Raw genomic sequence first — 144,179 nt, 5'->3', positions numbered from 1 at the left:
ATGCGTCACTCTATGCCTGAAAGGGTATTGTTGTGACTTATACTGGGTGCTCCCTTGTGTCTGGACAAAGCTATACCTCTCTGAAGAGCTCTAAGTAGAGCCAAACACTGTGTCAGGGGTTGCCTTTACTCATTTCAGGTTGGATTGGTTGGTATTTCACCAATTCAAAGCTGTAATACTGTCTCTGGAGTGGTAATTGGCTTTTGTCATTTGATAGCTCTGCATGGACAGCACTGTGCTAGTTCTATGCTTAAAGACTTTGCTGTAGGAATGACAAAAGACTTTGCCCCTTTCTATCTCGGGTGGATGGCACTGCGCTAATCCTATGCTTAAAGACCTAAACTTGAGACCTACCCAGAGTTCTCTTCTTCTTTTTGCACTCAACCAGTGTAGGACACACAGTGTTGTAGCTCCAATTTCTCAATCTGGCACATACCAGCATGCATAGGGCTTTCATAAAAGTGTTTACAGTCGACATGTTTACTTTAAAACTATGAAATTATTTCCATTTACGTTTTTTATCATGTACGCAATAATTTTAGATTTTTATAAATTTATATAGAAATATATTTTGTACAAGCTAATTGATACAAAGAGGAATGAATTGGCCAAACATTCTTTAACAATTATGGTTTTAAAGGTTTTATTGTGACATGCCACATTTTGATGTAAATACGTATATGTGTCCTAATTACAAAGAGTTTTAGAATGGTTTTAACTATGCCAGTGAACCAGCTCTTTCATGTTTATTAACTTTGTCATGTGATTGGTCACAAGACAATGCACGAGCACTTTAAATTTTTGGGACACTTCGCATACATGTTATGTGAACAAGACCTCTTGAAGGTCGAAACGTGTCGTGGCAGAGGTGCGTGGCAACAAATAAAGATTTACGCACTGCAAATCGGGTCCGTTTTTGTCATTATCCTCTGGAGTGGATGTTGTGTGGCGAAGTCCTGGGATATATATATATATATCCCACAGCAAAGCTGTGCAGCGCACAGCAGTCGCCTTACCCCTGCCTCCAACGACGGCGTTCCACCGTGGGACGGCGAATCCCCCAATAAACCACTCAATGCTTAGTTCCAACGTTGAACAAACAGCATGCCATGGACTCAAATTGTTACGAAAGTGGTCTCTTTATTTCACCAAGGTTTTGACAATACTCTACGCGTTTCGGGGTTGCATATTTTATAAACATTTGTCTGCATTTAACATCGTGTATTTAATACAAACATTTCTTTAATTACTTAGATGCCTAGTGGGCATTTGACGCCATGCACTTAATGGTTTAGCCACATCCCATTAATTTTAAAACTGGAGCGTCACTGTTCCAACTAAAAGGCTTGGAATACAATTTCCAGTCGCGGACAATAAAGTTGCGGATTCTGAATTCATGCCGTTTTTTGCCTGAACATTCCTCACGAAACAGCATTAACAATTATAAGTAATTACAGAAATTTTTGTATTAAATACACGATGATAAATGCAGACAAATGATTATAAAATATGCACTGATTTATGCTTTCGAGTGGTGTAACTCGAGAGTGTGAAGTCTGTTCACCATTTTCATTTTACTTTTGATCACATGGTTTATTTAAAGTAACACGTAACTGACACAGTTTACTTGTGAGCAAGGGGGCAACCCCGAAACGCGTAGAGTGTTGTCAAAACCTTGGTGAAATAAAGAGACCACTTTCGCAACGATTTGAGTCCATGGCATGCTGTTTCTGCAACGTTGGAACTGAGCATTGAGTGGTATTTCCCCCTAACTTTTTGCCTTCAACTCTCCAGTTTTCCTGACTTTGTTTTTGCTGACCAAAGGATGCTGCACTCTTTACCACCGCTAACCAGTACTAATGTGCTGGTGCTCTCTACTTAAGACATGGCAGTTGTAAGTCCCTAGTAAAGTGGTACTACCTGTGCCCAGGGCTGGTAACTTAAATGCTACTAGTGGGCCTGCAGCACTAATTGTGCCATCCACTTACATAGCCCTTTAAATATGTCTCTGGTCTGCCATTGTAGCCTATTACTTCCAAATGGGAACATGTACCCAGTTCATGTTTGGTGTCTTTGGAATTGTAATGAACAATCCTCCCTTATGGTAAAGTCAGATTTTAAATTACAATTTTGAAAACACCACTTTTAGAAATTTGGCATTTTCCTTCCTTAGCTATTTAGTGCATGCACCCTGTCTCTGGGTCACATGACTGGGTGTAGTTGTCAGTTGGGCTTTGTGTATTCCTCCTAGACAGCCACACACAGCAGAGAGTTTAGGTGTGCCTTGATGGGCATCACTGGCAGCTTGGGAGGGCAGAGCTGGGTACAGCCCTACTTACACTAGAATAGGCTATATCCTGTCTCCACACAAGGGGCTCCATACCCCTTCTAGATAGTCTGGAGCCAGGGGAAGGGAAGGGGAGGCAGGAAACATGTGCACCTCAAAGGGAAACCTCTAGAAACTTCTCTTACTTCAAAGGATGCACCTGGTATAAATATTGGACCTCGGACACCAACTCTTCTCTTCTGTACACTTCTGTACCTGTGGAGACTCTACCAGGACGAATGACTGCTCTGCTGAAAGGAATGCCTGGACTGAAAGGACTGCTGGCCCGATGGACTACTGCCTTGCTGGACTGCTGCCATGCTCTCCTGCTGCCCTCCTGCATGTGTCAAAGGGATTGGACCTGCACCTGAACACAAGAGTGGCTCCAAGGACTAGTCTGCTGGATTCCTGTTCAGAGCCACAGGGACATAACAGACCTCCAACCACCTGAAGCAGCACCCAGATCCAGCTGGAACCAGCCTCTGACCCCAAGTGGTTTCCTCACTTTCTGGCCTCAGTGGAGCTGATTCAGAGCTTTTGGGCTCTTTGCAACTGCAAACAGGCCCATTGGTGCCAAAACCTTGTCGCTCTCACTTTCTGCCAACACAAAGTTCCGTCAACCCGACTCTTTATGTTACAGCAACTACCACTAATGGGGAGCGCCACCGCGAAGCTTCAGCCTGATCGTTCGCAGCGACAACTGGTTCTTTGTGCTACAATGATGACCATCCATGGCTCAGGCCTACTCTTTGTGCTACAACGGTGGCCGTCCATGACACTTCCCTGCCCCTCTTGGCACCACCCCACCGCAAACAAGACTCTTTGCGCTGGACTGAGAAGGTAACTTTTCAGCGGGACTTACCTGGTCCATTACAGTCAGCCTGAACTTGTGACTTTCTCCCGGTCTCGCACAACCAGATAGCTGCAAGCAGCTCATTTAGGCTTCTTGGCACCATTGTTATTTAAATCTTTAAAATTGCATATCTTCTGTACTACTGATTGGAGGTGTGCCGTTTTTGTCGTGATTTATTTATTACATTTTGTTCTATTTTTCTAAACTAGTGTGGGATTTTCCCTGTGTTGTGTTTTCACTTTATTACTGTTTGAAGTGCTGCATAAATACTTTACACTTTGCCTCTAAGTTAAGCCTGACTGTTCTGTGCCACACTACCAGAGGGTTGAGCACAGGTCAATTTGGGTTTGTCCTGTGCTTTATCTTAACAAGGATTCTGGTTGCTGCTTAAGTAGGGTCTTGCTCCCCCTCAACCAGTAACCCAATTTCTCACAATACATATATGTGATATATAGTTAGATGCACAAGGTGTAGTGATATGTTATTTATTACCATGGTTGGGTATGGGGAGTGGCTGTGAACAATGAGAGGTATTGCCTTGAGTGGGCCGTGATGCTATTCTCCGCCCACAATAATGGTAACAAATAGTATATTACTCTCTGCATATCTACATAGATGATGTATACCATGTAATTTTTTTCATATGCATTTGTTTTAAGAAATCAATGCTTGAACTAAAACACAAAATTTGTGGAATTAGGCAAAATAAAATGGAAGTGGCCTTGTGGTTTTTAGAAGACTTGTTTCCCTGTGTAAAGAAAGTCAATGTAACTCGGTCTGTGAGGCTGTAGAGGCTGTAGAGATGTTTTCTCAGCTCAATTTGCTACAGTGTGATAGTAATATTGAAGTTGACCTTTGCATTTAAACTCTGAATTTTAAAATAACACACACGTGCGAATAATAACAAACCCCAATACAGAATAGTTTCCATAAAAACTACATAAAATAAAAGCTTATAAAATGTGCATATGACTTAACTACGAAATAAAAATAGATAGCAAATAAAAAAAAGCATAACAATGCATTGATCGGTTGTTATCACTTTAAAATGTATTTACACGTTACCCACCTAATCCCCACGTAACCCCCACAATCCCTCCTCTTTGTTCCAATGGCAGCGCGCCCTCGCCTGTGGAGCCGGTGCTGGTAAGTGGTAACTGGCATTGGGAGTCTGTAGTCAATGCTTCCAAAAGCCCCTCTCTTTTTCCAATTAAGAACGCCTGAGGATTGTGGTATTCCTCTTTATTGTATGGTGATGCGTTTCAGCAACATTGCCTTGTCAAACCTACGTGCGCACTCTCCCTCCTAATATACAATGAACCGTGCATAGAAGTGAAAGATAGACTATTCCTCTGCCATCTTGTAAGATGGCACCCTGATGAATTCGAATACAGCAATTACATAAGGTTTTTAGTCCTTATTCGTTTGTTTTGAAATCAAAGTCCAAAATTCATTTGAAGTGGTAAGTTGTTTTTTTACTTTGTCTTGACAAAATCAAACATTGAATACAGTTGGTCCAGTAATGACACATTACAGATGATTCAGCCGACATGGGTTTCATCAAACCTTGGACTTTTTCAAGACTATATAGGGAAAAATATCTCCTCAAGTATGATTGTAAGGCAGAAAAGTCAAATCATTCCAGATGTTAGATCAAACTTAACTGAGAAGGACCTACCAAAAAATTGTATATTAGGGTGCCGATTCCGATCCGGTAAAACCCGGGTACGAATGGTCGTACGGAGAATATTCTCCGTACGACTCGTACCCGGGAAATGCACCTTAAAAACCAGCAAGTACGGTTCGTACAGAAATACCATTTCCGTACGAATCGTAAAAAACTACGTGCGACGAAAAAATACCCACAATTCCGATCCGGGACATCGCGTACGTGACATCCGGACGGAGTCAGGCAGCGTTCTACAGACCAGCAAGTACGATTCGTGCCTACGTCACTCCGCACGGATCATTTTTTACGGCAGCCAAAAACTCCCGGGAAAGTGAGGACGAAGCGAAGAAGGAGCTGCGGGACGCGACAGACAGCCATGGACCCCATCCTACGTGCCATCCCGGCCCTCCTATCCTACGACCTGGTGCACAGAAACCGCCGCAGACGCCGCAGAAGGTCAGCACAACACCCAGGGGCAAAGGGGGGGCGAGGGGCAGGAAACATAACCTCCACCAAATTTGTAAAATACCATATACTGTCCTAACATTACCTCCAGGGTCTGGTCGCTTCGGGGGGCGTGCCCACCAATCCCCGCGTACGCGTACCAGTCACCATTACAATGGTGGTACGGGCCGTAACCACGCACTCAGAGAGTGGGTACGGCCCGTACCACGCGTACCCCTACATCACCACTCCAATGGTGGTACGGGCCATACCCACGCCCTCAGAGCGGGGGTACGGACCGCATCACCTGTACCTCTAGGGCACCAGTACATTAGTGATACAAGGCGTACACACGCCACCAATGTTGGCTTAGGGCCTGGTGCAGCATATAACCAGTATATTGGGGTGTGTACATGGCCAGGATAGCAGTGTACAGCACCAAGGGTGCGGATGGGTGGGTGGGTGTCTGCCAAGGAGTCCCAGCAGTGGACATAGACATGTGAGGGGTGGGTGCATATCACTCTCAGCAGTGGACAGAAACATGTGAGGGGTGGGTGCAGAGGACTCCCAGCAGTGCCCAGTCATATGAGGGGTGGGTGCATATCACTCCCAGCAGTGGACAGAGACATGTGAGGGGTGGGTGCAGAGGACTCCCAGCAGTGGACAGACACATGTGAGGGGTGGGTGCAGAGGACTACCAGCAGTGGACAGAGAAATGTGAGGGGTGGGTGCAGAGGACTCCCAGCAGTGGACAGACATATGAGGGGTGGGTGCATATCACTCCCAGCAGTGGACAGAGACATGTGAGGGGTGGGTGCAGAGTAGGGGTGGGCGACAATTTCCGTTCCGCTCCCGGAAATTGCGACAATTCGACATTTCCGCGTTCCGACCGGAACGCGGAAATGCCGAATTGTCGCAATTTCCGGGAGGGAACGGAAATTGTTGCCTGCCAACCACAACAGGAAGCACTTACAGATATAAATAAAGCAGGGGCCCGAGTGGAAGCTCAAATTCAGTAACGTGGCGACTCCTTACCTGATGTGCAGCCATGACTTTCTCGAGCGCAATCCCCGTGTAGTTCCTGACACCAGGAGGTTCTGTCTCCTCGTCTGCTGCTCTGATCGGTCTCTGGCCCGCGGCATGTGAACTGCATGGAAGCCCCGCCCCACACACCAGCGGTGGGCAACGTCTTCCGCCCTTTCCCCCACTACGATGGACAGCTGACTCGAGGGACCCCAGGGACGTCGGCGCCGTGGCAAGTACGCACACAAACTGTAGCGGGCGGCAGCGGCAGGCCAGAAGCACCAATTTCCGGGATCACAGAAATATCGCGTGATCGCGGAAATTGCGTGCATTCTCGCGAGAATTGGCGGAAGTGCCTTCCGCCAATTCCGCCCACCCCTAGTGCAGAGGACTCCCAGCAGTGCCCAGACATATGAGGGGTGGGTGCATATCACTCCCAGCAGTGGCCAGAGACATGTGAGGGGTGGGTGCAGAGGACTCCCAGCAGTGGACAGAGACATGTGAGGGGTGGGTGCAGAGGAATACCAGCAGTGCCCAGAGACATGTGAGGGGTGGGTGCAGATCACTCCCAGCAGTGCCCAGACATATGAGGGGTGGGTGCATATCACTCCCAGCAGTGGACAGAGACATGTGAGGGGTGGGTGCAGAGGACTCTCAGCAGTGGACAGACACATGTGAGGGGTGGGTGCAGAGGACTCCCAGCAGTGGACAGAGACATGTGAGGGGTGGGTGCAGAGGACTCCCAGCAGTGGACAGACATATGAGGGATGGGTGCATATCACTCCCAGCAGTACACAGAGACATGTGAGGGGTGGGTGCAGAGGACTCCCAGCAGTGGACAGACATATGAGGGGTGGGTGCATAACACTCCCACCAGTGGACAGAGACATGTGAGGGGTGGGTGCAGAGGACTCCCAGCAGTGGACAGAGTCATGGGTGTGTGTACATCATGATCAGATGAGCACAACTCAATGGGTGTATATACGCATCCCTAATGTTCGACTATGTTGATAGTTTCATAACAACACATCACTGACAGCAGTGTCCCACTCCCATGAGGATGGATGTCCTTCCCCCACTTCATGACACAACACATGTGGGTGTGAGGACAAATGACACATGCATACCCACCCCTGGCGGATGCAGCACAATACACACACAGACTGTATACTCATGTCAATGGCCACTACACTAAGAGAGCCAAAGGGAACACACACTGTCACGCACATCCCAGGACTGATAGGAATGTACAGGTGCCGGGACAGCCACCAAGATGTTGCCCCTCATGGAAGGAATAGGGTGGACTTCCCACAGATACAATGCCCACAATTGTCAGTCAGGTGCTCAAATACCCTGCAGAACAAGTACCAAATGTGTGCTAGGCTGGGATAACACACATACATAGTGTGGAAAATGCTGATTTTCGCCATTAAGGCATGACAACATACTCAATACACAAGTACAGTGACTAGCAAGGATGGCACAGAGGATGCAGCTGGAGACATTGCTGAGCAGGCATGGCCATAGTTGAAGGGATCCGTCACCAACAAAGGAAATTTAGACACAGGTCAGCACTACAAAAGTGCAACTCCCTGCAGGGTTGATGTCAGGTGCCACAGAGGAAGGAACAGTCCTTGGGACAATGTCTCCAAACACAAATAGCACACACGACCAAATATACCTTGCAGAGACATTGTGATGGCAGGCAGATACCATGGTCCACCCCATTAGCATCAGACGACAACTTTCTCCTGACACATAACACATTACCACCACCTCAACTCCGGGACCATCAGCACCCACATCAATACCTGAAATGCAAATGTGTTCAAACGGAAAACAAAATGCTTTATTCAGCATTAAATGAAAAAGTAGTTAACAACACTATTAACAAAGGCACATGGCCAGTCCAGATCTGAAGTCCTTGGGGGGGGGGGGACACATGGCCACGTGTGCCCCCTAGCTTGCCTGCACATTAGAACCCGCAGGTTCCTCGACTGGGGGGGGCATCATGTGGGGAAGGACCAGGCACCGCAGGGACAGGAGGTGGAAGGGTAGGTGTGGTGGGTGCAGGCACGGACGCCTCTACCACAGGGGGTGGGGCAGCACAAAAGGTGGAGGTCAGCTCGGCGCTGCACACTGCTGCCAGGTCGTCAAGCGTCTCCCCTTCACCCGAAGACAACACAGCCTCAAAGGAGGGGGGGGGTCGGAGTGATGGGGTGCAGCACTACTGGGGAGAGGAGGGACAGGGGGGGGCTCGACTCTCCTACCCGTGGAGTGCCGTTCCCGTTTGCGGGCTGGAGAGACAGAGGGGCTGAGGCCCAGCACAGCCAAGTAGGCCTCTTTCTCTGGAGGTGTGGTAGGGGAGCCGAGGGGAGTGCCTTTGGAGGGACTTGTTAGTGCACCATGCAGCCTCGGACTGTGGCTGCGTGTATGCCTGTGTGCCCCAGACCCAGTGGGTGTGCCCTCATACCCCTGAGTGTGCGTGCCAGGAGGAGTGCGCTTGCCCTTACGTGGTGGTGTGCTGGCTGTGTCTGGTGGGGTGCGTGCTTGTGAATGTCTGTGTGTGCTTGGGACAGGTATGGGAATGGGAAGTGTGGGTGGTGCAGGGGTAGGGGGGGGACGAAGCGCTGCAGGAGACTCACTGCTGCCGTCAGTAAAGAGTCCATGGACCTCAGCAACATCCGTTGGTCAGACATCGCTGATGACATGCCCTCCATGTACGACACCATCTGCGTCATCATTCAGGTCTGGCCATGGAGGACATTCAGCAGCGATGTCTGTCCAACCTGCAACTGATGCAGAATGTCCACAGACTCTGCAGTGAGGGCAGCAGGGGGGACAGGGGCAGGGGGTGTGGTGCCTGGCACGAAGGAGACACGGTGTTGCCTAGCACGGACAGAAGGGACCGGAGCAACTGGGAGGGCGGTGATGGGAATGGAGGGGGCGGTGACAGATGTAGTGCTGCTGCCAGGTGTTGTAGCAGCCTCCGTCCCCTGGAGGAGTTCAGCATAGGACCCGTCTGCGTCGTAGTCAGTGTTGTCACTAGACAGGTCCCTGACTCCCCTCGCCCTCTGTGCCACTTGCTACCGCAGACTCCGCAGCAGTGGTGGCAGCGGTGCTGGATCCCTCCTCCACGTCCGTGCAGGTGTCTCCCTCGGTGTCCTCCGATGATGATGTGGGCAAGGTGAAGAGACAGAAAATAATCAGTCACCTGTATACAACAGACACATGAGTCACAATTAAAATGTCACAGTGCATATCAGGAAATGCATCATGAGTAACATCTAGAATAGTCCGCACATATGTAACCCTGCACTCCCCAGTTGGTTGACCCACCATGACACTTGGAAACAATGGAGATCATGACACAACAGCAAATAACTTGATATCGAATTATACTGAGAAGCTAGTGTCTGGGGACAGTTGAGCACAGCAAGAATATTAATCCATGCCACCTCTTGTTCACTGTGAACAAAACAGTATTGGTGCACCCAAGGCCAAATAACACACCTCAATACTGAAGGTGTCCCCACACTCTGAGACCTGCGAGTACTTAGGAAACCACAGCCAAAAACATTGCAAACCCTTGGGACTCACAACACTTTACACAATGTACATGTTTAGAATGTGTGAATGTGCCACTTTGTGAACAGAAGACACATCTGCCTGCATGACAGAAGTCACACAATGATGTGCACACAAAAATACTTTTTACACAGTCATTGTATGAGCTGGCAGCTAAATTCTAAAAAGCCACTGTAAATAATAAATGGTGTATAAGAAAGTACATATACATGGCACCACGGTGGTCTGGATGACTTGACACTCGTAAGTTCGTATCAGCAACAACCAAGGACTTACACACATGCAAACACACTGTGTGAACATGGATATGTATATTCAGAAGACAAGTGGTAATCAAACTGTGCCTTCCAGTGAAATGTGCCTGCGTGTCCATGGAAAGTGTAAAAGTACTTTCTTTTGCACTTCCCTGGGTGACATCTGTCATGCAGGCACATTATTGTCCTTCACAACCAACTAGCAAAAAGAAGCATAGGAAAAATGCAGACATGTTGACAAGTGTAGTGAGTGCCAAGGTACAATACTTATTGACTGAGAACTTGAATCATGCCACCTGTCACATGGCCATCCGTACCATGATGACACAGTTGGAAACACATCTGACCCACTGTCTGTCATGTGGAGTGGCACACATGTCCAAACACAGGACAATGCATTAGCTAATGGGCCTGCAATGTGTCTGGATAAGGAGCACCTGCACTGAGGAGTCACCCTCATGGCAAGCAAGAATGTCCACACAGATGTCAGCACACACAGACCAAACTACGTAGCATCTCAACCACACACTGGTGGCAAAAATGGATGAGCATGAGCCATGTATTTCCATTTTTGACACATGCTGCAAATCACAAACATTAAACCCAGCAAAACCTGACTGGATCACTGCATGTTGAGTGTCTATCCAGGCAATTATCACACACAGGTCAGACACAGCAAGGAGACATAAGGTTTGGACATGTAGGCCTTGCCCGCACAAACCCCCCATACCTGAGACAATGTGATTGAGACCGATCAAGAAGTGACACCTCTTAATCTGGGTTTACTCCAATGTGCATCACGAATTCCTAAATGTACTTCACATCACCTTGTGAGGCTGCCAACACATATTTGTGACCAACAACTATCAACAGATAGTTGCACATAGACACACAGTCACTGCCCAGTGTGAGGATGCACAAGCTAAATGAGGTCAACATGTACAATGGGCACATGTAGCACATTTCAGAGAAATACAAATGAGGGCAGGGAACTATGCCACAGAGGCGAAACTATGCTGAACACACAGAGAATGGGCACAGTGTTGGATGACACACATGATTCAGAGGCAAGGGTGTCTTAGGGGACTGTAGTGGGAACACAGCTCCATTGTCCTGGAATTATCTGACTGTAACCTGAGCTACCGTCCCTGCACTATGCATATCTCCCACTCATGTACATCATGTCTGAGGCCACAACATTGTTAATGCATGCTGCAAGTCTGTTCATTAGAAAACTCACACTCCTATGTTGAACTCAGCATCAGTGCCAACTAACATGGACACCCAAATGACTGTACAGGACAGGGCACAGGCAAGGTAACAACACATGTCTCAGACCCCCCCCCACATGATGCAGAAAGCAATGTGCACTTGGATTTACCCCTTGCGTGCGCACGACGTCTCCCGGCCGTCGTGCATTATGGTGGGAGTGTGCGCATGACAGCTGGGAGACGTCGTGTTCCCGAACGCCGTTTATTTCTCCCGCACAGCGGGAGAAATAAACCCACGCGCAAGGGGTTAACTGGCAGCCTAGATGACCATGTGCAATAGTGATTACACACAGACCAGGGAACACATGTCATTTAGGGGAAGGGAGGAGGAACAGCCCCGTTTGACTTTGGGGAACATGATATGCACTGCACAAATTAACCCTCGCTGTGTATCCAGGCAACTGAGCACTTACAAAAGCTGGTGACACACAACAAACACACATGTACCTACCCCCTTCCAGCTGCTGCAACTCCTGTAACCGCTTAGCCAACTCAGGGAAGACCACCGCCAGGACACGCTTCATCTGTTGGGTCAGTCGTCGGCCCCCGCCGTGCTTGTGTGGAGGTGAGTCCTTGAGTTGCCAACGGGCGATCCTCCGGGTCCAGCACCGGATGTCCTGCCAGTGTTTCCTCACCTGGGCGAGGCGCCGACTGCGACCCTCCACAGATCTCACGGCCCTGACGGCCTGCTTCCATATCTCCCCCTTGGCGTAGGCGGTTACCTGTGAGGATGACAAAGTGAGACAACATCACTACACCTGCTCCATGTCACAGAGACACACATTTGAACATCTTTGATATTTAGAACAGGGCATATTATGCTGGCAACCAATTGTACCTTTCTCATAGGGACATTAGCCTATGTGTAAGCCCCAAAGCAGTACATGGCATTGAAAGTACACAGTTGGCATGAGGGGTGCAACACACTCCATGATCATGGCACACGCTGTGCATCACATGCAACACCAGGCTGATGGACAGCACCTCCAAGCAGTCACATGCCGCAGGCCACTGACGCAACCTCAGCAGAGTACACAGACACACACAGGCACAGATCAATCACCTGCCATTGGCAACAGTGGATACAAACCTCACTCTGCACATGTGCCACTTGCCTATGGGGTGTCACAGGTGTGGTGCTAGCTCAGCAAGTCAGACACACTGCACGGCTTACTTAAACCCCTCAGATGGGTGGAGCTGTTGCCTCCTCCATGCAGCTGGGATGCAACACTCCACATAGACACTCACCCACATGACAAGGAACATTTACACACATCAATGTCCAGGGGGCGTACACATCATTTGGACACTCTCAGCACAGCTCCACTCAACTCACACACATCTGTGGGTACAGTCACCTGTCACACCGGGGGGGGCAGGGAATCACCTCTGGACAATAGGACAAAATTTGGCATAAGGATTGGGTAGGCTGAATGTGCCATGTACTATGCAGTGAATGTCACAGTAAGCCCAATGCAAGTGAGGAGTGCACACAGGAACTACATCATGCTCTCCATGGGAGACATAAGCCATTCCCCCCCCTGGGACCCACGCTAAACAACATTGCATGTCTGTCACACCTGGACACAATGCCAGAAGTGACAGTCACAAAAAAGGGGCACAGTCAAAGCTAGTGGAGTCAGCACTCACCTGCTCCCCTGGTCTCCCATACAGGCTGGGGTACTGTGGGAGGATGACATCAAGCAATGCCTCATTCTCCTCATGGCTGAAAGGCTGGGCCCTCTCCACAGTCCCTGACATGGTCCCAGAGGAATCACAAGCAGCAGCAGTGGTGTCGAGTGTAAGGTAGTGCAGGCAAGTGCCCTCTCATGGGTTCTGGCTGACTTACATCTGCCTTGCTCGGCTGTTTCATTTACAGGAGTACAGAGTGATTGGTCAGTCTCATTTGCATCCTACGTTTCCTCCAATCCCTTTAAACATACCCCAGTGAGGGCCTTTGCATGGTTCAAAATTTGAGCATGATGTGAAGTCAACAACCACTTTGCAACATTGTATTTAGTTGCCAACTGCCTATTCCAGGCCACATGATAGAAAATTTGAACTTGAAAATCGGTATCCATGACAACCAGCATGCATTTAGGTCCCAATTCTTGTCCCTCATGTGTCCCTATGTAATTTAGCTATCCACACACAGGTACGGTGCGTTTCACACGTACTCCTACCGCACCAGCTGCACATTTCATTAGCCACGTACGTGTACGACCAGTGAATTAATGAATGACTGAATGACTAGTACTTATGGAGCGCATGGCTACCAAAGGCCTCCCAGCGCTAGAGACAAGCCGTCAGACAATCAAGCAATCAGACAGTTCTGGAGAACAGCACAGTCTTCAGTTGTTTATGAAAGATTAGGTGATTGGTCTCAAATCGGATGTGATCCGGGAGCTGATTCCACCCTCTAGCCGCAACGAGGGAGAAAAGACGTCCCCCACTCCGGGCTCGATGTACTCTGGGGATTATAGCTAGATGTTTTTTCTCAGAGCGGAGGGATCTGTTTGGGAGGTACGGGAGAATAATAGATCGAAGGACCGGTGGGGCCATAGCTGAGAGTACCTTGTGGACATCCTAAAAGGCCTTAAACTGAATTCTCTCAGCCACCGGGAGCCAATGCAGGGATTTAATATGAGGTCTAGCCGATTCCTGCCTATGAACCTGCAGCAGCAATCGAGCCGCACAGTTTTGAACTGTTTGTAGTGTTTTGATGGTTATAGATGGAGACCCTAAGTAAAGCACATTGGCATAATCAAGCCTCGAAAGAATCAGGGCTTGCACCAAAAGCTTCCTGGCAACAAAAGGCAGAAGTGGAAGAACTTTCCTGATCATTTTCAGGATACCATAACAGGTACCTGTGTGTACACGTACGTGGACTACCAGGGCGTACACGTACGTGTACGACCAGTGTGTACATGTACGTGGACTACCAGTGTGAACACGTACGTGTACGACCAGTGTGTACACATACGTGGACGACCAGTGTGTACACATACGTGGACTACCAGTGTGAACACGTACGTGGACTACCAGGGCGTAAACGTACGTGTACGACCAGTGTGTACACGTACGTGGACTACCAGTGTGAACATGTACGTGGACTACCAGGGCGTACATGTACATGTACGAACAGTGTGTACACGTACGTGGACTACCAGTATGAACACGTACGTGTACGACCAGTGTGTACACGTACGTGGATGACCAGTGTGTACACGTACGTGGACTACCAGTGTGAACACGCACATGGACTACCAGGGCATACACGCACGTGTACGACCAGTGTGTACACGTATGTGGACTACCAGTGTGAACACGTATGTGGACTACCAGTGTGAACACGTACGTGTACGACCAGTGTGTACACGTACGTGTACGCCCTGGTAGTCCACGTACGTGTTCACACTGGTAGTCCACGTACGTGTACACACTGGTCATACACGTACGCGTACGCCCTGGTAGTCCACGTACGTGTTCACACTGGTAGTCCACATACGTGTACACACTGGTCGTACACGTACGTGTATGCCCTGGTAGTCCACGTACGTGTTCACACTGGTAGTCCACGTACGTGGACTACCAGTGTGTACACGTACGTGGACTACCAGGGCGTACACGTACGTGTACGACCAGTGTGTACACGTACGTGGACTACCAGGGCATACACGTACGTGGACTACTAGGGCGTACACGTACATGGACTACCAGGGCGTACACGTACGTATACGACCAGTGTGTACACGTAGGTGTACGACCAGTGTGTACACGTAGGTGTACACACTGGTCGTACACGTACGTGTACACACTGGTCGTACACGTACATGTGTACGGTCCGTACACACACCCGTACTCAGGCAGGAACAACAGTGTGATGATACTGACCGTTCACACGCCCTCAGAGCGTGTGTACGATGCGCTTCACAGCTTACACAGGTGATAGGAGGCGCACACGAATGGAATGGAGGTGTCAGACTCGTGCACGGCTGTACATCAAGTCATAGTCATTCCAGTCCTACATGTGCAGGGCCTAGGTGTGTCAGGCAGTGATGTGGCACATGTCTCCTCATGTTTTAGCGCAATAGATGTGTGATGACCTGTGTACACATGTCATGTGTGATGGGGCAGTATGTGGCACACTTCCCCTCCCCACAATGCACATGTGTGCATGTAGTACAAACGTGTCAAGCACTGCATCACTGGTATGGCACAGTCACCAACACCCACAAATGTCCCCTGATACCAGGGACAGGGACACTAACACCTGACATCTAAGTAACAGCGTGCCCCGATGTGACTATGTCCTGTGTGTGTCATGTGTTCCCATGAGCTTGCTGGTGTTGTTCCATCAACTGCATCTGCTGTTGCTGCATCCAACATGTGTCTGTGTGTAGATGGGCATGGCACACATATACGCACATGGGCATGGCACACATATACGCACACCATGCCACATGTGTACGTGTGTCTGGATGCTTCAAAGATGATTTTATGACATGAGGACATATCTGCGCCGTATCCATGTCTGTGTTTTCGTGTTTCACGTGTACCCCTTCATCGCTATGTGTATGATCTGTACATTTCCAATGACATGTGACCTGTGCGTCTAGCTTGCCACCAGCAGTCTGTATGAGATGACAACCTTTCAATGCAGATTTGTGGATGTATGTCACTCCTGTGATGTCTCTGGCTGTTCACTTACACTGGCCCACAGCTAGTTCCGGGCCATGTCATGTAGAACGTGACTATCAACGGGTGTAGCTGGCTTGTCGTAGGAGTATCACCTGGCTGCCATACATGTCCTGGATGTGTAGCACAGACCTGACTCTGTATTTCGCTGATGTGTAGTAGCAGTTGAGCATGTGCTCAGTTCATTGACATTGATGTTGTTAGGTACTCACTCTTCGTTCTTCCTTCCAATTATCTGCAGGGCACCGCCTCTCCCCCGACCAATGCCAGACTTGGCTGCCATGAGGGAACGTGACTGCCTAAGACGTTACCGCTTCTCGCAACAATTGATTGAGGACTTGACCGCAAAGCTTGAACAACACCTCCAACTGCGACACAGGTATCCTACTGCGCTGACCCCCAAGATGAAGGTGATGGCAGCCCTACACTTTTTTGCCACCGGTACGTTTCAATTCACCATAGCTGATGTGGGTGGCATGTCACAGACCATGTTCTGCCGTGTCCTGCATGATTTTTTAGAAGCCATGTTGGAGCCCCTGGATGAATTCATCCATTTTCCAACTTGTGAGCAGTTGACAGGTGTCAAGGGTGAGTTCTATGCCCTGGGAGGGATGCCCCATGTCATAGGGTCTATTGATGGGACACATGTGGCTTTGGTACCACCACAGGCATAGGAGGTGGCCTATCGCAACCGTAAACATTACCACTCTATAAATGCTTTGTGGTGTGTCTTGCTAACATGCTGATTTCCCATGTCTGTGCACGTTTTCCAGGGTCAGCACACGATGCCTACATCATGAGGCGTAGCAGGGTGCCAGAAATGATGCTGGGGCTGCACAACGAATGAGCATGTCTTGTTGGTGGGTATACTCTGTTTGTCCTCTGTTTAGCGCTATTTTATTATCTTACGGCATCTCCTGACCCACTTCTTTACATGATGTTTCCATGTAGGGGACTCTGGCTATCCCAACATGCCATGGCTGATGACACCCCTCCGCAACCCCAGAACAGCTGCAGATCACCGTTACAACAACGCACATGGGCAGACCAGGCGAGTGATTGAGAGGACGTTTGGCCTCCTGAAGAGCAGATTCCGGTGCCTTCACAAGACAGGCGGGTCCCTCCCATATGCACCGGTGAAGGCCTGCAAGATCTTCCTCGTGTGCTGCATGCTGCACAACATGGCAGTGGAGAAGGCTGTGCCACTCATCCTGGATCCGGATGAGCAGGAACATCCACCCGTGGAGGATGAAGGGCTTGGTCATGAGGCAAGTGACAATGAGGAGGAGGACGACATCCGGAGTCAGCTCATACGCAACTTCTTCTCATAATGGTGAGTCCATGGGTCTGAGTGTGCACGGCTGGAGCCTTGTGTGGCATGTGTTGCAATGTGTGTGTCCAGCTGACTGTATGCTAAGTGACTTAGATGTGTGTTCAGATGTGTCACTCGAGTGATGATGTCCTTCCACACATTTTAGCTTAGACACTCAATTTTAATATAACATGGTGACACACTTATTCCTGTAGAGTAAATGACCATGCATGCGGATGACAATCTCTTCCCTGACTTCTTGTGTGTCTGTCATCCCCAGGTTGTTTGGCATGCTGTCTGCTCGTGTCATCGTTGGGCTCCCGCTATTACTCATGAGTATTGCAACGTGTGCTGAATCAGCGCCCCATGCACGGATATGGTGAAAAGTCTATTTGGTTAAGGATTGCTGCCTGGCATTTTGGTGTTGGTAGGTGTTTGTAATGTGTGGGCACTGCTCCTGTGCATGGTGTGTTACTATACATACATGTCTACTCACCATGGGGCACATGACATGTTGCATGACTCCCATGTATTGATAGTCACCCTTCGTAGCTGTCATCTGTGATGGGACAGTGGATTCTGATGAAGGCATCAATGTGTGTACAACTTCCCTCTGAGACATACGGGATGCTACGGATGGACATAGTGTGGGACATCCCCATGAGAGGATAATTGGGGAATTGAAGCCCCTCCGTTGCAGCAGGGGGTGTTTGGCTCACACACTTCACTTGTGTGCCAGTTCAATGGATTTACAGCATCTGTGTTGTGAAGGGGGTGTCCAGTGTAGGTCCCACATGTTATGCCAAATGACCTGTGAGTCTGTTCCTATTGATGTATTTCCCGAGGTGTGAACCTGAGTAATAAAGGTGTACCTCACCCTCCAATGTGCCTCATCTCTGTCAATGCTGGTCTCTTGCCACTTTGCATGCGGCATCTCTGGCATAGTTGTCAAAGATTGGGCATATGAGTCTATGTGTAGTTTAGCAACATGCATGCAGTTCTTCAGGGATTAGAATATCCATTGTGCATCATGTCCATGGTTGTGTATGTATTTGAGCATGTTGGTTGCCACAACAGACCGTCAACACCTGCTGCGCAGCTTGTCCTTCAGTTTAATGATTCGGTGTCAGTCATCTTTGGGGATTGTGCATCCATTGTCTCTGGGTGTGCCATGGGGAACCGGACACTCCTCCTTTTACATACGCCTGTTGCAGTAGTCCTTTCTGACATCCTTGTCTTTGTGTGCAACTAGTGGCATAGTTTCCATGTCATGCCACCTGCTGATGCAGCCCCTGCAGCGAGGGCACTGAGAGTTTACAGATTCGGCAACACACACACCTCAAAGATGCTCCTCCCTTCCTCCCTCCACCCATGCATTTGTCTGGCATCAGCTTGTCTGTGCCACTGTTGCGCACACACGGTGCCAAAGGCTGGACCTTAAGCACATGCAACGTGCACATTGCACGAACCTCATGTCCTCACATGACCCACATCACACTACAGTCTGATGTTGTAGCCACCCTCCAAGCATTGTCCATCCAAGGAGCTACCGCCTGCTCTCAGCCATACCCTAGACGCACACACAACACCTTTGCATGATGATTGCGCAACTCCAAATGCATACACAGCGCTGCCCCGCCTTCCTGGCCCTGTCACAGCAACCAGGTAATGTCCCTCCTGATCCCCACCGGCTCCGTACACCAGCAAGCCCATGGGAGTGGGACTCATGCCTTCAGCATGTAGTATAGTGGCATAATCTGGCACATGGCCCAGGTATCATCCATCAGAGTGTCAATCCTCAATGTGTCCAGGTCCCCCTCACCGGCATCACATGCACACAGCACCTCTTCATCAGCTCGTATGCCATTGACAGCCAGGTGCTCCTCACCCTCACCAAAGACGCAGCCGTTGACAGTTCCAACATTCAAGAAGGCATGAGATCCATTGATGGATGGCTGAACATCAGCCACCTGAGGCTGAACTTGTACAGGACTGAGGTAATCATTATTATTATTATTATTAACGAATTTTGTACCGCGCACGGTTACCCAGAGGCATCCCAGCGCTTATAGAGAATCAGAGCAAGCTGCCTGTGTGAAGCAGAACAGATTTAGAATTATTCTGGAAATAGATAAGTTTTCAAATGTTTCCTGAACCTGAGCAGGTTTGGTTCAGAGCGTAGTGAGAGTGGGAGGGAGTTCCAGGCGTGTGCAGTATGGATGGAAAAGCTCCTGCCACCTGAACGGGCTCTCCTAATTCTCTTTATCTGAAGGAGGTGTTTATTATCGGAGCGTAAGGCTCTGGTGGGCTTATAGGGCCGAATCATGTCCTTCAGAATAGCAGGTCCTTTCCCCTGAATGCTCTTGTGAGCAATACAGAGGGCTTTGAAGGTCACTCTCTCTTTGACCGGGAGCCAATGGAGTGCCTTTAGAGCGGGCCTGGCTGATTGCCTGGCCGGAACGTTCCGCAGCAGCCTGGCTGCCGCGTTCTGCACTTGTTGCAGGATTTTGAACGTTGATTCCGGTGCTCCGAGAAAGAGTGCATTACTGTAGTCCAGGCGTGAGATGATTAGACCTTGGACTAACAGCTTCCGGGAGAGTTCCGGTAAGAGGGGGAGAACCTTACGGGCCGAGCGGAGCAGTCCATAACACACGCCAGCGATCTTCTTGGCGTGTGTCCTAAAGGACAGATCAGGCTCCAGCCAGACCCCCAGGCTCTTAATTTCCTTCTTTGGGTCAGGCGGAGTGCCCATACAGTTGGGCCAGCTGCTCGGCGAGAGGGCGAAGTTTGAGTGGCCCAAGATCATCAGCTCAGTTTTTGAGCCGTTCAATTTGAGCGATGACCTGGTCATCCAGTCAAACACCTCTCTTAAGCATGAATGGAGCGTTTCAGGCTGCTTCTCCAGCTGTGTCAGACCCACCACTAGCTGAGTGTCATCCGCATAGCTTATGGTCTTAAAGCCAATCATCTGAGGATTGTCCCCTTACAGGTGGCTCAACTGCTTGTGTCCCACCCGCAGGAGCCCTGCACATGCACCCAGTGGCCACGCACACAAGATGGTGTGCATCATGGAATTGCCACTCACATTTACCATGCTAATCACCAGCATCTGTACCTCAGGGTGCAACACCCTCTGCATGATGCACATGATCCACAGTGTGGTAAATAAAATCTTCTTTACCGGACTGAATTTCATAAGGGATCTTAAAATAAAGTAAAATAGCTCAAAATAACAAGAGGCAGAATCCGTGGTATAAGAGTTTCTAAATGGGCTTTATTCCATTCAAAATGGCCGACTCGAGTCGCGGCCTTCAGGTTCCGTCACCGCGAGGGTTCAGGAAGTGAAGTACAATACTTTATTGACAGACATGCATTTTTATAATAAGTACATTACAATGAAACGAATGTAGAAGGCGTAACATTTGATAAGAAAAGTGACATGACAGGTACGTAATCGAAACTAGGCGTAATAAGGAATAAAAGAAACATGATTGGTTAGGATTATCAGACATAGGTGGATCTATAAGATAATACTTGGCATAGATGCGCGCGCAGCAGCATGACGTGTAATTGACGTGCAACTAGGGGGTGAAGGGACTTGACATTTAGCTCTACATGTGGAGACGAGAAGTCTGAGGGGTCAAGTCAACCTAATCCCAAATCATATCTAACATCCTATGTTTAAAGAACTATGTTATCCACAAGGAAGGACTCTCGGACAGAATCTAGTCTATACTGACTGTGTGCGTGCACAAACGCCTAAGTGTCTATATGAGAAGCGAGAGGCAGAAAGCTTTCCATGGCAGCAGGGCTATGAATCACTTGCAGGAGGACGGAAAGGCTGAGTCCTTTGCTTGTGAGCTAAAGGAAATGTTTACCTAAATCACTAGACAGGAATGCATCGGCTGAAGAGCAAAATAGATAATTCGAAGGTGAAATACAGCTTCTTGGCAGGCAGGCGAAAACTGGCCGAGGCAGGCACCGTTAGCTGCACAGGGAGTAGGACAAAGTTCATGGATACAGATGCGAGCTCAAGCTGAAGCTGTCAGAGACAGAGAGCAGGGAAAGGCTTTGAGGACAGAATCGGGCCTACTTGCCTGAACTGTAAAAATGGAGTAACTTAGCCATATAAAGTCGGTGGCCTTTCATGCTTAGGAATCGAATATCCAGCCCATTGATGGCGGATCTGACAGAGAACATGTCGACGGTAGACACACATATGTTTGCGTCTTCGAAACTGGAACTGGAGGGAACATACATGTACTTGTAACATGCATATAGAACCGTTGGGGTCCAAGATAGGGGACATAACTGATCAGGAAAATCCACATTTCCACATTCCCTCCTTGTCCCCTACTTGCCCTTTAAGAGATATCAATCTTCATCATTCCATCGATTTGCTCATGGAGCATCATTTCTTCTTCCTTCTTCTTCCGGTGTTTTGAACGAGAACTGTGATATGGAATGCATGATGTGGCACACAGACCACAAATCGCTGGTCCACATTGCAGGCATAAACAACAACTGAAGAGCATAAGAAGGCCAATACCTAGGAAGGATAGAACTCTCCATCCCCAGGCCGATATCACACTCCAAAACCACCCGGACCACGTCCAAGTGCCTGGATTCTCGTGTATCTGGCTTACAATCTTATGAAGGCGTGTTATAGCTTTATATACAGATGGCGAATTTTCTGGTATGAATATGCAGCAGCTGGATCCGATGACCCTGCAAGCTCCGCCCCTATCGGCCAGGATGACGTCAAGGACAAGACGATTCTGGAGAACAACAATTCTCATCACTGATTGTTCCTCTGTCAGATTGCCTAGGGCGGCTATAGTCTCGTTTACTACAGCTTCAAGAGTCTTGGTGAGTCTGCGTATCAGCTTACTATTTGATATTGTACCTATATAGGGAAAGATACCTTTATTGAAATCTACATACTTGTCCCATGCCGTCTCAGTATAATCGACAACTGGGAGATCTCTTCGCTCTCTATTGTGTACTAAATGAACATTTCGATAATAATCAGGGGGAGCTAGGAAAACAGGTGGCAAAAGGAATGCTATGTAACAGGTACCATCCCAATCTAGAGGCAGACGCATATATGCAGTCTGACCACATATAAAGTAAGAATGGCGAGAAGCTCTAAATGAAGATTTACCTTGATCACTATATTCTACTGTAGTAACGCATTGGCTATGGCCCATGTGTATGGAACCAACTTTTCTTACACATAATTCACCCTTAGCTGGAAATACTGACATAGTGGGCAGAATTAGTTCAACTTCGGATTTGACATTCAAAATCATAAGATTAGGCGTAAAATTACCTAATTTATACACTTCATTTTCTAAATCAGTTCCTGTTCTACTGGGGTGACCCTCCTTATTAGGGTGACAGACTTTGAATAAAACTAGATTCAGATTTCCCCATATCCAATGTTGTTGATAAACTGCTGTGTCTGGGTCTATGGAATTTAATAAACTAAACCATGCTCCACAGGAGCCATTGTGTGTGAACGGATGTGGAAAGAAAGGCAGAACTCCTTTGTTATTCTGATAGGGAGGGAGTCGGCCACACACCCAACAATTGGTGGCATTACTAGTCTGATGGGAATGATGTAACATACTAATGAAGGTGTTGGTGCGCAGCGCAAGTCTATAGGACAACTCATGTGGGGGTAATTCACTAAAAGAATGTTCATCAGTTATATTGAAAGCACGTTTAGAAACAGGATAATACATATGCAACAATATACTTGCAGTAACTATTAAAAAACTCAAGAAAAACAAAATTAATAAAGTCACAATACAGTGGCTACGCAGTAATTTACAATAAGCATGTCGTTTCATTATGATTCTGGACTCTACATCATTCAGACCTAAGGGATACATGTCGGGACAGATTCAACCGCTTCACCTTGGAGAGGACTTAAACAATCAAATCGTCCGACAGTTTGGATCTGGACCTGAGTTTCTGCTTATAGAGTTCGGTGCTACTGGCTTCAGCCAAAGGTAGCTTTGAGTCAATGGGGGAAGACACACGGGGAGTACTGTTTGTGTCAGGAGGAAGTCCATGAAATTTCTTTATATGGCTGGAATGCACCCAGCCCTTTCTCCCTTCGATCTTCACAGCTGTTCTGGTCGTCAGCAGGACCAACTTAGGAAGCCTCCACCTTGGCTCCAGTTGGGTTTTCCGATCGAAATTCCTGACGAGAACATAATCGCCGGGAATTACGTCATGAGGTTTCACCTCGGTGTTGTCGGGAAAAGCTGCGACTACCTGTGAACGACAAGATTGTAGTGCAGACATCAAGGAAGCCAGGTAATCTGTCAGCATATTACAGTCAACATCAGTTATTTTACGGGGTATAGGCGTCCCCCACATATTCGGTGGTCTACCAAAGATCACCTCATAAGGGGATAGCCCTGTTCGAGAGTGTGCTACCATCCTCATGTAAAATAGCGCAACTGGTAAGGCTACTATCCAGTCCACACCTTTTTCCTGACATATTTTAGACAGTCTGATTTTTAAAAGTTGATTATGTCGTTCCACGAGACCTGCTGCCTCGGGGTGTCGGACACAGTGGAATTTCCACTGATATCCCAACAAAAGTGAGACATGTTTCATTAATTCGGATGCGAAAGGCTGGCCGTTATCTGAATATACAACACGTGGTAAACCGTACCGTGGGAAGAATTCTCGAACTAGCTGCTTGGCAGTAGTCGGGGCAGTGTAATCTGATACGGGATACGCCTCTGTCCAACGGGAGAGAGCGCAGACAACTACGAGAACATATTTGAATCCTCGACAACGTTCCATCTGAATATAATCCATCTGGAGGACTTCAAAAGGATGGTCAGGAGGCTGAAATCCACCCTGCTCTACGGGAACACTCTTTCCTGGATTAAACTGACAACATATCATACAGGTACGAACTTTTTGTTTAGCTGCTGCTCGTAAATGTTTGTTGAACCAAATGTGCTGAATGCTGTCTAGCATAGCCTTCTCTCCTAAATGTGCTGGACTGTGAACTGTAGCTATAATGGCTTGAACCATGGAATCAGGGAGAAACCATACAGATTTCTCCTTCGTCATCCATCCTTGATCTGTCTGGATCCCTCCTAGTTCAGTCCACTTCTTTATTTCTTCTGCTGTGGCATGTGTCTGTATGTCAATTACGTCAAGTGCGGGATCCTTAATTGTCATACACTGTGTTGGTGTCTGAACTATTGGCTTTGTCATGTCTAATGTGCGATTCTGAGCAGTCTGTTTGGCTGTTCTGTCAGCTAAATCATTGCCTTGAGAAATGGTATCAGTAACCTTCGTGTGTGCTTTACATTTCATAATCGATATAGCAGTGGGTAGATGTATTGCATCTAACAAAGCATGAATGAGGGGTCCGTGCTGAATGTGGGCACCATGGGAAGTTAAATAACCTCTCTCTCGCCACAGCACGCCGAAGTCGTGTACAACTCCGAATGCATAACGTGAGTCAGTGTATATATTAACTTTCTTATTTGTGGCTTGAATACAGGCTTGTGTTAGAGCAATAAGTTCTGCTGCTTGGGCTGACAAAGTATCTATACAATTTGTCTCAATAACTTCAGTGTCTGTTGTGACTGCATACGCGGCCACTAAATCTCCTGTACTTGTTCTCATGCACGATCCGTCTACATACAACGTCAGGTCTGGATCTAACAATGGAACGTCTGTCAAGTCTTGTCTAGGTTTCGTCTTTATTTCAATGATTTCAACACAATCATGAGCTAGTGGGTCTGTTCCAATTACAGGTAATAGTGTAGCAGGATTCAATGTATTACACCGTCGGATCTCTATGTGTGGTTGAAACAATGTCAGTTCATAACCGGTAAGTCTTGCTATGGTCAAGTGTTGTGTTTGTGTTCGGTTCACAAGAACCTCTACTGCATGTGGTACTTGTACTGTCAATGGGTGTCCTAATACTATGGCATCGCTTTGTCTGATTGCTAAAGCTGTCGCTGCCACTGATTTCAGGCATGCAGGCAAAGCCTGAGCTACGGGATCTAATGTACTGGAAAAATAAGCACATGGCTTGCGTGATCCTGCTTGATCCTGAGTGAGTACTGACAAGGCAGTACCTTCGCGTTCTGTAACAAAGAGTGTAAAATGTTTGCTATAACATGGTGTTGCTAAAACAGGTGCTTGACATAAAGCTTCCTTTAGGTTTTCAAAAGCTTGTGTATGCTCCTGAGTCCAAGGGAGAACAGTCGATGTGGCTGCCTCCTGTGTGGTTAACTGAATGAGTGGTTTTGCTAGAAATGCGTACTGAGGGATCCACTGCCTACAATATGAAGTGAGGCCTATGAAAGCCCGCACCTCCTTTTGTGTCTGGGGTATTGACATGTTAGCAATTAACTGGATGCGATCTGGTGTAAGCTGCCTTCCCTCCTTGGACAGCGAGTGACCAAGATAAATAACTCGCTGGACACAGAATTGCAGCTTAGAAGGAGACACCTTGTGCCCCTTGTCGGCTAGAAAATGTAAAACTGTCAGAGAAGCTTTTTCACATTCTGGCTCGCTTCTCGCGGTGATCAGCAGATCATCGACATATTGAAGCAGTGCTGTATTGACTGGCATGTGGATACTGTCAAGTTCTCGTTTCAGTGCTTGGCTGTAGATGCTGGGGCTTTCTGTGAATCCTTGGGGAGCGCGTGAGAATTTAAAGCTGCGCCCATTTAAACTGAATCCGAACAAATATTGGCTTTCCGGATCTATTGGGACGCTGAAAAAGGCATTCTTGAGATCAATTACAGTAAAGAATGTTGCTTCGGAATCAATTGCTGTCAACAATGATGATATATCAGGGACCACAGGGAATTGTGGTACAATGCACTTGTTTAGTTCACGCAAATCAATAACCAATCGGTACACTGGTGGGGCAGTAGGATCAGTTCGTTTAAGAATCGGAATTATCGGTGAATTACATACATTGGAGTCTGTTTCTACAACTACTCCCTGGGCAATCAGCTCATCAATGATTTTCAGCAAAGCCACTACAGCATCATGCGGTAACTTGTATTGTCGCATTCGTGGTAGTACCACTCCTGCTTTCAGTGTGACTCGATAGGGTGTAATGTTCATGCAGCCAACATCCGCAGGGCCTTGTGCCCATAGATGTACTGGTAAAGTCTGTAGTCGGGGATCCATGTCTCTAGACACATAGTGACCTTTAAAATCACGTAAAAACAACCTTACTCCTTCCGGAGAACAACATATTATGGCTCCTAGTGCTTTCAGAGTTTTAATTCCTAACAGATTTTCTGGGCATGATTTAGTAAGCAATAAATCTGTAGTTCGTGTCAAAGGTCCTATCGTAAGTGGTAGAGGCTGTGATACTTCATTAACAATAGGTTTTCCTGAAAAACCAAGGGAAACATTTTGAGAGCCTGAGAGGGGTGCCCCTGGAACTTCACTACGTTTTATAGTTGTTCGACTTGCCCCTGTATCGAGTAAGAATTTTCTATCCTGACCTAATAATTCACTATGTACATAAGGTCCTTCTTGATCTACAGGAATCTCGATAAGCGGTAAGTCAACTTCCCTCTCTAGGCTGGTTCATGCGTAACGCTGATACTCAGGGTATTCATACTGTGCAGTCTGATACATTTGTCGTGTCGTGGTTTGTGTGGCAGTAGCAGGCAACGGTGGTGCAGCTGGCACAAACTGTATGGGTTGCTGTGAGGCTGGCATGGACTGTTGCTGAACTGGCATGGACTGTCCATGCTGCATAGTTCCTTGTTCATTCTGATCTTGTCTAACTAATCGTGGTCTCTCCTTTGCAATACCTGTAGCTATATTACGTTTCAGGACTGGACAATCGTGTACATAATGGCCCAGTTGTTTACAGTAATTGCAGGTTCCTTTTACAGGAACTGCAGAATCACCAGAATGTGTCACACCCTTTTTGTGACCATCTGCTGGTACTGTCTGAGAAACTAGCATTTTCATTTTTGTATCCTTCATGCGTCTATGCTCGTGTTCTTGTTCATCCCTAATTCTATTGTGATGATACTGTAACATTTGTAGCATTTGCGACGGAGTGTTACTTTGCCAGGTACTCTCGAATTTCAATATTCTATTCTTTACTGGAGGCAATGCATTTTCCACTAATTTTGTCACAAATAAATGTGGATATGAGTCACTACTTGCTTTTATACCACTATTTATACCAAAACATTTTTCAAATCGAGCATAATAATCGCTTGTGTCTTCATCTTGCTTTTGTTTGCAGGCTGTGATTGCACCCCAATCTTCCTTTTTTGTAGTTAATAAACGTGGCAGTACCTGTACTAGTAAACCTGGTAACAGTTTAACTTTATCCCCGAGCCCTGAACCTGCAGTTCGGCCCCTTTCTTCCTCTGCTAATGCTGTCCAGTCTATCTTTTGGTCACCCACTTCCCACTCTTTTTCTTTCAGTTTTTCATAAATGCCAGCAGGCAAAAGCACCTTTAATATCGTCATAATATCAGGAAAGGTGTACTCTCCCATCAGTAACATGTCTTTAATTTCTCGGTGGAAACCCGCTGGGTCTTTGTCATGACTAGGTACTACTTTTTTCATTTCTAATAATTCCATTTTTGATATGGGTGTGTAAACAAATACACGGTGAAACTCATTGTCTTCGCCTTTTATTGGGTGCACTTCTCGTAGGGGATTTTGTCTATCCATATAGTACGGCGCTCTTTCTCTGCGGGGCAGCGAGAGAGGATCCGGACTTACAAAAAGGACATACTGCTTACGTGACACTAATATCTCTTTAATTAGCTTGTTACTAGAACCTCTCCATCTGTTCGTGAGTAGTTCCGTTAATATATCAGGTAAAGGACCAGGGTCAGCATGTTGGCTCTTATATAATATGAGGAGTTGCTGAATCATATATATTCCAGCTAAACGTTGTTCATCTGTACTGAGATTAAAAAACGTGTGTGCTACGGTCTCATCACCGTATTTTTCAGGACTGTCAATCCAGTGAACGGCTGATCTGGCTAATTCTTGCTCATCCATGGAATCGAGGAGGTGGTAACCTCTTCGTTCTCGTAGTATTTTATCTGCGGCTTGAAACAAATGTTCTGGAGACTTCAGATTCATTACAGGCGTCGGATACGTTCTGCTATTATTTGGGCATACTGAGTGTATGGGATCAGAAAAACATCTAGCATTATCACAGGATCCTCCTCTGCCTACATAGGCTATGGTCTCTGACTGTCTTGCGGAATTCCCTGATTCGGACACTTCATCTTGCTCAAACTCGTCTGTTCCCAATCTTTCTTCATGAATACGCTCTATTTCTTTACGGATTTTTCGGCACATGGCTATTATACAATTTTGCTTATCGTGTCTCCCTTCTGATATATTCTGACTCCATCTTGTAAGAATAAGCATTGCATTCGGGTCTACCCCCGGGCGGTCTTGATTTCTGATCACACAGTTTATGAGGAAACGTAACAGTTCCCCCTGTATCTCTACTTTCTGGAATTCCATAGCTCTGTTAATACATCCTGGATCTCGTCCTGTTTGAACAAAATGATATATGTTATCTAGATGCGTAGTCATTCCTGGTAACCTTGCTAAATACTCTGCGGCTCGCCTGATACGTAATGATGCCAGGACCATTTCGTCCTCTTTACCAACCACTGGGTCATATCTACAATTTACAAGGAGTTCCTTAAGCGTACGTTCACTTACGAATTTAGGTGTACGTGAATGCGCTGACTCTTGAAAAACAAGTTTATTTATTCTGGGTGGTGTAAAGGTACTGCTAGCACCTCCCGTGGCCCCATCTGGGGCGTCGGGTGTGAATGGATTCGTTGAACGTGACACAGCAACTATGGGTGTCGATACCCCTGTAGGATCGACTGCGGAGACAGATGCGGAAACAGATGTGCTTGCCGAAGCTTGTATCGGGACTTGCTGTTGCACGGGGACAGATACCTGATCCTGACGTTGAACCCCTCCGCCAGACGGTCTATGTGGTGTGGCGTTAGCATACTCGGGAGCTGCGTCGTCTAGATATGAGGAAAGAAAAACATCTTCTGCGGTTCTGGGATGCCCTTTTGGATGTACCTTAATTGGAAATAATGGGGGTGGCAAGTCTTTTGGCATCTCTGGAGCAGCCTTAGGTAGTCCTTCGGCTAGAAGGGGATACATACCATTCATAAGAGCATTTCTTTGTCTATTTATTTGTTCTGATTTCACTCGGATACCTTCCTTAATTAATAGATTTTCTTGAACTTTATTTGAACTTTCTTTACTCCTCTCTTCTTGCCTACGTGCTTTTTCTGTTCGTCTATGAGATTCCTTACGCCATAACTCAACAGCGTCTTTCTGTGATTGTCTGACCTTTCTTTTCCATAACTCTTCCTCCACTTTCATGATGCATTCTGCATCCCAGGTTCCCGCTACGGGCCACCTTTGACTTTCCGGCAATCCCTTGGTATAATCTACCCATAGATCAAGAAACAATATGGCATCTAAGCCATGCTTATGGTACATAAAATGCCCTGGAGTGTCCCTAGGAGGAATAGGAACTGCTTCTTCAAGCACCCCTTTTCTGGTAGTAATCTGTCTTAACTTCGAGAAGAGCGGCATATTGACAACTGATCTGATACTTACTCTTGAACTCACTTAATACGAAAAAACACAATAATGAACAGTGAACAATGAACACTCATTCATACCACAATATTTGAACACTTTAAACATTAAACATTAAACATTTTAACAACGACCGACAATGATGACAGTCTGCCTAACTAATCACCACGCTGAATTCTTGACAATAACTGAATACTTCGGAATACTTGATATACTGCTAAACAGTACATATACACTGCTAAACAGTGCAGACCGGATTTGTGTACCCAAATCCGTCTTGACCGGCACAACCTATGTGCGCGTCAACACGCCTCCCCGGCGATGGTACTCACCGAGTAGCTCCTTGAAACGAAAGGCCTCAGAGAATGGACAGGACTCGATGACTGCGGACAGCGGACCCTCTGGACATCGGGATTTCGAGAAACCTGGTGGACCTCTGTATACCTCGGATCTTGCTCTCTCAGCTAGGCTCTGGTCGGGACACTTCGCACTTCTCACCGCCTCGTCTGGGTTGATCGCAGCCTCAGTCGCCCCCGCTTGACCGGAGGGAGCTTACAGGAAATCCTGCTGGTACGCGTTTATGGTCCGTCCAGCTGTGGCAGGAGACCGGGCCTGCAACGCACCGCCGGCGCGTGAGATGAGAAAGTGTCCCTATTCGGGCGCCATTATGTGGTAAATAAAATCTTCTTTACCGGACTGAATTTCATACGGGATCTTAAAATAAAGTAAAATAGCTCAAAATAACAAGAGGCAGAATCCGTGGTATAAGAGTTTCTAAATGGGCTTTATTCCATTCAAAATGGCCGACTCGAGTCGCGGCCTTCAGGTTCCGTCACCGCGAGGGTTCAGGAAGTGAAGTACAATACTTTATTGACAGACATGCATTTTTATAATAAGTACATTACAATGAAACGAATGTAGAAGGCGTAACATTTGATAAGAAAAGTGACATGACAGGTACGTAATCGAAACTAGGCGTAATAAGGAATAAAAGAAACATGATTGGTTAGGATTATCAGACATAGGTGGATCTATAAGATAATACTTGGCATAGATGCGCGCGCAGCAGCATGACGTGTAATTGACGTGCAACTAGGGGGTGAAGGGACTTGACATTTAGCTCTACATGTGGAGACGAGAAGTCTGAGGGGTCAAGTCAACCTAATCCCAAATCATATCTAACATCCTATGTTTAAAGAACTATGTTATCCACAAGGAAGGACTCTCGGACAGAATCTAGTCTATACTGACTGTGTGCGTGCACAAACGCCTAAGTGTCTATATGAGAAGCGAGAGGCAGAAAGCTTTCCATGGCAGCAGGGCTATGAATCACTTGCAGGAGGACGGAAAGGCTGAGTCCTTTGCTTGTGAGCTAAAGGAAATGTTTACCTAAATCACTAGACAGGAATGCATCGGCTGAAGAGCAAAATAGATAATTCGAAGGTGAAATACAGCTTCTTGGCAGGCAGGCGAAAACTGGCCGAGGCAGGCACCGTTAGCTGCACAGGGAGTAGGACAAAGTTCATGGATACAGATGCGAGCTCAAGCTGAAGCTGTCAGAGACAGAGAGCAGGGAAAGGCTTTGAGGACAGAATCGGGCCTACTTGCCTGAACTGTAAAAATGGAGTAACTTAGCCATATAAAGTCGGTGGCCTTTCATGCTTAGGAATCGAATATCCAGCCCATTGATGGCGGATCTGACAGAGAACATGTCGACGGTAGACACACATATGTTTGCGTCTTCGAAACTGGAACTGGAGGGAACATACATGTACTTGTAACATGCATATAGAACCGTTGGGGTCCAAGATAGGGGACATAACTGATCAGGAAAATCCACATTTCCACAACAGATAGATCCACTCCAGGGAAAGACAGACCATGCCCCAGGAGCACAACACCAGCCGTGTCAACTACTGCCCCGCCCTCTACGGAGCAAGTACATCCTAACACCCGGGAAACCAGTCCACATCCAGCCTGCATGTGCACACCTCAGCTTCAACATCATGCGCCCCAGCCACCTCACCGTCCACCAGAGATAGCTGCAATGTATCACTGTGTGCTGCAGGATGACCTTCAGACTCCTCACCCACACTCAGGAGGCAGGACACAACCCCAGAGCCCACACCAACCTTGGCCATCTGTCATCCGAGACCCCATTGTGCCAACTCCGTGCATCCAACCTTGCCCTGGCCACCATTCTTCACATCCACCGTACTCCAGCATGCTGGACATAGTTCTCCCACCTGGCAAGACATACCTGCTACTCCCTCCCCGGCAACATCCACATGAGCCATGACCTCTACGCCTTCAGGATACTCTTCCCAATTGGTCTGTCCGCACAGTAATGCATGCCCCCCCTCAGCATCTTGAGGCCATCACGGGTGAGTATTGTGCTCCATGTCTGTATAGTATGATACATTGTGACCCATGTGTGTCCTGTCCCAGACACAGATTCCAGGGTATGGATGGCTGGAGTTAGTTCAACACTCATGCCTAGTTTGACATTTCCCCACACGTAAGTTGTGTACTCATGCAAAATGAATGCAACATGTAATTGTAGAAAAATAGATTTATTCTCGGTGGGGGGCCTGTTTAGTGTGGACAAATAGGTGCTATACAGTGTGCATGGAATCCAAAGTTCACAGGGGGAGATGGCATCCTTGCAAGTTGGGGTCATCAGAGCCCAGACCACAGTGTTGGTCATTATTGGTCAGACTGTGACCAGCAAGTCCATGTGGCAGAGAATGTCATTGGTTGAGGTGCTGCTGTTGCGTCAGAGGGCCAGGTGCCAGGCCAGGTGATGACCTGGGAGATGTGGATGGTCTGCTGCCTCTCACGGTCTTTTCCGTGGACGACCCACCTTCCTCGGGGGACCCTCCGATGCAGGCCTTGACGATGCTTGGGACGCTCCGTCGGATGAATCCTCCTCCTCCTCCCTCCCTGTGGCTGGTGCTGGTCTTCGCCTGGTGGCACAGGGAGGGTTGCCCATGTTGTCGGCGATCCGACGGAGTGAACGGCTTATGTCCGTTTGCACCGCCAGGAGCTCAGCCAGTCTTGCCTCCATCCGTCCTTGGTGTTAATGTTGACTGGCATGTTGCTCGGCCTGCAGGTTCTTCATCTCGTCGAGGGTCCCCTTCATCTCTGTGAGGCTCCCCACTACCTGGCTGATGCCCCTGGTGTCACGCCGGTATGTCTCCAAGATGTGGCGTATGTGTGACATACCGGTTCCCTCAGCTGGCTGGTCAGGTTCGCACCTCCGCCTGCCTCCACTCCCACCACCCCTGGCCACACGAGTCTGGCCTGCCGTTGTGGGCACATCAGGTCTACCGGACCCCTGAGGGATGGCATTTGCAGGGTTGTCTGCCTCCTCCTGGGTGGCCGGAGAACCTTGTCCCTCCAGGTCAGACTGGCTCAGTTGTTCTGTGCGGGCAGGGCTCCTGGATGTCTCCTGGGATGTGGCAAGAATGGGGGTGGTGGTTGGCACAGATGTACCTGACGCAGGTGCTGCAGGGGCTGGGGCACCAGAGGGTCCAGGTTGGTTGGGGTCATCCACAGAGTGCTGAGAGTCATCGCTGCCGGTGGGATCATCTTCCTGCCGAGCCTGGTCCTGTGATTGTTGGGGGGAGATCCATGACGTTGCCCTGTGTGTGAGAGGGAGACAATGTTAATGCATTTTCATGCGACATCCATGTTTCATACATGTTCAGGTTGCCACAGTTCCTCCAGGTAGTTGTATGTGCCTAGCATTCACATCAATGTTCACTTGTGGATAGGTATGTTGCAAGGGACAGATTGAAAGGTTATCCATGGTCTTTGACATGTCGCATTTGGCCTTGGATGCTTTTTTGGCTGAAGCTTGATCTTGTTGTGTCACATGTCAATTGTGAGAGTGCGTGACTCCCTTGGCTGCCCCGGGAGTGTGTGATTGTGTGAGGGGTGAGTGGTCATCACTCAGCCCGACGCTGTTCAACATCCACATGGCCCCCCTCACACAAGTGGTCCGCTACCACAACCTCTAAGACATCTCCTACGTCGACGACACCCAGTGCATGCTCTCCCTCACCAAGCACCCTCACACCGCCAAGACACACATCCACGAGGGTCTGAGGGCCATAGACGACTGGATGCGGAGTGGCCATCTGACACTGAACTCGGACAAGACGAAGGTCCTCATCCTGAGAACCACACACTCAGCCTGGGGCGACTCCTGGTGGCCAATTGCTCTGGGGACATCACCGACACCCACCAAACACGCACGCAACCTAGGATTGATCCTCGCATCCTCCCTCTCCATGTCCAAGCAGGTCAACGGCGTCTCCTCCTCCTGCTACGACACCCTACACACGCTCCGCCGGATCTACTAGTGGATCCCGAATTAAACAAGTAGAACAGTGACACAGGCCCTCATCAGCAGGTGACTGGACTATGCCACTGCACTCTACGCAGGAATCCCATCCACACACCAACGGCGGATACTACGCTTCTGCAATGCCTCGGCACAAGTGATCGTCAACGCCCCCCGCCACGGCCACATAACCCCCCTCCTGAGAGACCTGCACTGGGTCCACATCGACAAGAGGATCACCTGTACGCTCTTCAGCCACGCACACAAGGCACTCCACACCCATGGACATGCCTACCTGCACATCAGACTCAGCTTCTACACCCCCACCCGCAAGCTCCGCTCCGGCATCCTCGCCCTCGCAGCTGTCCCCCCGCATCCAACATATGCCCGCCTGCAGCAGATCCTTCTCCGACCTTGCCGCAAGGAGCTTGAACACACTCCCAACCCACCTACGACTGACCCAAGACCTACTTGCCTTCTGATGTCTCCTCAAGACCTGTCTCTTGGGAGGAGCCTAGCGCTTGACCAAGATGGTCGCGTGAGCTTAGAGCTCCCGAGACCCTCGCGCCCTCCGTCGACTATCCTGTCTCTAATCCTGTCTGCATGCATGGCATCGTGTAGATGATTGGTCAGGGAGGCGATTGATGCTACCCGCGGTCGGATCGCCCACCGGGAACCGGACTTACGCCTGGCGGAAGATTGCGGCCTATCTCCCGGGGAAGCCAGGGGCTAGAGTTGGCTGGATGCCCGACTCCTAGTTGAACAACAACGGCCAGGCGAGGTGTGAACTGTCGGACGGAGGTCCCCGCACTTTCACTTTCGATTTCGCCCCCTTTGTCAGCCCTGCTACTGGAGAGCTCTGGATGGCTTTATTACCCCGGGGACGCTCTGCAGGCTACTCTGGCGGTCCACGGTAGAACTGATCACTCCTTATTCCTCTCCTTGAGAGGGACCCGTCTTAACTGAACCGATCTGCTTGGAGTCAACCATGTCGGGCAAAGCAGAAGGGGATCGGCTGAAGCCTAAGTCTACCAGGCGGGGAACCTACACCCAAGTCAACAGCATGGACCGATATGCTCTGCAAAAGGGATCACCGAGTGGATCGAGCCAGGTGCCAGATGCCCAGAAGGAGGACTCGCCTGTGGCCCCGGAGCTCTCCCTGCAGGATGTCATGGGCGCGCTCGAAGGGATGCAGACTTCGATTGGGAGACAGTTTGAGGCCCTGGCGCATAAGGTGGATGCCATTTTGGTGGATGTCAACCTGATCCGTGCGGACTTGGGCAAAACGAATGAACGGGTTAAGAACTTGGACCTCAAGACCACGGGCCTCACTGATGATGTTACGGAACTGCAGACCGAGGTTCGTAAGCTGAGGACCGAGAGTGATCTCGTCGCCCGCCGGCTGGAGGACTTTGAGAGCCGGGCCAGGCGCAACAATGTGCGCGTTATCGGGGTCCCGGAGTCCTCGGATGAGGCTTCGGTTGACCTGCTTGTTGAGGACTTGGTCCTTAATCATCTGAAGCCCAAGGGCCTTGGGAAGTTCTTTGCGGTGGAAAGGGCCCATAGAGTGCCGGGCGGGAGGCCTAAGGCGGGTGCCCCGCCGAGGCCGATCGTGGCCCGGCTCTTTCACTTTCGAGATCGGGACGCTATTCTGCAAGCATCGAGGTTAACGGGCCCGGTCCCCTTCCAGAACGCGTCGGTGAATTTCTATCCGGACTTCACCCAGCAGGTGCAGAGGCAGAGACAGGGCTTCCTGGGGGTGAAGCGGCGGCTCCGGGACAGAGACCTGAAGTATGCCATGCTCTTCCCTGCCAGACTGCGGGTGGTGCACGACGATCGGACATTCTTTTTTGACTCTCCTGTTATGGCCGACGAATGGCTGGACGCTTTGCCCCGGCGACTGACGGGGGACGACACAGCCGAGGATGGAGACAGTGGCCGGGATGGGCAGGGCTGACATCTCGGAGCCGGTCTGACTTGATTTGACTATACTTGAAGACTTGCATAGAGTGCAGTAACTGTGGAGGGTTGCGGGAGGACGAGGGTTGCTCTTTTCATCCCTTAGGGTACTTTTTGTAGACTTTTTGTTTTTGTAGGGCGACAGGCACACTGCAAGTTGGGGGGGCTTTGTAAGCTGCAGCAGGGGTGCAGGGTGGGGGGAGTTTTAGGGATTTTGGGGTTGTTGTTGGGGGGTTTATTTCTGCAAGGCATGATGCTTATATCCAGGGCTGTTCCATGGTGGCTCCTCGGGTGTGGGGTGGGCCTCTTTCCGTTTGAGGATGGGGGGTAGGGGCTTAGGTGTTATAAGCTGGAATGTTAATGGGTTGGGGGATCGCATTAAGCGGGGGATTGTTTTGCAATTTTTGAAACGATCAATGCCGGATGTTGCCCTGCTGCAGGAGACGCATCTTATAGGAAATACGTGCTATGCCCTGAATAGGAAGGAGTATAAACTCATTGCACATTCAGGATTCTCATCTGGGTCCAGGGGTGTGGGCATCCTAGTTAGAGCTTCGTTGCCATTTGAGGTGGACTCCACCATTGTTGATGATAGGGGGAGGTTTGTGGCGGTGGCGGGCGGTGGGAAGGACGGACTGTGGTTTTAGTTTCGGTTTATGTCCCGCCGGCCCTGCAGGCCTCCACTTTTGCAGATCTGGGTAGGGCCCTGCTGGATCTCCCGGGGGGAATGCTTGTGGTGGGAGGGGATTTCAACGCTGTTTGCTCCGGCCTGCTGGATAGATACCCGCCCAGAGACACAGGGGGGGCTCAGAAATGGCTTCCAGACTTCCTAGACACGCTTGGTCTGATAGACTGCTGGCGGCTCCGGCACCCCACACAGAGCCAATACACGTTCCACTCCGGGGCACATGGTAGCCTCTCCAGGATTGATTACCTGCTCACTCTGGCCGCGCATGCCTCGTTGGTATCCGAGGCGAGGCACATGGCGCGCGGTATATCTGACCACTCGCCAGTGTGGATCCGGCTGGATCTAGGTCGGGAGGGAGGAGGAAGGGTGGCCCCTATCAACCCTTGGTATTTCCGAGACCCCAAGATGCGCAGCGCCCTGGTAAAGAAGGTAGAAATTTTTTTTCAAGGACAATCAGGGAACCGTTGACTCGGCAGTGTCGCTGTGGGAAGCTTTTAAGACCGTGCTTCGGGGGGAAGCCCTCTCCCTAGTAGTGGCTGCCAAGAGGCGTAGAGATGGTGAGATTCTGCAGGTGGAGAAGGAGATCGCGGCTCTGGAGGGAGCGATGGAGGAGGAGGTTACAGAGTCCTCACTGCATGAGCTTTGTTTGAAGCAAACTGAGTATAAAGACCTGGTGACGAACGCCGCTAAGACCCTCAGTAGGGAACAGCAGGGCCGACTGTATGATGTTGGTGATAAGGCAGGGAAACTCCTGGCGTGGCTGGACAAAAAAGAACGGGTCAATAGAGTGGTGCCAGAGTTGACGGGAGAGAGGGGAGAGGCGATTGTGGAACCTGAGGGGATTGTAAAGAGCTTCTCGGACTATTTCTGTAAGGTTTATGCCTCTGCGTCGGATAGGCCACCCGAGGACTCGTGTGACCTCCTCCGTGATATCGAGTTGCCCTGCCTCTCTGCTATAGATAGGGACGATCTAGATGGTGACATAACGGTCGACGAGGTGGCGGGGGCTATCCGCGCGTTAAACTCGGGTAAGGCCTCGGGACCGAACGGCTTGCCGATCGACCTGTACAAGCTGTTCCCGGATAGGGTCGCCCCTCACCTGCGCACCATGTTTTTGGAGGCGCGGGGGGGTGGGGCCCTCCCGTTGGATCAGCGACTGGCGTCGATTGTGGTCATACACAAAGAGGGTAAACCCCGCGATAAGTGCGCCTCATATCGGCCTATTTCACTTCTTAACGCGGAGCCGAAAATTCTGGCTAAACTCCTGGCGACCCGTTTGATTAGGGTACTTGGCGACTTAGTCCACCCGGATCAATCCGGCTTCATCCCGCACCGAAACACAGCGCTGAATCTTAGGCGTCTTCATGGCGTAATCGCCAGGGCGGGCACGTTGCGTGAACCGGCTATTGTGGCGTCTCTTGATGCCACGATGGCCTTTGACACGGTGGAGTGGGCATACTTGTGGGCCGTGCTGGCCAAGTTCGGCTTTGGCCGCGGTTTTGTGAGCTGGGTGAGGTTGCTGTACGAGGGGCCGCTAGCTAGTGTTGTGGTGAATGGTCGGGCGTCGACTCCGTTTCAGCTTGGAAGGGGTACTCGGCAGGGTTGCCCCCTGTCGCCTCTGTTGTTCGCCCTCGCCCTTGAGCCGCTGGCTGCGTGGATACGTTGGCACCCGGATATACGGGGCCTTCGGTGGTCGCCTGAACACGAGGACCGTATTTCGCTCTATGCCGATGATATCCTGTTGTATCTTGCCTCACCCAAGAAGTCACTTATAGTGGTCTGTGACATACTCACATCTTTTGGTAGGAACTCGGGTCTCGTCATCAATTGGAGCAAATCGTACTTGTATGTTCTTAGTGGCGAGGTTCCACCGATCCCTAGAACATGTTCGATACAGATCGCCCAGCAGGGTTTCGTGTACTTGGGGATCTTTATCTCCATGGACTCTGCTGTGCGCTATGAGAAGAATCTGCTCCCCCCCCTGGCACGCCTGAGGCGCGATGTTGAAGGTTGGCGGAGGCTGCCGCTCTCCCTCGTTGGGCGTGCGGCCCTGTTCAAAATGATGTCTCTCCCCCGCTTTCTCTACGCCTTACAGAATACCTTGGATTGGGTGCCGGCCAAATACTTTCGGGAGGTCGAAGGCCTCCAACGGACGTTGCTGTGGGATGGGCGGCCGCGAATTGCTATTGCAAAGCTGACGCTTCCATGGTACGACGGGGGCATTGCGCTCCCAGATATCCGTCGGTACTATTGGGCCACACAGCTGAGCGCGATCAATCATGGGCTTTATGGCCCTGCTCTCAGCCCTGGGTATGCCATGGAGAGGTGGTTGCTGCGTGGTGGTAACTATTACAGGGCGTTGTACTCGCGATCCCTAGACTCGTCCCTCACGGGGCCCACCGCTATGGCAGTGCGGGTGTGGAAGATGGCAACTGACTCGCTGGGCTGGAAGGATAAGCTCACCCTTGCTACCCCGTTGTTTGAATCGGAGAGATTGGGAAGGCTTTGGCATTCAAAAGGCTTTGATAAGTGGGACCTGATTGGCATCTCCAGGGTGGGTGATGTGCTGCATAAGGGGAAGGTGAAGTCCTTTGAGGAGTTGCAGACTGAGTATGAGCTGGGGCCCTCCGAGTATTTCAGATATATTCAGATGCGCCACGCCCTCCGATCAGTCCTCGTGGAGGGTGAGAAGGTGCCTGAGTCCTCTCCCTTGGAGGACCGGGTCCTAGATGGCCATATGCCCGAGAGCACGATCTCGCTCATATATAAGAAACTTATAAACGTCCGGGCGGACATGCTTCTGGGGCTGAGGGACCAGTGGACTAGGGATGGCCTCGAGTTAGATGATGAGGATTGGCAGTCAGCTGTTTCTTCCCCTAAGGAGGTTGCGATCCCGTCGCGCCTGAGGCTGGTGCAGCTTAAAATACTGCACCGAGTGTATGTGACGGGGCCAAGGCTGGTCCACATGGGGTTCTCGGAGGACGGCCTGTGCAGGAGGGGGTGTGGTATGGTGGGTACTTTCCTGCACATCATTTGGGAGTGTGGTGTCATTGTGGAATTCTGGAGGGGAGTCCATGCAGTAATGGGGGAGGTGACAGGCATTGCTCTGCAGCCGGAGGTGCGGTGCTGTCTCCTGAATATCTGGGGGCCCACTGACCTCGATGAGGCGCGGACCCAATGGGTGACACTGGGTAACATGGTCGCTAAGAGGGATATCGCGCGATTGTGGGGCTCCTCGGGGCCCCCCACACTGACTGCGTGGAAAGAGAACATGGACTGGAGCATGTTTAGGGAGAAGACAGTCTATTGCTCTAGAGGCCGCCCCCGGAAGTGGCACGCCATCTGGGGGCGGTGGAATCAATACAGGGGGGGGAATATGTCTTGCCCCTGATCTGGAACCGCCCGAGGAACAGCTTTCCCCCTGACCTTCTTTCCAGCACAGTCTGGTTTATGAACTATTTGGGCCTCTGCTGTCCCCCCTCTTCCTCCTTACACTATCTTGTAACTGGTAGATGAGTGGGGTCCGGCCTCCCCTGGGGGCTCTCACCATGGTTTTTTAGTGTTCTTGCCTTGCTGGGGTTTGCTGTGCTTTTTGTGTTTGTTTAAAAGTGAACCTTTGCACTTCTCCTTGTACTTCACTGGGGACGCATCACTGTTTCTAATTATCGATGCTGCCGAACCTCCGGGTTGTCGGCTGAATAGCTGTGTCCTGATTTTTAAATAAAGGTTTTTCAAAAAAAAAAAAAAAAAAAAAAAAAAAGACCTGTCTCTTGGAGCAGTATTGTAACCCCCCTCACCGCCTTGAGACCCTCACAGGTAAGTTGCGCGCCTTACAAGTACCCAGATCGATTGTTGATTGATTGACGGTGCCTGCTGGTGGGTGTAGTGTGATTTTGCGGTTGGTCTCCAAGGTGATGTATCTGTCCCCCCATGGCGCATGCTGCCATGTCAGTGAGTGAGAGTTCCTGTCCTAGTTATCTGAGCTGGTTGTGTTTGTGTTAGATTTTCTGTTGTCACAGGAGGGCCTTGTGCTGCCTACAGCAGGGCCAAGTGTCAGCTACCTTGTCAGTACTTTGGCAGTCCCTGTGCATTGTGCATGGTGCATGGGTATGTACCTGGGCCATATGGGCTGAGGGCATTGGTGTCTGTTTCCGAGTTTTACTATATGTTTAATGATCCCCACCCTCCCAGCATCCCGGACATCCTGTCTTGGGTTTGTGGTTTGTGTAGGCTGGGACATGGCATGGTCTTGCTTTGTAAATGGGGCATACTCATGTTAGTGGCCTGAGCGTTATTTAGAGTGTGGTTGTGTCAGGTGAAGGCTTGGGGGTAGGTGAGTGCATTTGTTGTAGTTGGGGTGTGGATGCCATTCCCCCCATGTTACGTGAGCTGTTTGTGTACTCACCAGGCTCTCGGACTCCTTCGACTCCGTGTACTCCCACGGCCGGAAGCAGGGCCATCACCTTCTCCTCCCAGGGATGGTAATGTACCGGTCTGCGGGGCAGCCCACCTCCTGTGATGTTACTCTGGACGTATTCCTCGTTCATTTTGCGCTTGACTGTCCTGCGCAGATCATACCACCTGGCTTGACATTCATTCCTGGTTCTTCTGATGGGCGCAACAGCATTCCCCCGATCGACGATCCTCTGCCACAGGCTAGTTTTTTGGGATATGCTGGTCTGTCTGACCAATGTTCCAAAGAGCTGTGGCTCGACTCTGATGATTTTGTTGACAAGGATGTCCAGCTCCGCCGTTGTGAACTTTGGATTCTTGTCTGTGGGCATGGTGTGGGGTGTGGGTGTGGGTGTGTGGGTGTGAAGGTGTAGGTGTGTGTGTATGTGTAGAGGGGGTCTGTGTGAAGGAGGTTGTCTGAAGGTGTGTGAGTTAAGGTGTATGGGTGCAGTTGTTTGTGTGTGATGTCTGTCAGCAGTGAGTCTGTTGCAAAGGCTCATGGTTTGTGTTTGTGGGCCCTTTTTATTGGTCCATTTGTGGGTGTGGCTGTGTTTGAACTTTAGGTGGGTGTGTTATAAGTGGTCGTTGTGATTTTGGGCCTCTGTTTGACTGTTTGGATGTGCCAGGTCAGTCTTTTAGTATTTTTTTGTCCTGTAGACGTCTTTTGTGGTGTTGTGCGAGTCGAATTGATGGTTCTTGTGCTGTTTTACAGTGTCCTGGTTCAGTACGAGTCTTTTTCGCATAGGTAAGGTGCGTCCATGGCTATGTTGTTGTTCAGTGTTCACATGTGCAATGGTGTTGTACGACTCGTACACACGCGATCCTGGGGTATGGTGTTGGGGTACGGTGCGTCCAAGTATGGGGCTGGGGTAGGGTGTACGGGGCGTACATACGTGAGTGCTATGGTGGGGGTACGGCGCTTACATACACGTGTGCTGGGGTACGGCGCATACATGGGGGGATGCTGTGTTACGGTGTTGGGGTACGGTGCATTTGAGTACGGGGCTGGGGTGGGGGGTACGCGCTTACATACGCGTGTACTGGGGTACGATGCGTACATGGGGGATGCTGGGGTACGGTGTTAGGGTACGGTGCGTCCGAGTACGGGGCTGGGGTGGGGGGTACGGCGCTTACATACGCGTGTGCTGGGGTGGGGGGTACGGCGCGACCATACGCAGGTGCTGGGGTACGGCGCGTACATGCGTGGGTGCTGGGGTGGGGGGTACGGCGCGTACATGTGTGGGTGCTGGGGTGGGGGTACGGCGCATACATGTGCGGGTGCTGGGGTGGGGGGGTACGGCATGTACCTACGCGGGTGCTGGGGTGGGGGGTACGACGCGTACATGCACGGGTGCTGGGGTGGGGGGTACGGCGCGTACATACGCGGGTGCTGGGGTGGGGGGTACAGCGAGTACATATGTGGGTGCTGGGCTACGGCGCGTACATGCGCAGGTGGGGTGGGGGGTCCGTACGACTCATACCCCGTGCCCAAATGTATCGGGGTAGTGGTCATACAAAGTTCGCTCCGTACGGGACGTTTTCCATACGCTTGTGTATTCGGAACGCCGGTACGGATCGGACTTGTGCACTCGGACTTCAGTTTTACGACTCGTACGTAAATCTGTCCGGGGACGTCTCGTAGACTTTTCCCGAGGCAATTCGTATGTAATTTGACAGTACGAATCGTACTTGCCCGTTTGTACGGGACTTGTACGACTAAACAAATACGGATACGAGTCGTACGGGAAATATTTTTACCGGATCGGAATCGGCACCTAAATGTAAATTACATCTATCCACAATAGACTTTATTGTTTGGTTAAAAACCATTACAATTGAAAAGCTTGTTCAATTCATTCATAAAAAGGACCGCTGAGTAAAAACCCTCTATAGCATTGTAGACAGATAATGGTCAATTTAGGAAACACAATCGATTTGTTTAAAGAAAAAAATGCTGATTAAAAAGAAATACAGAACTTGTAAATTGCTTAAAACATTCAAATACATTGTGGGCAGATAATGTTCAGCTGGGAGGCCAGGAAGGGATAGGCTAATATTAGCAGTCTAGGGTTCTGTTGTTGAGCTGGCAGGCTGAATGCTGCCCTGCTGGGGTAAGGGAGATTTGGCAGCACTAGTGTCTCCCAACAGTTTTGACGCCTTGTTGACAAATTTGGTTAACCCAATGTTCAGCTTGATGTTGTCTAGGTCTAGGGTAGCTATTATGGCCTGGCGGCATGATCGAACTCCTAGCCTGATCCATTTGTCCCGCAATAGTAACCGTCTGTCTGTAAGCATAGCGGGGCATGCACAAACTATGTGTTCCATTGCTACCGAGTGATAGCCACACATCCTGTATTCGATGCTCTTGCCTGAGCGCCGCCATTCAGGCAGGTTCTTTAAAAATGGCCAGTCACCCATCCTCAGCGCTAAAAACTTTTGTTTCCAGTAAAGTGCAAATAAGCTTGATAAGTAGGGCAACTGAGCTTTAAGGGTTTGAACAATCTCTGAATCAAGTCAAAGATTTGATCCCCTGACAAATGACAGGACCATCATCAGAACTCTTTTATATACAGCTTTGCATGAGATTCATACTGGAATAGCAGAAATAAGATAGTCAGGAAAAAGAAAGTAATGGTGTAAGGTACAGGTAAGTATCACTGGTACTCACATGACAGCAGAGTCAATCTATATGTACTGCGATGATAAAGGAAGGTGAGAGATGTAAAGAATTAGTGAACATTCAATATGAAAACCCTAATGTGGAAGACTTTTCGCTTCAGATTTTGCCATCCTGTATATAGACAACAGAGTTTTGTATAATTATGTCCCCTTCCAGCCCCTTTCAACAACATATTTTACAGTGGAAAAGGTACATGAATGACATTACTTTTTGATCTGGTAAGGTACTCTAGCCAAATTGACTTTGTCAACAATGGCTTAGTAACAATTGTAATGGGCAGTCCTTCACCATGACTATTTGGTTGATAATATTGTTTACAATTGTATGTTCACGGGCCACTGTTATTAATTACAGATTTAGAAAGTTGGCATTATCTTGTCCTCACCATTTGGTGCTTGCAGCCTGTTTCCTGGGTCACATGACTAGGTGTACTTGACAGTTAGCCTTTTTATATTCCTCCCAGGCGTTTTCACAATAGAGTGTCTGGGTGTTGGCAGGATGGGCTATCTTGACGTAATGAGGGGCTGAGCTGTTACCTGTCACACTTGCAGTTAAAAGGCACTGCCTCAGTTCACACACAAAGAACTTCACACCAACGTATTGTGACTGCGGGCTCACTGTGCCACTGGATTCAAGCTAGCCTGGCTGATATGGGGTGAAACCCCGAAACCGGTCCCAGGATGCTTGTTTCCGGTCCAGAGAGGTCCTGGCCTGCCAGTTCAGGCTGGAGTGTTCCTCTGGGGAGCAGGGTCACAACTGATTTGCATACAGCTGGGTCCAAACTGGAATGGTGTGGCAAGCAAAGAAACAATGGATTTAACTCAGATCTATGACTAGGGATGACTGTTTGATTTGTTCAGCATTCTGTCCATCATCTGTTTTGTTTTGCAACTGAGGAAGGAAGGACTGGATCCACTCCTTGAAACCAGAAACACCAGTGCCTCTAAGGGCTAGCTGGCTGGCCTCCTGTTCTGAGCCACACAAACATAACAAGCTCCAGAGACCTGTCCTGCGTCGACTAGCTGCCCAGACTCAAATGGACCTGTCTGTACCCTGCTGCGCTCCTCTGCTGGACTGAGTCCTGATCCCCAAGCGGTGCTCCCCATGTCTTGGACCTTTGGCTGGCATCTGATTGTACTCCTCTTGACCCAACTGTAAGTTCCTTCAGAACTGACACAGCGAAACACAACTCGATGCAGCATGACCCAGGACCTTGCATTGCAGCTTCATCGGAAATGTAAAAAAAAAAATGATGTGTCCTTGTGTAACGTAACTTGTGCTCATGTAAAGAGCTCCAATACCTTCGGGTCGAGTTTGCGCTATATAAATCTGCAAAACAAAATAAGACAACGTGATGCAGGATTTTACATTGCGGTCCTCAGAGTTTCTCATCGGAATCAGCACAGCGTGATACAACACCCCGCATCAAGGACACAATGTGCAATTCTCTGTGGGACTAACATGGTCCCTGTATCTGGCCCGGGCTCCATCACGGTTGACCTAAACTTATGAGTTTTTCTCGGTCTGGCACAACCAGACAAACACAGTTGGTGCCTTGAGTTTCCATACTTACCTTAAAACTTTAGGACTGAATATTTCCAGTTCTACTTAATTTATGTTGTTTTCGTGTCAAAATAGTTATTACATTTTACTCTATTTTTTTAATTGATGTGATATTTTTCTTGTGTTGTTTTCACTTTATTGTTGTTTAAGTACTGCATACATACTTTTACAAGTTGTCTTTAATATGAGACTATGAGACTTCCTGCTTTTATGCCAGGCTATCCTAGGGTTAGGTGCAGGTTAATTTAGTGACTGTTTGTTGTTCACCCTGACAAGGACTGTGGCTGTTGCTTGAGAAGGGCTCACACCACACTCAACCAAGAACACAGTTTTTCACAAACATAGTATTCATATTGTATGCAAGTTAGGATGAAATTATCCTTCAATGAACTGGTCCTATGAACTTGTTTGTGATGCTTATTATTCACAAGTTGCTATTTATACCCACTCTTCAAATGAATGCGTTCATCGACATCGTATTCCAATTGTCTGCAAGGTGGGATGAAAATACATATTAATGATGCAGTCCTATGCGTTGTTTAGTGCTGGTTATGTCCCCGCAGTGGGCAGTTACCTGAAATGTAATGATAAAAATGGATATACGGTACACCTCCAAAACATTAATCCAACTTCTATCTAAAAGGAATATTGAATATGAAAAGGTGTTTGACTGTTACTCAAGATACAATCTACATACTGGAAGAGCCATCTTCATACTCCCTCTCACCAAATCCTACTTTTACACCTTCTCCTGATTTCTTCGTACCCAGCTGTTGCAAGAGGGAATCCACAAGGAATCCAGGTAGTTTTTTTCACAGCAAAGTTTCTTGCAATAACAAGTTGTAAACAAACATAGCCCACAGCCAGTGCACCATTATCATTGGCCGCTCAGCAGTAACTGCGCTAACTAACACCAAGAGCAGCACGGGCCATGACACCCACATTCAAACATAAGCAAATTATACAACTTATCAAGTGCATGAGTGAGCTCATGCCATAACAAAAGATGCACAACACATTCAAGAGATAACACTCCATGCAAGAACACTGAGGGTAAAGAACTCTCCATGCAGAATGCTAAGTCCCAGGAAGGGCTCGCCGCTCTGCACAGAGATACATACCACTGCTGAGTATGATGACGAGCAGAGCCGTCTAAACACCCATGAATAAGTGAGTTTCCATGCACATGCGGCCAATACATAAAAGACAAACGTACTGCACATGGCGTGTAAGGACAAGCACAGGCAGCAAGTACAAGTAGCTAAGCTAATCAAGTATTAAATCGTGGGTTAAGGTAAACACTCACCGCACTCCAAAAGAGGCGCGTAACACTTTCCAACACCAATTCAGTGGTGAAGCAGCATCAGAAAAAGGCAAAAAAAGTCACAGCTGCAGGCTCCAAAATGTGTAATCTCTCGATGGGTCACTGACAAAATATCATCACTGGAAATATTGTCCTACAGAAGTATTGTCACAAAAATATTGAAGACAAAAATATTAGCATCTCACACTTATAATGGAAATGACAAAAATATGGGAAAATAATATCATTGTAATTAATATCGTTCTCAAACATATATAATTAATTTTAAAATAAATAGAACTATTATACTTATTTTTAAAATTAAAATGCACAGATATATAAATATATATATATATTTAGATGACAATTTATATATATTTAATTTAAAAATATTATTAAACTGATAATTTCAATATATATTGTAATTATTTTTAAATGTACTGATATATATATTTTTTTTGTTGAAGTGAAACACCAAAGGATACAGGGACGTTATAGTTAGGAAATAATAGTTATAAAACCTTAGAAATTCACTCAAAAAAAACAAAGGTTACAGGGATGTTATAGTCGCAGATTTCACTTGTACAAAACCATAGAAATTCAGCAGTTATAGTTACATGAGCTAACTATAACTTCCGCAATGCACTGCTTATGACCTCACATATTACATCATTCATGACATGGTCAGTGACATCACTTATGACATCACTGAAAACATCACTGATAACATCTCAAATGACATCACTAATGACATCATCCAGTTAGTGTTTTTTAAAAGTCTTAGGGGCCCATTAGGATGTAGGGCGGATCGCCACCGCATGCATGGCGGAGGCAATCCACCATACATCCTTCCCTGCCTGCCACCCATTTACCCCCAGCCATATTAGTATGGCGGGGGTGCCGCGGTGGACGGGAAGACCGTCCGCCGCTTCTTGTCGTCTGGGCGGAAAAGGGTTTAATATGGTGGCGGTGTCTGCTAGACACCACCATCCATATTAGCATGGGAGCAGAAACATACCTTTCCGTGGCAGCAACGCATGCGGAATTCTCTTCCGGGGGCCCGTTGCGGGCCCCCAGGGTATGGGGGTGGTGCACATGGGGGGTACCTATGGTACCCCCCTGCATTGTCATGGACATGGTGGCAGGCACCTCGTGGTGCCTGTCTTCTTGTGCATGACAATGCACGCAGTGAGCACCGCCCGACACAATGCTGGGAATGGAGGATCACACCGCCACGGTGGCGGTGGCATCCTAATCATCGGTGCAGGACTGCCGCACCACTGGCGTCCGGTCCCAGCACAGCTATGGTGGCGGGCGGACGGAAGTCCACCCGCCATCCTAATGGACCACTTAGTGTTAAACATATATACCACGGTACTACAAAAGTTAAAATAGTATACTTTCTGTATTACTAATGAGTGATACTATTTCTAACATTTATTATTTGACTTGCTGTGTGACTTTGTGCATCTGTGTGTAATTGTGTTTGTGGGTGTGGCTGTATGGATGTGTGAGTGGGTGTGTGAGGGGATGTATGGGTGTATACGTGGGTATATGAGTAGCTGTGTGGGTAAGTGAGTGGCTGTATTAGTGAGTGAGTGGGTGTGTCATTGGTTGTATGGGTCAGTGAGTGTGTGTGACTGCATGGGTGAGTGAGTGGGTGTGTGAATGGCTGTATGAGTGAGTAGCTGGGTGTGTCAGTGGCTGTATGGGTGAGTGAGTATATGTCAATGCATGGGTGAGTGAGTGGGTGTGTGAATTGCTGTATGAGTGAGTGACTGGTGTGTAAGTGAAGTGGCTGTATGGGTGAGGGGGTGGGTGTTTGAGTGGGTATTTGGTTAAGTGAGTTGGTGTATGAATGATTGTATTGGAGAGTGAATGTCTGTGTGAATGGCTGTATGTGTTATTGAGTGGATGTGTGAGTGCTTGTATGGACATTGGAATGGATATGTTAGTGGTTGTGTGGGTGTATGAGTGAGTGTGTGGGTGGCTGTACAAGTGACTAAGTAGGTGAGTGAGTGGCTGTATGGGTGAGTGACTTGTTGTATGAATACTGTATGGGTGAGTGAGTAGTTTTGTGAGTGAGCATATGAGTCTGTAGGTGTGTGAGGGTCTCTATGGATGAGTGAGGGGTTCTGTGAGTACTTGTATAGGTCTGTGAATGGGTGTGTGACTGATTGTGTGGGTGTATGAGTGGGTGTATAAGATGTTACATGGGGGTGTGAGTGGGTGTGTGAGTGGTTCTGTGGATAATGTCATCAGTGATGTCATTTGAAATGTTATCAGTGATGTCACTAACCATGTCATGAGTGATGTAATATGTGAGGTTATAAGCATTGCATTGCTGGGGCAAATGTTATAGTTAGCTGAGGTAACTTTAACTGCTGAATTTCTTTGGTTTTGTACGAGTGAAATCTGCGCCTAACCAAAATGTTCCTGTAACCTTTGTTTTTTCAGTGAATTTCTAAGGTTTTTCAAATTCTATTTCCTAACTATACCATACCTGTAACCTTTGGTTTTTAAGTGAATTTCTGAGGTTTTTCAAATTCTATTTCCTAACTATAATGTTCCTGTAACCTTTGGGTTTTCAGTGAATTTCTATGCTTTTTTAAAATAGTAGTCAGATTTGCAGAGTGGTGGAGAAAGGGGGTGGGGCCTCTGACCAGCTCTCAGGAATCCTGCTGTGACGGATTTACTGGAGGTAACAGGAGGGCTTCTTGGCCCCCAATGACCCTTAGCATCCAAGGGGGCTTCATTCCCCAACCATTAGTATGCCAGGAGGCACATTTGCAGAGTGGTAGAGAAAGGGGGTGTGGCTCCCGAAGACCTCTCAGCAATTGCACTGTGTGGGACTTACTGGAGGTAACAGGAAAGCTTGTAAGCCCCTAAGGACGCTTAGCAACGAAAGGGGGACAGGGCCTCTGGCGATTTGCCAGGTTGTCTCTTTTTTCTCATATTTATTGCTTTTATTAGGGAAGGGGGTTCGCTAGGCTCCCCTTCCCTGGACTGATTTGGGCTATAACTGTAAACAATAAAAATAAAGCTATAAAAATCTTCAAATAATACATGGCCTCAGGAGGGATAACATATACTATTCCCACTCCAGTCAGTGCAACAGAAGAGAAATTGTTGGATTGCGGAGGTAAACCATTTAATATTTCCACTCTAGTCATTGCAACAGTAGGGAAAGTGTTGCATTCCGGAGGGGTAACATTTACTATTCCCACTCCAGTAACTGCAACAGTAGGGAAAGTGTTGGATTGCGGAGGGGTAAAATTTACTATTCCCATTCCAGTCACTGCAACAGTGGGGAAAGTGTTTGATTGCAGACTTGTAACATTTACTATTCCCACTTCAGTCAGTTCAACAGTAGGGGAAGTGATGGATTGTGGAGGGGTCAAATGTACTATTCCCACTCCAGTCATTGCAAAAGAGGAGAAAGTGTTGGATTATGGAGAGGTAACATTTACTATTCCCACTCCAGTCAGTGCAACAGTAGAGAAAGTGTTGGATTGTGGAGGTAAATCATTTACTATTCCCACTCCAATCATTGCAACAGTAGGGAAAGTGTTGCATTGCGGAGGGGTAAAAATTACTATTCCCACTCCAGTAACTGCAACAGTAGGGAAAGTGTGGGATTGCGGAGGGGTAAAATGTACTATTCCCACTCCAGTCACTGCAACTGTAGGGAAAGTGTGTGATATAAACTAGTGAAATTTACTATTCCCACTTCGGTCATTGCAATTGTAGGGAAAGTGTTGCATTGCGGAGGGGTAAATGTACTATTCCCACTACACTCAGTGCAACATTAGGGGAAGTGTTGGATTTTCAGAAAGGTAAAATTTCCTATTCCTTCTCCAGTCAGTGCAACAGTATGGGAAGTGTTGGATTTTTAGAGGGGTCAAATTTGCTATTCCCACTCCAGTCACTGCAACAGTAGGGAAAGTGTTGAATTGCAGAGGTAAATTTATTATTCCCGCTCCAGTCAGTGCAAGACTAGGGAAAGTGTTGAATTGCAAAAGGGTAAAATGTACTACTCTCACTGCACTCTGTGCAATATTAGAAACAGACTAATTCATGTCAAGAAAATAAAATATTTGCAAAACTATACTAAATTAAATTAATTTCCTACACACCCTTAACCCATACAAAAATAATACACATCAATTTTGTTTTTAATGTATTACACCATTTGCATAGTTATCAGTTAAATATTTCATTATAATAATAAATAATGATTAATTAATTGTAAGTAATTTACTTTCCACCCTTTACCCCTAAAAAACCCACAACCCACACCTGAAACATGCTATAAAACAAATTACCCTGACAATTAACATAAATAACGATCAATTAAATAATTAATATTAATTAAAAATTAATTATGAATGAATTACAATTTACTTCCCACCCTATTCCCCTACAAAACCTACAACCTACACCTGAAACGTAACTTAAAAACAAAATTAAGTACACAATTAATGTGAATAATTATAAATTAATTGACATTATTAAGAATTAATTAATAACAATTAATGTACTTTCCACCCTATAAAACCCACAACCCCATCTAAAACTTAACTTAAGAAACAAATATACAATTGACAGAAATAATTATCAACTAAATGATTAATTTTAATAAAAAATTAATTATTCATTAATTATAATTAATTTACTTCCCACCCTGCACCCATATAAACCCCACAACCCGCTACAGTACCAAAAATGATAACCACTATTAAATTAAATTTAAAACCTACTAAAATTTTACAAACTATATTAAACAATATTAACAATATATATACAAACAATTTATAACGTATATAATTAATATAAATAGTAAAATATATCAAAATGATTAAAAATCATTATTATTAACAGCAATATTTTTTACATCGATAATAACAACATAGATATTTTTGTAATCAATATTTACAATTTCTAAATTTTTACCATCCATATTGCTTACCTTAAAATCAATATTCTTGTCAACGATATTCTTGCAGATGATATTTCTGTATGATGATATTTCCAACTCAATATTTCTGTAGGTCGATATTAAAATTTTGATGTTTTGTCTAAATACCCTCCCGATTCACAGAAAAACAACTCATCGCCATATGTTGCATGAGGAAATGCACAAGGAATCCAGGAAGGTTTTCCCACCTCAAAGTTTATTGCAGCAATAAGTTGTAAAAAATGGAGCCCACAGCCAGCGCACCCTCCTCATCGGCCGCTCAGAAGGGACTGTGTTAACCAGCACCAAGAGCAGCACGGGCTGTGACATCTATATTCAAGCATAAGCAAACGTTACAACATATCGAGCGCGTGAGCGAGCTCTTGCATAACAAAAGATGCACAACACATTCAAGAGATAACGTTCCATGCAAGAACACAGAGCATAAAGAACTCTCCACGCAGAATGCTAAGCCTGAGGATGAGATCGCTCTGCACAGAGATACATACAATAAAAACCCAGTACAGTACAACACCAACTCAGTAATATAAAATGTCCCCTACATCTCCAACATGTGTTGCCGTTTCTCCCAGTCTCCTCCTCTTCTCTTTGGGGTCACCTTGTCAACCCCAAAGAAGACAAGGGAGTTGGCATTGCTCGTGTCTAGCAACCGGGTATGTGAGGTCATTGTTTTTGCCTGGCAGTGTTCTAAAACCCATTTCCTAAGGGGGAAGATAGTGCTCCCCAGATATGTTAAATTGCATGAAATCTTAGTAGTCCGATGCACAACTAAGGGCCTCATGACGATGTTGGGCAGAAAGCCTCCTCCCGACAGTCGGATTCCCCTAGACCGTGTTGGAAGCCTTCTGACCGACTTTGTCTGTTTACAATCCGCCCGACCGATTATAATGTTCACGGTCGGATTGTAAACCGCACGGTCTTTCCGAATCAGTTCCGACCGACTCTTTGAGAAATTGTGTCAGTCGGAACTGCATGGTACATATCTACGGACAGCATTTCCGACCGAGCGATTACGATGCGGGGTTCCAACATTCTTTCCGAGTTGGCCTGTCTGACAGGAAAAGGCTGTCAGAAAGTGACTTAGGGGGTCCTTGGCAGGCCCCCCTATGTCCTGCGACCTCCGGTTTGGGTCCGAGGGAGTACCTAAGGGACCCCCCTATAAAACCCTACACTGTGTGACAGGCACAATGGTGTGCCTGCGACATGGCGCAGGGATTTCCAAAAACCTCCCATTTCCCCATACGAGCCTGTGTTGTCGGGCGGAACACGGGCTCCCATAGAAGTCAAAGGGATTCCGACCGGACAATGTTCGGTCACATCGTAATCAATCGGAAGTCGGTCGGTTCAGATTCCAAGATGGAGTCAGACAACGTAATGAGGCCTTTAGTTGTTTTGTGAGCTTTTTGGTTTAGTCAAATCTGGTGGTAAACTTCTTAACTCCATAGCAATTCCTATGACATGTTTTACAGTGTCCATGTGTGAAAAATCCCAGTGTGTTCCCTAGCCAGGTTGTGTTACTCTTGCTGTTTTAATCACATTCTACCAGTAGGTCCCTTATTGATTTGGGAACACTGGCATGTGGTGTGATGTTGTGCCCCCACAAATGTATCTCTAGTCAGTAACATCCAGTGTTTCGTCCGAATTTTCCTCATCTCTTGGGACCGCTCATTCTATGTTGTGATGAATCAGGTGACAGTATAGACTATAAAGCACATTGACTCCATAGAGTAAGACGTATAAAAAGAAAAAAAGAAAACACACTGTGGTAAAGTGGAACTTTATACTCACAGGTCTCAGTGTTTATGATGTTTATTTTCATACACTGGGGATGATTCATCTTTGGATGCTGGCCTGAAAGGGTGATCTTGTCAGGTATGAAGGTGTGCTGTGAAAGCAGCAATGCCATTGTGAAAGCAATTTTTTTACCAGCACTGTATGAAAGACAAAATGCTGTGTTACTGACCATTTCACTTTTTTTATTTGTTTAGGGAAGGGAAATATTCAGCACTGTGAATTACGAGGAATAATTCCAGTAGTGGCCACTCATACTGCGAAGTGGTGGGGCAGGGGAAGGGGGAACACAAAAAAACCAAGTATAAATAAAAATAAAAACACTTGCCTGCTCCGCTGGCTTCTGCCTTGCTCCTGATCCTTGTGTCCTTGTCAGGAGCCTACAGAACACTGTGCAAGCTCCCAGCTCCAAATCCCAGCACTGCTCACATGCTAGGAATGCTATTCCCAGCATGTGAGCAGTGCTGGGTTTGGTCTGAGCTCCTCGGTTTGGTTCTCAGACATAGACTGGGTGCCTGTGTTGGTTTCTCCACCCAGCTGTACAACACAGTTCAGTGGAAAAATGCAGAGGTGCCGATTACGATCCTGTAAAAAATTCCCCGTACGACTCGTATCCGGTCTTTTTACCATACGAATCGTACAAGTGCCGTACAAACTGCCAAGTACGATTCGCATGGGAAAAACTCCATACGAGTCGCATTGGGAATAATTCCCCACACGTCCTCGGGTCGGAAAATGTGTCCTACACTTCCCCGGACGATTTACCATACAAACGTGAAAAGTGAAGTCCGACCGCGCAAGTACGATCCATCCCGTGCGTCCGATGTCACAACCGTATGGAAAAAACACCGTCCGCACCGAACTCCCATAGCAACCATGGAGACATGTGCCCGCATACGCGCCGAACATCCCCCCCAGCCCCCGTGAGTACGTGTCGAACCCCCGTGTATGTACACCCGTGTACGTGTCGAACCCCCCGTGTATGTACACACGTGTACGTGTCGTACACCCACCCGTGTATGTAGACCCGTGTACGTGTCGTACCCCCACCCGTGTATGTGTCGAACCCCCCGTGTATGTACACCCGTGTACGTGGCGTACCCCCCCGTGTATGTACACCCGTGTATGTGTCGAACCCCCCGTGTATGTACACCCGTGTACGTGTCGAACCCCCGTGTATGTACACCCGTGTACGTGTCGAACCCCCCTGTGTATGTACACCCGTGTACGTTCGAGTCGTACCCCCACCCGCTGGGGGTACGCACCGTACATACACGGGTGGGGGTACGACTCGAACGTACACGGGTGTACATACATGGGGGTTCGAAACGTACACGGGTGTACATACGCGGGGGTTCGACACGTACACGGGTGTACATACACAGGGGGGTTCGACACGTACACGGGTGTACATACACGGGGGTTCGACACGTACACGGGTGTACATACACGGGTGGGGGTACGACACGTACACGGGTGTACATACACGGGGGTTCGACACATACACGGGTGTACATACACGGGTGGGGGTACGACACGTACACGGGTGTACATAAACGGGTGGGGGTTCGACACGTACACGGGTGTACATACACGGGGGTTCGACACGTACATGGGTGTACATACACGGGTGGGGGTACGACACGTACACGGGTGTACATACACGGGGGGTTCGACACGTACACGGGTGTACATACATGGGGGGGTTCGACACGTACACGGGTGTACATACACGGGTGGGGGTACGATACGTACACGGGTGTACATACACGGGTGGGGGTTCGACACGTACACGGGTGTGCATACACAGGGGGTTCGACACGTACACGGGTGTACATACACGGGGGGTTCGGCGTGTACTCACGGGGGCTGGGGGGTGGTTAGGCGCGTACTCACGGGGGCTGGGGGGATACGGCGCGTACCGGGCCCCCTATTCTGGTCGTTTTGCGGCGTACTTCGCTTTTCTGGCACTTTTTGGGTACCGTGAAAATATTGCCGTCCGGACTGCTGTCGGTTCGAATTGTACTTCCTGGGTCGTGAAACGCTGCCTGACAGCGTCCCGACGTCACGTCGGAGCATTCCCGGATCAGATTCGTATGTATATTTTCGTCGGACGGTGTTTTTTACGATTCGTACGGAAATGGTGTTTCCGTGCGAATCGTACTTCCATGTTTGTAAAGTTTTACAACCGGGTACGAGTCGGACGGAGAAAACGCTCCGACCGACGGTTCGTACCCGGCTTTTCCAGGATCGTAATCGGCACCTAAGTGCGCAAGACGGGTTGGCCATCTCAAAAGGGCCGCTCAAACTGTCATGAGCACTTGGCAGTGCCCACCAGTCCCCCCCGTCCGACCTGGTGCTACAGCTGCAGCATCAGGAAGGGATGTCACTTCCCTCCCTCGGCTCGCAGCCTGCAGGACTAACCATAAAATGATTTATTATCATTTGTATTTTTACCTTTGACTGTGCTGGCTTTAAGCGTGTGGGGGGGTGACGTTCCTCCACCATAACCGAGGAGACGCCCCTGAATAATTCACAGTTAGATCTTTTGGGCCTCAGAATTTATTTGAAAATGTAGCAAAGGATTTGAGAATCCTAAACAAAATGAAACAAGCATTATGTGCACTATTGCAGCACTTGGCCATTAGCCACACACAGGAGTTAGTCACATACAGCAGGTTGGGAACAAGACCTGGCCACAGTCCAGTCCCAGCTGCAGATCCCGAGGGCATTGCTGAAGGCTGTGTGAGGCGGGGATAGCTTCCCCGTGGCTGGATGGGCCATTTGCACCCGCTGTGCACAGTAGAAGGCCTTGATGCTTAGGGTGTGGCCCCATGCTGAGGATTGGGCACAGGGCCTGGCTGCTTATTGCTAACCCCCTCTGCACATAGCTGTGTGCAGAGGGTGGTATCACTCCAGGTGAAGGTTATGCACTTCGGGCAAAGACAGAACATTGTGGCATCACTCCGCTATGCCCATCCAAACAACATGAACAGCAAGTTGTGATCACACAACCTTGCCACAGTCCGGTCCATGTGGAGAAATTCCACTGAGCATGACCGAGGGCCATGTGTAGTGGGTGCTGAATGCCCATGGTTAGTTGGGCGCAGGGAACTTACATGTGGTATACGATAAAAAAATACTAAAATCCACTCGAAAAAAAATAAATGTTAAAAGTGTAGATACATTTAGCTTTGGTCATAACACATAAGCATATGTTTAAAAATTCTTTGAAATTCTCTGAAAAATCTAAGTTGAAGTGGAGTTATAGTTGCAAATGAAAACAGAAAAACAACTAAAATTGGTTTTGACCGCAGTTCATACTTTGCATAATAGACATGTGAACCAGAACAAATGCAATGCTTATGACCTCACAATATTTTTCCCAACAAATAACAGCAACTAAACAGTGTCTAAAAGCACAACATAATGGAATAAGAATACATATTTAAACCAATAAATAATCTTACAGTCACAGTTATCTTTTTCTTAGTGTTAAGGGTAATATGATATGTGATCTCATGTCTAAGATTATTTATCACTTTTTAAGCATTGCATCTGGTATGATAATTATAATATGCATGTCTGTTGTGTGAGTTATGGATTCTAGGTGCAATCATAACTTGCTAATGTCAGTGTTTTTTCGGTTTTAATTTCCTTACGACTATTAGGAGCTTTGTTTCCCTGTACAAAATAATAGTTACATGAAATTGGTGAGGCAAGAAAAAGTGTTTTTTTATTTCAACTTTACTGTACTGTGGTAATAAACATGAATTTCGCAGTACATGGCAAGAGCGCAAGTTATAATTGTCATAGGGCACGAGTTATATACATGCCAAATTTGATGTAATTCCACTGAGCGGTTTGAGCTGTAATCATGTAATCATGTAAACATGTCTAAAATCCTTATGGAAAATTGCACAGAACCCTCATTTCTTCGGCCCTGCTTAATGAATCACCCCAAAACCTTCCAGACAGCAGATGTAGTGAGTGGCAAGCTAGTTTTTAAAATTTCATTAAGATTTGTTAATTGGTGCCAAAGTTACTAGCAAACCAAAAAACGCTTTTCCTATGAAAACCAGCTCCTAACTATAACTACCTACTGACAACTGCCAGTAGTAATATTTATATATATAGGACAGACTCACTTGAGGTTATTGTGTGCAACTACGAAGACCAAAAGGCCTGAGAAGTGGCCACGCCCACTGGGGCGGTCTGAATGAATATAATGCAGCTGCACTTGACCGGTCCTGTGGTACAGAATTTGCCGTTGCCATTGAAGAAGGGTCAAGAGACTTGAAACGCGTCTGGCAGTGAATGGCAGTAATATTCTGATGACGTCTTTTCACATCTGTGTGCAGCCTTTGTGATTAAGTAAAGAAGGAATCGAACCTACCTGGTGTGGCTCTTCCATAAGGGGCAACTCTTGTTTATTTGGATTAAAGCGACCAGCTCCGGTGGCGGAAGAAGCCCCGCTGCGAGCGCTGCGTTCCCGAGGTGAGGCCAACCTGACGTCACCGCAAAGGGAGGTAGTCTTCTTCACGAAGGGGCGAAACTGCAGTATGATTGTTTTTAAAGATTGAACATCACCCCACTGTGGTTCTAATGTGACTTTATTGTTTGCACCACAGGACAGACTCACTTGAGGTTATTGTGTGCAACTACGAAGACCAGAAGGCCTGAGAAGTGGCCACACCCACTGGGGCGGTCTGAATGAATATAATGCAGCTGCACTTGACCGGTCCTGTGGTACAGAATTTGCCGTTGCCATTGAAGAAGGGTCAAGAGACTTGAAAAGCGTCTGGCAGTGAATGGCAGTAATATTCTGATGATGTCTTTTCACATATGTGTGCAGCCTTTGTGATTAAGTAAAGAAGGAATCGAACCTACCTGGTGTGGCTCTTCCATAAACTCTTGTTTGTTTGGATATATATATATATATTCTTTTTTTTCGCTACCGATTCCTGCTTTATATTAGGAAACCAGCACTCATGGGGTCAGATTGCGGCAAGTATCCTTTATTCGGAACGCGCAACAAACAAACGCGTTTCGGAACTTGTCCAGAATAAAGGATACTTGCTGCAATCTGACCCCGTGAGTGCTGGTTTCCTTATATAAAGCAGGAATCGGTAGCGAAAAAATATCATTGCGGAGCATCGCCGCGACGGAACACCCGCCTAAGGAGTGACGCGCTGTCTAATGGTGCATCGGAGCAGGATATATATATATATATATATATTATCTACTGGCGGTCGCCAGTAGATAGTTATTGTTAGGACCGTGTTTCCATAGGAAATCCGCAACATTCTATTTGGAATAACTTTGGCGCCGGTTGACTAATCCGCGCAAAATTTTCAAAATAGGTGGGGCGCTCCGCTCCGACCCTGAAAGTCTCGGGGGGATTCGTCAAGCAGGGGCTGAGAAAAAAGGGGGGTCCCAAAACGCGTTTTCCCCATGCAATTTTCCATAGGGACCTTTAGTCCAAGGTACAGCCCGAACGGCTGAACAGAATAACTTTAAATTTGGCAAAGAGGTAGTCCTCAGGTCAGGGATGTGCCTTTTGCAGGTCTGGTGTCAATCTGTTCAGTAGTTCCTGAGAAAATCAAAAGTAAAATCATATATATATGTGGGCGGAGCCTAACCACACATCTCATCCTGAGATCTGATTGGCTGTCAGCACTTCATCCAAGAAGTGTTGGCAGCCATCTTGGGACCAATATACATGATAGCACCTCATTAAAAAGCATTGCAGTTAATAGAAGGTTTTAAGACTTAAGTTACATTATAAATCATTTGTTGATGGTACCATACTCATTTTAGGAATTGTGGTATGTTCTAAGGTGATTTCACCATGTGAAAAAGCCTTCTGCTGGGATATCATGATTGAGAGAAAAATATTTTATCATGCTTTTCCCACAGAGGTTTGGAAGGTGATCTATAAGCTAAACTGAGAGCTTATTTTCTGTAAATTCACATCATCTTTCTCAGTCATGTGAGAATGAAGTCTGACATTCTCGGTAAAACATGTACATCCAACAAGGGCAGAGACTGTCAGTTGATTCCTTTGTGTTCTACTGCAGCTTCCCAGAGTGTTCCAAAGAACAACTAGAGCGCTAACAGTCCTACTTATGATAAACGTATGGCACACCTGAAGCCATCTTGCTTGGATTAAAGTGGTAACTCTTAAAACATTTAATTTAAAAAGGAACAAAATGAGGGGGTTCATTTTTCCATAAAAAGTATGATTAGTGCTGCAGAAAGAAAAATTGGGCACATTTTGAGTGACTTCTCAAATCCTCTTCTATTTTATTAAAAAATTCTGACATGCAGACTGAAACATGCACTTTCAATACCAGCAGCAGTTTTCCCTGGTGAGTAGTAGCTTTACTACAGTGATCTAATGAGCAAAAAGAGTGCTAACATTCTGAATTTATGGCAAATGTGTGACACATTTGAATGCCTTCTTGATGGAATCAAAGTAAAAAACTGAAAGTATTTCCTACTGAGGAGACTGCAGTAATGAGGAAATTAGGAAACTTCATAACAAATAAGTCTCCCAAGATGGCCACCAGAGACAAAAGAGCCCAAATGTAGCCCAAATATCACCCAGATGTAGCCCAAGTATAGCCCAATGACAGAATGTCCCAGAGTGTTCTTAAAAACAACTAGAGCGCTTACTGTCTTCATTATGACAAAAGTATGGCACACCTGAAGTCATCTTGATTGGAATAAACTGGTAACACTTAAAACATTTAATTTAAAAAGGAACACAATGAGGGGGTTCATTTTGCCATAGAAATTATGATTAATGCTGAAGAAAGAAAATGAGGGCACATTTTGAGTGACTTCTCAAATCCTCTTCTATTTCATTAAAAAATTCTGACATGCAGACTGAAACATGCACTTTTAATACTAGGAGCAGACTTCCATTGTGAACAGTAGTTTTACTACAGTGATCTAATGAGCAACTAGAGTGCTAACTTTCAGAATTTATGGCAAATGTGTGACATATCTGAATACCTTCATGATGGAATCAAAGTAAAAAACTGAAAGCATTTCCTACTGAGGAGACTGCAGAACATGAGGAAATTAGGAAACTTCATAACAAATAAATCTCCCAAGATGGCCACCGGAGACAAAAGAGCCCAAATGTAGCCCAAAATCACCCAGATGTAGCCCAAATATAGCCCAATGACATAAGTGTGCAAAACACTTATTATTTTGTGTTTTTGCAGTGTTATATAGTGCAGACTTGTCAGGTATTGGAGTGCTTTACATGAGCATTGGTTACATCACACAAGAACAAATTCATTTTGGTTGTAGACATGGGGAGACTAAGTGATTTGACCAGAATCACAGAATGTCGAGCTGAAGCAGAAACTCCAACCTGGTTCCCCAGTTGCAAAGTCTGCAGTTCTGGAAGTAACACCACATCCTCTCCCCTAAGTGCAACATTTAATCAAGTGGTCAACTGGATAAAAAAACATAAAGATAACAAATAATTTAAAAGTGCTTTGTCGCTATTTGAAAACTCAGAAAATATGTCCTTATTTTAGTCTTTTAGAGCACTAACCATAATTTTGATGCCAATAAGACCCTCTCATATATGTAATTTCTAAAGGAAATGCTCTAGGTATTACAGTTTTGATTACATCAAGATGACGTCAGGCGTTCCACACTTTAGTAATAAATATAGAATGTTAGCAATCTAGTTGTTCATTAGGATACTGTTGAGAGGCAGAGGCCAGGGGCACGGACTCTGAAAATTGAAGGCAGGTAGGAGGGTGCAAAGGCAACAATTTAACCACACTGAGCAGGCAGGAAGGGCCGTGGCAGCACAACAGACTATGGAGGGCAGTGGAAAGGGGGGCAGGGGCAACAAACCAACAATACAGGACTTGCAAGAGAGGCTGTGGCAATGTAATAGACCATTGTGGGCAGAAGGAAGAGGCAATGGTAGTACAACCATACATGCCAACAGACCCGATTCAGCCAGGAAACGTCCAATGTTTTTAAGCTCAAATGGGCTTTATTTGATATGTCTCCTGTCTACAATCTCCTCTTTTTCAGTGTAACTCAAAGGGGAAAATCAATACCCCAGTTTTTTTACAAAATCTCCCTCTTACCAAGCTCAAAATGTTCGCAAGTATGGTACATTGGATCATGGAAGGAAATGGGGTAGGGACATGGACTTGGATAACAGAGGACAGGAGGGACATGGAGAGGTGCACCAAACTGACCCTGCAGGGCAGGCATCAGGGTTTGCAGCAGCACAATACACCACACAGGGCATGCGGGACGGGAGTGCAGCACAACAATTCATAGAAAGCAAGAGGGAGGGGACAGGACCATGCACATGGACAACAAAGAACAGAGGGGCAAGAGGCAATGGTAGCTAGCTGACCATAATGGACAGACAGGAGAGAAAGCTGCAGCATAACAGACCATAAAGCGCAGGAGGGACGGATCAGGGGCATGACAATGGAACAGACAAGCCAGGAGGGAGGGAGTAGGGGTCTTCACATGTAAACAGAGGGCTGGGGGCAAGGGGGCAGGGCAGGAGCAGCAAGATAGCCATGGAGGTCAGGCAGGATGGGCACTAGAAGCAAGACACACCATGAAGAGCAACAGTGAGACTGTGATGGCATACACACAGACCATGGAGGGAAGGTGGGAGGGGGTCAGGGGCAGCTAACCGACCACACAGGGAAGGTGGGAGGGGCCATGGCAGCACAGAAGACCATGCATGGCAAGTGGGAGGGTTAGTGGCAGCACAATGGCTATGATGGGCAAGAAGGAGGGTGCAGGGGCATGCACAAAGGACGATGGAGGATAGAAGGGAGGGTCAGGACCTGTGCACAGACAAGAAAGTTCAGGGGAAGGGGCCTCACAACAGACCGCACGGGGCAGGCAGGAGGAGCAGTTGCAGCACAACAGACCAGGGAGGGCAGAAGGGTGTGGCAGTACAATGGACCATGTAGGACAGGAGGAAGAGGATAGGGGCATGGCATGTGGACAGGCAGGGTGGAGGTGGCAGGGACAGGTTACAGTCATCTGACAATGCTAGGCAGGTGGGAGGGGAGTGGCAGCTCAACAGAACACTCAGAGTAGATAGGCGTGGCAGGTCCATGGAACATGGTGGGCAAAAAGGATGGAGCAGGGGCATGCACAAAGACATCGGAGGGCAGGGGGAAGGAGAATAGGGGCAGCAAGCTAAGCACAGAGTTTAAGCAGGAGGTCAATGATGGGGCATAGAATTGGGCAATGGAGGGCAGGAGGAGTGGACTGGTACATCATACTAAATTGAGGGCAGTGGCAGCACATCAGACCATGCATGGCAGGAGGGAGGAGGCTAGTCCATGGATTCACACAACAGAGGATAGGGAGGAGGGGGATGGGGCAGCAAGCTAACTGTTCAGAGAAGGCGGGTATTAGGAACTTTATTGTTTTTAAAACGTGTGTCTGTGCGAACTAATTAAAATATGAACAAGTATGCAGCATAATCTCACTTTTATTCAGGAAGAAGAGGGCGCTTGTGACTGTGACTCTGGGCTCACTTGGCAGAAACACCCCCTGGCCCTCCACCCCCTATTGCAAAATGTAATGCCCGTGAAAAGGGTAGGTGAACACAGTGTTATATAGAACATAGTCCTGAGAGCACGGTTGAAAATTAAAACTAGATATAGTGTATGGTATAAACTATGCACCAAAAAGTGTGATATAAGATGAACCGGGCGTGAAATATAATATGCAATACATTGTGCGCAATGACAGATTCATTGGAGAGCGCGAGATAGCACAGGCACTAGCGCGTTCTATGCGATATGCGCCTTGGAGTGTAATATGCACAGGGCAGTGTTGTGTAACCTAACTAGTCACTAAAGTTGTAATATAAAATATGTGCTGGGGAGTGTAACGTTGCATATGCACTGTGACAAAGATATGGATCCCAGATTGTAATATGTATGGCATAGCACTGTGCGTTATAACATAGGCATCGAGGAAGGCACGTTAGATGGGGCAATATAACCCGTGCGAAGACAAGTGTGGCATGACATATTCCCGGGGTGGTGTTACAGTGCACATGGGCTAGAGAGTGTCATAGCATATGCACTAGCTGGTGGAATACAACACAGAGGTGTGTGGCACTCGGCAGGCAATGGCGGGTGTAACACAGCATTGGGCTCTGCCAGGAGCGCGCTGTGACTCTCAAGTGATGTTCGTCCCCTTTCCAGAGAGTAAAATAAAAAGTATTACACATCCGGCAGTGGATGTGTGTTTTATTAACCGTGAGGGGGGTTTCTTGCATAGTTTTGGTCGAATTCTTGTCGAATCCCCTTTGAATGGCTTGGTGTGCATGTGTATTAAATGTGCCCGTCAATAGCTACCCATGTTTGTATAAATAAACGACAAGGGTGTCTACCGGGATTAGGCACGGTAGGGCATCAGACATGTCAGAGCTTCACTAGTGGTGTAAATACATTCCACGTGGATTCATTGTATGCATAGTCGCCTTTTAATGAATATCACGCAAATCGTCATGGTGATAGGTACGTACTGTTTGTCCAGCATGTCCTAGGTCTGTCTATAAATATATATTTTTTAACAATAATAAAAAACAGTGGCCGGCCCTGGGGATTGGGGTCAAAAAAATATAATTAGGAGACAGGCCCTGAGGGATGGGGTCATCAGGGCCAATAAATTAGAATAAGAAGGGGAACCACACAGCCCCCCTTCTTAAAAAATTAAAATAAATAAAAGACTGGCATCGTGCCGGAGGCCACGCCCCCTCCTTGCAGCACTCTGCAAACGCGCCCCCTGGCGAGTTGTAAGTTGGGGAATTAATTCCTCTTCAATACTGAGGGTCCCTGAGGGCCAACTAGCCCAACAGGCATCTCCAGTATGCGCCAGGGAGCTGCGCTGCAGAGAGGTGTTCTGAGGGCAAGCCCCTTTTTACACCTCTCTGCAACGCAGCTCTGTGGCGCTTACTGGAGGTACCTTGTGGTCTAGTTTGACCCTAGGGACCCTTAGGATTCAAGGGGACTTAATCTCTCAACTTAGAACAGCCACAGGGCGCGTTTACACAGTGGTGAAGGGAGGGGACGGGGCCTGAGGTGACGTGTGCAAACACGCACTATGGCACTTTTTAAATTGGGGATATAATTTCCCTTCAATACTGAGGGCCCCTGGGGGCTAACTAGCCCACCAAGTGCTTCCAGTAAGCGCCACTGAGCTGCATTGCAGAGAGGTGGTCCAGGCCGTGCCACTTTTTACACCTCTCTGCAACACAGCTCTGTAGCACTTACTGGAGGTACCTAGTGGGCTAGTTGGACCCTAGGGACCCTCAGGATTCAAATGAACTTAATCTCCCAACTAAAAACGGACACAGGGCGTGTTTACACAGTGGTGAAGGGAGGGGACGTGGCCTGAGTTAACGTGTGCAAAAACGCCCTGTGGCCTGTTTTAAGAGGTAGTTTTAACCCCCCTGCCCTATTATATACTAGGGGCTTACAGAGGAGGTCATGCTAATCACAGGGGGACCCCAACGCATAATGTTCCCTAGTGTATGTAGGTGTTTTCACTGTATTCTAAGTGTCTTTTAACATAGCACTTGCTCTAGGACTGGTTAGTCAGACTCAGTTACCACCAGTATCCGTCTGAAAAAGTTGAGGGTACAGGATGATTTTGTAACAATGATTCTTTCTGCTCTTCTTTTTGTTCTTTCTGCACGTTATCCTTCTTCCTGCACTTTTCTTCATCTTTGAGGACTTCTGTTGCTTCTTTCTGCACTTCTATTTTTTCTTTCTGTGCATTTTTTCTTCTTTCTTCACATGTCCTATCTCTGTAGGCATAGTTAGAAATTAGCATTTAAAAAACCTTTGAAATTCACAGAAAAAACCATAGGTTTCAGGCACGTTATAGTTAGGAATTAGCATTTAAAAAACCTCAGAAATTCACTGAAAAAACCATAGGTTTCAGGGGTGTTATAGTCAGCTGGACTTTTCACTTGTACAAAACCAATGAAATTCCCCCGTTATAGTTAGTTCAGCTGACTATAACTCGCGCGCCCGCAATGCACTGCTGATGACGTCACATATTATATCACTCATGACATGGTCAGTGACATCACTCATGACATCACTGATGACATCTCAAATGACATCACTGATGACATCACTGATGACATCACTGATGACATCATCCTTGTGATAGAGTGGCAGACCTCCTCTCACCCTAATATAACCTTTGATACACACATTCAAAAATAGAGACTAAAATGTTCAAAACAATGGACATACCAATACCAGTTACAACAACCTCTTCAGTAATTCTAAGATCCACATACACATCCACTCATTCACCAACAGTCCTATACAGTCACTCATACATGTACTCACTCATCATATGTACTCATACACCTATACATCCTGTTACACAATTCCACTCATCCATAGAGTTACTCACACACATAGTCACTCATGCTAATAAAGAATCAAACATACATTTACTTGCATATACAGTTATACACACACCAACACACTTACTTCTACGGAAACTTACACAAACTTAGTCTTTTAAACAATCACTTATAGAAACACATACTTATTCATACAGGAACTCTTTCAATCTCTCACTCTCACATATACTCACTTATATACACCAATAGTCACATATACTAGTTTAAAACATATGTAGTAACTCATAAAGACACTATTGAGACAGTCATTCACTCACTAACACACCCATACACACACTCATCCACCCATACAGTCCTGCACACATGCTGTCTTCAACACATACAAACAGTGAGTCACTCATTCATGCACCTATGCACTACGTAATACCCCCCACCGAACCATGCAGACACTCAGACTGATACTCAAAAAACCAACTAATAAACTATATAGACACCCATGTAGCTACTCACCAACCCATGCAGCCACTTATACACAAAGTGAGAGACTGATACAGATATTTACATATTTAAACATTACTCACTAAGCCATGTATTCACTATGATACACTTAATCAGTCAGTTACACAATCAATTTTTCAAAAACAAATCATCCATTTAGACACTTATATACCCATTTATTCTTCCATCATTGTTTAGATATACATATATAAAACATATTTAATTTTCTGAAAAACAGACATTCACTGGATGATGTCATCAGTGATGTCATCAGTGATGTCATTTGAGATGTCATCAGTGATGTCATGAGTGATGTCACTGACCATGTCATGAGTGATGTAATATGTGACGTCATCAGCAGTGCATTGCGGGCGCGCGAGTTATAGTTAGCTGAACTAACGATAACGGGGGAATTTCAATGGTTTTGTACAAGTGAAAAGTCCAGCTAACTATAACACCCCTGAAACCTATGGTTTTTTCAGTGAATATATATATATATATATATATATATATATATATATACATACGCTAACCACAATCCTGTAATCGATTCCTCCTTCAGCAATCAAACAGGTACGGACCACGATGTGGAGATAAATAAATCCTATATATATGCACTAAAATTAACATGCCGAAACTAATACAGATTTACTTTTTTTTGCAAATTTGTCAAATGGAGTCAAGTTATAAGCAAGACCTAACCATAACCACTGAGTCGCTATTGCAAACTATATATATATATCATTGGCAGATTTGCGTTGCACATAGGTATGTGTAATTTTCCCTTAATTTTGCATAATTACCTGGTAGCAAATTACGTGAATTTTACACACCTTTGATGTTTCGTCTTTATGGGGAATGGCAATTTTCATTCATTTCAATCTAACAGGGACAAAGCTAAATGGGATGCTGTTTCAAGAATCTAAATGAAATTTGACAGACTTTTAGAAGATGTAGGAATCTCAGGTTTGATGTAGATGCCTCAAAGAAGATGTTGGGGCAAAATTAAAGGGGAGAAAGAGAATCATAGATTTGCTAATACCTTTGGCCCAACATTTGGCAGACACTTAAGGGTCAATTACGATGTCATGCAGTAAGCCTCCAACCGGCAGTCGGATTGCCCTAAACTGTGGCTGAACCCATCCGCCCGACTCGGTCGGAAACAATTCCAACTGACAGATTACGATGCTCGTGGTTGGAAGGGAACTCGTTCAGTCATTCCGAATCGGTTCCGACCGGCACCTAGAGAATCCGAGTCAGTCAGAGCCGATTCGTACAGCTCCACAGACAGCATTTCTGACCGACCGATTACAAGGTTCTGACAGTCTTTCCGACTCGGTCTGTCCAACACGAAGAGGCTGTTGAAAACTGACTTTGGAGGCCTCTATTAGGCCCCCCTTCATCCTGAGGCAACTGGCTGGGGCCATGGGGGTACCCAAGGGACCACCCTTTAAAACTATGCACTTTGTGGCAGGCACCATGGGGTGCCTGCGACACGGTGCAGGGTTTTCCGCAATCCCCCCTTTTTCCTGTAGGAGCCTGTGTTGTCGGTCAGAACACAGGCTCCCATTGAAGTCAATAGGAGTCCCTCCGAACGGAGTTTGGAAGCATCGTAATCGCTCATGCGGAGCCGCCGGTCTCAAGTCGGTCGAATCCGACAAGGAGTCGGGTGGAAAGTTTCTGCACAACATTGTAATGTGCCCCTAAGCATGCTTAGAGTACTCTTGATACCTTGAGTTTCAAACAAATCTGTCAGTTAGGGGGGGCAATTTAAGAGAGAAGTCAAAAATACTAATTTGCTGCTAATTTAGGTGCTGTATAATGACTCGATATTAAAGTTTGCAGGCTATTGGCAAGATAATCACAGTGCAGGGATTTCTGGTCTCTATGAGCTCTAATAAGGAGAAACAAAGTTAAATAGGTTTAAAAATCGTTTGCTTGTAACTTTGGTGCCTTTTCATACATTTACATGTTTAACTTACTTTTGATGTGTTGGGGTGTATGCAGATCTGTCATGGGTTAGTGTGATTAAAGAGAGGGGCAAAAAGTGTTTATTTGCTAATAACTTTGACACTCTTTGACACATGCAGGCAACATTTATGAGGAATTTACATCTTTAGTTTTCCGGAGAAATAGCATGTTAAGCACAGTGCAAAGATTTCAAGTTGCATGCAGATTTGACAGGGTTAAGTAATGGAAAAAGGGTGGGGGAATGGATATTTGATTTGCTAAAAAGCAAAAGTTGAGGTAACAGAATTGAATTTAACTTGCAAACTGCTTGTGCAGCCTACATACAACCGAAGGCTACATGCAACATTGGTTAGCCGCAAAGTGGTTTTGTGCAGGGCCTGCGGTCAGGTCATGCAGCCAACTCCCACTGTGCACATTTTAAGGGCAGGGAGAGTGGGGATTGGCTACATCCTCATACAGAGGCATTATTTTTCACCACCGCGCCTTACACACTTACACCTACGCAAGCACCAAAAAGCACTTACCTTTCCATTTAAGAAAACACAGTAAAGTTAGAGTTATGGTTAACTTTAGTAATAATACCTTAATGTATGTTTTAAAAACCTCACACAATTGCAGTTTTCATGACCTCACCCTTGATGTAATAAATATCTACTCTCAGGCAAAATTTCCATTGCGCCGGCATAATCGGACCAAATCCCAAAATTATGCAACTATGCAATGTCATTTTATTATGCACCAGTGGTAGCACAATGTAGCTCAAGCACACAGAAATAACATCGGTGACCAGATCATAAGTGCCCGCTGTCTGTGGAGCTTGTGTGTTTTGCACTTGTTTTTGTATGAAATGTTCCCTCGCATACAAAGTGCACATGATGATATATTTCCCGCTGAAATATAGCGCCAATGGCAGTATTGCATTTCACATAATTATGCATAATTTCACGTAATTTTCCTAAAATTTCTTGTCATTGCTCAAATTTAAATAACACAAATCTCTCACACCCCTACAAAGACCATAAATGATGTCACTACTGAAAGGACATATTTACTTACCATTAACATTATGAATGACTTGACTATGGCTAGAGTATGATCTCTTTGTGTATGGGTTAAAATGTAAATGTGGTGTGAAGTCAAGTCCTCCTCTTTATTTTTTATCAATATTGTGAGGTTAAACTCATTGCATGTGGTGTGTGATTTATGTTTGGGATGCAAGTGTGCAAGCTATGGTTTGTATGGCAGGTGTACGAGCTATGGTTTGTGGAGCAGACCATAAATGGTTATTTTTCAGCCTTTCCAAATGGCATGTTGATCAGCCCTAGTTGAGGAGTGCGGAATTCAAGGACAGCAAACAGAACCCACCAGACACAAGAAAATCCATGTGATAGGTGTCTTCAGTGAAGGATCTGCCTGAACACCAGCCCAACACCTTGTTCCCACTGAAGGTTCTAGACAATTCAACCTGAGAGCAGGGGTGCAGAATCTAGGTCCTTAGTAGTGGGCGTGATCAAATGTCAAACTCTTTGCTCAGCAGAAAAAGTAGGGTCTGGACTCTGATGATCCACTCCCGGAGCAGAGTTTGCCCAAAGTCAGACGCCGGGCCGAGAGTCAACAGGAAATATCAAGAAGTCTGTCCTCAGCACCACTTACATTTGGCCCCAGGGCATTGTCAAACAATAGCCACTCCCCTAAAATTCTCTTAGAGAGAGCTGTAGATTCTGCCCTGGACTATGTGCAGCAGTGTGCTGAAATATCTCTACTGACCTCACGAATGATATTGATGCTGTAATGTGTGTTATCTTCAGTGATGTTATCAGTGATGTCATTTTTAATGCACTCTGCGATGGCATAGGTGAGATCATGGTAGCACATGGTGGTGGTCTAGGCTAAGGTCACTTAGCTGCCTAAACTGGCACATTTGAAGGATTATGAGGTTGCAGATATTACACCACAAGAAGTCTGTTTTTCTCTGGTGGGACTGTCCAGTTGTTTCAAGGTCTCAAGGTCAACCGTAACTAATCCGTAATAATGGATTATGCTGAACTGGGTGAAAGGCTATGCATGTGGGCACTCGGCGTGGCCTTCAGACATGCCCTACACCCCGTCCATCTGCATCCAGAGCAGAGCCTGCAAGGCACGACCTGTGGTCATAAACATGAGCAGTGCTCTTAGGGCTTGACCTTGCACCGTTTGTTTGCTTTTTGTTGTAGAAGGGGATCTGTTTTAGCCCTAATCTCCTCTCAGTCCCTGTGCCCCCCAAACCCCTGAGCAGAGCAGCCACTAGGAGAAGGGTATTGCTGACTGACATACCGAGCACTTAGTCCTCGTCTGCCTGAATGCACCATGCATGTTGTTCAGACATCCACAGTAGAGGATCTGTCCATCAGTAATGCCCTGCACTCAGTCATTGTGCTTCCAGCTCCCTGTGCACAATCTTTGGCGATGTGCAGCAGGCATTGCATAAAGGGCTGGTCTTTGGTCACACACCGCAACTAGTCCCTGTGCCCCGCAAACCCACTGTGCATGGCCATTGGATATGAACACTGGCCACAGGCACGGAATGTTGCCACACCCTTCTCCCACATCTTGTGCCCACTATCCCATTGCAGATGGTTGTATGCCGTGCACAGGAAGCAGTGGACGCTGGGTGCAGTCTTTGCCCTGCCTTGTGCCCTATGCTTTTGCATCAGGAACTACTGCAGATAATCGTTGGCCTTATACAGCGGACATTGGTGACTAGAAATCAGCTCATTCTGTCCCCATTCTCCCCTCAGTGCCAATTTTGGGATTGAAGGTTTTTTGTTGTTGTTTGTTTTTAGATTTTGTAATGAGAAGCCACCACCATTTTGGATCGTATTCATCTAAAACGGTTGTCTGGGGCGAATGGCTTTGTTCCCTTTTGGAACCTCTTTCCCGGTACTGTGATGAATTTTTGAAACCGTTGGTGCAAGGGACTTCTACATACTTGAAGGACACCAAAAATCTTTTGGCCCTCATACAGACACTGAATGTGGACAATGACAATACAATCTTGGTCTCAATGGATATAGAGAGCCTCTATACGAGTATACCTCAGGACGAAACCATCAGGGTCCTCACTGAGGTCCTAGATGCAGCACAATGGGACTATAACACTCCCAGGTCTTTTGTGATTGAATGTGCCACATTGGCTTTAAAAAAGAACTTTTTTGAATATCAAGGTGATCTGTTCTTGCAAACCACAGGTACATCTATGGGCAGTGTTTTTGCCCCTAGTGTAGCGGGTTTATATGTCTTTGATTTTGAAAGCAAATACATCCTACATGACAGTAACCCGTTTGGACAACATCTGTCCCTGTGGCGCAGATATATTGATGATGTGTTCATCATATGGCAGGGTCCAGAAAGTCGTCTATTAGATTTCTTTAACTGGATCAACACCTGTGACAGACACCTTAAGTTCACATACACTTACCACCATACAGAGATGATCTTTCTTGATTTGGTGATTACAAAAATTAATGGGTCATTGACAACACGTACCCATTATAAGCCTACAGCAAAAAACAATTTACTGGCTTTCTCGAGTTTTCATCCCCGAACACTACGTGAAAATTTACCATATGGCCAGTATTTGCGTCTGAGACGCAACTGTAGTGAGGTTGCAGATTTCCGTAAGCAATCAGAGGATTTGACTGAGAAACTAAGTAAACGAGGTTATCCTAGAAGAATCCTTACAAAAAGCTGTAAGAGAGCCCGTAATCAACCTAGGGAAGCTCTCCTCGAAGAAACAGTAAAAACGGACACGAGTATTCCCTTGACGTGCGTAACCACCTATAGCACGGCCTCCAATGCAGTCACCAACTCTATACGCAAGAATTGGCGTATTTTGGTGAGTAACAACAGGCAATGGGAAAAACCCTTGTTTTCTTTCAAGAAGGCTAGAAGCATTAAAGATGCCCTAGTACATACTCGCCCAAAGAACATGACTATGCAAGGTGAACAAACACTTTGCAATGCTTGGGGTCTGCCCAAAATAACGGGACACTACCCATGCGGGTCATGTAGTGTTTGCCACCTAACGAAAGCAAGTAAGACCTTGCTGTTGGAGACCGACAAGGTCTGGACACAAAGACAACACACGAATTGCAACACTAACAATGTGGTCTACCTTATCACCTGCCCATGTGGGTTACGGTACATAGGAATGACCACCAGAAAAATTAAGCAACGAGTGTGTGAACACCGGAGCAATATAAGGTGTAAGCGTAATACCACCAAGCTCACCGAACATTTTCTCTGCTTCAATCACACAATTGAGGACCTGGTGTGGACCATTATTGAACACCTACAAGGAGGTAATAATATAACACAGAGACTCTTTGAGAAAGAACAACGATGGGTATATCGTCTGGCCACTCATACATCTGGTCTTAATGATAATATACCCTGGAATAGCGTGATGCAGCACTGAAACATCTATTTGGCTTCTGGTTTATTAGTGTGGTCACCCTATAAATCTAAAGGGACTGGTACTTTACCTAGTTTACCCAAAAGTCCACAAGTGCCACTGAATAAAGTTTTGAGAAAAAGAAAAAAAACGTTTGAAAAAGAGGCATTCCCTTTTTCTATTCCTCAAGACGTACTGCACTTTATTGTCTCTGTAAGAAAAAGGGCACTTATAAATTTTCTGTGTCTGTTTGTTCTCTATAATCATGCGATACCATTCAGAAACCCTTCCGCCTTTACATTGCACACTCGTAGAAAAGGCTAGATTTTAAGTGGGTTTAACGTTCTAGTCCCTGAGCTATTTCCTCATTGTCCTTCTGTTTGATTGGCTATGAGGACGTAATATGACGTAATACGTATCTTGGGGCTTCCGCATTTGAGAAACAAACAACATCCGTCTTGTTTGGACATTGATTGGATGTTACAGGTATTTAAACTGTTCCCCTGACCAATAACGACACCTACGGGATCCAAATCGGAGGGAACGTTAGGTGTTCCGGCGGGTGCTGCGCTTTGACGAAGTAAGTGGTCCTTTGCAACTGCATAACTCGTTTTCCATTTAATTCCTCCGGTTACCAGATGGTAACACTCATATTATTTTCAATTGCAGTGTGTGGCTACAAGTGCGCATCCCCCTCCCTGGGTCCATGGTGTGAGGCAGATCATAGCCATTAGTAAGTCTTTTTATGAACACGTTCTGTGACAAGGCACGATCATGACTGAGCCTGTTAAAGACCTTTTTTCCCCTAATGATATCTTTGGGGACTCCTGAAAGTTCCGTGACCTTAATTTTGGAGTTCTTCCTTTTACCTTTGGTTTCTTGGCCAATGAGTACAACCCTAAATAAGAGGATGTGGGACAGTTGCGACCTTTTTTTGAAATGCAATGAATGATACGCATGCTGTCAAATATTTACAGATTTCTGTATACCACAGTAGCACCGGTAGCCATTATCTGAGGCCAAATAGCTTACCTCAAACAATATGATGGTGTTGTATGGTTCTGATGATTTCTAAATGAGAATTTGTGCAGTTTTTATCGTATACCAAACGACGGTATTGTTAAGTGAAGGGGGACTTTTGCCATTGACCAAAACATGTAATTGCGTGTTATTTCACTAAGCAAAGATCTGTTTATGTTGTTTGTTGTTTCTGTTTATTCTTGCAGACACTTTTTTCTTCAGAATTCCTGAAGTCTCTCCGGTAACAAGAACCGTGAGTCTTTTATTAACATTGCTGCCAACGGTTGGGTGCACCTTAGCGTGTGCATACCACCGGGGCAGTAGGGTTCTGATGAATGCCTGGTGAACCATCTAAAAAAGGCAGAAACATGTTGACCAAATTTTATTCTTTTCACTATTAGGGTTAACTAACCAAAATTTGGTATCTAGTTATCACACCCTTTTTAAATTAATGCCAGGTTTACCACAATAAAGGATTTTGGTTGAAACCTAGACATTTTTTACATTCACTTTGCACATCACATTGCACTATCACACGTGACACTTCAATCACCAGCTCCGCTGTAAACAGGCGTTGTAGCACACCGGGGAGGTATTAGACCTCCCTGGTGGGAGTCCAATGATGAAGCATGTCACCAACCAGGTTGGTGAGTGAGGACTCTTTTTACAAATTTTGATTGATTTGGTAATATAGGCTCTCTTTCCCTTTCCTTTGTAGTAGTTGTTCTTTCCTCATACTCTTTTGTTGTTTATCATAACATTTGTTCACATTAAGTCAGCTCTCTGCATAGGCTTTGGTAGGTGATGGGTGCAAGACATGCTGTCTGGCTATGGGCTTCGCCCAGTTCACATCCTTAGAACTCATCGCATACGCCTTTGCCCTTGTACAAAGGACAGTGGAAGTCGGGTGGGTCCTTCTGCAATACCCTGCATCTAGCAGCTTTACTCCTAACATCACATGGTTTTTTTGCAAATCAACAGGCACTGAAGCAAGGCGTGTCCATTAGCCATATCCTATGCCTAGTAATTGAGTATCTAATTCTTGAGTAAGTGAAACCAATGTGACTATTTTGACCATGCATATCTGGCCATTGGCACAGGGCATGGTTTTCAGCAACGCCCGTCATCCAGCCACAGAACCACTGCATACTGCCTTCAGTCATGAAAGATTGACGCCTTTACTCAGACCCTGCCTCCAGTCCCTATCCATTGAAAAGCCATTGTGGCTACATCACACCGTCTCCACAGTGCTCTTGCCCCCGTACTTACCGTACCCAAATTGCCCTTCTCCTATGCTCTGTGCCAGTCTATTCTGTTCCCAACATGGCACTGCGGGTGCCTTTATCTTTCCTGAAGATTTTTAAGCAGCCCACAAGTAGGCGATGGTAAAATACTATAATTGTTCCTGTGCAATTTCTACTACAGTTATACGCATGACACAGACTACGCAGGCTGGTTGTCTGTTGTGAACTATGGTATTTTGCAATGCTTTTGCGATACTCTTTATCCCGCCATTCCCATGCCCACCAGGTGTTCAGGATGATAAACGTCCTTGTCTACCATCCCCCATGTTTATCCACCATCCTGTCAGTCACAGACAAAAGGTACACAATGTTCACCTACAGAATGTTTGCCAGATATCATTGTCACGTTAGGTGAAAGGCATACGCGTGACACACTTGATTCACATTTTTCTTTTGTGACTGGCTCAGTACTTTGTCCAACTTGCTCCTATGTACGCTTCCTAGTTGCTTATTTTTTTTAACTGTCTCTGGTTGGCCTTTTTTATTTATGTATTGCCTCACCTGTTCCACCTGCTGGTGTGTTTTTTTAAAATGTATTTATTTATTTATTTTGGTGTTTTTCTTTTTTTATTGTTCTCTTTTTTTTGTCAATAGCAATGGCAGCAGGAGGAGACTGTGAGCAACAAGTCTGCAGTCAGGAACGTGGATCACGCATGGACAGCTCAAGGCCCAACACCATCAGGCACACTTTGTGGGATGATAGGGGGACGTCCACTGCACCTCGATATTGATTTGATGGTGCCATTCTCGCAACACATGTCCATTTTTAGGTCTCACCGGTGACAGCGCATGCACTGCATGTGCTCTCTCTTGCAAGATATATTGTATACAACACTAGGCTTGGAGCCGAGTCATTGCTTACCATTCGTTGGCTTCCTTATCACTCTTATTTTTCTGCCTCCTAATTGGGCAGCGTGCGCTGGCTTCACTTCATCTTCTTTCCTCTGGAGCATGTACCAAGTACAGATTGCTTCATCTTGATTAGAGTCCTTCAGCTGCTGGCACTCTAATTGAGGTACTATTTTTCCTTTTTCCCATTGTATTGCTTTTTCTCTTTTTATTTTCTTATTCCCGTCATGCTGCTTCTTGCCTCCCACCCCCCTTGCCCATGTTGCTTCTTTCCTCCTGCCCTTCCTTGTCTGTGTTGCTTCTTCCCTCTCACGCAACCCGCGCCTGTGTTACTTCTTTACTCCCTCTACATGCTAGACTTCACAGTCCTGGAACAGCCCCAACTAGCACATAACTTTCTATGTTCAGGTAAGTTATGAACAGATGACCTATCTCTAGCTTGGATATTCTGTAGTAATATCAATTTATATATAACCCTCCTGGCCCACACTAATACCATAATAGTCACCAGTCAGGCAGATGACCGTAGGTCCAACGGGCCGCTTAATTATTCCCTTATACTGCTTGACCCTCTTAAGCTCTCATAAAACAGGACCCCAACATGTCATGTCCATCACACGGTACTGTCCCAGTCTAGAGAAATAAACCACCCATCACCAGCTGAACGGGAGTGGAATGCTGAAGAGATCTGCCGCACATCGCTGGCCAGCGGCGGAGTCTCATTCAGTCCACTACTGCACGTTCCAACCAGCGACATACTGCGACCGCTTCTTGACATCTTACAATGACAATCATGTAGAGGATAATAGTAACAAAGTCCATCCCAGCAGATCGCCCCAGCATCCCTCCCGCCCACCTGCACCAGCTGAGGACCATAAACTTTAAAATCAAAATCCCAGCGTTGACAACCCAGTGCAGTGTCCAACTAAATGGACTTTGATAAGAAACAAATCCAGTAAGGGGCCTCCAGATCTGTTGAAATCTGCCGGCTTTGTGAGAACCAGAAGCTATGCACCTGTCGGTCACTCGTCTTCATCCATCAGTGCCAAGCGCTGCATCCCATAACATGAGATCCGCACCTTGGAGGATATCACGTAAAATATGGAAAAACTTCCCACACAGGATCATAACAAAGACGACACTCTTCCAATCACACCCCTATACCATGTACATGCCACCCACGTAGGCAAGTGTTTCAGCACCCTACATAAGGGTAGTAAGCGCTGCATAAATGTTGCAATACCATCGCCTTTGCTTTTTTTGTCGCATTTGCTCCCTCCATCCTCAAGAGTCTCAGGCTCCTTTTGACCCCCCCCCAATCTTCCTCTCCAGCTCCGACCTTCTGAAGGAGGCCTCCTTCATGCTCAAGCTGCCTTTGTTGAGCTGCTTCTCGGGATCATGCCGGCTTGGGCCTCTCTGGCTCGGCTCTTCAGGGTGGGTTTGTTGTCGGTCCTTGGCTCTGTTGAAAAGCTGCCTGCAGCCTGCTGTGAAAGGTGGCTCCGTAGGTAACACTCAAGAAGTGAAAAGTGACAGCTGAACAGAGGAGCTTGAACAACATCGCCATCATCAGCAACCAAGGCCAAAGGTCCATTGTGTCTGCAAAGAATACTGTCAACAGCAAGAGGAGCCCGTGCGCAGAAAGGGGGGTCGGACAGGCTACCGGGGTGGGGGCAGAAGTCCATACAATGTGTGCAGGCGGGTGAAGGCCACAGCACCTTTATCACGGCAGAGAGGAGCGGTTCATTCACAAGCACGGCTCCAAGTGTCACTCCATCCGCACCGAGGTATGTATCTCCCGCCTCGCGAGCTCAAGTGGCGGCACTAGGCAGGAAATAACCCATGGCGCCAGCAACAGATGTGTGGGTATTTTACAGACAGGACATGTTAAGGATTGTTGCACTGATGCTCTGTGTAGGTGTGTGTGTGTGTGTGTGTGTGTGTGTGTGTGTGTGTGTTACACTTCCATGGCACATAGAGCTATACACCTGTGATGAATCATTGCCAGAATAAGTTAGGGGAGCAGCTGTGTTGAGGTTGTCTGTGTGGTGTGGTTTCCCTCTTCGCCAAGCATGGGTTGAGATCATCCCATTGGAAGGGCAGCACAGGTGAAAATTGTGAGAACCCTTTTGTCGCGAGAGGGTGTCTCGTCATGCTGGGACAGGTAACATGAAATTCCAGCACTGCGCATTCACCAGTATCTCTCTTCCAGCTTTGCGCATTCCCACTGCCCCGAGTTTTCCTTCTATGTTGGCACCAGTGGATTAGCTTTACCTCCCTCTTTGGGGGCATCCACCATATCCCTCTGCGCAGTCACCAAAGGGAGCCTCCTCCTCTCCAGGCAACACTGATTGGTTGCCGGTTATGGACAATTAGTTCCCCCTACACTAAGCGGAGTCTTTTAAAGGGCTGGGTGGGATTCTGCCCCAGGCCTCGGACAGTGGGTGGTGAAAAGGTGCAATGCACGATGACGTGGAGGGGGTACAGTGTGTGGTACTCACAGGCTGCCATTGTATGTTCTCCATGCTCAAGGGGCTTGGGATTGAGGGGTTCTGTACATAGTACCAATGGCGAGAGGGAACCTGTACACTGTAACTTGTGAAGGAAAGGATGTGACCGTGAACCTTTTAGAAAACGGAACCATGCTAGCCCTGGGGCGACTGCTCAGCAGACTGGGAAGCCTTCAGAAACAGCAGAAGACCTTGGATTCCCGTGGGCCAATGAAAGTAAAAAATGAGCCCTCCAGATACCGATATATCCCTTCAGTCTCAAATATGGGCAACTATTCGAAGTTTCTTGTTCCCCTGGGTAACTGCAATTCTTCCCTCCCCGACCTCTTGAAGTGTTTTATTAATGGCCTCCAATTGGCAGAGGGCTTTTGACCTGCACTTGCCGCACCTTAAATTAACATTCATTCCAAACCTTGCAGTCCAGCATGGCAATGCATCCAGGATCAAGCACCCGAACCTCCCCAAAGCCCCCCCCCCCCCCTTTGTGCTCTTCCTAGGACTTCTAGGCACTCTGCTCAGCTGCTCCTCACTCTTTCTGCTTTCAGCTATAGCTCTTAAACTGGTTGTTGGTGCACAGTTTCTGGCATAGCCTCCTACTTGTTCTGAGGTCTGTCTAACCATAGGGCTTGTTCAAAAAATGTTTTAAAGGACTTTCGTTATAAACTCTTATCTGCCAGGGCCCAACTCTAAGCAGAGGGCCGAAGGTTGCTAAGTGCCATGTGTCTTGCGACGAGGCATGTGCAAAGTTGCTAACACAATCACTTCACAATCACTTCACAATTTCACTTTTAAAACTCCCAAAAATATGCAAAGTGCGAGGCTGGTGACGTTTGGAAAAAATAGGGAAGACAAAAAGGGACCCTGTATGGCAGTGGAACACATTGAGCAGGATTTTCCATTGTTTGCACTTATCCTACCCCTCGGCTAGAGGCGCCCATGCCTTTGACCTCTTAGAATCTAGTATCGAAAGCTGACTGAAGAGGCCCACCCGTCCTTCTAAGCGCCAACACCACTCTTGGTTTGATAAGGAATTCAGTGACGCTAACAGGTGTTTAACACAGGCCTTGAAAACCATCCCTAGGGCCACGGACGAGGTCACAGCCTGTAGAAGCGGGTACAGGCTAGCCATTCCGAAAGAAAGGCCGGACTTAAGGAGGAGGTGTGGGGCACCCTGACCCTGGCCTGTAATTCAGGTAACCTGGGTCTTTTCTGGGAGACGGTAAACTGCGCCCAGCAGTCTGACAATGATGCTAACCGTGTCTGTGACAATATTAGCACAGATTCCTGAGTTACGCATTTCAAGCAGGTCTAATATTCGAATGACCATTCTGAGCTTGTGGCCTCTCTACCCTGTTTCCCTCTCGATATGAACTTCACCGTTGAGGAGGTGGTTCATGTGATCCATAAGAGCCCCATGCATAAAGCCCCCGGGCCCGATAGAGTCCCCACGGATTTGTATAAATAGGAGGTGGATGTCTGGGCCCCCCATTCTAACTAATTATGCCAAAACGGCTTTCCCGGGCGGGGTTGCTTAGGACATGATGCTCCGCCGTTATTGGTGTCATCTTCAAGAAGGGGGATGGGGCTTCTACTTGTTGTTTTAGGCCCATCTCCCTTATTGATTCAGCTGTAGAGATCATTGGCAAGGTATGGATCCAGTCCTGGCCCACAGGAAGCAACATCATTGCCAATGTTCAGTACAGTTTTATGTCTGGGCTGGGGATCCATAAGCAATGTGCAAATCTCCATCTCCTTGATTAGCAAATTCACCGTGGCCAGGGTACTCAAAGCTCTACCCTCGCAGTGGTAAAAGGCTACTGCCCTTACCATGTGTTAAGCAGCACAAGCCCAGTGGTGTTAGCATACCGTGTTTTAGCAATCATGATCAGTAAGGTGTTGCTGATAATATCTTTATATGTTTGCAATCCTTTCCCTGCAAAGCCACAAGATGCTTTTCACTGAGGGGGGTGGCACCAGGCGTTACGCAGCAACTGTCTTCTTAGTTCTCCGTGTTCTTTCTTTGCTGGCTATGATGCTGTGGCCAATTTTGTGTAGCCAGTGTGTGTGTTTACCATAGGCTGCCAATTGTTCTTTGTTCACCATGTCGTTTCTTTGCAGGCCATGCACCAGTGAGCATTTTGTGAAGCGTTTGTGTGTGTGGTCACAGTGGCCATTTCTGTGTGAGTGTCTGTGTGGTCACGGTGGACATTTCTGTATTCTCTATGCCTCCTTCTTTGCGTGCATGTGCTTAGTGGTTATGTTGTCTTTATCCTCCATGCCTTCTTCTTCAGTGGCTATGTGGTAGATGTGGTGGCTTCCATCATTTAGTACAACCAGTATGTACGCCAATCACTTTTATTCTACTTTTAAAAGCCATTTTCTAGGACCATTGATAGAACAGGCATATGACATTTTTGTTCATTTTTATCTTTTTCCCAAATATATTTATTTGTGCATGTGGCTGATTGTAGTACAGTGTGTTGTTGTTTTTTTTTTTCATTTAAAAACAATGTTTTGCCTGGCTCCCCCTGCCTCCTATAGAGTGCCCATAGGCCCTAGGGGCTGGTGTGTCACTCACTAGCAATTATTTAATGTATTTTATTTTGCCTGCCTCCCATAAAGTCCCCATGGGCCCTAATAGGGCATCAGCATTTTTTTGATGTATTTGTTTGGTTTTGTTGTGCTAGTGTTTACCATTGCCATAGGCTGCCACGTGTGCTTGGTTCTCCCTGGCCTTTCTTTGCTAGCCATGCGACGGTGGCCATTTTATGTCGCCAGTTTCTGTGTCTGTCGTAGGCTGTCATGTGTTATTTTTCTCCATGTCCTTTCTTTGCTGGTCATGCGACGGTGGCTATTCTGTGTCATCAGTGTTGTTGTGTGTGTGGTCACGGTGGTCATTTGTCTGTGTTTTCTATACCTCTTTATTTGCTAGCCATGCAACGGCCACCATTTTGTTGAGCTGGTTAGTATTTGTGGTGGCCATTTTGTCTTTGTCCTCTAGGACTTCTTCAGTGGCCATGTGGCAAATGAGGTAGCTTCCACCATTTTGTGCAGCCAGTGTGTGCTTCAATCCATTTATTCCACTTTCGAAAGCTATTTCCAAGGACCATTGTTTGAAAAGGCCTATGACATTTTTGTTCATTTATTTCTTATTTCAGGGTATTTTTATCTGTTGTATTGTAGTACAGTATGTTGTTGGTTTTTCAATAATTCTTTAGATTTTTTTGTTACCTGTCTCCTCTTGCCTCCATAGAGTCCACTTAGGCCATAGAATCTAGTGAGTCACTAGCAAGTATTCAATGTTTTTTTTTTTGCCTGCCTCCCGTAAGGTCCCCATGGACCCTAGGACCTGGTGGGTCACCAACAATTATTTAATGTATTTTGTTTTATTATTGCCTGCCTCCACCTGCCCCCCATAAAGTCGCCACAGGTCCTAGGACTTGGTGAGTCACTCACCAGAAATTGTTTAATGTATTTGTTTTCCTCAATCTCCTTCCTCCATAGGGTTCCACTTCCCACCATGGATCTGTAGGGACACAAATTAACCTTCTCTGTGTCATGTTGCCCTGTGGAAAAAAAAATGTTTATGCATGTTTGTGGGTACACTACTGTTAAGCATTTGTGATGATGATAATGACTTCACTTGTGTTACATTGGCTAGATTCTTCTTATTACCCATGTTTCACTGATTTTGCTTTTGTTCCTTTGCTTCAAGGTGCTGCAAAAGACATCACACACAGTACCAAAATTCCTGAAGGAATTAGCGATCAGTGAAACCGGAGTTCTCCACTGCTAAGTGCTTCTGCTCCTGGTGCTAAGTGCTAACTGCTACTGCTATGAAGATGGCCCAAAAGACAGAGGCTCCTGTAAAGAAAGCAGCCAGTGGAGAGGAGAAGAAGCAAATTGCCAGTGCCACCACTGCATCAAGCATTCATTGTTTCCCAGGAAATGTGACATACCACCGACAGCCTCTTCTAGGCAGAAAGGGGCTGACATTCTTGGATCAACAGCACCACCACCTAAATACAAGGCCATGTCTCTTAGCACTGCAGTGACTGCAGCCGTGGAAAGTAGTAATTCTGAATTGGAATTGTCTCAGCCACAAACCGCATCATGGAGGGAAAGTGGACAATAGGAACCACAGACAGCAACAGATCTTCTGCACTTAGGAGCAGAACAGGAGGTTGAGGTTCTTGCTGAGCAAGATATTGTTCAGAAGACTACTCTTCCCTTTCTGGTGATCTGGACATGAATTGGGCCCCAGCCGAGCCTGAGAGACAAGAGTAAAGGAAGCTTTCTCAAAGACTTGCAAGGGAAGAGGGTGGGGATGATGACAACAAACCAGTGATCATCAGAGTGGACAGTGACACAGAGGACATACAGATCACCTCAATGCAACCCACTCAGATTCATGTGGTTCCAGCAGCACTGCTGGCTCCCATATTTGCAAGACCCCAGAAACCTGCAGCCATCACCGCCACCACCACCGCCTCTACAGCTGCAGCACACCAAATATCAACAACACAACCATCTAACTTTATCTCCAGTTCTTCAGGATTTGGAACAATAAGAAAGCTCTTCCCCCCAGTTTGAGAATTCTTTGTGCTTAGCCCACACGAGGATAACATTGCAATATTCTCAATTTGCCACAAGAAAATTTGTCTTGGTATGCCAGGTAGGCACTACGGTACTAGAGGTCTACTGTTCCAATTGAAAAAGCAACACACAATCATGTGGGAAGAGAACCTTAAAATCATAGCTGCTGGTGGTGAGCAAGAACCAGTTGGTGAAATGATGGAAGAAGGTGCTGAAGAGGAGGAGGAAGAAGAGGATGGCAGAAGAATCTCTCAAAGCAGCCCTCTATGCCTCCTCCATAGTATACAATCCTCACCTACAGCAACCTCTGCATGGCACAAGGTAAAGTGGGATACAGCAATTGCCACCCCAAAGCACCAATGCAGCCTACCTGTTGCTGGTGCCAGTAGGTCACTTGTGGCAATAGTACAACAAAAAAACACCTCCTATTAAGGCTACCCTTACCAATGAAGCGCCATACCACAGGAACAACGAAAAGCCTGTTAGTACTTGATCTCCTCCATTTTTGTTTTGTGGAAGCAGTGGGCTTTCTATAATTTGTGGAGACTCTCTGTCTAAAATGGTAGGTTCCCATTCAGAGCTATTTTGCCATGGCTGTGCCAGCGTTGCATCATGAGGTGCTGCAATTGGTTGGCAACGCTATGAAGCAGAGTGTTGTTCAGTCCATCCACCTCACGATGGACATGTGGACCAATTGTCAAGCAACAGATTACATGTGCATCACTGTACACTGGAGTTAGGCAAAGTCTAGCTGCTGGTCTCACTGCGAATGATGCTTTTCAGGACATTCAAAAGCATGCAACTGTTGTGATGTTCCCCATGGAGACATCGCATATAACTACCAACATTTTGGAAGAGTTTAATACCATGGTGTATGAATGGCTTAAACCCAGAGATCTCACAATTGGATTTGTTGCTACTGACAATGGCAGTGATATAGTTAAAACCATGGCTGATGATGGATATTTGAGAGTACTGTGTTTGGAGCATTGCATCAAATTAATTGTGCAGGACTTTCTCAAAAAAGAAGAGGAAGTCAGCAATATACTGGTCAGCTGCCGAAGAATATACACTCATTTCAGTTATTCATTCAAAGCCCAGAAGCAGATGTGGACCCTTCAGCATGCTAATAAAATACCTGTAGAAGCACTCGTACAGGAGGTGCCAAAACACTGGAACTCAACCTAAAACATGCTGGAATGCACGTTTGAGCTGTACAAATCTATCAATGATTTCTCTAACTCATTTTTTAAGGAGACAGAGACTATGTTTACAGCTTTTATCTGGGAAAATAAAGCACCTTGTTTAGCACTTGCCACTTAACAAAAACCTCTGGAAGAATGGGGGTTAGCTCTCCCTAATTTAAAAACATAATATTTTGCCAATTTTGCACACAGTACTTTCAGATTCACTAAGTCATTGAATAGCCATGCCTAAGATAATTTTTTATCTTGAAATAATTTTTTAAAAATATGATATTATAGATTTTTTACTTATTACCAAAACTCCCAAAAAGGTTCGATATAAGACTTTACAGTGGTGTATAATTTGGAAGGCACAAATATTCCAGCATTTCTCAATTCCAATAATTAATGTTGCAACTCACCTAATGGATGTTTATGTGGGGGAAAGACCCCTTTTAGAAAATAATGATGCCTTAAAATGGGAAAGTAATGGTTTTAGTTTAATGTCAGATTTCCTAAATGGTGAGTCATGAAAGGTATGGGAAGATATAGAACCTGGGATTAGGCTCCATAAGAATATTCTACAGTGGTCTTTTATATTAATTGGCTGCTTTATAAGGGACTTAGATGGATGCAGAATACAGGCAAGCCAGGAGTTAGCTGAGGAACTGCTGAAAACAAAAATGAAAATCTATCAATTATTATATCATTCAAAGGAAACGGGATGCCACTGCCAAAGTCATGACAATGAATGTGGACAAATTGGGGCTACGGGTGTGCCTGATACAAATGCTACCTCCTTTCGAGATTAGGACACTGGAAGTCCGCAAAGAAGATAGTACCATGAGCCAAGCAATCCCATTGTTGCATCTGCTACATGAGCAGTTGTAATAGATGGAGTACATGTTCCCCAGTGTCAATGGAGAAGCAACATCTTTGGTGGATAGCTTAATCCATTACTTTAACACTAATCAAAGGCTGCAAAAAGAGATTGCGGCCTCCAAAGACTACATGTGTGCCATGATACTGGATTTACGATGCCAAAAAGCGCAGGCCACTTTCTTTCCTTTAACCGAAACTGTTGTCTAAGATTACAAGACTTGGATCGACAGTAAAGAAACTGATCTAGAAGAAGAAGTTCAGAAGCGTAGCCTTCAATCTACACATGGGACGGTGCTGTTGGCTCGCAGTGTCAGCAGCAACAGCCAATGTCATCACCAGCTATTTCAAAACCCACAGCAACAAGTTCACAGCTAACTTCTGCAATGGGTTGGTTTCATTCAGCAGCATTCATCCCTCCCAATCCTTCAGAGGAATGTTGTGTTTGCATATCCCTGCTTTTTCTAATTCCACTACCCATCCATTCATAAAATATACCCTATCCCTCTTCCCTCAGGTTGTGTGATCAGTTGATTTGTGTGTTAATCCCTGCCATCAAAAAATCTCAAAACTTGACACTGGCCAACTGTTATAGGAGAGGTGTAGGTACCAAAATTGACATTTGCATACACCCTCCTCTCCTACCCAGGCATACAAAGGACATCATAGTGCAGAGACTTAATTACAGCAATGTATGTCCAAGCATTGGTAGTGGGCACTTTTCCACAATCTACGCCCCATGATTTGTACTCTACAGAAGTAACCTTCTACTGAGTCCTCCTAACTCCTCCTGAGATTTGAGTGGTTCATAAATAATGCTTAATTTAGTAACTAACTCAACATTAAGTTGCTAATTGTTGTTTTATCAGCGTAGTCTCAATCTTGGATTTTCCACTCATTCTGTTTTCTTTTAGTCTAGTTGGTGGCTGTGATACACTCTTTTACCTCACCAGGTTCATTTACAATGTCCTGTTGCAACTTGCAATCCATGTGATGTTGTCCCTGTTAGCGTTCTTGGTCCACAGCCGCTAGCATTATGAAGGCCCTTTGTAAAACCCTGCATTAAGGTATGGACCGATGAAAGGAGAGGTAGTAGACATTGCTTTATCTAATCAGGTAAGAAAAGAAGCTCTCAGGAAGGAGGGATTGTTTTTGCTTTATGTTGACTGACCCCATTAGCAGTTAGCAGTTACAGAGAGTAGAGCAAGGGCAGTAGCAGTTATTACAGACACTGGGAGGGTGGGTGTTGCTCAGTTTCATCAAGCAAGGGTAGGGTGGTTGTGTATGGTCAGGTTACACAAATTCTGTTTTACAACACTGTTCAGGGGGTGGGGAATGGATAAGGTAAGGTAAGTACAGTAGTTAACAACACATGGAAAGAGAGATCAAATAGGGAAACAATAAAAACTTGAATGAGGAAGGTGATGGACACAGTGGGGAAATTAGTTTGCGATTTAACAGGTTCAGAGAAGAACAGCTCCTGTCATCACTTTGTTGGTAGTGCTTCCTCTTTAACAGTGTGTGAGACTACTCGTACTAAACCAAAGACATGTACTCGTGATAAACAAAAACTGTGAGAAAGTGCCATCTTTCTTGCATGGTATGCCCCCACTTTTTGCTAAATTGCTGAATGTACTTTGATTAAGTGTACCCTGGACTCCTGCCAATCAGGTGCCCAGGGCCTATGTTCCTTCCTTAAAACACACCAACTCCAAATTGGCAAACCCTAGCCACATGTCAGCCCCTGGTAAATGGTACCCTAGGTACCCAGGGCCTTGTGGCAAGGGAAGGCCTCTAGGGGCTGCAGCACTCGTTGTGCCACCCTTAGAGGCCCTGTACCCTTACACACACACACTGCCTTTGCAGGCTGAGTGTCTGGGTGCAGGACAAAACAAAGAGTCGACATGGCACACATCTCTGTGTGCCATGCCCATCACCTACACTGCCAAGGCATATATCAGTCACCCCTCTAGCTGGGTGCTTTACACCTATGGTGTGGGCACAGGAGCAGGAGCCCTGTGCCCCTACAGTACCCGGGTCCATTCCTGGGCACTGTAAGTGCAGTGCTGCCATTTAAGAGTATATGGTGCTGAGAGCTCGTCAAACACGAGCTCCACAGCACCACAATGGCAACACTGAAGACTGGGAAGTTTGGTATCAAACTTCTCAGCACATTAAACCCACACTGATGCCAGTGTGGGATTTAATGTACTAAGCACCCCAGAGGGCATCTTAGAGATGCCCCCTTACAACTAACCTACAATCCACGTCTGCTCTGAGGCTGCCCAGGCTGCCACACAGCAGACACGTTGCTGGACCCCTGGGTGGGAGAGCCCCTGCTCTCCCGGGCCTGCAACAATGCACATCCTGGGTGAGGTGATAAATCTCCTCCCCCAGGATGAGCAAAGGGAAGCTTCAAAGGCATGCCGCCTCTTGGAGTTTCCCCAGGCCACTGCAACCCCCCACTCTGGCGGGAAGCTTGGCCGGAAACCCCATACAAAGACAGGGGATGTGCCAGCCTGCCCACCCCACCCCTCAGGTGGGGGAGGCGAGGTGAAGCACATCTCCGGGCTCTCGCCATCTTGAAGATGGGGGGCCCTACCCTATCAGGATTAGGCTACTGCCCCCCCTCCCACAGGAGAGAGGCAGGATAGGGGGTGTACCCACCCCAGGACAAGGACCCATTGGTCCCTGGCCTTCACCTACCTGTAACGCCCCTAAATCTAGTATTTAGGGGCACCCTGAACCTTCCTTCCCCAGATTCCAGATTCGAAAAACTACAAGAAGAGCAAGAAGAACAAAGACCTGCCCTGCAGCTGCTAAAAAGGGAAGAAGACACCAACTGCTTTGGCCCCAGCCCTACCGGCCTGTCGACTCCCGGACCTGCACCAGCGCGGCATCTCTCGTGGCCAGCAACCTCACCAAACCCCGGAGGACCTGGCTACCTTTTGGCTCTAAGCCCCTGGGACTCCCATGAGTAGAGGCTCTACTCAGAAACCTATTTTTAACCCCTGGCAGCAGCCCGGAACCGCGGACCCAACACACTCTGCACCAGCCAAGCCTGGCCAGTGCCGGAGTGGACAAAGACCCTGAGGACGACCCCACGGCGACTGTGACCCTGAGTCCGGCACCCAAGGACCCCCCTCGACATTCCGGAAGAAGCCTGCAGCCTCAGAACAGAGTGCCACCCCAACCGCGATCAACAAGAGGGTAAGATTTCCGACATCAAAAGGCACCCCTGCACCCGGCGCCCTGCGGCCCCCTGTGCCCAATCCCGGGGTACCCACCTAACCTACAACTACCCAACTTACCTCTCGAAGTGGTGGTGGCACCTGAAGCATCCTCGTCCCCGAGCTTGCAGCCTTTTTCCAAACCGGAACATTCCCATTGATTTCCATTGAGCGCCCGACGGCTCAAAAGCACCCTGCACCCAGTCGCCCGAGTGACCCTGGCAGTGCAATCTCTACACTAGCCTACTTCCCCACTTGCCCTGAGTGAGTGACCAGGAGCCCAGCTCCCACAGCCGCGTGGCCTGCTAGTCAGCAGCCACCAAATCAGGCCCCCCTATTCCTCATAGGCTAACATAGGGCCTAACTCTCTCTGCACCCGGCCGTCCTGAAACCGCTGAGGGTGAACTGACTGTACCTACCTGACACTGGGAGACCCCTGAGTCTATGCCCAGAACTTCAACTCTGCCAGTCGAGAACTTACCCTTAAACCGCGATCTTCATTTTCCTCATAGGGTAACATTGCCTGGCTTTTTCTTGGAAATTCTTCAAAGTGTGAACTTTTCAAAACTCAAAATATTCACCAAAAATCAGCCGAGTACCAAAAACGAATTTACTCACCTGCTCTTAGGTGAGCTCCCAGTGCTGGATCTTGGTGCCCAGCACTGACTCTGAAAAGTACCCACAACTACACTTACCTTTAACTCCTTTTTCTTCCATAGGAAACCATTGACTGCTTTTCTGTGAAATTTCTTCTAAGTGTTGATTTCTGCAATCTTGAAATATTCTTTTAAAATCGTACAATTTCTGCAAACGTAATTACTTACCTGTTTCTGATAAAGACCCCAGTGCTGAGTCTAGGTACTCAGACCTGGATTACAAAAGTAACGATAAAGTACTCTACCTGCAACTTGAATTTCTTGCCATAGAGATCATTTGAATGTTTTCTTTGAAATATTTTCTAAGTGTCAACTTTTGAAATAGCTAAATATTATTTAAAAATCAGTACAGTAATTAAGTCGACTTTCACCACTTGATTCTGAATATTGTCCCAGGGCTGGATCTAGGAGCCAGACCTGGAATTCCAAAAGTAATCTGAAAAGTAATTTATTACAAATAACCTGAATTTACCATTGAGCTCAATGCATTGTTATGTTTAGGAAATAGGATTGTTTATTGCAACCAACTGTGACTGTTTACAAAAATCCATTGCTTATTGCAAAAGTATTTATATTCAACCTCTCATTCTGAGAAAGTATATTTTTATTCCCTTTGTGGTTCTAAAAATAAAACAAGCATATATTTTATATATATAAACCATTGGCCTAGAGTTCAGTTATTGAGTGTGTGAGACCATTTGCTGACTGAGTGTGCACAACAAATGCTTTACACTGTCCTCTGGTACTGCCTTACTGCTCGACCAAGCTACCACTTTAGAGAGTAAGGTCATACCTAACTTTAACCTCTATCAGCCCCTGGGGGACTGTGGACTCTGTACATCCTGTACCTATTAGGGAACAGTATATACAGAGCCACTTTCTCACAAAAACCCATTGATTTAATCAAACAAAAATGAAATGTATAAACGACCCACCCTTTCCTCCCACAACAGGCCCACCCCCTCACCCAAACCCAACATACCCCAAAAACTCCTTCTCCACAACTGTCCTTCTGCCCTCTCCTCCCACAACAGGCCGGCCCTCTCATATCCTGAACCCAACATACCCCAAAACCTCCCTGATCCCAACTGTCCTTCTCACCCTCCTCTCCACCAACAAGTTCCACACCTCATAAAAAATATGTCTCCATAGCCTCTAGCCGGTGCAACAGTTTCTGCTAGACATGCTGTAACTTATTTTGGTCCTGCACAAACTTGTTACAGATGGCAGAGTCGATCATGGTGGTGGTTGAGGGGGGGGCTTGGGTTGCTGGGGCATGGGCTGCCTCTGGTGGCAGCGATGCCATTGCCAGTGTTCCTTCGGTTGGTGGCCCAGGGCAGCGGCTTCCTCCTCGTACTTCTCCTCAAGCACCACCAGCAGGTAGTACTCCACTGCAATTGCCTCCATTTTCTGGAAGCGCAGCCTAGGGGCTGTGTTCAGCTGGGAGTGGGCCTCTGGGGCAGGTCCTCTGACTCATCCAGCAGGAGTAGTTAGATGATCCAAAGAAAAAGGAACAGAACATGAATTGTAATTCTGAACACATTGTACAGTAGCCCAAACATTGCTGTTCCCCTAGAGCCATTGGAATGTTTTGGATGTAATTTTAAGTCAGAGCAGAGGGACATTTTTTCCCATACATACTTCCCACAGTGGCAGTGCATCGTATTAATTGATCCATGACCATTGATCTTCACCATAATCAAAAATAGATATTTATACTAAAAAGGATTACAAGTTGAAATGATTTCATGTGGTGAAACTTGCAACACCCGCTAATATGCGTTAATTAATGAATGAGCTTCCAAATATAAATAGATATTGCCATTAATGAATAGTACACATTTAATTATTGCTGCAAAATGTACTTGAATGTTACAATCAACATTAATGGAGACATCCCGGAGGGGCAGCAGATTTTTTTTGGGATAGCTAGTGGTCTGTCATCCTAAATTCCAATAGCCATGCTTTTATTCATACCTGCTCCTATTCTTACTACTGAGCCAAACCCAGAGTACGATTCCAGATTGAGTTCCACACAACACCCTCAACCCAAAATAATGCTCTACAAATAAATACCTTTTCCATTGGTTATGGGGAAGTAAGTGACAGTGTAGGGTAAGGTTAGGTAAGATAATCAGTATGCTTTGGGCTAGGTTTACTTATGTTTGGCTATGGACTGGCTGGGTGTCACATACAAGTAGGGTTAGTTACATGGTTAATGGGTGGTAGAATATGGAACAGCAATGAAGCCAGAAAAATAGTCACTTGGGCAGAAACTTTGGGAGAAATGTTTATGGGCTGGGTAGGACAGGAAGAATGGGATACGTTCTAGGAGAGTGGACACTGGTCACCACATTGTTTCTTCTAACATTTGAATAGTAGGCAGGATGAGACAAACATAGGATGCTAGATAATTTATAAAAGGATTGCTATGTGGAAGAAAGCGAGAAATACCTTAACAAATTCAGTAGTTGTCATTGAGAAAGGAAAGTGACTTACCAATTGTCCCAGCAGCCACTCCTTCCTCTCCACTTGGTGGTGGTCGCTGCCATCCTCCGCAGGAGCCTGGTGTACTTCCAGTCCTAGAAAAAAACAAATTGCACATATTTAGACACCAGCTGTAAGGAACCATCCCATTATTTTGCACAAGTTACAAAAGCAATATATCACCAATGTTGGGTTATCTCTATCTTGTCTACTAATCCAAAGTATCACTTTGAAAGGTTTAATGGACCACGTAAATAGTCAACTATTAATCGCTATATAATATTGTTTTTTCATAATGTTGGTTGGGACATGTGTCCATAGGGATCAGAAAAACAAACAATGATGCAGTGGAAGGGAATGGAAAGGATGTAGACGTATGGTGGTATGTATCCTTCCATGCTGTGCTGTCATGACTCCTGACATCATGGAAACTTGTATGACCTGAAATCCTGTTGGGGTCCATGATAACCATCTCTAGTTTGTATCTGTACTATGGACTGCTTGTTCAGTAAAGCCTTCTGTCAATCTACATAGTGTGTGAATACCAGTAGCGGTCCGTGGAGGGAGTTCCGTGGGGCGGTGAGGCGAGGCGGGGGAGGGGCAGGGTGGGGGAATGTAAACACCGGAATAGGGATGAACGAAGGTAAGGACACATTTAAATAAATAAAACGAATTCCTTTGCGCGCGCTGCATCACAAAATGCGATGCAGCGCGCGCAACGAAATTTGTTTTAGGCTTCAGGCTTCATTTGTAATCATGGTTTGGATGCTTTCTGGAATGGAATGTCTTGTTTTAATAAAGGGTCTGCTGCTAAAGTGGTTCAGTTCTCTTCTAGGTGTGAATGTGTCATTCTGTGACCTCAGTGAGTAGATATATGATTGGTAGATATTCTTTCTTAAACTTCAGCAGAATCTAGCAAAACTCAGAACAAGACGATTGACAAAGAAATCTATAATTTATCCATTTCATTGATGCCTCCAACTTTTCTAGATCTTCTGCAGCTTCTACCTGGATATCAGCATGACGGTCATATTGATAATCTTGCTAAAGAACTGAAAGGTGACAAGAAATTACTTGAGTTACTATCTTTGGAAACTAACCTGGTTTTCAAGGAGGACCTGTTTGTGCTACTATGGGGTTCTAATTTTGTAAGTGTGGTGGGTTTTGTAATTAAAATGTTACTCCGTAGTGTTAACTGCCACTTGTCTAAAGACAGTAGTGGCAGTTGCTGCATAGCAAACTAAAGGTCACTGGTATTCATTGAGCAACATTCTTACTGCTCGCCAAAATTTAAAGTGATGTGTTTGCTCATTGGCTGAGGCAGTGAATTCCACAAACATACTGCCGGCACAGAGAATGTCCTACCGTCTGGGTGGATGTTCCTGGTTAGACTGTTTGATCAAAGAAAAGCTACAAAAGAACTTAGGCCCGGCTTTAAAATTATCTCCGCTTTAGCGTCCGTTTTCGGGCAAAAAGCAGCGATATTTTTATCGCCCTATCAGCATGGACACGCTAATGCGTGAATCCATGCCTTAGCGCCCATTTTCTTTGCGCCTCGCATCGCTAATGAGATGCGAGGTAGGCGTTCCCGACTGAAATTCAGCAAAAATAATCGCTAATACAGCTTCTCCCTATCAACAAGGAAATCGCTAACCCGCCGAGGGACATAAAAAGTAGCGCTAACCGGGTATATCGCTGGTTTCTTACGCCTCCTAATTTTCCGACTTAGCCATATGTCTCATGGGAGGTGGATTGTAATGCTAAGTCCACATCTCCCTATCCACAATGTTTTGCCTAACGCTGTTTTTTATCACTGGAAATCCTGCGATATTGACGCTTTTCGCCGCTATTGTCGGGATTTCTATCGCCTCGGCGATGCACGTTGTTAACAGTGCGCTTACCGGGCGATAGAATCCGGCGATAGACGGCGTTAGAAATGTGCACGCTAAACGCGGCCAGCGATAATTATCATTGCCGCTTGATGATATGCCCCTTAGTTGCCAGCCATGCTGATTTTCCTTAATGTAATGGCACCTCTCTTCTCAAAGACAAGTCAGCAAAGACTCAGCGATCTCCTGGAGCATATTCAAATAACTGAATTAACCCAGTGAGTGAACTGAAAGGTGATACTACTAATACGAAATTAGTCGTACAATGATTACCGATAGCCAATATCTCTCTTTTGAGATGTCTAAGACGCCTCCAATGTGTGATGTTGTACAATAATTAGGTAAAGTCTGTTGATCATCTTGATCTTATTTCTGCCAATCATTGTCAGAGAGGATAAGGATGCTGTGGCGACTTTGCTTATTCGTGTCATGATTGTCATGAGGTACCATACCCTTGGCTTCTCTGGGAGCAATATGTATGATGACTAATTGATATAGCATTCAAGCCTTTTATTCCCAAACATGCATTTTATGTCAACCCTTGCAAACAATCTAATCAGGTAATGATTTATCTCATCTTATTTAATGTGATCAGTCCCCTGAGCAATGCAAATTCCTAAATAGCATCCATAATAATGCGCTTCTGTACTGTAAGGAAATGCCTCTTTTTGCATGATCACCCCCAACGTTTTAGGCTGGTGCTGCTGGTTTTTCGACTCTGAGTGGACTGAGGCCTGCAAACCAGACTTCACTGCCAGTGTCTAACCCCTTATAAAGTGTATGTTGAATTGGTTGCCCCAGTTAGCATAAGCGGACTTACTTAGAAGTCCCTAGTAAATGGCACCAAGGGTACCTAGGGCATGTAAAACAGAGTGTTCCCCAGGCCTGCAGCACTGGTTGTGCCACCCAGTGTGGGACAAAGTACAAAATGGCTACAGCTTGCCACTGCAGCCTGGAAGAGCAGTTTTTAACTGCTAATTTGACTTTTCCATTTAAAACAATAGCAACGCCCCCACTTCCCTTAACAATATATGTAAGTCTCCCCTAAGGAATACCTATGGAGCACCAAGGCAGGAAGCTATATATTAGTAAGTAGGACATATGCTTTTAATCTGTCCTGACAGCATCACTTCAAAATTGACATTTTGCTGTGGAAACGTTAGTAGCCCCATTTGATAACACAGAGTTACTGGCTAAACCCTCAGTCCGTCTAACTTCTGAATGGGACTACTAAAATGGATACTTCAAGGTATGAAAATTAATTGTTGAATTAAACCGGGCTGGATTCCCAAGTCAAATTTAATGTCACTTTTAAATAAAGGCAACTTTTAAAAAGATGCCTCTTTGTAGTCCAGTTTGTCCAGTGGCCTCACACGGTCGTTGGTGACCAGACAGATTTTAGCCCTCCTAGGGAGTTGTGAGAGTGACTCACAGACTTAGGAATAATAGTAGCCTGTTACCCCCCCCTTGTGGTAAGCCACTCAGGGTGTTGGCTCAAAAAGCGAGCTTCAGAGGCAAAGCTGCCTTTGGTGGACACATGGCGATCGCATTCTTGAGCAGGGGTGGGTGGAACATGTGAATTTTCAAACCGCGGAGTTACATGAAAACGGCGTGAAATTCTTCAGAGTTCCTCTAACAGGTGGAATTAGGCACAGCATGTGGCCCTCGCTGATTTTTACTGCCGGGAGCTGGTTTGGTGCTGAAAAATCAGTCTGAGCGGTACCACACAGTGCACCAGAGAGTGCTGCTTCTTGAGTTGATTTTGCTGCAGCTCAACTAGATTTTCTTCTTGAGCTGCAGCATTCTGTTGCGAATGGTTGCGACTGCACGTGTTTGGGAAATGTCCCCAGGTGCCCTCCTACCGACAGAAAATCGCGCTAAGGGATGCCAAATCTCACTTGTGCTCGACAACTTACTGTTGGCTAGCCACGTGTGAGAAAAAACTCCACCATGCGATGGCTGGCAGAATTTGGTCGGAATTCCGTGCTACAAACGTAACACGGAGTGGCCTAAACTCAGGAGTATTGATCGCCAAGCAGAGTTTATTACCCATCCCTATTCCTGAGGTGTTGCCCCTTTGTTCAGGTAAACAGGTTGGCAGCAGGAATAGAGAGGGGAGACAAGAACAGTGCCCAAACCAGTATTCCTGTGGGCGTGTAACCCACTGGTGAGCCATGCCTATAGGGTGGGCTATCAAGCTCCTAACATCCAAGGAAGGGTTCTGACATCTTGGGAGTGGGTAGAATAGTGTACCCTAGAATTGTTAGAAGCCAAACAGAGCCAGAGGTCATCACCAGGTGGGAATGATCTTGGTTACCCATCGGCTAGTGACTGCATCATCCCCTCAGGACACTTTCTGGGCATAAATATGGTACCCCTTGCACCCTGAACCTCAGACCACTACAGAACTGAGGAGAGGATCAAAGAAGGACTGCCCTGCTGACTCCTGGACCTGGCAAAGAGAGGCTGCACCATCTGCAGGACTGCACGTGCCGCATATTGGGCTAGCGAAGAGAGCACTGCGCCTATGGCTCCTGGCTTGAGGAAAAGTCGCTCCAGAGCCCCAGATGAAAGGAGTGACTCCAAGGGTTAGTCGGCTGAACCCCAAAAACCAGCACCAGGGCCATCAAAGATTAAGTAGCCCAGGTTGGCAAGCCAGTAGCCACTTTTGGAGAATTGCCACTTGCTACTGCTGGGCACCCCCAGATACCGATCCTCGACAGAAAAAGGTTGCACCTGAGTCAGCCAGCCTCTGGAGTGTCATCTGAGTACAGATTGGTCACCCAATAAGGACACTAGCCTCCTCTAAATGATACCACTGGAATCACTGTGAATGGAGACCCGTAGCCCTGCAGCAGCTGGCCTTCTACTGGCTCAAAGAGGAGTTTGAGGGACCCCAACCTCTGTGGCTAAAGTCACACCCCCTGATCCATGGACTGAGGAGTAACTGCAAGGTCACCCCCATTGATCACACAGCACCCAGAGCATCCTTGAGCATCCTCCATTTTCTGCATTCTCAGCCTCAGGATCACTCAATTAAAAAAAATACAGAACTGTACTGGAGAACGCTTTGGTGAAAAGGCAAGATGTATCAAAGGGTTTTACACATTCTGTGCCTATGGGAAAATGTGTTCATACATATGGCCCTAGGTAACTGTACAAATACTCCTTAGTGGTCCCCCTGACTTTCTCCCTGCTGGATTTGGTCACCCTAATCATGCTTAAGTAGTCTAACACAACTCTTTCAAACCAATATTGTATGTAGTCATGACTAAAAGAACTGTGATTTACATTTACTTTAAAAATCTATATCTCCTGAACTGTCTGGTGGATTTTGCTCATCTTGGTCTCTAAAAAATTATAAAAATATAACCTATATTCTTAAAATAGTGTTGGATTTCTTTTGTGTTGTGTGACTTTCTTATTTCGTTGTTTGGTGGTTCTAACACTACTTTCTTTGTTTAAGTCTTTTTGCTTGATGCTGCAGCTACCCAGGGTTGAGCTAAAGGTTTTGCACATTACCCTGACTGGACCCAAGACAGTTTTTCCAAGTGTATTACACAGTAAGGTTGCACAACCATACCATATAATACATCCAAATCCTCACATGCCCTAAGAGGTATAACCATTATGTATTCACATTACCTTAACCTGTCTTCACGCATCAACTCCTTTATAAGAACTGAGCTCAACTATTGTTCAATATGCTGAGGTCAATCTCTTCTTTCCGCCTAAGGGTTCACCTCCCTAGCTTTCTCAACGCTTGTGAAGAGTATTGGAGTGTAAGGAAAACACGGGATAAGGGCAAGAGAGAACAAACGACTCACACCTGCAGGTTGGCCGTTGGAATACACAAACAGTAATAATATGGAAAAGCATCTTTGACACATATTCAAGGGTCTGCCACTTCCCTGTCTTTGCAGACAAGGCACAGTTAGTGAGGAAGCACCAAAAGCAAATACACTTATAGAATATATTCAAATTATATAGGTACATTGCTTTCGGTTTAGATGATGACTTAAGCCAGTGCAGAGTGTAAGTGGCCTATAACTAGCCTCCATGTGTAACTGGATTCCTGCCCAAGGGCTGAGAAAAGTTGGAATGATACTGCAGTACATATAGGGAAAGATCTTGTGAGTAAGGAGACAAAGCTATCAACCATAGGGTCAAAATCGTGGTCATTGGAAACCTAAGGGCAGAAGGAATGGAGTGGACTGAGAAGGTGAAAAAGCAACAGAGGTGAAAGGACAAGTAGGCTGGGTGTGAAATGAAGTATACGCGAAGACGTTATGACAACCACTGTTGCAAGACAGCTTCCTTATGCACATGCTATAAGTTAAAAATTGTTCTGTCTCTCACCCAGAAGTGGTACATTATATATCCAGTTCTTGTGTGGCTGGTGCAGCTCAACTGTTCTGCCTGAACCTGGATGCATTTTCCATTTCTATATGTGCAGCCATTTCCCTAATGTCCTGTTTGCCACATTCTCCAAGTTTGAAGTCACTGTGGTTTCATCTGTACTATTGTATCTGGTTGCTTGACAATTCTTCACTTTCCCTTAGGTTTTCTCCAACACGTCACAGTTCGATTGTTTCATTAATCACACCCACAGCATATTTCTTCCATACTACAATCATTTCTATTCATAATACATTTTCTCACGTTTCTTCTGTTGGTCTATGAGAAGAATTCATGTATACAGTACACATTCGAAGAATTCCTAGTCTGAAATGCACTACAGGTGAGGGGAACTGAAGACTGATTTACAATGTGAAAGTAGTTGTTAATCCAAAGAAAAGTGGTTAGTGTTGTACAGCACTCCATTTGAAGCGTCTTTATCAACATTTAATCCATTTTTGCTAAACAGATTTTTTGCTGTTGAGGTCTGTATGTAAATGAAGGTTATCCGCAGTTACAGTCTCACTGATTATTTGTTGATATTTCGGCATGCTAATGAATTCTGACCACCTGCTTCAGAACACAAAGGCATGCTTGACTTCCTTCTTTTATAAGTGGCTTTCTAGATCTGTAGCAATAGAAATACATTAATGTGCACACATTAGATTTAAAAAAAATCTATATAAACTATATAATATTGATGTCAAGACTCATAAAGAATACAAAGCTAAAAGTCATTTGAAAAAGAAACAGCTCTTAATGGCAGGTTTTTCTTATGTGAATACACCAAACGGGTTAAGCTAAATAGCTCAGAATTAAGCAGAGGGGAGAGAATATTGAAAATATAGCGGTAATGATTTAATCATACCTAATACTAGAACAAGATAACCTCATATTCCAAAGGTTCAATGTCAACTGAGGGTGTGAATCATTTATTTTGTATTTAATTATTAAGTTGTACATTTAGTTCTAGTTCTATAGTCATTTAATATGTTACAAATTGTTGTAATTATTATGCTTTTTTATTTAGATATCCGCTTCCTTAAATTAAATATGTGGATTATTTAGATATAGATGTCAAAATATAAAGGGCAGATTTATTCATGTATTATTCGTTATAACATGACAATCAAGTCTGCTTGAATATTCACTTGGTTGTTTTGAATGATAAACATGGTTTCATGGAAACCGATAATTTCTAGGCATGGGTATAAAATTCCGCTCAGCTCACAGAGTTTGTAGAATTCAGGAAATCCGCGCTTTGTGGAGAACGCGGAGGATCCAATAAATTCACTTTCCGCCTCGTGGTGGAATTTTTTTTCTGTTGGCATGCTTTTGCGTGAGATGGCGAGTACAATAAGAGTTGCCGGGTGCTCGTAAGTGCCCGGAGATTTTCCAGCCACTTTCGAGCTCTCATGAGATTTGAAGGCCTCTAGTGTGCCTTCCTGCCACGCTGGCGACTTCCGACACCTTTTTGTGACGTTAGCGAACGTGAATGACCGCGGCTGCCCCTAAGGCACATTCTCTCCTCGAGAAGCAGCTAAATCTACTTGAAAAGGCGTTTTCGAGTTAATATTCTTCTCAAACGGACCATTAAAGTTGTTTTTTAGTGCGAGAAGCCTTTTTTTATGTAAGGAGGAAGTACCCTAGAGTCGCCAGTTTCCTGTTCCTGTCCAACAGGTACCTCCCAGTGCTTCGTTCCTCTCCTGGTCACTTTTCATTTGGATTTGGAGCTGGAAAGATCACTCTCTTTGTCTGCTGCATGCATATTATTGAATTTAAGGACTTTGTTTTTGTGATATCACAAGCTTGATTACTGTTGTATAAGGGTGTTGTTTGTATGATAGCGGGCAAGCACCAGGATTTATTGGCACTTTTACTCAATTTGTTTACTTTATTGTGGTGGGTGGCCTGCAGTTTCAGTAGGGGTCTAGATATTTTTTACATTTCATTTTTCTTCTTTTGTAAAGGAAAAATATTACACAGTTCAGTACAGTTTCTCGATGTTTTTTTAGAATATTTGCATTTTTCCATTATTTTACTATGTGGCCAGTACTAGAAATGGGTGCGTTAAACAACTGTTCCTGTGGTGTCTGTTGAATTGAAACATCATTTAGGCCAGGGATGGCAATTTAAATAAATTTAAAAATGAGAGTTTTTTGCAGTATTTCTAATCTTTTGTCCTGAAAAAAATGTACACGTGTGGTAATATATATTTGATGCCTTTGGAGGATGTGTGTTGTTATAAAATTTTACAGCTCGATTAATTTTCATTTTTGACATTGCTGAATTAATGCTTTTTTCTTTAGCGTTACCATGCCTCCTTTGTCTGGCTGGTGTGTTAGTGTCATAGGCCACCATTTGACTTTGTTCCCCATGTCATGTGGCCACGGGAAATTTTGTATAGTTGATGTCTATAAGCCTGCATGTGCTCTTTGTTTTCCATGCCTCCTTTCTTGTTGATTTACCATGTGGCTGGTGGCAACTTTGCGTAGACAGCCAGTGTACATTTTGCCATAGGCCTGCATGTGTTCTTTGTTGTTGCCATGTCTCCTTGCTTGCTTGTTTGACCATGTGGCCGGTGGCCACTTTATGTAGCCAGTCACTGTGCTTTTTGCCATAGGTCTGCATGTGTTCTTTATTGTTGTCATGTATCCTTGCTTGCTTCTTCGACCATGTGGCCTGTGGCCATTTTGTGTAGCCAGCCAGTGTGCTTTTTGCCATAGGACTGCATGTGCTCTTTGTTATGGCCATGCCTCCTTGCTTGCTGTTGTTGTTGTTTGACTATGTGGCCGATGGCCATTTTGTGTAGCCAGACACTGTGCTTTTGCTATAGGCCTGCATGTGTTCTTTGTGGTTGCCATGCCTCCTTGCTTGCTTGTGTGACCATGTGCTCGGTGGTCATTTGGTGTATCCAGCAAGTGTGCTTTATGCCATAGACCTAGTTGTTTTCGTTGTTGGTTGATCATGTGGCCGGCGGCCATTTTGTGCAGCCACCTTTTTTTCTAGTTTCAAAGCCATTTTCTATGCAGATTGATAGGAGAGGCCTTAGTCTTTTTGTTTGTGTTCATTTTTTTTACTTTTCCCTGCAATCAGTGTAATAATTTACTTGAGACTTAGTCACTCACAGTAAATGTACTGTATATTATGATTATGAACAGTGTTTTATATTATAAACCTTTTATGCATTTTTTACCTGCACCTCCTTGCCTCCCAAGTCCCAATGGGTTTCTCATAGTCTCCTAGTACATCATCAATTATTGTTTTTTAGTTTGTACTTTCATTCATCGAATTTAAAAAAAATGTTTTCTCATTTTTTTCAATGTAAAATGTTTTTATATTTTAAGAAAAAATTAAAATGTCCGTTTCTGTTATCATTTTTAATTTGTTTTCATTTTTTTGTGTGCATTTTCCCACCTCCCATTAACTATCTCCATGCCACGCATGCACAGACACACAATAGCATTAATTTTCTAAGGATTATTCCTTTTTCACCTGCACCACCAATGTCAAATGTGTCTCCCTAGATGATGCACCTAAAGCAAGCAGTTACTCTGTATGTTGTTGTTATCCTTCCTGATTGCAAATGAAATAGTATGTTATGTTGGCGTGGTTTGACTTTGGAATGGATGCACTGAATTGTTGTTAATTATTTATTTATAACTTAAGTAACCACACTACATTTTTTTGTCTTTGTCTATACTAATTCTAACAGCAACAATGGCACTTTTCACTAAAGCATTTCTTGCTTGTTTGCTTGTAGGCGCACAAAAGAAGAGACAACACCCACAATACTTCCCGACAGAAGGCCTAAACACATGACAAGTGGCCACACGACAGCATGTGATGACAGTCCTCCAGTATCTTCAGCTTGTGCAGCTAAGGGTCACTGCCAACTGAAAGCTTCAAGATAGCCCCAAAGAAAGGTGCTCCCAAGAAAGTGACCAGTGAGAAGAAGCAACTTTCCATCACTGGCGTGTCAGCCCAAACCTTTTTGGGCAATGTCCTGTGCCTGTCACAACGGCCTCAGTGGAGCAAGCTCAGAGCAGCACTCCCTGATCAACGACCCCACCCCAACCTAGGCTCAAGCCCATCTCTGGCATAGAGGCAGCCCCTGCAATCATTGCCGACAAGCAATGACGTTGAATTGGATTTGTCTCTTTCGCAAAGTAGTACCCAATCCTTGCTGGAAACTCAGCTAAGTGGACAACAACAGCCACAGCCAGCAATAGTAGATCTTTCCAAAGTAGAAGCAGAACAGGAGATTGAGCTTCCTGCTGAGCAAGTAGAACCCCCCTTTTTCAGAAGATCCATTGGCTTCCAGAAATCCAGCATCATCTTTTCCAAGCCCCACTTCTGATAATCTGAGCGTGGATTACAACTCACCTCAGTCAGAGACATGTCATAAGAGGTAAGGGGAAAAGAAGGTTCCTGAAAGTCTAGAGTTATGGATAAAGAAGAGGAAGATGACGCACCAGTCATCATCGTCGACACTACCCCAGCCCCAAAGGATACATACATTACCACTCCTCAACCAGCTCCGAGGGATGTGGCACTGACACCACCACTGCAAGCTCCCATATTTGCAAGGCCCCTGCAACCTGCATTCACAACTACCTCAGTAGAAGTTCACAATGCAGAAAGGTAATGGTTGACATGGCCACCAACCTCCACTTCTTCTAGCATTGGCAGTGGCACCAGTGGCCCAATGAAAAAGTTGACCTCTCCAGTTTGGGACTTCTTTACGGTTAGCAAGTAGGAGGACAACATTGCCATGTGCTCCATTTGCTAAGGAGTGTTTGTCGAGGTAAGCCTGGTACACACCATGATACTGGAGGCCAAATGACCTATATGAAAAAAACATCACACAATCCGCTGGAAGGCGCACCTTGAAAGAATTGTTGCAGGTGGTGTTGGTGAAGGTGTTGATAGCAAGGAATCTGTTCCTAACACGGCCGAAGGTGACGGGGATGAGGAAGAAAATGGTGAGATCTTTACATAAAGCACCCCTGTTCCCAGCAGTGGACTAGTATTGCCCATATCAGTAACATCGAAATGGCACAAGACTCAGAGTCAGATTGAGACACCACAGAAACAGCATACAGTTATTGCCCGAGACGCACATTGAGTCTACCACCTTCTTCTTTCCAGAAGTCACCTGCATTAGAAAAGAAACATTTTCAGGTTACTATTACTCCATGTTTAGGGAGGAGGGGAAGTACAAACACAACCACCCAATGGCACATTTGTACAATGGAAAGCTGGGTAAAATGTTAGCCCTGGACCCTTCCTTTGTCTTTTGAGGAAGGAGTGGGTTTTCTAGAACTTGTGGTGGCCATCTGCCCAACATGGAAGGTTCCCAGACAGACCTATATTGACATAGTTGCTGTTGCAGTGCTCCATCACGATGTTCTGGAATTGGTTGGACAAGCTTTGCAGCAGAGTACTGTTCTCACTATCCACCAGAAGACAAACATGCGTACCAGTTGTCAAGCCACTGATTACATGTGTAACACTTAACACTGAATATCCTTCGTGGGGGTTAGAGAAACGATATCTTCAGGTTTTGATGCTAAAGAAATTTGTAATGGTGCTCAGAAGCAAACAGCAGTAACCATGTTCACCATGGAGTAATCCCATGCAGCTGCAAACATCTTAGAAGACTTTAAGAGCAAAGTGTTTGAGGGGCGTGCCAACTTATTTGTCCTCTACCTATTACATTTTGCAACACCTGCTTGAGCAGTACAAACCGATCAATGATTATGTCATGCAAAGAAGTGATGCAACTGGGAAAGGCATGATCATTGAGATGGACAAATGGGGTCTAGCCAGCCTGACAGAGATGCTGCTTCCTTTTGAGGTTTTCACATGGGAAGTCAGCAAAGAGGACAGTACAATGGCCCAAGCTAGCCCATTGTTGTATCTGCTATAGGACTAGCTAAAGAAGGTGTCCGAAATGTTCACAAGTATGGACAAAAAGATGCATATGCATTGGTGGAGAGCTTCATCTTTCGTTTGGCTGATGATACAAGGCTGCAATGAGACATTGTGTCAGTTCAAACAGTACATCAGTGCCACAATTCTTGATTCACAGTACAAACAATTACTGGCCACTTTCATTCCTTTTTCAGAAGGGGATGTTTCACAATACAAGACATGGATGGCTGAGCAAGCCAGCGACCTGGAAGAAGAACAACTGGAAATTAGAGGCCAACTCCCTGGCAGAAGTTCTAGGATGCAGCCTTCAACTTCCATAGAGGGCAGTGCTGTTGGCTCACAGCAGCCAACACCAGCAACAAGAACACCGGCAACAACCACAGGATCCTCAACCCTAACCTCTGCAATGTTTTGTTTTCAAGTGGCAGATCTTCAGTCCCATGCAGAGGCAAAGCAAAAGAGGTCGAGCAAGTTGCAGCACCAATGATCATTCAGATGATGTTCCAGGACTATCTGGATGACCCAATAGAGGGTTATCTGGATCAAAACCCATTGGTGTTTTGGTAAGGGAAGAGGTGCCAATGGCCAGTGCTCAGCAGGTTGGCAATAATGTATCTGGTTTGTCTGGTAACCAGTGTGCCTGCAGAGCATATATTTAGTGCAGCTGGCACAGTTGTCACAGTAGGAAGGTCCAGTCTCTCACCTCAAAATGTGGAGAGTTTGACCATGATCAAACTAAGCAACCCATTTTACCATGGAATTACACCATACCTGAAATAACACAGGAGGAGGGTGATTGGTCAGGTTCAGGTCATAGTAGTGTTTTAGCTGATCAACGTCTGGGAAAGCTACCTGAATTTGAGAACAAACTCTACTTCCCTGAATAAGTATGCCTGGGCCACCTTAGAACTTTCTATCGCCTAACTGCTTTGCCCCAAAAAAATGGATATAGCTAGGGGAACATTATATATTTTGTTTGTTTGTGTCTGACTCACTTATACAACCCCACCGTTTTAGGCACATGTATGGCTGGATTGAAGTTGAACCAGGATGGAGTGTAGAAGCCTCCCCCCATTCCCTCCAAAGACATTGGAGAGATAATGCCTGCATCCATCCTAAGCCTATCTTTTTTCATCCACTAGTAGGACTGCCCCAGAATATTTGATTTACAAGACTGCCCAATGTGTGTTGCATGCATTAAAGTGGATCAACAATTGTGTACCACTGTGCTTGGATTGGAACAGGTAATTATTGCACCAATGAGTGATATAAGAGTGATTGTTAAAGATGATTCATGTGGTTACAGACAGTGAGGGACTGTGTTCCAACTATAATTTGTAGACTTGTTTGTGATGATTTGCAATGTTTGTGGACTGGTGGGTGATCGTTTTTCCTGAAGGTGATTGCCCTTCACTTTGACACTTAGCGTAATTGGCTTCCCAGGTCCACTCCTTTGTTATATGGTTCACACTCTTTTAAGACAAGGTTTAAAACACAAACCTACACAAAAAAATAACTCAATGTTACTCTTCTTGTTCATCAACAGCAGTGCACTACAGGTCGATTTCTCTCATTTGGGTCGAGAGTCGGAACAGAGTTGGACAGATTTGTTACTCGGAATCAGGAGGATGATGGAAAGAGTCAGGGTGGGACTACCTCAACAACAGCCGGAAGAAGGAAGTTGTCAACTTTAGGGAAACCATCATAATGATGACTCTAAAAGGCCTACTCAGCTCTGTGGACTGGTGAGAGGTGCGTTAATTTATAAAATGCAATGCTGCTGAGTGTGTGCGCTGGTTCAAATTTGAAACTCCTTTATCATGTGGTTGAGGGAGGGGTCTGCTGTCGTAAGTAACTGGAGACAGACATGTGATGTCACATCATCACATTATGTATGCGCTTGGCTCAATGTTATGATGCCAGTTGTGAGATTGATCTGCCCAGTACATTCAGCCACTTGTCTATAATTGGGTGTAATTTGCGCTCACTTCTCAGTTAATCAATGGCACATGAGTCATAAAATGAATGATTGCAGCAGACTATGCCCTTGCTCTGCCTCTGAGTCTTCTTGGTACACTCCTCATAAAGCTTATCTTCTGTCTGTGTCCTTGACTCTACAATATCGTTTCTGTTTTCCAATCTCCAGGCCTTCTCTTCTCCTGCAGAAAAGGCAAAAGCTCAATAACACTCCTGCTTACCTTACCGCTTCAGGCAGGCGCCCCAGATTGACCGACAATCCGAGAAGAATGCAGATGCAGCACCCAATATGGCAATACAGTATAATTTTTCTTTTAAGAATACGTTTTTACTATTGTGTGGGTTCACTCCTCCATAATTTGTATTTTTCAAACCTAGATGGCTGAAAATGTAAATATATAATAACAATTTGGGTCTCCGGGGCTGAAGTACTGTTTGCAATGTATTTAACTGAACTGTGTTATACTCTTTCTTTTATTTCCTTCCATAAATGAGTGATGATGATGTGCTGCTCATCGCCCAGATGAACATTGTCGTTGTGTAGTGTTTGTCTTTGTCACACCTTTCCCTAAATCCATCCATTCATCAAACCCCTATCCCTCTTCCCCCCGGATAGTATTGAAATGTGACTTAGTTTACACCATAAATGGCTCACACACTTGATAAGGCAGATGGGGTAAAAGTGGCAACCAACTCACTGTGGGATCTTCTATAACCTACGCATTAGTCCACACTGGCCTCACTTACCCACCCACGCATAAACATTGTCCATATTTTAGATGAAGAAGAACATCATTCATCAGAATCATCATTGAGGCCTTGTATTCCATAAACGCTTAACGTTGTCCACTCCAGACTTTGAGTCCTCTTTTCCTGATTCGAGATTGCTGAAACTTTAGTTTTAATAAAATACTAGCTCCCCATTGCTCAGAAGAAGTTACTATTGCTATTTGTGTTATATTATCAGGTATTCTATGTTGTGTCATGGTGGTAGTAGTCTGGTCTCAATATTTATAAAGCTTTGATACAAATATGGCCCACTAACTCTGTGTTTTTCTTTCAATTTAGTTGTCTGTGATTGATGATCCTTTTGATTAATCCTAGAATTGGAGATCACCTAGGTGGTAGTGGGACCTCACTTGTGATACCTTCCCTGTTAGCGCACTAGCCTGCTACTACTACCACCACTATTAAGAACAGCACCCTGCAGTAACTAAGATTTTGGAAGATTGAGAGAGGTACCAGCCATCACTTCATCTCTTCAGGTATGAGAACTATTGAGTGAAGTAAAATAGTTTTGTTGGTAAGTAACTAACTTATACTGCAGATACATAATTGTTTATCTAGGTCCCTGTAGGAAATTTAGGTCATGACAGCATAGCCCCCTAAAGGTCAAGATTCTTACAGAGGGTAGTAAGACAAGGGTACATAACTAACTATAACTAACTGGTATACACTTTGATACGCGGATTTAAAAAAATAGGCTACGCAAAAAGGCAGCAGTGTAAACTAAAAGTAAAACACAAAAAGCTACTTCTGGCATAAAGTATGATAAACAATTTTTTCCCTTTACCTTTTAACAAAAAACAATTTCGTCACTCACAACAGGCCACTCCTATCCCCTAAACTCCAACCAATGTCCAAATAAAACTGTCCAACAAAGTACAAACTGCCTGTCCCAGCTACCCTCCCCAATTCCCACCCTCTCTACACATAACAAAAGTCCCTCCTACCAAAACAAAACATTTAAAAAGGGCTAGAAGAAGGCGTCAACTATGCAGGTCCAGAGGCGATTAAGGTTCTGCTCCATTCAGGTCTTCCTGTATTTAAACTGGTCCATCCGCTGCAGGAAGTGGCACTGGAATCTGTGGTCTGAGCAAAAGGGAGCAGCAGTGGTGGTTAGGCCCCTGACAGCTGGCAGCGGTGCTGGCAGAGAAGTATTGGCCGGAAAGCTGCAGCTGCCTGGAGGAACTGGGGCCCGGGGTAGAGGCAGATGCTTCACCTCTTCCTCCTCCAGGGCCGCCAACCGGTGTTATTCTGTCTGGATAGTTTCCAGCCTCTGCCGCCGTAGCCAGGCCGCTATCTCCTGCCGTGTTAGAGATGGTGGTGGTAACTATACCAAGAAAAAAAGAAAAATGGCAATCAATGCTCTGTGAAAACATTTGCTTGAATTTAAATAGTGGCACAGTAGCAGTACATTGCTGTTCCCCTAGGGCCATTGGAATTTGGTGTGATTAGGAGAGCCACAAGGCCATTTGTAACCCACACATGCATCACATAAAAGTCATCACTGACGGTCTGGCTAAAAAGAATTGAGGCAGAATAACACCAGATTAAAAAATCTGAGTGATTTGTTCCTTTTGAAGGCTTTCCTAGTAAAATTCTAAACAGACAGTGTGTGTCAAAAATAAAAATAAATTACCTCTCATTAATAAGTAAGGCATTATGCAGTATGGAGTACAAGGTGGTGTGCTAAATTAATAGAGGTAGGCTAGCCAGCACGTTGGGTACTTTGCTATCTCTGCAGTCTGCAGCTGGGGCAGCTGTACTGGACAATTTTCTTACTTTAATTCCAATGGCCATACTCTTCTCAAAATGCCTTTCAAATTCCACCCTGACTCCAAAGAGGCAGATAAATAATAAATAATATACTACGTCACACATGTCACATATAATATGCAGATGTTATGTCTACGTAAGTAGATGGTAGGAAAAACGATGTACTGTATTACAGCAAAAGGGATGGGATATATAGATTGTATTTGGTACTTTCATCACAGAGTATCCCATCCACCAAACTTGAAATCAGGCACTTAGTCCCACTTCCCTCCGTGGCCTACTGCTCAGCCACAAATTATTCCTAACAAATTAATTTGCTTTGCAGTAAGGAAAGGAAACTTAACTTACTCTACTGCGGAGTAAGTTAGAGGGATTACACTGGATAGGTAGATGTTTTGCTATAGAATAGCCGGGTGTCACTAATCATCATCATGTGCCTAGGCTTTGGCTTATTCATCCACTGTAGTTGACGAAAGTCAACAGGAAATCTTTTTAACAGGCATAAATCTGTTATAGAAACCATGAAATATATTTATGAATCACTTCACAAGGCCATAAAAATGAGGCACATCCCAAGAATGGATTTTACAATTTTTTAGGAGGCTTGGACAAAACTTAGGAAAGAATAAAGGAGTGAAGTACTAAGAGGTGACTGAGTGGGTGAAGGGAAACGCACCTTGTGTTTGGATTACAATACATTGAAAACTTTTTAAATGCTGCATTACCTGAAGCAGATGCACATTGCACAGTCAACACAATGCTGCACTTACATCATGAATGGCAAAATGCAGTGGACAGGGTGGGAGGTGATGAATGATGATGGGTGAGATGCATATCTGCCTTGCTTAACAAATACAATGAGTCACGAGAGTAGACCTAATATTAAATTAACCCGCTTTGAACCATAGCTGTGATTAAACCAAGTAAGCGAAGTAGGTGAGCATGTCCCTCGCCAAAAAAACTCCCTTGTTTCTTCATCCAGGCAATTATTCATTCATCCGTTCGTTCTTCTATGATCACCCATTCATAGCCACCATGATTTAAGCTTTACTTTCATTAATCCAATCTTTCACCAAAAAAAATTCTAAACCTTATATCCATCCATTCAGTCTCCACCCTTTCAACCATACCTTCACCCATCCATTTACCCAAAACCCACCCATGCCTCCTTTCACTCATATACCATTTCATCCATCCTTTCTTTTAACCTTCCATTGTTTTCCGTTTCCATCAACCCATCAGTTTTAGCTTTCATTATGTGAGCTTTTGCTGAGTTGCAGATAGAAAAGGCCAGAAGAGCTCAAACACCGCTGCAGCTGCTAAAGCGGGGGTTCGTGATTCACGAGTTTCAAGACACCCTTGTAGTAAATATAATAATTGTCAATAAGCAAGCAATGCGACTTACCACTGCCCGTCACTGCTGCCACTGTGTCTCCCCCTCCAACTGCCTCTTCAGCAGAACTGGCACTGGCACTGGTGGTCTGTGCACCTAGAAAAAACAATTAAATATTTTTTAGATGCCAGATACGCCTCCCCTTATTTTATTTTAATCAAAAAAATACAACTGCAATACATTACTACCATTCGGTTAGCAGTATCTTCTTTCAAAAATATCACTTTAGGCATTTTGTTTGTTGACAATATTAGAAAATCCAGGTAGTCAAGCCAAATCAAAAATGTTTTGTAATGGAGGGGCAGAGTTATAGCCTATGATGCTGATGACTCTGAGTCAGTCATTGAAGGGCAATAAAGGTGTGGAATTATGATCAATGAAGAACATATGGTGTCGGTTGGTAAATGCAATGGGACCTCATATTTTCCAGCCATACTGCACTGTCATGGAAACTGCTGCTATACTGTATAAATGAATTACAGCACAACATTGGGGGGTCCATGACCATGGCTACTCTCTCATTAACTGTTGAAGCAAGAAAAAGAAAGCCTTCTCAACAAACATGTGTGGTGAATAATACAAGCTTACTTGGGCCTTCAATCTTCACAGTAGACAGTAGAGTACCAAAAATCAGTTATTAGTCTTACATTACCACAAGATATATAGAGGAGAGGGAAATCTAACTAACAAACCAAAATAAAACTAGAGACTAGCACAGACAGGATACAGTGAGCTACAAAAACAAAACATAAAATATGGAGAAAAAAAGAAAATGCAGGGATAACAAGAATTAAACAAATATTGTATAGGGGAGTTGGAAAAAAAAGGAGACAGTATAAAAAAGATAAACAAGGCAAAATTAAAAGTAGTATAATAGTGGGCAGAGGTAAAAGTTAGGGAAATAATAATTACAAAATAATAGGACTAACTGGGATGAGCAGAACCTTCGGCAGCGGTGCTGGTGGCTGGCGCCTCCTCGTTGGCTCTTGGACCTGCCTCCGAGCTGTCCGTCTTCTTCTTGACCTTGGGTGATGATATAAGAAATAAAGAAGATTAAAAAAAATAGATAAGTGGCACAGTTTATCTCTCATGTTGACAGGCAAACGCAGCAACATTGTAATTTTCTAAATCAGTTTGACTACTGTACTAGTATCGACTATCAAGTTGGCCATACTAATGCTAAAATCCCTATTCCAAATGCATTGCATTAGAATAATTTCTCAACCCCCTTGATTGACCAACTCAGTCTCTCTTTCTTGCATTGCAAAGATGCATACTACATATCACTGTGAGATTGCTTAGAAATTTAAGGGCTACATAAAGAAAGTCACAGATGACACTAAATCAATGATATCACTAATTCACTATCTTAGTGGTAGGAGGACAGAGTAGTCTGCAATGGCTTCTAAAATAGTCAGCCAAATCAAGCACTGACAAGAATGATTAGGTAGCGCTAGGCACCTGGCTAGCTCCAACTGGATCATGGAATATTATTAATGTAAACTTAACTTACCTCTAAGAGTGAGCAGCATGCTAATCAGAATTTCTTTTTTAGCACTGCAGGACAAGGACACAAATTCAGCAAATAATTACTCACCGAGCCCCACAGTCTCCACGCCTAGCAGGTCAAGCAGGTCCTGCTCTCGGTCGATAATATCCACTCAGCGGTTCATCAGCTGCTGTTGGGTGGGCTAGACTCAGTTGGTGTGGCGCACATATCGGTCCAGCCTCCCCCAGCACTGCTGACGCTCCAGCACATGGTAGCCACCGCAAGGCCTGCCGTCTGCTGCTAGCATGGAGGGAAGGTGGGGCTGCGCAATGAAATGAGTGCTGCCACCGCTGCCTCACAAAAAATTGCACCGGACACACCCCTTGGTGGTGCCTGTCGGACCTGCTCCACTCCTGATTGCATGTGTGTGTGGGGTGGGACCAAACTGGACAAAGAAGGCCGATCAGTGTGAAAACTCACTTAGCATTCAGTCACACTGCTGCGTTCTGTGCACCTGGCCCCTCCTCTAACTTACCTGATTTTCTTGCTACCCTCGGACGTGTTCCGGTGTTCTCGCGTCGTGCGTCTTTGGTCTTGTTCCGGCTCCCTGCCGTTCCTGGCCTAGAGTCCTTCTGGATCAGAGTCGAGTGCCGCATTCCCTAGGCGGGTGTCTGCTCGCATATTTTTGTCTGTCTCTCCCCGGAATTCTGGCTAAATTATTCAGTGCCTGAAGTATCTCATTGTTGTTCCTGCTAACGACAAAGGAACAAAAAGCAATCATGCTTTAAAGAATCTTTATATCACAAAAGGCCGTAACATTTTACTTTACTGGGTTTTTGGAGATCCTGCTTCTTTGTTGGATTGCTTGGTGGCTGTAAGGACAAAAGAATAGATATTAATTTCCTGATAAACACAAGGGGCTGGTTATTATTGTACCTGGCCCTACACCTTTTTGTGTATTATTTTTCTTTTTTCGCATCCAGTATGGGAAAATAGTCTAGGTCAGTTACGATCTTTACTATAATATAATATCGGGGACAAAAGACACTGGATAAGGAAGGAAGAAAGGAATAACTATGGAAGTAAAGGAAAAACTTTAAAAAAGTACAAAAAAGTAATGACAAAACATAAAATAAATGACAAAAACATAAAATACACAAACACAAAGACACACACTGATGAACAAGTTACTTACTTTCGGTAACGATGTGTCTGTAAGAGACATATGTTAGTTGTAGATTCCTTACCTTAGATTTCCCCCAGGCATCAGTCTGGATCCGGAGATTTTTTCTTCAGAAATACCCCTGCGCGTCGGTAGGTGGCATTGGTCGACTCCACGTCCGTCATCTGCATCGTGGTTGCCGGTATGACGTTGCGATGCCTACTTAGGCGCTGCCCCTGTGCGCTGACTTCAGTTCTGACACAACTTTCCATGGCAGAAGCGCAGAGCCATGAAAGACACTGACCACTGGTGCACCATAACTAGGACCCTGTGAGGGAGTCCGATCACTAGAAATCAGTTCGCAGAGGCTGGAGGATGGGTGGGGCGGTAAGGAATCTACAAATAACATATGTCTCTCACAGATGCGGTGTTACCTAAGGTAAGTAACTTGTTCATCTAAAAAAGACTGTTAGTTGTAGATTCCTTACCTTAGAAGAATAGATACCCCAGCAATACCATCCCCGTAGGAGGGTCTGCGAACGAAGTTCATACAAGAAAGTCGTGGATGACCAAACGGGCAAAATAGTTATCCCTCTGGACTTGACTGTCCAGGCAATAGTGTCTGGTAAACGAGTGCAGAGATGCCCACATTGCCACCTGGCAGAGATCAAGGAGTGGGACTCCATGTGCCAATGCAGTGGTAGCAGCTGGAGCCCTAGTGGAGTGAGCACGCAACCCCACTGTAGGATCATTCTTCACTAAAGCGTAGCAGATCTTAATGCAAAAGACAACCCATTGAGAGATGGTATGCTTTTGAACAGCCTGGCCTTTTTTGGCACCCACATAGCCAATAAAGAGATGATCATCCACCTGTAAGTATTTGGTGCGGTCACGGTAGAATGACAATGCAAGTTTAGGGTCCAGATGGTGTCTCTCCTCCTTGCAAGGATGCGAAGGTGGGAAAAAGGTGGGCAAGGTGATGGATTGTCCAACAAGAAATGGTGTAACCACTTTAGGAAGAATGAAAACCTAGTTCTAAGCACCACTTTGTCCGAATGCACAGAGAAGCAAGGGGGATTGGAAGACAGAGCTTGAAGCTCATTCACCCTGCAAGCAGAGGTGATGGCAACAAGTAAGACAGTCTTGACTTGAGAGTGAGGAGCCTGAGAGGACAGTTATACAGAGGCTTGAAAGGAGTGCACATTAGAAATGTGAGAACAAGATTCAAGTCCCACTGGGGCATTACGAAGGGAGATGGAGGAAACAGATGAGTAATGCCCTTAAAGAATCTGTTAACAATAGGGGACTTGAACAAGGATTGTTGATCTGGCAGCTGCAGAAAAGCAGAGATAGCTGCTAGATAACCTTTGAGAGTGCCCAGAGCAGAGCCCTGCCGAGTCAAAGAAAGTATATACAAAAGGACCTCTAAAAGAGGGGCAGAAAGAGGATCCACAGCCTTTGCTGTTCACCATACCACAAACGTGTTCCATCTACAGGTGTATCCTGATTTAGTGGAGGGACGCCTGGCTGCCAAGATGACATCACAGACTTCAGGCGGAAGGTCTAAAGCTGTCAACTGTCGCTGCTCAATCTCCACGCAAAAAGGTGGAGTCTGGACAGTTTCAGGTGAAGAACCATCCCCTGCTGCTACGACAGAAGATCCACCTGAAGGGGCAGTCTGATCGGAGGATCGATGGCCATACTCAGAAGCTCAAGGTACCAGACTCTTCTTGCTAGTCCAGAGCCACAAGGATAATTAGGGCCCTGTCGTGCTTCATCTTCTTGAGCACTCAGGCAGAAGTGGTACAGGCGGAAAGGCATACAGGAGGCTGCAGTTCCACTCGTGATCAAAAGTGTCGCTTAGCGAGTGCTGCCTTGGAAACACCAACGCGCAATACTGCTGACATTGCATGTTCTCTTCGGTGGTGAACAGATCTAACCAAGGCTCTCCCCACTGCTGAAAAAGATCTTGCACCATCTCTGAATGAAGATGCCATTTGTGATCAACCAAGCACCGACAATTGAGTTTGTCCACCCTGGCATTCAGAGAACCCGCCAGATGTGGAACCACAGGGTCATGTCCTGATGTTCCAGCCATGTCCAGAGGCGGAGAGCCTCCTGAAAAAGGGTCCATGACCCCACCCCACCCTGTTTGTTGCAGTACCACATGGCGGTGGTGTTGTCTGTGAACACCTGCACCACTTCCCATTTGACAGAGGGAAGGAATGCCTTCAGTGCCAGTAGGATCACTCAGAGCTCTAGCAGGTTGATATGGAGCCCGGACCCCGCTGGACACCAGAAGCCTCTGATCTCCACCTCTGCCAGAAGGCCGCCCCATCCCAGGAGTGACGCATCTGTCACCACCGTTAGATCTGGTTGGGGAAAGGAGAGGGATCTGCCTCTGACCCAATCTTGGTTTGTTAGCCACCACTGCAGTTGGTGTTCAGTTCCCTCTGAGATCTGAACGTAGTCGGAAATATTCAGCTGATCCTGCGCCCACTGGAACTTCAGGTGCCACTGCAGAGCCCCCATATGCCACCTGGCATGATCCACCACCAGGTTGCAGGAGGGCATTAGGCCTAGCAGCCTCAGTGTCATTCTCACCAAAATGCAGGATAGAGACTGAAACATTGGTATCAGAGCCAGAATATCCCAGATTTGCTGTTCAGGAGGATAGGCCCGGCGACTCCGATGAAAGGGAGCATCTGAGAGGGAGTCAGGTGTGACTTTGGCACCGTTCTTCGCGCTACAAGGGAGCATAGCACCACGCAGCAGCCCTTACCTGGTTCCATGGCTTGGGAGCAGAGACGCCGGCAGTTTCCCTCCCTCGCCGCCTCCCGCAGTCCCAAGGCTGTCGCGGTGGAGGACTACAGCCCCCAGCAGCCACTCTGAGACCCGCCCACATCCGGCGGAAAGCGCGCCCGGAGGCGCTACTTCAGCCGAGGCTCCCCCGGTGGAGCGGGGGAACCGTTCCTCGCGCTACAAAGGAGCATAGCACCACGCAGCAGCCCTTACCTGGTTCCAGGGCTTGGGAGCAGAGACGCCGGCAGTTTCCCTCCCTCGCCGCCTCCCGCAGTCCCAAGGCTGTCGCGGTGGAGGACTACAGCCCCCAGCAGCCACTCTGAGACCCGCCCACATCCGGCGGAAAGCGCGCCCGGAGGCGCTACTTCAGCCGAGGCTCCCCCCGCGTCGCGGGACGCGCGCGGGCGCCGCCGGGCTGAGCCCGGGCAGAGGGCGGGCCGTCTGTGGCCGTCCGGGGCCAGACGAGGCTGGGCTGGGCCACCCCCCTAAAGTAAGTGCCTCGGTACCGAGAAGACGCTTTTCTTAAACCACGTTATATTGGTTCATATCTTGATAATTTGGTCATCTGATTCCCGGCAACATCTAGGCATAGCCAAAGCTGAGAATTTACTCCGTTTCATCTACCACAATGTCAGGCACTAAGAAAGACAAGGTGGTTACGGGGGCAGGCTCCATGAACAATTTCCTTGTCAAAATGGTGAATAAAATCAATGATGATAGAAGGGCTTCTTTGGGCAAAGTAGCTTCTCTAGACCAAGACATCCCTTCAGAAAGAGCAAATATGCCGGAGGCACCCCTAGAGAGCGAAAATAGCACTGATCGTGTGATAGGAGAACTAAACGCATGTAATTCAGCTAGCGTAGTAGTAGCCTCGATCCACCAGGCCCCTGATATCATTACGCTTGATTCGATATTGCTTGATAAATTACCTTCTGACTCCGAGGAAGTGGTAGAGGCAACGGAAGGAAGTATAAGAGAGAGACCGGTTAGAACCTGTAGAAAGCAGCAAAGCAAGAGGGGGGGTAAGATGACTCATAGGAGAAGAGGGGACACTCACTTGCCTGATAATCACATCTCCCCTAAAGCCAAATCGAATGCAGAGAGTAAAAAGGAAACTAGCATCACCCTGAGCCCTGAGCAGTTTAGTTTGCTAATCAAAACCATAGAGGCCACTTTTGACCTTAAACTTAAGGATTCCATTGACTGCCTTGCAGCCAAATTGGACACCGCGAACGCGGAGCTAAAAAGACTAGGAGATTTATTGGATCAACAGTTGGCCAATCTATCTAAGACAAACCTCCCACTCCCTTCAACTAGTTCAGTGAGCTCTGAGGTTGTAGGGAAAGGTGCTACAAAAGCCCCCAATTTACTTCCTCTGATCCCTCAGGTCAATTGCATGGTTAACAATCTTACTGTCCCCCCAGCCATCTGTCCCCCACCATTAGATTCGGATGTAGACCCGGCTAGGAGCCACCAGAGATCAGGTCTCTTATGTAACACGAATGCCATACAAAGTAGGCGCAATAAATTTTATTAATCTGCCCCCGGATTGCGCCCCCTATGTCGTCGTGTTAGCCAATGTTCCGGTGCATACCCCAGGCTCTTCCGGGCCACAAGAGGAAGTGCATGATTCCCTTAAAAACAAAGTGGTGGCTTGGTTGAGTGCTAAATGTGGTTTCCCTTCTAAACTTGCTGGAGACATTATCACGACTAGGAGAGTAAATTGGATTGGTCCTTCGAGGAAAACTTGCAGAGGGGATTGTGTGGTCGTGAACTTTAAATATCCACAACATGTGGCCACAGTCCTCTTACGGGCAGCATCTTTGATGGAGGACAGCAATGGCATTCAAGTGCGCCCGTTAGGGTATTTCTACAATCATGTCAATTTAGCCTCCCTGCCCAGACAAAGTCTAAGTCCATTTACCCCAGTGGGGCCCAGATCGGCTCCTCAAAGTTTGTTTCAAGGACGCGATAATCTCTCTACCTTTGGTCCCCCTATTACAACCCACAACAGATTCGATGCTCTCTCAGGACTTGATCTTTGCGATTGACGGGGTGTCGGAGAGGGTACAGTGGACGATGTCATAGTGGATTCAACACCAGCGGATCATGTACCTTCTTCTGCCGCGAATGATAACAGTTTACCAGAGATCATAATTGATAAAGGGAATACGGTCAGACTGTTATCCTGGAATATTGCTGGGTTGCGGTCTAAGAAGGGAGACCCAAACTGGGAAAATTTTGTAAAGTGCCACGATATTATAGCCATTCAAGAGACTTGGGATATGGAGTGTGATTATTGGTTGGATGGCTTTACTTCTTATTTTGTACCTGCTTTGCCTTCCCCTGCAGGCCGGAACAAAGGAGGTCTTTTGACGCTGGTATCGGTGAACATCAAGGGCAAAATAACCCCGATAGACTGTGCCTCCCATAGTTTCCTTGTTTTGGAGATAATATTAGAGGATGGTTGTAAATTGCTTCTTGTTAACTGCTATAACGCACCGAACGGTCACCCAGAATCTGTGCACTTTACATGGTTATCAGATTTTTTAACTCTTTACAGAGACAAACAATCCACTTCATGTCTTTTTATTTTAATGGGCAATTTTAATGTTCATTTGTGCTCACATTGTGTCCTAGCAGATGAAGATGGGACAGATAGCGGGTCCCCCCCTCACCTAGAACATACACAGAAGGGTTTGGTGCTCGAAAATGCATTACGGGAAAATTAGCTATTTGAACCAGAATTCTATGATAAAAGTACACGGGTTGCCACTTATACGGGTAGGGCTAGTGATTCGATAATTGATTTTATCTTTGTTTCAAGAGGTTTTCTGAATTATGTGATTTCATGTAATGCAATAGCTATGCCTATGAGTGATCATAATCCTGTGGGGTTGGAACTAGTGAATAGCTCCTTTTTGTCTAAATCAGCTGTCATCCATCGGTCTATATTGCCTGTAAAGGATAAGGATCAGGGGAGACGAATTAAATGGGAGATGGTTGTACGGGGGAACAACCTTTACAACGCAACTGTTACAACGCACTACCTTTACAACGCATTTTTTACAACGCATAATCCATTACAACGCATGACATTACAACGCATGACACTACAACGCATTTTAAAAAAATACCTTTACAACGCATTCCATTACAACGCATACTACCATTACAACGCATACCATTACAACGCATAATATTACACTACACTATCCAACACTTACCCTACTGTTGCACCCCCTGGAGTTAGAATAGTAATTTTTACCCCTATACTATCCAACACTTACCCTACTGATGCACCCCCTGGAGTTAGAATAGTAATTTTTACCCCTATACTATCCAACACTTACCCTACTGATGCACCCCCTGGAGTTAGAATAGTAATTTTTACCCCTATACTATCCAACACTTACCCTACTGTTGAACCCCCTGGAGTTAGAATAGTAATTTTTACCCCTATACTATCCAACACTTACCCTACTGTTGCACCCCCTGGAGTTAGAATAGTAATTTTTACCCCTATACTATCCAACACTTACCCCACTGTTGCACCCCCTGGAGTTAGAATAGTAATTTTTACCCCTATACTATCCAACACTTACCCTACTTTTGCACCCCCTGGAGTTAGTAAAGTAACTTTTACCCCTATACTATCTAATACTTACCTTAAATGTAATTTAATATTATGTGTTGTAATGGTATGCATTGTAAAGGTAGTATGCGTTGTAATGGAAATGCGTTGTAAAGGTATTTTTTAAAAATGCGTTGTAGTGTCATGCGTTGTAATGTCATGCGTTGTAATGGATTATGCGTTGTAAAAAATGCGTTGTAAGTGCATGCGTTGTAAAAGTGTGCGTTGTAACGTCATACATCCGGTTGTACGGGACAACTTTTTCATAACCCTATCCTCCTCAGTTTCTGAAGAGTTAAATGTGTGTGCAAACCCGTTAACTGGGAGCAAGGAGGTTATATCTTCCTTTGAAGGTATTTGCCGGTTTGTGTCCATTTGCCTCACAGCTAAAGGTCAGGGGGGCAAACAAAAATCGGTGAAAGGCTGGTTTGACAAAAATTGTAGCAAAGCACACAACCGCCTTAAGAAAGCCCTCAATACTCGCCCAAGGGACAAAGCGTTAGTGGCGCGACTAAGAAAGGACTTCACCTCGGCCACTAAATTGCGAAAAAATGAATTAAAGAGTAAAGCCTGGGAAGATTTAATGGATAAAGCCACTCTAAAAAACAGCGCGGAGTTTTGGTCTATTATTAACACCCCCTTACTTTCAGGTGACCAAAACTCAGTGCTGGAACTAAACATATCAGAGGAGGATTGGCTTCGGCATTTTGAAAATATTTATGACAGTAATAGGGAGCTGGAACCTTTCATAATCCCTACTATGGGGATCCCCCTGGAGCCGGTGAGATTTGATATAATTGAGGTACTTAGAGCTATAGAGGAGACAGCAGGTCGCAAGGCCCCAGGCCCCGATGGAGTGCCAGCGGATATGTTCAGGGCAAATCCGCTGTTTTGGGCCAGTATTCTAACAAAAGTTTTTAATGCCTCTGCCGTAGTGGGATTCCCCCAGACCTGGTCTTTAGCAACAATTGTGCCAATATTTAAAAAAGGGCAGAGAGGAGACCCAAAATGTTACAGACCAATATCGTTGTTGGACTCCTCGGTAAAAATCCTAGGTAAGGTTGTCCTAGCGAGAATATCTGCGTGGGCCAAGGGGAACAACTTTAGGTCTGGGAGGAGTACTGAGGACCAATGCCTCAATCTCCACCTCATAATTTCTAAACATACCAAAGCAAAAGGGGGAAGTATATTCCTTGGCTTCATGGATTTGTCCACAGCTTTTGATCTTGTTAACAGATCTAAGCTGTGGGAAATGCTCCTGAAGATGGGCCTGGACAGTTCCTTGGTACACTTTCTGGCGGAGCTCCATAAAGATCTGAGGGCTCGCATCAGAATGACCACCGACGGAAAGTGTACCGAGAGTTTTAGATCAACTAGAGGGGTCCGTCAGGGATGTATCCTGGCGCCAATGTTGTTCACGCTTTACGTGAACTCTTTGGAGGACGATCTAACGGCTGCCACAAAGGATATCCCGAGCATGGGGGGTGCACCAATTCCGGTGCTCCTCTATGCCGATGATGCGGTGCTAATAGCCAGGACCCCAGTTGCCCTGCAAAAGTTACTCGACTCCTTTGGTAATTTTATGTCCAGTCTTGACCTGGTGATTAATAAAAACAAATCACACACCATGTCAGTAGGATGTGGTAAACGTAAAGAAAAAAACTTTTTTTGCGATGGAGAGGTGATCACAAGTGTGAAAGTCTTCACATACTTGGGAGTGATTTTTGACCAAAGGGGAACTTGGACACCGCAGTTAACATCTAAAGCGAATGCGGTGAGAAGTTCATATTCTGCAATCCTGGGGTTTACTGAGAGATTGGGGGGGAAACCAATGGAGGCTATCCTGGCTGTCTACAAAGCCAAGACAGTCGCGATCGCTAGATACGGGGCTGCAGTCTGGGGTTATGTTAATTCCAAATGCATTCAGATAGAGGAAAATAAATTTCTTCGTTCTCTGTTGGGACTACCCCAGTCAACTGCCACTCACTCTTTACATCTTGAGCTGGGTTTGGGCTATATTCTAGATATAATCAATCTAGCTCCACTCTTGATGTGGATCAAGCTCTGGCTTAACCCGAACCTCAGCCTTAACCATCGGATAATCAAAGATTGTCTTATACACAGGAGGGATATTCAGTGGCTGTCTTATATTGAATCTATGGCCGCACATTTGGGACGCCCCGAAATCTTTAACAGCCCAGAATCCCTGTGTAAAGCTGATTTGCTGTGGGTGAAGACCAATTTCACCAGATTACGTATGGCCGAGCGTGAAGCGGATGATTTATGTAAACCCTCTGTGAGGGCTCATGTATTGATAACCCCATCTTTTGAGTTGGCTCCTTATTTGTCAGTGGTCACTAATTCTTTTCATAGGTGGCTACTATCCAAATTCCGTTTTAATCAAATCTATATGGTGCTGCGGGACGAGAAAGATTGGTGCAAGCTCGAGGAATCGTCCCCATGCAAATGCGATGGTTTCTCTACCCAGGATAATGCCCACTTTCTGTTCTTCTGTTCTTTTTATCACGAACCTCGTACCCGATATCTAAAATCAATTTTGAAGGAGCTGGGTTTTATGCAGTACAAGCCTGCGTTGTTATACTTACAGATGTTGCTTTCCCCTGTAATCATGTATTGCACTGCTAGCTTTTTGGCTGCATCTGTTAGATGTAAGAGATCAAGGTTAAGACTGGAATCACAGTTGAGGACAGATACTTGATTTCATGTTTATTGCAGTGTTGAGTGCAAATTGTAATGAATTTTGTGTAAATAATGTCTTTTTAACCTGCTTTTTAAATTTACCTACTGTTTAATACTGTTTTAATCTGTTTCTTAAATCATATGAACGTAAGATATTTGTTGTAGAATACTTTTATGATTTTAATTAATTGAATAAAGTGTATTTTGACTTGACTGGCACGTTTATACTTAACCCCAGCGAATGCAGGTCTGCCGTAGTCTGGAGGTGGGTGACGACAGCCTGGGGCTAGACCGCCTTCAACAGCCAGTCATTGAGATAGGGGAAGACTGGCACTCCTGATCTGCGCAGATGAGCTGCGACCACAGCCATCACCTTTGTGAACACTCGAGGGGCACTGGTAAGGCCAAAGGAGAGCACGGTGAAGTGAAAGTGCTCCTGGCCTACCGTGAACCGCACATAGCGTCTGTGGGCTGGCAAGTTCAACATCACCATCCAGTCTCTGGGGTAGAGGGCAGGCAGGACTTGATCTAACGCGAGCATCTTGAACTTAAGGCCCATAGCTCTAGAATAAGACGCAGGCCTCTGTCCTTTTTGGGCACCTAAAGTAGAGGGAATAGCAACCAAGACCTACTTCTGGCGCAGGGACCCTCTCTATCGCTCTCTTGGCCAAAAGAGCTCAGACATCCTAGGGGAGAAGTGTCAAATGATTCTCCGATATGCGATTTTAATACAGTGGCATGTAGGGAGGGGTAGTCTCAAAGCGGAAGAAGTAGCCCCTTCAGACGATTTGCAGAACCCACGTGTCCAACGTGATGGATTGCTAGTGGAAGATGTGATGGTGAATCCTGCCTCCAACTGGCTGAAGATGGGCCTGAAATGTCTGACTAGGAAGTTTTGGAGGCAGTTGGAGGGGGGAGATGGTGGACTGGCCCTCCTGCTGGCTACCAGACCCGCGAGGACGTTGGGTCCCACGTCCGCAGCCATGCAGAGGTTGGGCAGCTTTCTTTAACCAGTGGCTAGGCTCGGCCAGACATGGTTGGACGCCCCTTCCAAAGCCACGAAAGGGACGAAAAGCAGACTGGAGTGGATGAGAAGGTGCAGTGAAGCCGAAGGATCTGGCCTTAGCTCAAGCACCGAGTCTGATTTGTCACCAAAAATACAACGCCCATCAAAGGGCATGTCCATCAAAGTTGACTGGAATCCACCGAAAAGCCAGATGTCCTCAACCAGGCGTAGTGTGGAAGGGAGAGCAACGTGACAATCATTCTGCCCAGTGAGTCGGTGGTATCCAGTCCCCAACGATGGTGAATTTGGGTACATCTCTCCCATTTGCAACTGCCTGGGAGAGAATGGCCCGGACCTCCTTCAGGCACTAAGGCAGCACCTGCGCGACCATACACCAGATTGTATGGGAGTAGTGGCACAACAGGCACGTGATATTCACCGACCGCAGTGCCAAGCTGGAGAAAGAGAACATTGGCTTCCCAAGATGGTCTAGGTTCTTGGATTCCCTATCAGGGGGAGTAGAAGGGAAAGCGCCCTTAGAAAAAGAGGCTTGGACCACCAAGATCTCAGTGGAAGGTTGTTTGGTCAAGAACACTGGGTCACCCGGAGCCGGGCGATGGCGGTGGGCAATTGTCCTCTCCACAGGAGCCCTTGTGCTGGGCTTGGACCAAGTGCCCAGGAGGACATGAGTAAGGGCTTCATTAAACGGCAATAGGGGTTTAGAGGAAGAAGCCAGAGGCCGAAGCACCTCTGTCAGGAGGTTAGTCCTGACTGCCATTGAAGGGAGCTCAAGACCAAGGACCTCGGCTGCCCTTATCACCACCACAGTATAGGACACTCCCTCCTCCATAGCCATGATAGGAGAAGAAAGCAAACCAGTATCTGGAGAGGTGTCCAGGCCACTGGCATCACCCAGGTCCTCTCACCAGTCCAGTTCTTCCAGCTGGTCAGTTAAATGGTCCAGTGATCTCTCCCACTCCTCTGGTCTATAGGGAACACCAGGGATGAACAGGGGAGCAAAAGTACACTCCGGCAACGGTTCCGACGTCAGCTGACGTTGGTCCAGCTCCCTGTCCAATTTGGGGATAAGGATGGGGATGGAAACAGCTGAGAGTATCGTCGTCAAGATAGGCACTGGGGAAGGTTGAGTAAGATTGACCAGCATCATTCCGGATCCAGGCCTGGATCCTCAGGGGCCCTCTGGCGCTGGGACCAGGGCCACCGGCATCATAGACCCAGGACCACCAACCCGCTCTGCGGGGCCCGAACACATGCGGGCAGAGTCGGGCTGCCCAAAGGTGAGGAGTAAGGCCTTGTAAAATTGTCGACGTTGGGCAGGGGCGCTCTGGTTCCCTGGAAGGGTGGGAGGCATGGAGTCGTCCGTGAAGGAGGCACCTGAGATAGAACCTTCGAGCGACTACGCTCCGAGTCCCGGGTCTCATCAGCCTCAGGTAAGTCAAAGCACAAGAAGAAGGTGAAGAAGCACAAGTACTCTTCACCTTCTTCTTGTGCTTTTACTTACCCGAGGACCTCGACGACTTGGAGTGCAATGAAAAGTGGGGTCTCCGTGGACGGTCTTGTGACCTTACTCTCGAACGAGACCTGGAGCGACACGAAGCCAAACGCCAGGCCTCCAACAACTTTCGGGATCGCTCCAGCAAAGTCTACCGACACCACCTTCCGATGCGCAGGGGTATTGCTGAAGCAAAAATATCCGGATCCAGACTGACGCCTAGGGGAATTTCTAAGGTAAGAAATCTGCAACTAACAGTCTCTTTCAGATACAATAAATAACAAGCATTGGCATAGCCAATAGGTCTTGCCTTTGGGACCTTATAAGTATTTAATTATGCAGCACAATATCCTTGGTGCAACATCAACTGTTGCATGGCTAAACACTTATAATGTCCCAAAGGCGAGACCTATTGGCTATGCCAATGCTTGTCTATATATAGTTGCACTCGCCTCGGGTACGCTCCAGCAGCTGCATTCTCCCACTAAGCTGTTGAATTTGTTCTGTTGGTATGAAAGAAGTGGTTGGCCAGCTTTTGCACATCTTCACATAAAACGTATCGCTCCCTGCACCCTGCGACTGCCCTGTTACTTACATTTATTTATTATCCCAAAGCCCCCAAAGGTGCAGTGCCACCGCATGTAGGCGCTTCACATTAACTACATATATCAACGAATAAACATGCGAGCCTCTATAGCAGAGGTCTTCAAACTTTTGGATGCCGAGACCCCCCTGTCAACATTTTGAGGCGTAAGGACCCCCTCCTGACAAAAATGTCTAAACCTGTTGACTAAATTGCGTGGGATGAAAATGTAAATGAGGTTATGTGATGCCGCGTATTTTGGGATAGCATTGCTTCATTATTTTGATGTTTGTTACACACAGTAACGCTGAGGAAAGATTTCACCCAATCAGTACCCATTTATAACCAAAATACAGCAATTATCATCAGAAAGATTTCAAGTCAACCTTTGTGAAGGGCCTTCCACTCTGCAGCAATACGTGCTGCCACATTAGAAGCTCACCTGGCCCTGACCGGAAGAAGCAGGGGTCCCTTAAAACCCTGGCGGTTTTGTGTAGAGTTAAGCCGTTTACCCACGCAGCTTTCCTCTCACCCCCTCCCTTCCATCCCTCTCTCCTCTCCTAACCCCGGATCCCTCTCTCACTTTGCAGGTCATTTTCTTTCACCCCTTTTTACAACTTCTGAACTCTCCCCATTCAACCTCTCACTTCACCTTTAATCACCTCTTGACATTCTGTCCTTTCACTGCCCTCATCTCTAACAGTCTCTCACATTTATCTCATGGCCTCTCTGGCCCTGTCACCTCCCGTGCCCCTCAGCACTTCTCATTCACCTCGTCTCTTCATTCAAATTTTTGTCTATTTGTATCTTACACCTCTCCAGTCCCCCCATTCCTCTTTCACATCTCCCCTTTGTTCTAACAGAAGCCCTCACCTTTGGATCACACTCACTTCTTGCGTGTCCACACTTCTCTTCGGCAATTCACATTTCTCCTCATCCCTGACCTCTTCAATCAAATTCTCTCACTCCCTTGCTGTCCTCTCTCATTTTGGGTGCGGATGCAAGTTCAGAATGGGATGAATGAATGTATGATTACTGATGGGCTTGTTTGAGTGAGTTGCATATTGAGTAGTGAGGGGGACAGGTGAGTGAAGTGTCATATGAGTGCAGGATGAGTAGTGTACTCGTGTACTCGTGTGACTGCAGGTTGAGGTATAGTGTGAGCAGGACAAGTGCATTTTGAGTGCAGAGTGATCACTGTGAGTGCAAGGTGAGCGGGTGAATGGTGCAAGTGCATGGTGATCAGTGTGATTGCATTGTGATCGCTGTGAGTGCAGGGTGAGCGGGTGAATGGTGCAAGTGCATGGTGATCAGTGTGAGTGCATTGTGATCACTGTGAGTGCAGGGTGAGCGGGTGAATGGTGCAAGTGCATGGTGATCAGTGTGAGTGCATTGTGATCACTGTGAGTGCAGGGTGAGCGTGACAATAAAGGGCGAGAATGAGGAATGAGTTGTCTGAATGCAGGGTGCATTCCCAGACCCATGAAGTAACTCAGCATGTTATTGACGGGGGCGTAGACTTTAAGATCTAAGTTAAACTATTGCGGCATTAATCGGGGATCGAGGGTGAAGGAAATAAATAATGTGCTGATCCTGCAACAAACTTCCAGTCCTATGGTTAGGGTTACCAGCAGATTATTTTGATGGCCCATTCGGTACAAAAAAAAGCAGTCACCTAAAGCGGTATTTTCAGCGCTTATCTGTGCATACTTCCCAGGGCCGGCTTTAGTGCTGGTGGTGCCCTGTGCGACAATGTTTGTTGGTGCCCCCCCAATGACCACCCCCACCACGGATTCTCTCACTAGCACCCTTTAACAGTGACCAAGTCTCCATAACCCCACACTCTCAGATGCATTGAATTAGTTATATAGTGCCACTCATACCAGTGTAGGGTGTCCGAGCACTTTGCATCACACACATATTACACAGAGACAATCAATCATAAGTGTGTAAATCAGTGTATAGGAAATGTTACATAAGCCAAAGGACTAAAAGTATAGGAGTCACATGTCATCCATACTGGTAGGCAGTATAGTTCAAGAGTGCTTGGTGTGGAGAAGCACAAACTCAGAGTCGAAAAAGAAACAGCATAGTTGGGAGTTTCCTTTAATAATAAGAATTGATTGCTAGCCAAATTAACCCTTTTTGCAACATTAATCAATGGTCTAATAATGTATTCTTTGTAGTGTGCATGCTGTTCTAGGATGAAAGTTAATAGCTCACTATTCTATATTAGGACTTTAAGTTATAAATTGCAAGTAACAAAAGGATGTCTCTTTTGAAAGCAGTAACCTGCTGATCTCTTCACATCATACGCACTCTGTAATCTACTTGGTACACGTTCTTTGCAGCAGGCATATTAGCCCTCTGCACTAACATCACCCAAGTCAAAACCACAACTATACAAAATGCTGATCTCTCTCCAGGAAGATCATTAATCACAGGAGTTATCTTGACATTTCTGTGAGGCCTGATAATTGCCGGGAAAGAAACGCTGCAGCAGGTGCTTCAAAAGCACAATAAACTCTCACGGCGCCCCCAGGAAGCCAACTTTGTATTCCTTTCCATGAAATGCATTCTCACACTACGGCAGTGAATGTAAAATCCAAATGTAAGGAATAGGCACAGTGGGGACCCAGGGGGTACTGGAACCAGCAAAAAAACCTAAGCCTCTGTAACCAGTTTACAAAGGCATGTTAAATGGTCTTTAAAGACCTGTGAAAAAACACGGGGGTGCCGGAGATAGGAATCCAGACACTGCCCAGCTGAGCCCCCAGCAGCTCAAGTTTCACTGCAGCAGCCCGGGCTGAGACACGACACAAGACGGGGGAAGTGTGGGGCCTGGGCAGAAGTGTGACTGGGAAGGCGCGACCCCCTTTGCATCACTCCACGGCCCCCCTGGGGGTCGCGCCCCACAGTTTGAAGACCCCTGCTCTATAGTGACTGCGTTAACGCATTGGGCCAAGTAGTTGCTTTATTGGTCTGACACAAGCTGTCCGGAAAGTTGATGCCGCATACAATCTCATCAGGTTTACTCAGTTTCAAAAGATGGCTTCACGGAGCTGTACGTAAAGGCACTAGGCTTGCATCAAAATACGTGCGCATGTTTTTCTGTACCTTCAGCTATTGGCTCAAAGGGGATATTAGACCATACTGGAATAAAAGGTACCCGCCAGCTGTGTACAGCAAAACTCATTATTTACCCAAAATGTGCCTTTGGAAGCACCTTGTGAATTTGCTCTTGAATGTACGCGCCTGCAATGTTTCAAGGCGTGCCCAAGCTGACGTACGAGATGTATTGGCACTGGATACAGAATTACATACATTTTTAAAACTTTGCAACAATCACAGTAAAGCGCCACGATGTACCGGAGTGCGACAAGTGAACTGCACTTCTATTGAGTGTCTAGTGACAGCCAGGTGCCCAGAATTCTATCTGTAAAGTACAAACTCCCTTCGCCGTGAGCCTGCACGTGGGTGTGCCGCAGTATAGCTCTTACTGACAGCATCATAATCATCACCGGGGCCCAGGGGGTTGAGAGGGGTCCACTTCACTCCAACTGGGGGAGGCGGGCCCATTTCACGTCCGTGCACCCTTGCGCTGGGTGGAGAGGGACTGGGAGACGTGCAGGCAGCACCAGCAGGACTGGCTGAAGGGGGAGCCTGGGTCAGAAATTAATCTGTACTGCGTAGAGCGAAGTGCCGACGGGGAGAACCAAAGAAAGCAGTAACTTGTTGGGTGAAAGGAACAGGCTGTTCAAAGAGAGAGCACGGCCTGACAAGGGAAGAAGGTGCTGGCGACGGAAACAAGAGGGTGTTAAAAACCCAAGAAGCTCCGCCCACTGTCCAACGTCCCCACATAACACTCTAGTAGCGCAGTTGAACTGTGCTTATGTTGGAGTGTTGTTTGGCTACTTAGGACAGAGATGGGATGTGACCGGCTAACCTGCAGAGTTTATGTATAGGAGGAGATCGTGTTCGCCTTCACAATATCAATTAATCATGCAGCCAGCGAGCAAGGTGGCGTCGCCCACTACAAACAGCCGCACGGAGCGGCGCTGAATGGGCGCCATTAGCATGTGAAAAAAGGAGCAAAACTCAGCATTTCAACAGCTAAAGAGCCATTTGATGGGGTTGGGATGGGAGAAATTACTTGATTACTGTCTGTTGGAAGAGAGCACACTTAGAGCACCTCTAGTCATGAATCCGCGAGACACAGGTAACAAAACACATGAAAAAACAAGCCCGGGATTAGTGCGCGTGCGCTTGTGCCCGCCGCTGCAGGCAAAAAACCAGTGCGACCAGCGCTGACCACCATCTGTTTTCAATTAACGCAATCGATAATTGGAAACAGATTACGCTGTTGCTCGCTACCGAGCACCCTAGGCCAGGGGACAGAGATGGCGGGACATGCACCCGCCTTGGACCAATTGCGTGATGTCTTTCTTAGAAATGCAAAAACAACATGCCTTTGCATGGGTCTTAGAAAGACACATGCAAAGGCCAATTGAGGGTGATAAAAAAACCAAAGCACACGCATGAGGGTGTGATTAGAGTTTAAAAGCCCTTACTAAAAGCCTCGCAGAGCAGCGTATGTGCGCTGGCTCAGGCGAGACCTAAAAATGAGGGGTGGATGAGTTAGCTAAGAGAAGGATTGAAAAGATTAAAGATAGAGAGAAAAAACAGGCCCACCACAATGCACAGAACAGAAACAAAATGGCCGTAGCCATGCGAACCACATGGTGCCATTCGCGCACAGTTTCCACTGTTCGCGCTTTGTTAAATGTAAAAACATCACGTGAACGGGTGTTTATAGCAGCTCTGCCCGCTCGCAGAACTCTGCGAAGCAAAGCAGAGGTTTTGTGGCACTTCGTGGAATTCCGCGTAGTGAGACTCTACAAGCTCTTTCTGGGCCTAATTATTTCTCTTCTTGTTTATTGTTTTTAAACTATAGCAAGGTTCCAAAGAATGTGAGTAAGTGAAAGGGTGCCAAGGCCGTTTCTTCTTATTGTTTATTTTGAAAGGCTCAGCAATAAAAAGGCACATTATATAAACCAACAGCAGAGTTAGAAAAGATATAGATGAACTTCATGCCTGAAACTTGAGATGGAGGCCATACAGAATCATATTACCTTCCTTTGCTGAAGGTTACCTGGAGAAACATTTAGCTTTTACTCAGTGGGCTTATCAATCTGCTTGCCAAAACAGTTCAGATTAGCAGACGTTGCTATTTTTTTGAGCATTGGTTCAATTGTTCAGAAGAGGTATGCAGGTGTGAACCATCTTTAAAACTTTAAATTAGTTCCCTTGTTTGGTGTTGTGGCTAGTTTAGTTTGCTAAAGAGATGAGGCTGGGGTTGGAGATTATTATATACAAGAATCTTATGATTTTACAAATATGTTACAATATTATCTGTAGTTCACTCTATTGGTTAATCTTGTTGCCACTATTCTGTAGATCCTAATACTTTATAGTAGTTATGACTCATTCTGTAACCACTGGGATAGGATTTTGATTTTAAGAATAAATCTTTAGAACATATCCCTGGTTTCCTACTATACTTCAGTAGGCCTTTTCATGGAGAAAGAGGATTTGAGTTCCACTATTTGTCCCTGAGATATACCATTGGATTGATTGTTACCTAAAATGCATTCCATTTGCATAGTGCTCAGTGGGTTGTGGGGTGGTCACAGTCCAACTGGATTTCTATCTCAGGTTGGCACATTGACAAAGCTCTTAGTGTCGGGGGTCTGGAACTCCTATTCTCAGGTTGTGCTCTGATTAATTCAGAAAAAATATCAAAAGGCCAAGAATTACTAGGTTTAGCGCTGGGATGCCCCCGGGTAGCCATGCGCTTTAGAAAGGCCTCTTCATTCATTCATTCATTCATTAGCTGCCAATAAACATATAATCCAGTCATAATGATAAGAACACAGCAGATAAGAATGAGAGTATTTCGGAGAAAGAGATCATCTTTTTATCCACCCTACATTTCAACTGCCAGTAGTTTTATCAGTTACTATAAGCATGCAAAAAAATGTTTTTGCAGCACCGGGACCCACCCCCCATCCAGCTGATAGTTTCAGGAATCAATAACTTTCTTAAACATTTATCTTGAATTGTCAGCACTTCGTGCGACCTATGATACAGGAAAGGCCTTCTTATAGTATCATGGAAGAAATTAATGTCACAGATTTTTATGTTTTGGTTCAATAAACTGAGTGCTGCATAGACTGGAAACTGCAGTCACTATATATCCAATATCCTACTGGCTCACATTCCAGCATTATTTTTTGTGACTTATTCCAACAACTTGGTATGCTAACAACCTGGGTCTATATTTCTACATATCTCTTCGTCTACTGTGTGTTTATTTTATTATTGATGTAGCATTTGCTGCTTCTGTGCATATTTTGTATAATAAACTACAATACGTTTTTTAAATATTTTAATTGTGACGTTTACATCTTTATTTTTCTTCTGAATGCTCTAATAGAAAGTATTTGTAGGTAGACATTTGTAATATGTACAAAACCTCCACCTGAGCTTTTTTCCATTTAATATCTGAGGAGCCTGTGGGCAGGAACCATACAACGAGTTGTCCCTAAGTGGGTACCAGTTATCACACTTCATTGCCTGTTTCTGGTTAGCATTCCTAATTGCCATTTCCCGTTAAGCACACCTATAAATGTCAGTGCCTTATAGGAATGCATCATTACTAGTTTCCTAGCAGAAAGTTCCTGATGTGTGGTGGATAGTATGTCGGGTTGCTCAACCAAGCTCAATATTGTAAGTGCCTAACCGCCTATTCCACCCATTGTAGGAAAATCATGGTTAAGGTGACCTGATGGGTGTTTTAATAGACTTGTGCATAATATCAAAATAGGACACTCCATATATTCATCACAGCACTTGAAACTGTTCATTTGACAGGTATTCATAATCACAGAAATCTCTATTTGCTGCAAGAGTGAAAATCAAAGCACTGCCTCAATTATTCTCACCACCCCATTGGGTGAATTCTGAAGATGTTATCCTTCATTGTCTTACCTGCCCTAGTTTCTCTCCTCTCTCATGCACATGTTTCAGGCTAGCCAGTGTCCTCAGACATTACTGAGTAGAAGAAATAAGAGGAGACGAGAGACAAGACAAGGAATGAGTTAAAGGAAAAGGCATAGTCAGAAAGGTGAAGACGAGAAAGCAGGGATAGAGACAGAGCTGAAGTAGAGAAATAGATGAAGAATGTAAGGAGAAAAGGGCAAGTTGAACATAAAATTACACGTAGGTAGAAAAAGGAGATAGAAAGAAATATAGGGGCATAATATCAGGAAACAGAGTTAAAATTATCGCCGCTTTAGCGGCAGAAAACTGCCGCTAAAGCAGCGATATTGGGCTTGATAATATGCCGCAGAGAATTCCCTTGGAGCCCATGTTCTGGTGTCAACATGGGCTTCTATTGGAATTCTCTGCGTCATATTATCAAGCCCATTATCGCCGCCTTAGCGGCGTTAATTTTAACGCCGTGCTTGATAATATGCCCCTCAGAGAGGTAAAAAGTAAGCTTTTAGAGTGTGGAAGAGCGGTAGAGTGCACTAGAGATAGGTAGATGAAAGTGAAGAGAGAGGAATGGATTTGAATGAGGGTTGAGACAGTGAGAGAGGTGAATTAGAGAGAGGAAGATGCAGTCAGAGGTAGACAAGCAAAGAGATGAGACATTGATAAAAGTACATAGTGAGACAAGGTAGAGAGCGGTGAGCTATAGAGATGGGTAAAATGAGAAATGAAGTATAGAAAGACTGGTCAGGGCAATAGAGTAGGGGGACAGAAGAGGCGTATTGAAGGGTGAAGGATGGAAAGGGGGTGAGGTCAGGTGTAAAGAGAAAAGCAGTGAAGTAGAGAGACAGACACAAGGTAGAGATAGAGAGGTGAGGTTGATTCAGACACAAAGAGAAAGAGGGCAAGGAAGAGAGAAGTGAGGAAAATAGATGTACAAAGAAGTGGGGAAATATAGAGATGGCATAGAAAAGGTGTATTTTAAATAGAGGAGGTGCACAGGGAGATGCAAAAGACTTTGAGAAGGTAATAATGCAAAAAAGAGGCAGCATTAGAGAAACAGAGGTAGTGAGAAAGGCATAAGGTAGTGAGAGAGGAGATGTACAGGTAACAGAGATAAACAAAGTAAAGTAAAGGTAGAGAGGCGAGGTGACATATGAATGATGATGTAACCTGAGGGGTTAGGTAGTGAGACAGTGAGCGAGAGATGAGGTAGATAGAGATGAGGTACTAAAAAGAAGTGATGTAAAGAGAAATGAAGTAGAGAGAGAGTGAGATACAGAGTGGTGAGGTAGAGGGAGGGCTTAGAAAGAGGTAAGGTGTGGTGTGAGGAAAGAGACTGGCTGAGACGGAACGTTGGAAAGCAAATCGCATATAAATGATTTGTGTTGGTTTTGCCTCACCTTCACGAATTTTCATGCAAACACGGAGCAAAATGCTAATAAATCTGCCCAATATTTTCAATATATATTACCAAAAATATATCACGCCACACAATTGAACACTTGTAGGCGGGGTTTCTTCCTTCTTAATGAAATACAAGACTCAAGCTATATTGGTGTTCTTTTATTTTGCATTAATCTGCGCTTTGCATTTAATTATAGAAAACACAAAAAGTTCCTTGTAGCTTTGAATCATATGTCGTAATATGAGGTTATTTCTCTGTGGACCTCACAATGCTTCTTTCTTCCTGGGTATCACTTTCTTCCCTTCCTCTCTTTTACAGGCACAGCGGTATTCAATCCAGAGTCCCTCAGAAAAGAAACAGTAACAACAGGTAAGTGTACCGAGTGAGTTGAGTGGTATTTTTCTCTATCTGTCTTTCCTTTCTTATTCTTCTTCCAACTTCTGGTAATTCTCTTTCTGGACTTTCCTCCTTTTTGTCAATTAATCCTTCCTTGGCTCATTTCAGCTCCTCCCTGTGCCTTAAAAAACACAGTCTGAATAATTGGGTAGTCAAGTGGAATTACTCTTCAGGTCCTAGAATTATCCCACTCTCTTCTAATCTCACCAAACACTTGTTACGGGAAACAAATGTATAAGGCAAGCTCTTCTGCTTCAACAATAAATCCTCTTTCCCAGAGTTTGGACAAAATATTGATTGAAAAATATTGAGATCCAGAAATATTGGAAATTAAATATTGTGACACAAAAATGTTGTGATGTACAAATATTGTTGACAAGAATATTGCTTTTTGCGATAAATAATATCACTGTAAATAATATTGATGTGTTTAATAATGTTATCACTAATAAAGTGGTTAAAAAGTTGTTTTAAAAATATTTTTATAAATGATTTAAAAGGGTTTTCGTTCATTCATTAATTCTGTGTGTTACTATTGTTTATATAAATGTTATTGTTTTTAAAATAATGCTTGTAATTTTTAAGTGATTTAGAATTTATTATTGTTTTTTTAATAGTAATTTATAGTGTCGTAGTGGGTTGTTGGGTTCATAGGTAGATAGGTTGAAAACTAATTAGGTAAAAATTAATTAGGACTTATTTAATACATTTTATTTAAGTTTAGGATTGATGATTATTATGTAATTTATGTAAGATTTAGTTTCTATATATGTTATTTGCGGGCTGTTAGGTTTATAGGGGTGTATAGTGTGAAGTTAATTAGGCAATTAATTAGCAATTTTTTTTATTTTTATTTTTTGAAAATTTTTATTGTGCAGAAAGAAGGTTACAAGCACGGGCCTACAACCACCTGGGCCGGCCGCTAGTAGGTAAAAGTTCAAACAGTGCAAACACAATGACTGGCCCACCGGGGCTGCGCACCCTACAGAAGATCAGACTGCACATAAAGGAAATCAGGATACACCCTTTTAACATAGGTAACAACTTAAAACAAAAGCGAGGCAAGAAAACATGAGATGGGCGTCGGGCCACAGCAAGGGCACTTCCATATCGGACCACCCGATGGCAGTCAAGAAAAAGGGGAACAAAGAGGTAGGGGTGGGGAGGAGAAACGGGAATACCAAAACTATACTCAGATGTGCCAGACAATTAAGGAACCATCAAGGATCAGGGGGACAAGGCTACCTCAGACGTTTCCACCAGGGGGGGAGCACAAATACTACCACGATACTCATTCCACTGCCCCCAAATTCCGCTCCAAGCCCCGGGTTTACCACGAGCCACAAACACAGTCTTTTCCCTGAACATGCACCAGTCCATGTTCTCCTTCCAGACAGACACGGTGGGGGGCCGCTGCGAACCCCAAAGCTGCGCTATGTCCCTCTTTGCTATCATGTTCCCCAGGGCCGCCCACCGAGTCTGGGCCGCGTTATAATCATTGGGCTCCCACACATTCAGAACACAACGACGCACCTCCGGCAACAGCGAGACCCCGGTGACTCGGCTCATAACCTCATGCACCTGACGCCAGTATTTCACCACCTCGCGGCACTCCCACAGGATGTGGAGAAAGGTGGCACTGTGCCCACAGCCACGTTTACAGAGCCCGTCCTCAGAAAACCCCATCGAGACCAATCGGGGACCCGTCACGTAAACGCGATGGAGGATCTTAAGCTGGACCAAACGGAGGCGGGCCGGGATGGCAACCTCCTTAGGAGATGACAGCGCGGACTGCCAGTCCTCGTCGTCCAACTCAACCCCATCCCCCGTCCATGCCTCCCGTAGACGCACCAAGAGGTCAGCTCGATTATTGATCAATTTTTTATAGATCAAAGAGATAGTACTATCGGGAACGTGACCGTCGAGTATGCGGTCCTCGAGGGGCGAAGAAACAGGGACCGTGGACCCCTCCCCAAAAACCGAGAGCAGGGCATGCCGAACCTGAGCGTAGCGGAAAAACTCCCTCTCACTAAGCTCATACTCGCTCCGAAGCGCCGCGAAGGTCTTGACCGCGCCTTTAACCCACAGATCTCCCACTCTGCTAATGCCGATCGTGTCCCAGTGCTCAAAGCCTTTCGTCGTCCAGAGGCTCCCCAGGCGGTCCGAGGCAAACAAGGGAGTAGCACACGTTAAACGCTCACTCCAGCCCATCGCTACATTCGTGCAATTTATTATTAATGGTTAATTAATTATTTAATTCGCTTTTTATTATGTAAAATATGGCATATTTAGTCTTTCTGCCCTCCCAACCTACTAGATAACAGGGATTTTTATAAAACATTATAATTAGGGGTGGGGGCTGCCCAATATGGGCATGCCAATGCCCTCACACCCGCAAAGGTACAGTCTTTCTGCCCCCCGGGGGGAAGATGGCGGCAGAAAGCCCACTAGATACCAGGGATTAAAAAAAATATATAATTAGGGGTGGGGGCTGCCCAATATGGGCATGCCAATGCCCCCACCTCCTGCCGCAAAGATACAGTCTTTCTGCCCCCCCAGGAGCCAGATGGGGCAAACCCTCATCTGCCCCCCCGGGGGGCCGAAAGCCCACTAAGCGCCAGGGATTGTTTTTTTATATAGGTAGGGGTGGGGGCTGCCCAGAATGGGCAGGTTAATGCCCCCACCCAAACAAAAATGCTACAGTCGTTCTGCACCCCCCTGGGAGGTAGATGGGGCAATAGCACCTTACCTGCACCCTCCGGGGCAGCAGAAAGCCACTAGCCATGAGGGATTTCTTTTTCTCCAAAGTTTGGGGTGGGGGCTGCCAAGAATGGGCATGCCAATGCTCCCACCCACCCCAAACAAGATGCCACAGTCTTTCTGCCCCTCCTAAGAGGCAGATGTGGGCAGTAGCCCCTGATCTGCCTCCCGGGGGGCAGAGAGCCCACTATGCACCAGCAAATATGCTGGCTTTTTTATACGCAGGGGTGAGGGCTGACCAGAATGGGCATCCCAATACCCCCGACCACCCAAAAGAATAGCCACAGTCTTTCTGCCCTCCTCGGGAGCATATCTGAGTAATAGCCTCTGATTTCCCCCCTTCCCAGGGCGGCAGAAAGCCCACTAGGCACCGACTTTTTTTCGGAATGTGTCTAACTGTGGATTTTTGGTCTTAGCGCAGCTGGCACCTAGGGAAACATAGAAACCTATATATTTTTTTTAACTAGACACTGAGGGGAATCCAGGACGGGGTGACTTGTGTGGCTCTCACTAGGTTCTGTTACCCAAAATCGCTTGCAAACCTCACAATTTGTCATAAAAAAACATTTTCCTCACATTTCTGTGGTGGAAAGTTCTGGAATGTGTGTGGATCCACAAAATTCCACCCACCCCACATTCCCCAAAGTCTTCCGAGAAAAATGGTACCTCACTTGTGTGGGTGGGTCAAGTACCCGCGACAGGCAAGGGCCCAAAACCTATTTGCAAGGGGGTCTCATGAGTTTTGGCCCCGGGCCCGGCAGCCATCTAGGGAAACGTACCAAACCCACACATTTCTGAAAACTAGACACCCGGGGAGTCCAGCAAGGTATGGCTTGCGTGGGTCCCCCAACATTCCCCTACCCAGAATCCCCTGCAAACCTCAAATTTAGCTGAAAAAAATCAATTTTTCTCAAATTTCTGTGTGGGAAAGTTCTGGAATCTGTGTGGATCCACACATTTCTTTCTACACAGCATTTCCCAGGTGTCCCGACAAAAATGGTACCTCACTTGTGTGGGTGGGCCAAGTACCCGCAACAGGCAAGGGCCTAAAATGTATTGAGGAGACATCAAAATGACCTATCACAAAACAACCTGGTTTTGCAAGGAGGGTTACCTGGGTTTTTGGCCCCGGGCTCGGTGGCCATCTAGGGAAACCTACCAAACCCACACATTTCTGAAAACTAGACACCCGGGGGAGTCCATCAAGGTATGGCTTGCGTGGGTCCCCCAACATTTCCCTACATTTTGTTGAAAATATCAATTTTTTCTCACATTCCTGTGTGGGGAAGTTGTAGGATCACTGGGCTGACACAAATTTCCTACCAGCCAGTGTTCACCCAGGTCAGCCGATACAAATGGTACCTCACTTGTATGGGTAGGCATAGTGGCTGCAACAGGAAAGGGCCCAGATCATACTGTGGAGACTTCAAAATTACCTATAACAAAACTACCTGGTTTTAGGGGGGGACCTGATTCTTTGGCCCGAGCTCGCCGCCATCTAGTGAAACCTACCAAAATCACACACTTCTGAACACTAGACACCCTGGGGAGTCCAATAAGGTATAATTTTACTCAGGAGACTGAGGGGAACGCTGTGGGGTAGGACATTTGTGCCGGAATGGTGATTCCACCCAAAAATATGTGGAAAATGTATTTTTTTCACCTACATTTGAGGTTTGCAAGGCATTCTGGGTAGGAAAACATTGGGGGATCCACACAAGCCATACGTCACTGGACTCGCCCGGGTGTCTAGTTTTTAGAAATGTGTGGGTTTGGTAGGTTTCCCTAGATGGCGACGAGCCCGAGGCCAAAGAACCAGGTCCTCCCCCCAAAACCAGGTTGTTTTGTTTTGATTTCCTGTTGCAGCCACTATGCCTACCCACACAAGTGAGGTTCCTTTTGTATCGTGAGACCTGGGGGAACGCTGAGTGGTAGGAAATTTGTGTCAGCCCGGCGATCCTATAACTTCCCCACACAGGAATGTGAGAAACAAATGATTTTTTTAACAAAATTTGAGGTTTGCAGGGGATTCTGGGTAGGGAAATGAAGGGGGACCCATGCAGACCATACCTTGATGGACTCCCCGGGTGTCTAGTTTTCAGAAATGTGTGAGTTTGGTAGGTTTCCCTAGATCGCCGCCAAGCCCTGGGCCAAAAACCCAGGTGACCCCCTTGCAAAACCAGGTTGTTTTGTGATAGGTCCTTTTGATGTCTCCTCAATATGTTTTGGGCCCTTGCCTGTCGTGGGTACTTGACTCACCCACACAATTGAGTTACCATTTTTATCGGGAGACCTGGGTAAATGCTGTGTAGAAGGAAATTTGTGGATACAAGCAGATTCCAGAACCTTCCCACACAGAAATATGAGAAAAAAGTGATTTATTTCAGCTAAATGTTAGGTTTGCAGGGGATTCTGGGTAGGGAAATGTTGGGGGACCCATGCAAGCCATACCTGCTGGACTCCCCCAGGTGTCTAGTTTTCAAAAATATGTGGGTTTGGGAGGTTTCCCTAGATGGCCTCCGATCCCTGGGCCAAAAACTCATGGGACCCCCCTTGCAAAACCAGGTTGTTTTGTGATAGGTAATTTTGATGTCACCTCAATAGGTTTTGGGCCCTTGCCTGTCGCGGGTACTTGACCCACCCACACAAGTGAGGGCGTTTTTCTCTGAAAACTTTGGGCAATGCGGGGTGGTTGTAATTTTGTGGATCCACACACATTCCAGAATTTTCCACCCCAGAAATGTGAGGAAAATGTGTTTTTTTAAACAAATTTTGAGGTTTGCAAGGGATTCTGGGTAACAGAACCTGGTGAGAGCCAGACAAGTCACCCCATCCTGGATTTCCCTGGGTGTCTAGTTTTCAAAAATGTATAGGTTTGCTAGGTTTCCCTAGGTGCCGGCAGAGCTAAGGTTCAAAATCTACAGCTAGACACTTTGCAGAAAAAGGGTCTGATTTCACTGTAAAAATAAAGTGTGTCCACGTTGCATTTTGAGCCATTTCCTGTCGCGGGCAGTAGGCTTACCCACACAAGTGAGGTACCATTTTTATTGGGAGACTTAGGGTAATACAGAATTGTAGAGCAACTGTTATTACCTACTGACTTTTGGTGCATTTCTGCCTTTCAAAGGAAAGACAGTGTGTAAAAAAGAAGTCATTTTGAAAAATTACCTATAATTCTCATGCTAGTATGGGTACTCACAATTTCGGAAATGCGCAAATATCTACTGTTTCTAAACTCTATATTTTGTTCCAATTTCAGGAATACATAGGTGTCTCTCATACCGATTTTTCCATGTATATATTTTCCCAAATGAATTGCTATATACCAAGTACATAATAAAAAAACATTGCAAGACGCTGCTCAGTTATTGGCTCTGGGTTCGTCGGGTTCTTAGTGAACCTACAAGTCCTATATATCCCCACACCCAGAAAGGTCCAGTGGATGCAACTGTATATTGCTTTCAAACAGCTGTCATAAGTAGAAGAAGTTACAGGTGAAAACGTTGAGACAAATGGCTGTTTTTTCCACTAATTTTCAATTTTTCCTATATTCAACGGTTAGTTTCAATAAAGAAACCTTAAAGGATTTACACAAATGACCCCTTGCTGAATTCAGAAATTTGTCTACTTTTTAAATAGGTATGTCTTTCTAGGATCCATTATTGCTTTCATACCTATTTCTACCCTTAACTGGAAGGAGGATGAAAGCACAAAAAATAGCAAAAACAGGCTATGTCCCAGAAAAATGCCAAAACTGTGTAAAACAATTTGGTTTTCTGACAAAAATCTGCTTGTCCCTGAAAGTTGTGAAGATTGTGATTTGAGCACCACAGCCCTTTTTTCGATACCCTTTGCAGGGAAAAAAACAGGCGCTTTCATCTGTAGCCCTTTTTTCCCATTTTGCTTTTAAAAAAAAACAAAATAGCTGTATTTTGGCTAATTTCGGGGTCCCCTCCAGGGGAATCCACAAACCCTGGATACCTTTAGAATCCCCATGATTTTGGAAGAAAAGGACGCAAATGTGGCATGGATACCTTATGTGGTCAAAAAGTTACAGGGGCCTAAGAGCGAACTACCCCAAATAGCCAAAAAAGGCTTAGCACAGGTGGGCGGGAAAGGCCTAGCAGCGAAGGGGTTAAAGCCAAGGGAAGAAGTTAGGTGCAGTTTACTTCCTTCTCAATGGAATATAAGACTCAAGTTATATTGGTGTTCTTTTATTTTGCCTTAATCTGGCTTTGCATTTAATTGTAGAAAACGCAAAAGCTCCTTGAGGCTTTCAGTCAGTTGCCATAATTTTTGGGTTATTTTCCTGTGGACCCCTCCACACTTCTTTCTTCCTAGGCATCACTTTCCTCCCTTCTTCTCTTTTACAGGCACATGGGTATCCGGTTCTGAGTCCTTCAGAAAAGAAAAAGTAACCACAGGTAAGTGTACTGATTTGAGTGGGATTGTCCTCTACTTGCCTTTCCTTTCCTATTCCTTTTATAACTTCTGGTAATTCTCTTTCTGAACGTTCATCCTTTCTATCAATTAATCATTTCCTGGCTCATTTCAATACCTCTCTAGGCAATAAAAAAAAAATAGACTACATGGTTAGGTAGTCAAGTGGAATTTCTCTTTAGGGCCTGGAATTTTCTACTCTCTTCTAATCTCACCAAACACTTGTTATGGGGGGAAATGTATAATGCAAGCTCTTCTGCCTTGCCAAAATAAATCCTCTTTCCTGGGTTGACGCCTAACTTTTAAAAATACTCTTTCTTAGGAAGGTCTTTTATTCCCCTCTTTTTTCCCTTTAATGAAAAATTTCCTAGCTATCGTAATGGAAAGTTTCAATTCTATTAAGGACTCGGAGGCGAGGATTATGCCTTCTTTCTCCACTTTATTTCATACAGCAGCACAGAAAGAACAACAAAGACTACGTTTCCAATGAGTCATCGGGAAAACCAGTAGTCAACAACATCGTGGTAACAACCAATCAAAACAACAAAAAGCGTCCAATCAGAGCTTCTCCAGTTGATATAGTCCCTTGTGAGTGTCCAGATCTCCTCTTTCGGAGCGCGAAGACAGCCCGGCACTCAACTTCAGGCGTCCTGTTTGTGGGTATCAGAACCTGCAACAAACAAGGCAGTATTACCAAGGGGAAAACACAACCCTAGGTAGCAGTTCAGAAAAGGGAAACGGAATCGTTAGGACATATCAAGCAACAACTTCCTTCAACATAAGCATGAAGGGAAAAGTTTACTTACATCTGTACGGGGAGGGATCTCCTCTGAGAACACAGGGCGGGATAATCATCGCCTCCGAGTCCTTAATAGAATTGAAACTTTCCGTTACGATAGCTAGGAAATTTTTCATGTCAGGACTGGAGGCGAGGATTATGCTTGTTTAAAGCTTGCCCACAACCAATTGAGCCATATTGATGATTGGCTTGAAGTAAAACCTCTTAAAGGTGGAATCCGAGGACCAGTCTGCCGCGTTGAGGATGTCCTCCAAGCGGGCACCCAGACCAAACGCCTTCGAGGCCATAGCTCCCCTTGTGGAGTGTGCCCCAAAATGTCGGAGGCTAATGCCAGCCTCCTGCATCACCCAATGCACCCATCTCGCGATGGTGGGCGAAGAAACTGCCTTAAAGGGTTTCCGGAGTGCAATGAGCAGCTGACGCTCTCCCGGAGGACGATAGTCCTCTGTCATTTCTTCATAGGCCTTGAGGCAACGGACCACACAGAGCTTTGGAGAATCCGTGAAGGCCGGGTAAGAGACCACTCTTGTATGGCACTTTGTTCGGCGAGAGAGGGTAAACGTCACCCCATCCGGAGTGAACATCCGACCTGAGATATCCAGAGCGTGCACATCCGACACTCTATGGCAAGAGATTAAGCAGAGAAGCATTGCAAGCTTCGCCGACAACTCCTTACGGGATAAAAACCTATTGGGTTGCCAAGACAAGAAGAGATTCAAGACCTGATTAACATCCCACAGAGCCGAGTATCGCGGCTCCGGGGGTAAGGAAAGTCGAATGCCCCGTAAGAGCCTTCAAACCAAAGGGTGTTCACCCACCGCCGAACCGCCAACCGGGACGTGACCCGAGGAAATGGCTGATCTGAAAGTGTTGATAGACCGGTACGCAAAGCCATTGGAGGCCAAGTGCGCCAAAAAATTTACGACGTGGACCACATCCGCGACCACGGGATCGTAACTCCGTCGCAAACACCAACGGGACCATCTGCCCCACGCAGATTTGTATCGTTTAATGGTGCTATCCGCCCAGGCTTTAGCGATGAGCTCTTCAGCTGATCGCGAAAGGCCCGGGGCTTGCCATCTACCCCGGAAATCCTCCACGCCATGAGCCACAGCGAGTTCGTTGACACTAGAGGATGAGGAGCACCGTACGGATCCCTGAGGAGATCCGGAGTCCGGGGGAGTAGGATTGGATAATCCTATGAAAGTTCCAGCAGAACTGGAAACCACACTTGAGATCTCCACAGAGGTGTGATGAGGACCAAGTCCGCTTGCTGTCTGCGGACCTGAGCCGTCGTCCGGGTAATCATCGCAAAAGGAGGGAACGCGTAACCGCGATCCACACTCCAGTCCTGGAGAAACGCATCCGTGGCTGCTGCCCGAGGGTCGGGCCTCCAGCTGAAAAATCTCGGAAGCTGGTGGTCCAGGCGGGATGCAAATAGATCCACCGTAAACTGACCCCAAAGATCGCTGAGGGATGCAAATACCGAATGATCCAACTTCCAGAGGCTGGAGTCTCGGAAGTGACGTGATTGATAATCGGCCTCCACGTTGTCTCGGCCCGGTAGATACTCCGCTGTGACCGATACCTGACTGTCTAGGCAATACTGCCAGAAGCTTGCCGCCAGATCCGAGAGGGCTTTCGACTTGGTGCCCCCGAGATGGTTGATATAACGGACAGCTGACACTTTGTCCATTTTCAAAAGTACGCAGGACTGTACTGAGTCTTTGGTCCAACATTTCACTGCAAACGAGCCGGCCAGAAGCTCGAGACAATTTATATGTAATTTCCGTTCGGCGGGAGACCACAAGCCTCCCGTGGAAAGATCCCCGCAGCGGGTGCCCCAACCAAGCCTGCTGGCGTCCGATTCGATGACCAGATCCGGAACGGAACCGAAAATTGCCCTGCCGTTCCATGCCTCCATGTGTGTTAGCCACCACTGGATCTCGTTCCGAGCTTCGTCGGATAGGCGGACCTTGTGGGAGTATGAATACCCCTTCCGCAGAAAGTACGCCTTGAGGCGTTGAAGGGCCCTGTAATGGAGCGGACCCGGAAAAATCGCCTGGATAGAAGCAGACAGAAGACCAACGACCCGGGCCAACTGGCGGAGTGACACGCGCTGTTGAACCAGAACGCGACGTAACTCGTGGCGGATCTTTGCAAGTTTCCTGGACGGCAGGCTGAGAGTGGAGGTCTTGGAGTCGACGACGAACCCCAAAAAGGTGACGGACTGAGCGGGCTGGAGAAGGGACTTCTTCCCATTGATCACAAACCTGAGGTCCTGAAGCAAGGACACTGTCATGCGTAGTTGGCCGGTCAAAAGGATGGGACAGGGAGCCATCAAGAGGAGGTCGTCTAAATAGACGATCAACCTGACCCCGCGGACTCTCAGGAACTCTACCACCGGTTTG

This window comes from Triturus cristatus, chromosome 11, assembly GCF_964204655.1.
Source record: "Triturus cristatus chromosome 11, aTriCri1.1, whole genome shotgun sequence".
Taxonomy (NCBI): Eukaryota; Metazoa; Chordata; class Amphibia; order Caudata; family Salamandridae; genus Triturus; species Triturus cristatus.
The sequence above is the reverse complement of the archived record's forward strand: the minus strand, read 5'-3'. Positions refer to the sequence as shown.